The sequence below is a fragment of the Parasteatoda tepidariorum genome, chromosome 8 (assembly GCF_982258835.1).
Source record: "Parasteatoda tepidariorum strain Cologne lab strain chromosome 8, Ptep-v5.0, whole genome shotgun sequence".
Classification (NCBI taxonomy): domain Eukaryota; kingdom Metazoa; phylum Arthropoda; class Arachnida; order Araneae; family Theridiidae; genus Parasteatoda; species Parasteatoda tepidariorum.
Genome location: NC_141762.1, coordinates 92,830,052 through 92,974,230, shown reverse-complemented (window position 1 = coordinate 92,974,230; position 144,179 = coordinate 92,830,052). Strand labels below are relative to the sequence as shown.

Sequence of the window (144,179 nt, the reverse complement as noted above, 5' to 3'; positions counted from 1 at the left end):
TTTATAAAAATGGTTCACAAAATGCTCTAGACTAATGTATGGGTAATAAATATTAGTGATTAAAATGTATTCTATTAAAGATATAACTCAGAATAACTGTTACACTGAAGAACGGGTTTTTGTATACTAAATGTCAATCTTAGTGACCTTAAGGGTTGACTTTTAAATATGTTCATTCATTATTATTAAGGTATGATAAATACTAAAACCTTTTTTTGACAAAGCATACCGGGTTCGATCGCTGCGATGGCTGATCGATACGAATCTACACCGACTACAGTGCTGACTTGAAATATTCTCAGTGGTAGATGGACCATGGGTTAGAATCTCCTTGTCATCAAGCTAACTGAGGTTTCGTGTTTTTCCTCCCCATGTAACGCAAGTGCGAGTTAGTTCCATCAAAAAGTCCTCCACGACGGCAAATTTCTCCCAATACTTCACCCAGTAGCTCCCTTGTCTTCTGGATTGGATTCAAATTTACAAGGTTACGGAGTTCATATGTAGTCGTAAACCAAAAATTGGGTCGGCTGTTCAACGACCGTTATAAAATAAAATAAAAAGAAGTATACCTTTCTTTCGACGAATCGTTGAAAATCGAAGGGTTGCAGCAATATATGAAATATGGTCCTAATAATTTAGTTTGGTCGAAAGTTTGGAACCCTTTATTTCACTTCTTTCTTTATATATCATGACACATTTTAAGCCTATTGAAACACAATTACAAAGCTAATCTATCAAAAAATAATATTATGAGACTATTAATAATTTATTACTATTTAAATTATGTTTGAAAAAGATTGTATAAGTAGATTTTACATAACATTTTTACATCACTTTAAATTATAGAATTTTATGTAACAAAATCTAAAATTTCAGCAAACATCATTGAACAGTTGATGAAAGTTGATCAGTATAAAATCAAGATGACATGTTCTATTGTTGGTTTATGGCTGGGATCAATTGATCAGGGACTAAAATGTCCTCGAGGGTGTGTTTTATTATTTGAATCGCAATTTTCCTGCAGGTCAATGTAGCAAAGAAGTGGTGTTCCTCTTCATAATCATTCATGTGGGTTCCACGACGTGCTCGGAATCCTGGACAGTGCTTAATGAGATGTTTAATGTCCTGTCTCACTCCACAGTAATTACTCGAAGCTGATTTTCTAAAATATTTTTGTTGATAGGTCCCGAACACTCCGTAGCCAGTAAGGAGCTGGTTTAAGTAAAAATTTGCCTGCAGGGGCTTTATACTAGGGTCTTGAACAAATTTATACTTTTGTTTTCCCTTGCAACTAAACTTCCAGTCATCTTTCCAGTGGTTGAAAGTGATGTTCTTAATATAAGATTTAATTTGATATTTTTCACCCGGGGTCTCAAAGTGAATCTGGCCAAGCTTAGTGGCTTTCTTAGCAACCCAGTCAGCCTCTTCATTACCTTAAATGCCTGAGTGTGCCTTAATCCAATTTATATTGTAGTTACATGTATTCCAAATGGCTTTGATTTCTTCTATAAGTTTGGGGTGTCTACGTGGGCCCTCCAGGCTCGTAAGTGACGATAGTTCATGGAAGTTAAAACTTTGAAATTACGATATTTTTATAATTAAGAAACTATTCAACCGGTTTCTTTTACGTTTTGTATTTCGTTATTTAAAATTACGTAAGTTTATAATGATTTAAAAATGTTCATTCCTTATAGGGCTCAAACTTTTAATCATATTTTTCAGTTTGCGCTTCTTTTTCCCCTCTTTTTTGATGATCAAAAATATCAATCCGCCGATGAGAGGCATGTTTATTTAGAGAAAGTACATTTGTGGGCTTGATTTTGTACTTTAATTCGTTGTTAGCCTGTCTAAAGTTAATCTTTTGAACCATTAAGATTGGATTTTAGTACGTGAGAATTTGATCATTAGAACGTAAGATATCCGCATAAGTGGAACGTAAGAATTATTCCTCATTTATATAAGATACGTGATCAAGTAAGACAACTAAGTAATTTCTAAATGATAATTATTTTCTTAATCTTTCAAAGAATATCTGAAACAATCTGAACTGTAAGTAGGGCAGAAGTTAAAAGGGAACTAATCCTATAAATTGTTCTAAGTGTTAGTTTTAATCATGTTATTAAAATAAGCACGTAGAGTGATACTTTAAAACTACACCCCAGATACCAGCATTTTAAAACCTTTCATCCTAAAGGGATTAAAAATTATTTTTAAAGTTTTTTTTAAAAAATATTGTCACTTAGGTCCATAATGACGTTTTAGCTGACGTCACAGACGACGATAGGATCAAACTGCATTATCCATTAAAATTTCATGACAAGGTGGATTTTATCTGAGCATACGAAACGTTGCGAAAAGAAACCTTATAATTACCTAAATTTAAGATTATTTTCACCTTAAGACTAGCTTTATTCAAGGATTCTTTCACGCTTGGAAACCTCTAAAACAATCACGATTTAAGGTTTTTATATCGAAGGTTGTTTTCCAAGGTTTTTGATTGGGGTAATGTGCGTAGAATAGAGCAGATTGCCACAGATCTCGTTTTAAGATTTACACGTAAACAGCATGGAAAACATTTTTAGGTTTACATTAAATGGTTTTTGCTGAGGGTAAATAAACCTTATTTTGCTCTCTGGGTCTTTATTTTTAATGACGCTTCATTATTATCGCAGGAGATATTAACGAAGATCATCCTGCTTTCTATCATCTTTCTTTGGTTTTATGTTGGAATTAGAACTAAACTGTTGCGACTTTAAACACTAAAATTTATAAATGGGTATTCAGGAAAATTCTATGAAATATTTCTTTCAAATGTAATTCCCACGTAGAATTATTTTTAAATTATAGGTATCACAGAAAGCTAGACAAACAAAGTATCCAGAATTGCTTAAGCAGTTCCTTTTGCATTGCTTCATGGGAAGGGTCCCGTTTGGAATTTTTATATCAAGGTTTCTGCCATACCACATTTTGGTAGTTTTTAAGCTTAATACATAAAGTACTAGGAGGCTTCGCCCCCTGCTCGCTCATTAGATACGCTCTTAACGTCTAGCTTTTGTATACTTTTTTGAACACTGAAGTTCCGAAAACTTTTCACTGTAGAAAATTCTAAACCTGTGCATTTCAATATTAATTTGAAATTGCAAACAGTTCACATATTTTTCTTAATCACACTATTCTAAATTTCAATTGTTGAGAAAAGTAACTGTTGTAAGTTTTGTTTTAAAGTCTTTCCCACCAGAGGGCTAAAGCCATGTGTTGTAAAACTATATGAAATAGTACTGAACGCCGGATGTAAAGCATCGGCTTCGATGAAGATAATTTTGATAATTCGGTGAGAATTCACCCGATTAGACATATGATGCTCACTACGTGCTCTTGCGCGCCGAAGCCTATCAATCAAAACGTATTAGCGTTTTATATAATATAGATTATCCATATGATGCTCACTATGTGCTCTTGCGCGCCGAAGCATATTAATTAAAAATGAAAACTGTTGCCAACGCGAGAAAAGAAATATCATCGATTTTATTGATGCATACGTACCTCGCCAATGAACACAATGTTCTAGCACAAAGACATAATAGATTATCATCAAAGACATAGTATTTTATCATCAAAGACATAGTATTGTACTTATGTAGAAGAATTCTACCAATGTTCTTATTGGCTTTTAAAAAAGTATATTAGCTATTTAGATTGTACATGGTGAAAAAATCAAAACATATATAGCTAAATAAGAAACATATTAGCAAAATAAATTATCAAATATTGCTTCACTAATATTCTGCATTTTAAAGCGTGAAAATTCAATGCATAAGTAAAGGCGAAATATAAAAAAATTCAATGCATTCAATACAAACACTTAAACGTTTTTTAGACGTTAAGGTAGCTCCCAGTAGAAAAATATCAATTCAACAGCGGCCTTTTAAAGCATTCTCACTTCAATTAATTAATTAATTCCTAATTGAGTTTAAATTAAATATCATCATTAGTTTTTAGTGCATGAATCTGAATTGAACAACCTGATAATGCTCACTCTGGTTATTGTTATCTGGTTGCTCACTACGTGCTCTTGCGCGCCGAATCCAATCAATTAAAAATGAAAACTGTTGCCAGCGCGAGAAAAGAAATATCATCGGTTTTATTGATACATACATACGTACGTATTAGCGTTTTATATAATATAGATAGATAGATACTCTTGATATCTCAAACTTGAAGAGACACTAAAAATATTTTGAGATAGCAAGTTCAGAACTAAATATGCTCTAAAAAGTAGAAAAACATATTCTAAAATATTACTTTAAAAAGTAGAGTCATGAAATAGGAATAACTACTATTAAATATGCATGCAATGATAGTTGACTATAAGTCTAAATACAACAATGATAATTTTATTCAATTCCTACTATTAGTTCACACTCTCCCTATATCTTGTTCAAATATTCAATCGTTAATAAAATACTTTTTATTCATCCACTCAAGTTCAAATTCATTTCTGTTTATACTTGTAGTGGATGATACTTGATGTTAATACAGTTCTTCTTTCAATTCCTACTATTAGTTCACACTCTCCCTATATATCTTGTTCAAATATTCAATCTTTGATAAAATACTTTTTATTCATCCACTCAAGTTACAAATACATTTTTTTCAAACTTTTAGTAGCTTGATGTTTATACAGTTTTTTCAAATATTATTTCATTCATTAAATAGGCATGAGCGAAAAACGAAATAGAATTTATTTTCTGATTGGTTAAGAGTTAGTCATTGTTTTAAATTTTACTACAAGCTATTCAGTTTTCTACATATTTCAAAGATAAAATCGGCGATAATTTCTAACTTATAACTATTATATCGGGGATAATTTCTAACTTGTAATTTATAATTTATCGGTGATAATTTATAACTATTTGAACAAAAAAAAATAGTTTACTGCGCACATTTAAATATTTTATATTCGCTGTGTCAGATAAATTCCATAAAGAACATTACGTGGTAGCAGGTGTCAGAGATGCCAACTGCTCCGGACACGCCAAAATAATTAAAATACGGTAAATAACTACAAAGTAAATTTTGCAAATATTTGACCAGGGCTCGAAAAAACTCAGAAATTTAACCGTCCCCGAGGACGGCATGTCCAACAATGTACCCGTCCTCATTTGAAACTAACCCGTCGCTTATAAATAAATAAAAATATAATTTTCTCTTATTTATTACAAACATTTATATAAATTGCGCAATGAATTAGTAGTTACTAGGATTACAAATACTAGGATTACATTATACAGTAATAAAAGAAATACTAGGTTACTAATAGTAAAACCAAGTATTTCTATTATGAAATAATTTATTTCTTTGATGAAATAATTTAAATAACAAAGGTTAAGTTATCTGTCAATTATCATGTCAATTTATCCGATGGTACTGCGTTTTTTAAATGAGTCAAATATGACGTTTGCCAGTTCCACAATCAAGCCAATGATTTACAGAGGGCACAGAAATCTGAAAGAGGTTTTCCATTTAGGTAGATGTTCATAAATGCGTTTAACGCTTCTTGTTTAAGACCAGTAAGTAATGTGTGTTTTTTTTTTGTAAGTTCATTGCTGAAAAGCCCCTTTCAACCGCTGCAGTACTCCCAGACAGAGAAAACATCAATTCCACCATGCGCAGTATGTTGCTGTATTTCGAGATTAAAGGGTCATTTTGGAAGTGAGGCGCTAGACTCTTGTAGGATAACAAAAATTGAAAATGTATCACGAACATTAACGTGAAAATGGCCGTCCGTGCGGACGCTGAATTCGAGAAATTTGTTGTCCGCTGGGAATTTTTGACCGCCGAGGACGGGCGGTTTTTCGAGCCCTGTATTTGACGATTTTTGCTTGCTTTTTGAAAGGTAGAAGTACTATAAAGTAGTGAATTATATATGCCTACGAGTGGTGGATAAAAATCTACCAAATTGAATTTACTAAACTAAGAATCACAATTGATATACTACCACTTTAAAATACATATTTGCTGTCCGGAGCAAGTTGGCATCTCTGAGGTGTGGTTAGCGTCACCAAATTTATACTTTTCTAGTAAATAAATGTTTTTAATCTTGAAGTGGATGACACTTGATGTTTATACAGTTTTTTTTAAATATTAATTCCGCAATTAAATTTAATTAATTAATTTTAGTTTTATATGAGAAAAAATTGTAATTATTTAATAAAAAGCAGCTAAAACGAAAATTTTCTTTGTTGACTTGTTGAATCGACTTTCGAAAAATCTTTCGAGATTTCAGCAATTTCAGAACGAAATATGCTCTAAAAAGTTTAAAATATGTTCTAAAATATTACTCTAAAAAGTTGAGTCATGAAATATAAGAAAAGTAATGATAGTTAGCTATAAGTCTAAATACAACAGTGATAATTTTATCTTTAAAAGTAAGACAAAAATAATTATGCATTGAAAAGTAAAGAATTAGTGTACACATTAAATTTCCACAATGATTTTTCGGAAAAACTTAAATTTTTATTTGAGGAAGAATTATGATTATTATTATGAAGATACTAAAAGTTAATAAAATGTTGAAGTTACTAAAATTGTTGGGTGAAACATAAGGTTTATTTTTATTACGAGTAATGTTATGTATATATGAGTACATATTTTGTTTATTATCAGTTAAGTTATCAGTATGTTTCCATACTTAATAATTTTTTTTTATTCCGCTGTTTAAATGATCTTCAATTCACAGGCGGTAGTAAAAATGTTCATAACTATGTAGTATTCTATATTTTATTGCCTTATGAATTACGAATGATAAAAAAAATTACTGGTTAGATATACTGCACTATATATAAATAGGAAATATTTTAACTTTCTACCAATTACTAAATTAATTAAAAAAACATGTTCTAATTGTAGGACACTAAAATTTAACTAAGCAAAATGAGGAAATTTTTTTTTTGTTTTGCTAAAAGCATCTAATTGGACATTTGTACAGTGGAATAATTTTAAGGAATTACTGTTATGTTTTGCTGCGTTGCGTGGGGGAGGCAGGTTTTGTTTCTATCAGTTAGTGTTAGCCATTAATTAGATGTTTAAACAACGTCACTTCATTTACATATATAGCGTGCTTCTATTTCTTGTATGTATTATTAGTGGGACACAAAATTTTGCCGTTAAAAATCTTAAAAATAAGGGATATACAATAATGTAAAGATGTGTTCTAATACTAGGAAATTAATAACTTACTAAAAGGACGTTAATTAACTGACTACAACGAGTTAAATAACTTTTCTTTTCTTTGGATTAACAATAAAATTTTATTAGTTATCTAACCAATTTTAGGTATATTTTTTTTTTATCTAAAACTGTTCATTATCTTATTAAGTTTAAAATATAAAATTCTGACATTGTTGAACAAAACTAATTAAATTTGTATGCGGGGTAATGTAACTATGTGGCTTATCACAATTTAATGTTGTCATGGTATTATTTTTAAATACGAGTAGGTTGTTATCATTTAATTATTATTTAACTTGCAAATGACAGGATAGTGGTTAAGTCATTTTTTTTAATATTTCCATTTTATTTGAAAGTTTGTTAGTTTTAACAAAAACACGATCAATGCAGTTAAATGAAAATTTGACTATTTTGGTCTTGTTTAAAAAATTTTGAAATCCAAATCCAATTGGTCGTTTATACTGTATATAACTGTTTTATCCTATTTATAATTTTATCTGATTTTATTCAGCTTTGAATGCAATTGTTTTGTGCTGCTTAACTATATTTAAATTTTATCTTGTTCACTTTTGAATACGTCTGTTTCATTGTATTCTGTTTTATAAATTCCGTGTGATTTTTAATAAGAAAAATTTGTATTATACATTTACATAAGATTTATTTTAAAATCATTTGTTTGGCGCAGCGTGTCCTGTGGACTTTGTGCACATTAAACCCTACATTCAATTCAATTGAAATCCAAATCAAGATAAATAATTGATTTATTCATGAGTACTAAGATCCTCACATACTATGTCAATATTTAAATAATCTGTCTGTCTTTTATTTAAACGTTTTAATTCATAAACTATAATTCAGTATTTGTGTAACCAACAATAGAATCTTAAGAAATATTCATATATTTTTAATAATTCCTGCAACACCACAGGAATTGATAGTTCTAAACGAAAAAATGAGTCAAAATCATTATATTTGAACATTATTGTTTCATAATTATTATTAAACAAGCTTTTGATTAAAAAAATACATAAATACAGTATACTCTCGATGTCGATATCTCGAATATTTTTCTAAAAAAATTTCATTTTCTATTTCGAAAAAAATTCGACTTAACAAGGTTTTGAGAAGAAACTCTTCGACATAGTAATTCAAATTAACAATAGGGGAATAGATAACAAAGAGATTTTTTTTTTTTTTTGACATAAGGTTTTTTGAACAAGGTTCGAGAAGACACAGTAGTTATATTAAGAAAGATTATCAAAATAAGTACTTAAATTTCGTATACATTTACATGTACTATTTCAATATTTAAATTTCAAGTGAGCTTTTGGAAGTTACAAAAATCATCAAATTCTTAAATTTTTTGAGTATTTGAAATAAGTGTTTCATCAGGTTGTGAATTAGACGTTCAAATCGTCTATTGAGCAATTTGACTCATTTGTTTAAAATTAAAATCTAAAATCATAGCGATTGGATTATTTTTAAAATTAAAATAATAGTTAACAAAAACAAATTACTCATTTAATTCAAATGTGCCTGCAACTTTTCGCATTAAAGCATTGCTTAAACCACTGCAATATAGATAGTTAAACATTGAAAAATTAAATATTTAATTGATGATTAAAATTATATTATGAGTTATATTAAAAAAAGTTATCAAAGTTAGTACTTAAGCTTCGAATATATTTACATGTACTATTTTAAGTTTCAAGTGAGCTTTTGTGAATTAAACGTTCAAATCGTCTATTGAGCAATTCGACTCATTTTTTTTTAAAATTAAAAGCATGGCAATCCGATTATTTTTACAATTAAAGTAATAGTTAACAGAACAAATTACTTATTTAATTTAAATGTTCTGCAACTCTTCTCATTAAAGCACTGTCCGCATCACTGCAATGTTAAACATTGAAAGATTAAATAATTGTTTTCCAAAATCTTTAATTATTATTACAAAATCTACTTCTCAAATTTTTTCACTTAAATAATTTTAGAAGACATTGCTTTTAATTCATACATCATTTAAAATTTTGTAAAGGATCTCAAATGTTAGTGGCTCTCAAATTATAGAAGTATGTCTATGCTAAACTCTAACAACACTGTTACAAGCTCAAATTGAATAGATAATTAGAAACACGGTACATTTTGAAATGAAGAAAGTGTATAGTTTGCGCTATTAGCGAATTAAGCTAAACAACGCGAATCGAGCACGAGCAAAACCACAAAAACTGGCATATTATAGTTTCGGTTCTGTGATTAAAAACCTTGCTCAGAGTGAAAATTCCACAAAAATATCCTTAGTGTTGAAACTTCTATGTTTCGATTCTGGGGTAATTTCTTCGGAATCGAAACTGGAGAATGGCAATAATGTCACAACAACAATTTCTCAATGTCGAAATTTCTGTGTAGCGACTGTGATAAAGGTTCTTTATTATAGAACCCAAACTGTTGTATGTCTGTTTCGTGCGATTATTTGTGCTTTATCTACGTTATTTAGCTTTGATGGTTCTATGTTTCGAATCTGAGCTAAGTTCTTCAGAATCGGAACTAGAGAATGGTAATAATATCACTAAAACAATTCCTCAATGTCGAAACTTCTGTGTTTCGACTGTGATAAAAGTTCTTCATTACAGCACCAAAACTGTTGTATGTCTGTTTCGTACCATTATTTGTGCTTTATCTACCTTATTTAGCTTCGATCGTGTACCTAAAGGCCTGGTTTCTTAGCCTGTCGTCCTAAACGTCGGCGTCAGCTGGAAATCAGCGCTAACCTCTGATTGGTTTATTTGTGAGTTTGATAGTATACGTCATCGAACGCTTATCTTGAGCTTCAATTGCCGTCCAACTCAACTGCAGTTGGATTACAGCGTGACGTTAACCACAGAAGCAATGGCGGACAACATCCAACAGCACATTGAAATCAGCCAAGATTTTGATTTTGACATTAAACATAGCTTCTTCATTAAACATAGCACTCTTCATTTAGCTCAGCTATAATGTGTTTTTTCTTGAACAAAGTCATTATTTGTTCTCTAAAACACTGGTTGACAATAACAAAATCAATACAAATTCAAAATAAATATTTGTTTACGTTATTAACGCATGCGCAATGAGAGATAATGTCTGCGTTGGACCGACTGCTCACGCTGAGCTAACAAAAAAGTATTTTTTTGGCGTCAGATCTACGTCAACTTTCCGCTGACGCCCAGATAAGGCGTTAGTTCTAAGAAACCAGGCCTTGAGCTAACAAACCAGTATTTTGTTGGCGTCAGCGTGACGTTGACGTCACGCTGACGCCCAGATAAGGCGCTTGTCCTAAGAAACCAGACCTTAAATAAATATTTTTTAACGAGATTTTAAATTTTACCAAATTGTTATGAATTATTTTCTTAATAATTTACTTTTGAAGACTGACAATTTTACTTGCTTATTCGAACCAATTAAAAGGCTTCGTTTTTTTAAAATTTTATTTATTTATTTACTTTAGGATCTCTGAATCACGATTCCAAAGACAACGGTGACTACAATGGCAATGGTCACAGTTCTCTCCTGGGTGGAAGCTCCAGTGGCAACAAAAAACAATGCCGCCATGCCAAATCCGTCCGGCTGAGCATCAACGCCCGGGAGCGGCGCCGAATGCACGACTTGAATGACGCCCTGGACGAGCTCCGGTCTGTCATCCCCTACGCCCACTCACCCTCCGTCCGCAAATTGAGCAAAATAGCCACTCTTCTCCTTGCCAAGAACTACATCCTGATGCAGGCCAATGCCCTGGAGGAAATGCGGCGCATCATCTCCTTTATGAACCAAGCAGGAGTGCCCCTGCCTCCGGCGGCCGCTGCTGCAGCCGCGGCCGCCGCCTCCTTGCCCGCCCTCACCGACCCGGGGGCGTACCCACCTCCAGCATCAGCGGCGGGAATGCCACCCGTCGGGGCGCCAGGCGTTCCTGCTTACGCCCTCACTTCAAGATCGGCAGAATCTTCAACTGTGGAGAAGGACGTTGGGCAGCCAGTTCTGTATCCAGGAGCATCCTGTAATCAATGCGACCGAGACAAACCTTGACTATAGAGGCCCTAACTTTTATTCAATGGACATTTTAACAGCCCTGTGCAGCTCATTATTGGAATTAATTATGGCACTGCATTACAAATAATTGATTAATGGCTAAAATGTTTTGTTCAAATATATAAAACTTGTTTTAATTTTTTTTTTTTAATTTACGGTTTTTAAAGAAATGGTGCATTGTGAAATGTACATAAGGTTGTAAATGTATAGATCATTTGGTATATTGTGAGTGAACTAAGCTGAAACACTAGTATACTCTGTTACAAGTTAAGAAAAAACTATTATACCTATGGAGAGAGCCCGTTTTCATATTAGTGCACGCCAAATGGATGCCAAGCACCCCACGCGAACATATATCAACATCGCCAACTCTTAAAACGAAGTTACACAGCCTTCTTTAAGCTTGCTTTCTTAAATCGTGTGAAATGTGGAAAACAACACTTACTGAATAAAAACTATTGTTTTGTTTTCCATAAAATGAAAGAGTTGTATTATATTTAAATAATACTTTCTGTTCGCATGAATAAATTAATAAATATTGTTTCAAGCTGATGATTTTCTTCTACAGCGAAACAAAAGTAAAAATACCCATCTTGCATTTTGATTCGTTAAAAGCAAGTCAGCATACGAAGCGTCATTTTGAGTGACCCAATCAAATTCAATGCTCTTGCAACGTCATGCAGTTGTTTTTTTCTTCTTCCAAGAACGAATATTCTCCTTATTTATCGAATTATGAATTCAAATCTAGGATTTTAATAAGACTACATAACTATAACCTTTTTTTTTTTTTTAATAATTCTATGATATCTATCGTAAAAGAAAGCACGAATTAAATTTCTGTCTGAGATGCTTAACTTTTAAATTGTTTTAAAGGTATAATTTGATAACAAAATAAAACGGAACTATACGAAATCGCGGATGATTACTTAAATCCTATACCGCAATGGTCTTTTTTTTTTTTTTTTTTTTTTTTGAAAAAAAAAACTTGCAACGGAGTATTGACATAAAATTTTTCTAGCTCAGATTTAATTTAATGATATTTATTTCCCGAACAGATGCTTGCAACTAATTTGTTGATTTGAATAGTTCCCTAAACATAGCAATCTGAAAAAGTGGTGGATTAAATAAAAGGCCGAATTTTTGTACTCTGTTTTACAGTGCGTCTAAAATTTTAAGATTTATCCTCATTATATTTCCACCCCTACAATTTCAGGAAAAAAATAAGGCATTTTGAAAGACCATGATATAAGCTTTCAGAAATTTATTTAAATATTAATTACTTAATTTAAAGCAAAATTTGTGCAACCTGTAATTTGTGACAGCAGTTGCGTTCTATTTTGAATAACAGCAGTCTTGATAATTTTTATATAGAATAAGTTATCTATAAAGGATATAATAAAGTTATTTATATATCTATTATTTTAGTCAATTTATCATTATGATCGACTCAGGCAGATGGTCAACTTAAGAGGTTTCATTTTATTTTGATTGTATCCGAGTTGCCTAAGTTTTAATGTAGTTGTATTGATTTTAATTTATTTTTAAATGTGACATATTTAAGACGCAGGTATTGCTTCAAAAATGTACGCCACTCCTTTGCTTACTCACCTCTACATTCAATCCAATGTAAAGAATCTTTGACCAGAAAATAAAAGTTAAGTCAAAATTCTTAATAGCCGACTTTCACCGGTGAAAGTCGACATTCTTTTGATTTTGGTCATTAACGGTAACATATATAAACAATGAAGAGAGGGTTAACTTCTTACTATACTTCATTTGAAAAAGTCATTAGCTGTTCACGTAAACAGGCGTATTAAAGTTTTGGTTCTATAATAAAGAGGATTATTCGGTTTCGGAACACAGAATAAGAGAGGGAATTACAGAGATATGGGAGAAAAACATTGACAAGTTATAAACTGAAATTGTTTTGTTGTTATTTGTTTGTAATTTACCTGTTTTTGAATAGTTTGTCCATATAAAGAACTCCCCTAGCCATTCGTTTGGAGTGGTGGCGGTGACGAGGTTTAACTATTCCAAGCAGGGATGTTGGATCATTATTTAAGACAGGTCGGCGAGAGAAAGGGAATGAGGGGGAAAAGAAGCTCCCCTCTTTGAAATGCACTATTTCTTTCTTCCACGGCCTTGGACTTCGTGGCGAGGGAAGTTTCCTCTATAGACAAACTATAGCGTTTTGCATGGGTATGTATATCCTTGCTTGATAATTATTTCATGCGGATTTTTGGTGCTGATGAAATCTCAAATATATTCCTGCTCACAATTATCATTGTAGTTGCCAGCCTCTATGAAAATCCAAGTCAAAATTCTTCATGGTCCCATCAAAAAATTTTGATAGTTTATGTTGGTTTCAGTGCGATTCATGATGGTCCAACATCATTCGATGGTAACCATCATCCAGCATTTTTCATTATGTGTTCATGGTTTTTGATATACCAACAAACTTCCATCATTCCATGATGGAAAATGCTACCGTAATGCTATGATGATTAACCATCTAGCGAAGTTTGATTCTCACTGGCCAAAAATCCGCGATGGTCCATGATGGTTTCAACTATACATTTCCATGATGGTTAAATGGGAATTCTTTTTTATTCTCAGGAATATACCATCAAAACAATTTTATTTTTTTATGTTGTACCAACATAAATTAGTCTGAATTCCTACATTGGCATGATGGTTGTTCATTATCGTTCAAACATTTGATTTCTAAGATACTATGGAAATTCGTGATGATCCATAATGGTTCAACAATTTTTTTTAATGTCCGACCAATGTTTTTTTTTTTTAATGATCTAATGTTTTTTTTTAATGATCTGTCTGAATTCCTTCATTGGTGTGACGGTGGTTCATGATCGTTTCAACATTTGATACCTAAGAAACTATGAAGGAAATTTCTGATAGTTCAACATGAACAAACCATCAAGACAAGTTGCTCTTCTCATGTTAAACGGACCATCATAAATCAGTCAGAATTCCTTCATTGGGATGATGGTTACTTATGTTGGTTACCATCAAACAATATAATGGTTTATGATGGAATTACTGATGGTTACCATCAAGATTACGCTGGTCTATTAAAAATTTTGACTTTAGGGCTATTCAAAACGTCGAAAGCTATGCTCAGGAAAACTTAAACCGATTTTTATTTTCTGACAAAAACTATAAAACATGTGCTGTTAATCAAAATTATAAATGTACATCATTGATGTGAATTTTGTTCTAAATATGTATAGTTTAAACAGGTAGCTGCTAAATTAATATGTATATCCTCCAATGGGAAGAAGAAAAATGTAAAGTGATAAAATACCTAGTCATTGAAACTATGTCTTTCTGCTGTATTGTGCTGTAAATATGAATAAATTGTATATACTATATAAAAGTCTCATGTCTAATTATTTTTAAAATTTTAATTATTCTCATATAAGGTTTTTAGCTGAATAGATTTATTTGGCGGACTGTTTAAGAGTCCGACACAGGAAATAGACGCTGGGTCATTGTTTCTCTGCGAGTATTTTTTTTCCTCAGAACTACTTTTTATTTTTATTTTATAACCGTCGTTGAACAGCAGACCCAATTTTGGGTTTACGACTACTAATGTTCTACCCCGCAGCCTTGTAATTTTAAAACAATCCAGAAAACAAGGAAACCCCTGTATCAGTACCACCAGAGGTATTTATTTGTTATGGGAACATGGAGGACTTCGTGACTCGAACGATTTAACGCGCATCAGTCACCATTTACTATACCTATTTACTATATATATTGTCTTCGGCCGGCTGGGATTGAACCCACGATCTCTTGGACATGGGCCCAGTGCCCTACCAACCAGGCTATCCCAGTGCTTCTCAGAACTACTTGTATATCTTTGTTAGAACTCTAAGCGACATGAGGGAAGTATAAATTAAAATGAAGCGTGGAGATTAAATTGAAGTAAAGCATGGAGTATAAATTAGGGTAAAGCGTAAAATATAAAGTCTAAATAAAAGTGCGAAGTAAAGTATGGAATATAAAGTACAGTGTAAAGTAAAGTTTAAAAAGTAAAGTAAGTAAAATGTAAGTGTAAAGAATAAGGTGTAAATTATAAAATAAATCAAAGGTAAAATACGCAAGTAAATATTTGTTCAATCCAAAGAGAGTAAGATATATTTATTAAATCCAAACCTAGAATTTACCCAGTAGAGGAGGAATTGCATATCGCTGGTTAACTATTTGATTCTTGACGAGAAATGTTAAAAGAAATGTAGCTAAGGTTTTTAAGGGTAATTGAGCTAAAACTAAAAATGGACTTATGATTGCCAATCAGTTTTTAACTTTTAACCAATCATTTTTAAGTCTGCTCAAATTATATTTTGGCGTTAAAATGTCCTCTTTACTTAAGATTTTGACTTGGGATTTAAGACTTGTGAGTTGTATCAAAAAGTCCTCCACGAAGGCAAATTTACTTAATCTAGGAGGTCCCTTGTCTTCTTTATTGGGTTCAAAATTACAAGGCTAAAGAGTTGAACATTAGAACCCGTAAGCCCAATAAATTGAATCGGCTGTTCAACAACGGTTATAAGAATATGTCACGGGGAAAACTGAAATCGGTGGTTGTTGACTTTCACCGGTGAATGTCGACAAACATCAAATACGTCGGTGAAGGATCGAATATTTCATTACATTCTTGTATATTCGGACCCTCACCGGTGTAAGTCGACAATCACAGATATGCTTTGGTAAATGTCCGAAATATTTATTACAGTCGATTTGATATGAATTTATTCGTGAATATAATTACATTTATTCGATATTTTAACCCTACACTGATGTTTTTTAAGGTTAAGTGCCCCTGCCCGGTATACATTTGCCCAGTATACCCTACACTGATGTTTTTTTAAGGTTAAGTGCCATTGCCTGGTATATGTTTGCCCGATACTTCAAACACTGATGTTTCTTCTAATCTATCGTCAGTAAGTATTAAAATATAGAATAAATATAAATATATCAAATAAATATAATAATATTAACGAATAAATTAATATGAAATTGGATATAACAAATATTTCGGACATTCACCAAGCGACTACGTGAATGTTGACATTCACCGGTAATGTCGACATTCTCTAGATTTCGGTGTTTCACCGTAACAAATATATATAAAGAAAAATGAAAAAAACACAATTTTCAATATTACATGCGAACAACTCAAACGTAAAGGAAGAGAAAATATTGCTAAGCGATCAAAAAAAAATATTAGTAATCTGTAACAAAATACATCGTGCCAATCAATGAAGCCCTTCCAAAGATATTAGGGAGAGTTAAACCTGTAACAATGATTTTCAACAAAACAAATTCGTATTTCCGATATTGCGCACGAACTGAATGAAGCCGGAGAGGGATAATGTTGAATAAACCTACCCATAGAAATTTGCTAACTGTAGGGGGGGGGGGAGAAGAAAAAAAAAACCTAATCCAAATCGGTTTTCCTTTTTTCGAGCTATAAGCAAACATATATCCTGATAAACTTTTGCTTTTATGAAGAGAGAAGGAAAATACTATTTAATCAAGTGCTTAATTTAAACTGCTAGTGATATGCTGAATTTTTTTTTCATAAAAACATTTAAAAATTCTACATTTGTTATTTTTAATCAAAGTTAATATAATAAACGATTCCAGTATAAATACATTAACCATTGGGCCTATTTTCAATAACTTTGAAGCATCATTTTTAAAAGTATATCATAGCAAGAATATTTGACTTAAAATGGGACAAAAGCATTTTTTTTTTAATTTTTATTTATTAACTTTTTTTTACAAGGGGGCGTTAAAAATTGTTTTACTAGTAAAGTGGTCTGTGATCAGTATCGTAGTCTTGGGGAGGGCTTGTGAGACAAATTCCTTTAATTAATGAACTATTGTACGGTATATAGTATATATATATCTTGGCACGGTAAAGAGCTATCTTTTGGCCAAGATTTACTCAGAGCGTCCTGCTGATAACGTGTTGAAATTAAATTACAATTGTAAATAAACAGATCATTTTGAGAAAAAGAAATATTTTAATAAAGATAACATAAGACAAACTTCGACGAAAAAAGAAAAAGAACACTTCTATTGATATATTTTCTATGAAATTAAAAAATAAAAAGTCGCCAAAATGAAACGAACAAAACAAGGCAATGCATCAAAGGTCTTAGATTTGTATCTATCTTCTATCTATCAATTTGTCTATCTTCTTAGATCCGAATTTCTAATATTTATTTACACAGAGCGTCGTGCTGATAACGTGTTGAAATTAAATTACAATTGTAAACAAACAGATCATTTTGACAATTGTATTTTAATTTCAACAGTTTATACTTATGAAAAATAACAAAGTCTGGGTTATTCTGTGATGTTATCGTGGATTCCGGGTCACTGTGGCATTCTGGGTTATGAAAAAGGCTGACGAATTCGCTAAATTGACCCAAAACCTTTCTGTTAGACCATTATCATGTTCAGATATTAGAAACACAATTATTCATACACTGCAGTTGGAATGAGGAGATAAATAACTAATTACACATTCTTAAACCAAATATACATGCATGAACTTGTGTGCAAATGGATAAGCTCAAAAGGATGTAGTAAGACACTAACTAACTATTTTATTGAAATAATTTGTTTAAATTATGCAAGAAAAAGAATGGTAATTACTAAGGCCCGGATTTTGATGACATTTGCATTTTTTTGAATTTTTTGCATTTTTGGACATTTTTTGTCCTTTAGAGCATTTTTTGAGATTTATAGGGCATTTTCTTTAAAATTTTGGGGCGTATTTTGCATTTTAAAGCATTCTTTAAATTTTTTGTTAAATTTTTCTAATTTTTATTATTTTTTATAATTTTTTATTATTACACTGGCTTTTGAACAATGAAGAAAATTTCTAGGATATTAACAGGTGAAGCAACATCTTTTCAAATTGAAGAAGAATTGTCAGTAAGTGTGAACGTCCTTTTCAAGTACGCACCAATAACATCAGTAGACGTTGAAAGAAGCTTCTCCTGGTATAAAAATTTGCTTTCAGACAAGAGACGCTTGTTTACATTTCAAAATATTAAAAAAAAATTTAATAATCCACTGTAATTCTGATATTTAGTAATATTATTAGATGGAAGTTGTTATATTCATTTAAGTTTCTATACAAAATGAAAATGTTTTGGAGTCAATATATTTTCCTTTTTTTTTTGTTATTTTTAGAAAAAAAACATATTTGTCAAACTTTAATGAACGTAGAACAAGTATTGCATTGCTTTATATTTTTTGAAACGACTCATAATAATTTTAAAGAGTAAAACATTGTTTTAGTTCAATATTTTTACTTCTATTTAAGTCATGTCATAAGGCATTTTTAGCGCAATTTTCGCATTTTAAGGGCATTTTTTGCACTTTTAAGGGCATTTTTTGCAGTTCATAAGGGCATTTTTTGCACTTTTTAAGGGCATTAATTGAGATTTTTTAGGTCATCAAAAGCCGGGCTCTAGTAATTACAATATAAACAGGGCTACCAACTTTCTATGCATTTTGGGAAAATTTCTTCTACTGTTTGCCAAGTTTATGATTTTGTAAATTTGATTTTAAAATTTTTTTTTTGCACCACTACACATTTAAATTATTCAAAAGTTCATATAAAACTCTGCAGGCTTTCAAAACGTCTAAATTATCAAAAATTTTAAAAACTTATGTGTTTAACTGTCGACCACTCAATAAAATTTTTTACTGAAAGCGTAGTAATTGGCAACCTTGCGTTAAAATCGTAACTTATTCAGCTGTAATAATTTTTAATGAAAGTTGCAAAGCATTATTTATTAATTGGGTGTACTGATTTTGAGTAATCCACAAAAATGATTTATTTTGTCATTTTTTGATTTTTTTTTCAAAATACCGCAATTTTGTAAATTAAAATTATTTTTTTAAAATTTCTACATGCAATGAAACCTAAATTCATGCAGTTTTAGAAATATCAAACTTGAATGATTTTTTTTCTTCATCTAATGAGTACAGCAAGTCATGGATGTTTTAAAAAATAAGTTATATATATATATATATATATATATATATATATATATATATATATATATATATATATATATACATATATATATATATATATATATATATATAAAATATATATATATATATATATATATATATATATATATACATATATATATATATATATATATATATATATATAAAATATATATATATATATATATATATATATATATATATATATATATATATATATAAAATATATATATATATATATATATATATATAATATATATATATATAATATATAATATATATATATATATATATATAATATATATATATATATAATATATATATATATATATATAATATATATATATATATATATATATATATATATATATATATATATATATATATATATATATATATATATATATATATATATATATATATATATATAATATATATATATATATATATATTATTCTTACACGGCGGCAAAAAAAAGACTGCAACGCTAAGTTGCAGTCTTTTGTTGCCCGAATGGCAAAGCTAGGAAATCGACCAATGATTGCCGCTAAAAATGTCACATGCCAAATCTAGCTGAGGTGGCACAACATATAGCGCTTTTAAAATCGGAAACTTAAATAACCAGAGAGATCATTATCAGCTGCGGCAATCTCATACTATTAAGCTAGGCAGAAGTAAATAGTCTTTGTCGATAGATCTCTATTTTAGTATTTTGGCGAGAGCGCTTTTTTCACGAATACGATATTACGAATTTATTTGACGATTTTTGATTTATATCACGAATTCATTTTATTATTGTTATTAGTTATTTTTATTAGTTATTGTTATTAGTTTTTGTTATTGTTTAGTTATTACTAGTTATTGTTATTAGTTTTACTTATTGTTATTAGAAATTTTATTATTGTTATTAGTTATTCATTGAAAAATTAGTCTCAGTCGTGCTGTTACGCTTTAAGATTTTATACTATAGCGCATTTCTAATAGGTTTAACGAATTACATGTCATTTATTTGAATTCAAATTTATTTTAATGACTTAGTATTTACTAAAACGATGTAATTTTTTTTTTTTTAAAAAGTTGTTATATGGATTTGAATGATTGTTTTGAATTCTTAGAATTTTGTGCATTTGCAATGTACCTAAGTTAGTAGCGAGCGAAGCAAGCTTGGTTTGCGAAGCAATTTCCGGGGGTTGGTGAGCGTTAGCGAGCAGGGGGCGCAGCCCACTAGTTATATTATATAAATGATGATTTTTAACATGATAAAATGAAAAATAATAATAATTACATGTAACGAAAAGTATATTTATTGCGAACATTTTGTCAAAAATTGAAGTAAATCAGTTGAAAATTTTACTCGCTAAAATTACAGTAAGAGAAACATAATTTCAAGTAAATTGCGTTTAAAGTTTTGTGATCCATATATAACTATATATAAAAATCTTATGATGGTGTCACAGTTTTTCATTGTTGTCGGTGCATTTTCATCGGTCGGAAAATCACATGGTAGGATCCAGTTTTTCCCATATTAATTTTCATATTGGTTTGGTTGTCATCAGCATAAAATTAACAAAAGTCATAAAGGTATTGTTTTCCTAAATTAAGAGTTTAAGAGTTTTTTTCATTATTATTACTATTATAAGGTAACACAAGTGCTTTTTTTGGTACCTATATTTTGGGTTGAATAAGTTGAAATGTTTTACGCAAAAAAACAGCAATTATTGCGAAGCAATCATTGGGATTGGTGAGCGTTAGCGAGCAGGGTGCTTACTTCCTTAGTGAATGTAAAAACTTATGCAACTAATGCATCTATACCAGGTCCATTAGATGCTTGTTTTCTATCATTTTCAGCAGTCTCAAGCGGTAGTCTAGCCTTTTATCTACTGTCATGTGATGTCTCCTAAGTTTTCATGGAATAGAAACCGAAATTCTGTGATCATCTTCATTTTGATTGATCCTATTATTTTGCTGCTAGGCCTGTATTTATTTCTAATTGTTCCAAAACGGAAATTTGTAGAATTAAGTCCATCACCATTACAAATTTGATTGAAAATTCTTTCGTTTTTACCAGCTTCTACTGTTTTGTTCCCTTTATATGTGACTGCACTGTTATCCCAGAAAGCATGCAACCTTACGGTAACCTTGTGTCGAAATTTTCTTTGTATTGTCACGAAAATGTTTGTACTAAAAACCTTTTTTCAATAAACCAAAAATATTGCAGTTTCAAACCCTTCATCTTAAAAAGATTAAACATTATTTTTTACAGTTTTTTTTAAAAAAAAAAGTATTGTCACTTAGGTAAAATGGTCACTTAGGTTCATAATGACGTTATAGCTGACGTCACACTAGCGATAGAATCAAATTGCATTGTCCGTTAAAATTTCATGACAAGGTGGATTTTAGCTGAGCATACAAGACTTTGTGAAAAAAAACCTTATAATGACCTAGATTTAAGATTATTTTCACCTTAAGACTAGCTTAATTAAAGGATTTTTTCACGCTTGAAAACCCTAAGTCAAACTCGATTTAAGGTTTTTATATAGAAGCGTGTTTTAAAAGGTTTTGGATTAGGGTCATGTGCATAGAATAGAGCAGTGTCGCAGATCTCGTTTTAAAGTTAGAAGGTTTACACGTAAGCCACATAACAAACCTTTTTAGGTTTACGTTAAAAGGTTTTTACTGAGTGAAATTAAACCTTATTTTGCTATGTGGGATGTAACTCATAAGTTAAGTTTCTCACTTTGTTTCTATTGGGGTGTTTTAAATGCAATTGATATTTTAAAGAGCCCAAAGCGCTAACTCAAATTAAGTGGAATTGTAACAAGTTAAGTTACTCTCTGTGTTTCGACAGAAGTGCCCGGTTGCAACCTTCCACGCTTTCTGTAAAACTTTACTCTAGTGGTAGCTAAGTTTATGTTTTAAAGTATTATTTTTGGTTCATTTAATCTTATTTTCCACACCACTACATATAAATGATTTAAACGTTCATATGCAGCGCCATTTTGTTCCAGTTCTCTCATAATAAGGCTTTTAAAATTTTGGCAAAATTACCAAAAATTCTGAAAGCTTTGTTTTTTAAATTTATAACACTGTATAAAATATTTTGCAAAAAGTGTAGTAGTTGACCGGCCTGGAAGTCCTTACAAAAATTTATATTTTTAAAAGTTCAAAATGAACATATCCACTCAAATTATGAGTATCCTCCCTAATTAGAGTATTTGGCCAAATTATTAGACGCACTGTAAGATTCTATGTAAAATCTTAATTATCAGGTGATACTATACAGCTTTATTGCTTTTACGCGACTGAAACCGGTTTGCACTTATTTAAGTTCGTGTATCAATTTGATTATAAGACGATATATAATGTAAATTTGGTGATTGGATAAATTAGACGATATATTATATAAATATAGAATATTTATTATGTCTAGTATTATATCAGTATATTATAATAATTAGACGAAATTATTAGACACACTGTAGTTTTTTAATCATTACAGGTTTTGTGCGAGTTTTATACAGTACTTTTATATTGAAACATGCTTGTAATGGTTCTTAATACAGGAGAGTTTTTATATACTTCCTATTTGCATTTATTTTTAACACATTGCATTACAATGTTAACCAATTGATACACAAACATGAACAAATGCAAATCTGTTTCAGTTCGCACAAAAACAATAAAGCTGTATAGTATCACTTGATAATTAAGATTTCACATAGAATCTTACAGTGCGTCTAATAATTTAGCAAGGGACTGTAAGTAATCGCGCATTAGATAAAAATTTCTGGTTCAAAACTTCGGACTATCTAGTCAATTTTGAGGAAATAAATGGCTGAATATTAAATGACACTAAAATGAATCGACAGAGGGAGGAGGATTCCATCGGCACTGGAATCCCCCCCCCCCTCCTCATCCAATCATCTAAAAATGGAAAAGGTCGGGTAGGGGTGCAAATCTCCTCACTCTCTACTCTGACAAGATCCCGGCATTCGGGAGAATTGTCTAAGCTTATCTTCCAATCACCGACCTCTTTTGTTAAAACTCTTTTCGGCGTTTAGTTAACCCTCTTTCACAAAAGACGAATGCAAACGACATTTTATTTAATGGCCATCCTGAGAATTCGAATTAACTTCACTTAGTTCGGTAGTAATTAAAAGATTATTCGATGGATTATGGTAATGGAAAGATTATATTGCGTGATAAAGCACGATTTTTAGACGCTATTTAACTAATATTGTGAAAGAAAATAGTTATTGTTCTTTAAAACTCTGCAGACGTGTTTAGTGGACAATTTTGGGACAAACATAATATGCAGGGTAATGATATAAGAGAAGCCCAGTGGCTGAGTAATAGCGCTTCGCTCTCTCGAGCCACGGGTCCTTGATTTGATCCTTGTTGGGCCGGCAAAGTTGACTCCCAGATATCAAAATAAGGTTTATTTTCACTCAGCAAAAACCTTTTAATGTAAACCTAAAAAAAGTGTAAACCCTCTAATCTTAAAACGAGATCTGTCACAATCTGCTCTATTCTACGCGCATTACCCCAATCATAAACCTTGGAAAACAACCTTCTATATTAAAACCTTATATAGAAGTTGTCTTAGCATGAAAAAATCCTTAAATAAAGCTAGTCTTAAGGTGAAAATAATCTTAAATCTAGGTAATTATAAGGTTTCTTTCCGCAACATCTTGTATGCTCAGCTAAAATCCACCTTGCCATGAAATTTTAATGGACAATGCATATTGATCCTATCGCTAGTGTGACGTCAGCTAAAACGTCATAATGGACCTAAGTGACCATTTTACCTAAATGACAAGGCTTTTTAAAAAAGCTTTGAAAATAATTTTTAATCTTTTTAGGATGACAGGTTTGAAATTACAATATTTTTCCTTTATTTGAAAAAAAAGTTTTTCGTACAATCATTTTCGTGACAAAATAAAAAAAATTCCAACACAAGTTTGCCGTAAGGTTACATGGTGTGCACGATTACGACGAATTGAACTACGATGAACTATAATAATAATAACATTTATTTACATAACAGAGGTAAGTTCACACAAGCTGCGGAAGACCGCAGGCAATCCTTTTACATGACAATCACGACTACAACTACTGTATTACAACAAACTTAGAGGAGGCAGCCGGTAGCTGCTTACTTCGCTCCTTTTACATTGGAATGCGCGCCAAAGCGTCTTGTGCAAATTAATTCGGCACACACCCCACCGGTGAACAGAATGTTCACCTAATTAATACCATTTAAGCATTTACAATAATACTTATCAAAATAAAGATGTAACTAAAACTGTTATCATAATGAGACTATTCACAAACAATTACAAAAAATTATTACAGATACAATAAACATACATTACGATGCAAAATGAATATATAAGAAAATTCTACTAAATTACAAAGAGCAAAATATTTTTAAACGTGTATACATACTTAAGGCTTTCAAACTGGTTAAAAAAGAAGTGAATTATTTAAGTTACTCTTATCTGCAAAATAGAAACAAAATTAGTAAAATTTATCAATCAATTTCTAAAGGATAAAGAGGCTGTATAGGTTTTTTAAAGCTGCCTTTAGAAGTTTTAACCAAGCAAGATCTGACATAATTGTCTCTACCTAAAAATATTTCCTGAATGATCCCCAATTCCCACAACAATTTTGATTTAACATTTCCTTCAATAAGAACAATATCATTAACCTTTAAATTTTTATGAATAGATGAAGTTTTAAATTGGTAATTAGTTTTTAATTGAAGTAAATATTGTTCTTTCCATCGTTTCCATAATTGTTTAACAAGGAGAGATTGGTAAGTTTTTCTTTTGCTGTAGGAATCCCTTGCAGTAGTAGGATCTAATAGTTCTATGAAATGGAGGGGATATTTTGATTACAAAGCCGAATGATTGATTTTGCTAGCTGACGACATTTAGGTATCCAATAATTTTTTCGAATTTGAGTCAAAGTTGCCGATACACCACAATGAGCAATACGTTCATGTTCCCTAATCACAAGCAACTCGGCAAATTTACTACGCCGAGGAAGAATTATTGGATGCTTTTCACCCAAGTACAAATCTGCTTCATTTAATCGACTGGTAATTCGCAATATATTGTCCTCATCTAAGTATGGCACTAAAGTTTTTATTTCAGAATTATTTCGAAGTTGCTTATTGTCCTTTAAAGTCGATATCTCCTCTGGATAAAATTCGTTTTGAATACTTTTTATCCAAAATTTTTCTGCATTTTGTATCTCATCCGCCGTGAGACACGAGTTTGTAGATTTATTAATATTTCGAGCATTGTTCACAAATCGTAACACCCAAGCAGTTACCCTTAAAAGTCCTTTTAAACTGCTGAATCGATTTATGTCGACAAATGGTTCTCTCTGCTTGGTAATAGTCACATGGACATTGGAGCGATGTTCCAGTTCCTTTGAACTTAAGTCTAAATCAAAATTGGGTTGGAGGTTTGGCCATTGATCTGGTGGTTGTTTGAGCCATGCTGGCCCATTCCACCACAATTCACTATGCAATAGTTTAGTAGCGGATGTACCTCGTGAAATAATGTCAGCTGGGTTGTCCCTTCCTGGACAATGCCCCCATTGATTTGGATTAGAAAGTGTCTGAATTTCTTCAACGCGATTTTTGACATATGGTTTAAAGGTTGAAGAATCACCACGTATCCAATAATACGAAATAAGTGAGTCAGTCCAAAAATATACATTGCTTTCAAATTTAAGACAAGACGATACTTGTTTGGCTAACCTGGCTGATAATAGGGCTGCTGTCAACTCTAATCGTGGCAGTGTTAGCGATTTCAATGGTGCTACACGACTTTTCGAACAAATAAAACTAGTTTCTATGCTATTACCTGAAGTAACAAAGCGCAAATAAAGAACTGTTCCATAAGCTATTTTGCTTGCATCGGAAAAGCAATGCATTTCCAAATTCATTAATTTTTTATTCGGTTCACCCAAATAATAACGTGGTATCTTAATATAAGTCAAATCCTCCGCCTCACTACTCCACTTCTGCCACTTGCGGTGTAGCTCAGGGGGAAGATCCGAGTCCCAATCAAGTCCTGCAGCCCAAAGTTCCTGCAGAAGGCATTTCAATCTAATGACGAATGGACCTAGTATACCGAGAGGATCGAAGATTCGTCCGACTACACGCAAAATTGATCTTTTTGATTCTATTTTACGAGACAGAAATTTTAAAAGGTCCTTCGGATCAAAATATATTAGATCATTTTCGGCATCCCACGATAGTCCCAAAACTTTAATTGAAGGTTTGGAATCAGCCAGCGTGTTTTTAGAGTGCTGTGTTTCAATACTTTCTTTTTTCCATAACAAAGCAAGATTTTCCGAATTAGTGGTCCATTTGTGTAACAACATACCCGCATCACTAAATATTTGCAAGCACTCCTTGGAAGTACTTAAAGCGTCTTCAATATTATTTTGTCCCAAAATTAGATCATCGACGTAAATCGAGCTATTTAATAACTCAAATGTCTCTGGAAACTGTTCCTTGTATTTTCTAAAATGATGTTTCAAAGTCGCTGCAAGAAGGTATGGACTAGGCCTAAGGCCAAATAGAACTCTGGTAAAATTCAAGATGTAGGGATTACCATTCAAGCTATCTGCCCAGTAAAAACGAGTAAAGTTTCTATCAGGAATATCAAGTTCAATTTGAAGAAATGCAGATTTTACATCTGCTGTAAACGCTATAGGATTTTTCCGAAAACGCAGAAGAAGTTCCAGAATATCAGGATGTAAGTTTGGACCAGTAAATAAGCTTTGATTTAACGAGGCATACTCATCTTCATGGCTAGATCCATCGAATACAATACGCAGTCTACTGGTAGATTTGTCATTGCGTATCACTGCATGATGGGGCAGAAAAAATCCCGTACTATCCCTCAAAGAATCACATGAAGTATGCTCAACTATACCTTCCTTAATGTAACCATCGATTACATCCCTATATTCACAATGCAACTCTGGATCCATCCCAAACCTACAACATAACCTTTCAAAACGCTTACGAGCAATATTTTCATTATTTTTCAACACTTCTCTCATTCCTGGTCTCCAAGGCAAGCTTACACGGTATCTACGATCTACAAAACTAACTGAATTATCAAACTCACTAAGCACCTCTTCATCTCTATTACCTAAATTCACCGAATCCTTGTCAAATATTCCTAAATTTTCTAACTCCCAAAATGTCCTTAATTCAGCCGAAATTAATTCATTTTCATTAATAACCAAATTTACAGACGTACAAACACTCTGCTCATCACATTTACCCTGAAGAGACCAACCAAGACTGGTATCAATAGCAACTAGTGAGGAATCCAATCTTTTAATTTGTTTTGTTAAAGACCAATAAAAATCCTGACCAATTAACAATGAAATTTCACAATTTTCAAACAATTCATCATTACTAAATGTCAATCTAATTCCCATTGACTCCATTTCCTTCCATGTATCCGGATTTGGAAGGGTAATATTAGCTCTAGAAATTTCCTCGATTTCCACTGCCTCAATCATCGCCTCATCTCCATTCAATAAATTCCTCAACCTAATTTCTACCTTACGACAAGTTTGTTTTTTAGGCACTTTAGATCCGAATGAATATATTTTTAACCTTTCTGAGCCTAACACCCTTAATCCCAATCTACGAGACAAGTTTTTCTTAATAAATGTTTTTTCACTTCCATTATCAAATAAACAAAATATTTTATCTGACGAAGAGCTACCAATAATCTCTGCCTTCACGCATTGCAGCAAAACCCCACCTTTATTATTATTTACCACAGAATTTGAACAGGTAGTTTTAACATCAACTCCTGTTTCTTTCGAATCTAAGCATAAATTTTGTTTTTTAGAATTCTCTAATTTAAAACAAATCGCACGTGCATGACGCCCTTGACAAAACGAACAATTATTTTTCTTACACATTTTTACATTGCAAGAAATATTACAGCATAAAAAACATCTCCTTTCCTTAATTAATCTGTCTCTTTTTTGTTGAACATTTAAATTCTCGCAACAATCAGAAGAGTGGTTCTTTTCCGAACAAAATAAACAATTGAAAACCGCAGATGTCATTAATTCAGTCGCCGATACTCTCCCAGCCTGCCTGTTATGATTAGAGGGGGGATGAAATTCCGAATGATACTTAGGTTTCATATTCGCGTATCTGCGTGGCGCCGTATTGAAATATTTATTAGAAAATGAAGGCGAACTTTTTATTTGTGACTCATTTCGATTCTTTAACAATGCGGTAGTTCTTTCTCTACTTTCTATTTCCTGTCTGAGATATTGAGTTAAATTAGTGATCTTAGAATCCCCTTTTTCAAATTTTTGATTATACTCTAAAGCTAAACTAGAAGGGATAACCTTCATAATTATCGGAAACAAAAGACAACTATAAGAATCGGGTGAGATTCCAAGGGATTCTAATCCTCGAATGTTGACTTCTAACTGATCATACAATTTACGTAATGAAATAACATCAAACGAATTCCGGACAGGGGTCAGATTTAATAAACAGTTCATGTGATAATCAATTATAAGTTCTTTGCGTCCGAATCTTTTTTCCAAAATTTCAACCGCTTTTACATAATTTTCGGATGTTAATGTTAAACCTTGTATTGCTAATTCCGCATCATCTGTAACAACCGATTTTAAATATGAAAATTTATCTATATCATTTAAACTCGAATTCTCATGCACTGCAGATTTAAATCTAGCCCAAAAACTAGGAAAACTACTAATATTCTTACCCGAAAATGATTCCAAAGTAAGCTTTGGCAAACGGGGTTGGTTTATTAAAACCGGGCTAGTTTGAGGAATTGTAGTAGTAGTAGTTAATGGTTGAGTTTCCGCCAGATTTTGAGGAGCTGTATTCGGGTTTGCAGCTAAATAACGCTCAGCGCGAGATTTCCACAACACAAATTTATCACGATAATCTTCGCGACTCTCAATTTCTTCTTCTAACTTATCAATATCAATTAAATCCTGAACTTCCTTATCAAGTTTACACATCTCTTCAAATTTAGAAACTAATTGTAAAAATGTTTCATTAACAATTATTTTATCGGAACTATTATCTATTTCTGCTTCAAGTTTTTTAATTTGCTTCGTTACTAACGATCTTGAAACAGCCCTAGCTTTAATTGTTCTTTCTAACAAAGCCTTTTTTGCCGCATCCATTTTAAACTTATTATTTCAATTACAAAACAAATACTCAAATAACAGACACAACCTCAATTCACTCTTAGAACAACAATAAATGCAATAAAACGCATTCAAAACAAAATTACAAATTATAAACACTGAAATTCATAATACTAAATCGAAAGTGTAACCAACAATCATTTAAATAACACTTCTATTAATATAACATTCTAACAAATTTCTTTTCTTAAATGAAATCGAAAATCAAAACCAATACGAATTACATTCCAAAATATTGTAACCACGCCTTATTTCGAAATAACCTTATTAAAAAACTATTCATTCAAAATATCCAACTAAATTATTTATTTAAACAAATCGAAAGCAAGATACACAATAATTCAAATATCTCCAATAATATAACAAACTCCTATTCTTAACGAAAATTTAAACACATACTAACTATACGAATTGCATTTCAAAATTCTCAAACTACACCATAATTCAAAATTACCTTATTCAACGAATACCTTCAAATATACGACTAAATTATTCAATGAAGAAATTTAACATTTCTAACTATTCCAAAAGAAAACGCAACGAACTTACCCCAATCATGCAGCGAAACGACGAACGAAAACGACGACGAAAACTAATATGATAAATCGGTGGTTTCTTAGGCCATTTCCCGGCCGCACGATTCCAAATCCCAATGGTCCTCAGCCTATTGCCAGGGAATATTTGATTTTTCCCCTCATTCTCGGGAAAACGATTTACGCAATGACGTCAAAAACAAAATTGGTTTATGCGCATGTGCCCCTTCTGAAAAATCTAACAATGTTGCTGATATGAATTGAAATATGCCGGTGGTTGATGAAATTACAGTGCGATTTTTATGAAACCCAACAAAAAAGTATTATCAGCTAATTTCGTTAGTCGAAGTATCATCACATTATTTTAATAAAGAGTGTGATGTCTAGGTAAGTTTTATTTTCTTAAGAGTACCAATAGTTTCTTTTATCGCTCCCCCAACTATGAAGTTATAACTCTTCTATTATTGTATGTTTTTCTTTTAAAAACCTAACCCAGAAACGTGTTTTCCTTTGAAACATGTTATTTATTTTGTGCTGAAAGAATTTAAGTTCAATATGTAAATAAAAAGATATGATTATGAATGGTGAATTATTAAACATTATAAAATATGTATTTTCCTAGAAGTTATAATTTTGGTTCCAAAACGAACATTATTAAATTTTTATAAAATATATAATATATATAAAATAGTTTTATAAAATTTTTTATTTATATTATTTTATAAAGTTTTATTGAATTTGCAAAATATTGAATGTGACTTTCCAACTTTTCTTCTATTCTGTTAATGATATAAATAATTTAATCTTTTTAATAACTTTTATTAATAAATATCTTAATTGAAAAAAAGTTATAGGGGAAGTTTGTAAATAAACAAAACATTTATAATGATATAACATCTTATAACATGCACATCTTAATTTTTAAACACCCTTCATTTTTACAATGAATAGGAATTGATAATTTTAAATTTGTTTCAAAGGATAATTGTTGAAAAAAAACAAAGAATCTCCAGAACATAGATTATTTACTTTAATATTTTCTTTTGTTGGTACAAAATATTTCACATTTAAGATATAATGTAATAATGATTAAATAATTAGTTAACATGTATTTTAGTTTTTAATATATCTTTATTAACACTAGGTTTTAAATCAATCCATTTCAATGGCATACAGAGGTGCAGGGATACCAGGGACAGATTTCATGAACGAAATCATTTTAATTCTAATTCCTGAAAGAATTATGGTACTTTTATATTTCAATCGAGTGCAGTAAATGAGTAACCAAATTACTTATGGTACTTCATTACAGATAATGGGTACACAATATAGAGATATTGTGGTATTAGTATTTTTCTGACTCCAAAGATTGATAAGTAATATTCTTTTCTTGAAAAATATTATTTCTAACAAAATATTATTTAATTTGTTTAAAAATCATAATTTATTTTAAATTGTTTTCTTACAGCTAGTAACTATTTAATGAAACATAAAATTTCTTAATTAAAGCAATATTGGTATTCTTGTAAATAATTTAAAGTTTGAATAAATAATAAGTCAATCAGATACCTCTATGTTCGGATCAGTATGGTCATGTCGTATCTGATTCATTCAAATTATTAAATTTAAAAAAATTTTTTACTGGTTTATATTTTACTTTTGTGCCTTCAATGTCAACATTCACTTTTCTTCTTTTTTTAATTTTCAGCTACATTTTTGAAGACAGCTCTCTATTGTACTACTAACTAAGATCATCTAGAGTGAAATCACCAGTGCAACTACGACAATGATTAAGGCTAGTGATGATCATCAAGCAGAGTTTAAACTGATTTTCCGAGTAACCTCTCGAGACCAACGGCTTATTATTAAGACATCCGAGTCTTTTACGTGTTTTAATTTTTTAAAAAAAGAGCAGCAATAATAAAATTTAGTTTATTGTACTTAGGGACTTTAGACTGAAATTTTCATTTTTTATGTTTTGAAATTTCTGTTACCTGTATATTTTTAAAACAATCGATTTATTTATATATATATAAGAAATTTGTATTCATGAAAATGCCCTTGATAAATTAAATTTTTGTGTAAAATAATTTCCATACAATATGCATTAAAATTTTGTGCAATGTTATATTTAATCATAACTTCTAAATAATAAAAAACTTTCATTGATGTCTTTGACAATTTAGTGTTAAAATAATTGTCATATATAGTAGAGTAATCTTTAACTAATTTCTTTGACTGTCAAAGTCATTGAACACACAGCACTATTTTTAAAACTACTCTATTTTAATAATGCTCATTTGAAATTGCTATAAAAGTTTTGTAAGCATTTAAACATTAGGCAAACAGTAAAAACATTGTTGAATTGAGTTGCATCCAGCAACGACGCTGTTGCGTGGGGTTTTCGTTCTGACCCCCATTGAGACTCGCCTACTACATTGCAAGTTCAAGTGAATCTGTTTGATTGTATTCAGTTTTATTTAATAATAAAAAAAAATCAGATTTTAATTTGGATTATTTTCTTAAAAGCCTTGAAATCTCCATATTTTATATAGCAACATTTTTTCCTCTGGTACATAAGTGTTTTAAAAACTAATAAGGTGGATTTTGTTTTGACATACTTCTTTGAGGCATCCAAATTCACTTAATATGATTTTAACAGTATATAGCAAAATGTTTGCCTCATTACTTTATCTTGTAAAATTTTTTTAAAATTTCCACTTAATATTTCTACTATGGCTAGAATCCTGCTTACTAAAAGGCATATAATATCTGTATATTTTTAGTCAAGGAGGAAGAATGTTTCAGTGATAATGAATTTTTTAAAATTATATTTGACAGATTAAGTTTACTACGAAAAATTAAACCTTACTGATATTAATGTTTTAGTTTATTTTAATGCTATCTTAACATTGTAAGGAAGCACATTGACTCTTTAATTATTATTGACAAATTAATAATGGTGTATTTTTTTCCAATTTGTAATATAGAACACGGAAAATTTTGGCATTAAATTAACAAAACAAAAAAAGATGTTTCTTTTATATGATCCTTCTATATGTTTTATTTCAATTTTCCTAGCCCAACTATCCAAATTGTCAAGCTTTAACTATATTGAAATTAAGTCTAGATATTAAATGTGCACAAGTTTAACATTGTTCATCAAACATTTCACTATATTTAATTATATAATAATCTTATTTATGGATATTGAGGAGATTTATATCAATTGTAAGTGGTCCCGAAGAAAAATTGGTGTATCTCATCTGAGTATGGCTCGATGAAAAATATTAAGAAATGTTCGATATCTAGTGGAAATAATCGATGAAATGTAAGGTGATTGTTTAAGTTTATGAACAAACTTTTTTTTATTCTGCCTTACTGAATCGTAACTTCAGTTTCCCATAGTTTCTTTTTTAAAAATCGTAGACATACCAGAATTTTACTAAGGCTTTTTGAATTAATCTAAATCGATTGTTCACATTTTCGTCAATTGATGTAGCTCTTTCGGTTAATTTTCCAAAATGAATATATGTGAATCGTATCATTCATTTGGTTAAAATAATCCTTAGGAACAAGCTATACAGTATTACAGGATTAAAAAGCATACAAATAGGAAAAAACAGTACATATTTCAAGGGCTGAAGGAGAAGAAACAAAAGTGATTTGAAGTATAAAATGTGAAGACTTATATTTTAAACCACTTTTGTTTCTTATTCATGTCAGGCCAGAGTAGAAAATGCAAGCTTTAAATATGTCAAGTGTTACTGTCAATGTTTTTGAATACATGTTGATGTTGCATCTTTAAAATTATATAAAGTGATTCTCTAAAAAAAATTATAGTATGTTAATACTTAGTAATAATTTATTTAATTAAAATCTGAAAATATTTTGAACTAAATATTGAAGTCTTAGACTATATTAAACTTTTAAAAATCTAAAATTTCATAGGTAACTGTCTAAAATAAATAAACATTGCAACATATGATTTTGAAATGTTATTACTCGAAAATTTTTATTTTATTTTGTAAGAAATGTCAATAAAACTTAAGAAAAGTTATGTATCACAATTTTTTTCGAGAGCTCATTGAAATTTCACATTTAGACAATTTATCCTTAATATGATGTCAACATTTCTTTTTTATCATTAAGTAAAAATATACATTTTGTTTTCACTGAATAACCCTTGGATATGCTACTTATGATCAACAGTGTTCTTGATTTGTTTAAAAATTGGGATTTAAGTAAAATTATCACTGAACTTTAGATCGCACTCCAGACATAAATATTAGAACAATATTTTCATTCATATTTCCAAGGGTACCCTTTGCTTCATAGTTTTTATTTACACATTATCAAGTTTTTGTAAATCATCACTAGGAAACAAAATTCTAGAAGCTAAATACTAAAAAAATAATCTTCAAGCATATAATAACGGAAATATTACACTTGTTCATAAATATTTAAAATTAAAACATACAAATTTGAATAATGACACTGATATATAAATTATGAAATAGGAAAAATTTTCAAGTATTAATAACTTTTATTTTTGTTTACAATTTTATTTTCTTTGACATAGTAAATTTTTCATCTTTTCTGTTTAAAGTTGCGAGACAGTATGGATTTTAATAGCTAAATTCTAATTAAAGTCTTAAACATCTAAGCAGGAAACACCACGCTTCATCATTTACAGGGGATACATCTTTTGAGAAATCTCAGATATTACAAAACTTTTTCCAAGAACCTGAAACAAAAATCAAACACAAACTTAAATTACAGTACATTTTAAAAATACTATCATTATAAAAACATAAAAGCAACTGAATTTTAATTAATTTTCTTTTACTAATTATGTATTAAATAAAACTACAGTAAAAAAGTTGGAGTTGTGGCAATCATTCGTCAGGGAGAAACAGGGTTTGCTAAATCTAAGTTTTCTTCTATAATAAAAAATATATAAAATTAACAAAAGTGTCGAAAAAAGAAGAAAAAAAAAAACAATTTTCCTCAGGTGTAAATAGAGTTCAGAAATATTCTAAATGTATACTTGTATACACAAAGAAATTAATAAAAGAAATTATTGCGAGAATATTTTACACTTTTGTCTTATTAAGACAAAAATTCATTATAAAATAACTGAAATGATTCTTTGGAAAATGCAAAGCCAGTTTTAAATAATAAATAAAAGGAATTCCTAAAAGCATCGTCAAATCATATCGTTGGAATGTAAAAGCACATATTAAACATTCACAGATCGTCTATATTAATCTTTGATAATAATAAATGATTGTTGATTAATAAATTAAATCGTTGCAATATCTTTTTATCAAAACACTTATCACTTTATATCTTAATTATACTTTAATCTTTATAGTTTTTGCATGAAAAGGGATTAAAAAATTTTATTGCTTGTTTCCTAACATTGTAAGTACATAATTTTAGGATTTTTAAATGGGTATACATAAATGTTTATTAAATTTAATCAAGAAATTGAAAGTAGACAATGAAATTATTTCAATAATGAACAAACAATATGCATGCACATTTCATTAATACATTTTATTCGTTCATATGCTTTCATGATGTCTATCATTTAATTCAAAGTGCTTTTTGCAACTAATAATATTTTTATAAAATATAATATTAACCACAAAATTATCTTCCATTGTCACTCCAGAATCATTTTCATATTCAATTAATTTATATTTTTTTTTACAAAATTCAGATTTTTACATAATATACTCTTACAGGAACATGTATAGCTTCTGATTTATATTTATTAAGGAATATAAACTTATCTTTAAAAAAAAAGATCAGAAATTTAATCTTAACAGATAAAATTTCTTAATTCAACAGATATTAAACTGTTCAAGGAATGCCTGATGGAAATATCAGAGGTATAAATAATGAAATGTCAGATATCTGAAAATAATTATTTATCGCCAAGACCATGCAGCCAAGTTCACCAACAAATAGATAAAGAAAGGCATATTTTCTTTAAATGGTTGATATAAGCTACACTAATACACCTAGGTGAATAAAATAAATATCTTGATCATAGTCATAACAATACATCCAGTAATACTGAAATCATAATCAATATCACAATAATTAAAAAATGATTATAAACAATGATAACTATTAAATACAATATTATTAAGAGGTGATAAATATTATTTGGTACCAAAGATGTTAAAATAACATAAATTAGTAAGGTTGGAAAAGGTAGAAATATATTATTAAATATTGTATTATATATCATAAAAATTTTACTTTAAAGAATTTATTAGGAGTGTTAATTTAAACTAAATGAAAAACTCGTAGTAAATAAAATATCTTAATGACATATTTTTAATAATAAATTCTTTTATTTTATAAGCTCTGGGATTAGCAATAATTACTTTAAGTATGAATAAAAAAAACTTATAATTTAATTACCTCTTATGACTAAAACCAACCATCGCTTCTTCATCTGCATCTGAAAGGTAAAAAAAATAAATAAAAATTTAATGTTTATTATTGCATACTAATTAATAATAATGCTCTTTTAAATAAATATATTTCGTTATAATATACATTCTATTCTGATATATTAACAATAAAACAGTCTTCTGTTTAGATATCATAGTTCTGAACCAAAACAACTGGTTTTATAGCTGCTGAACTAATGTGTTTTTTATACGAAACTCTCATACATATAAGAAGTAATGATGAGAATAAAATGTATAAAAGCAATTTAAACTTTTCAAGTAGCCTACACTAGTGCCATATCTACAGTAATTTCTCTTCCTGTTAGTAGTTGATAATTATCTCTTTTCTGAAGCATAATATAAACTTAACAATTTACACATGGATGTGAATAGCAAAATTAAGTTGTCTAAAAAAAAACAATTTACATATTGCAATTTAAAACTTAACGTTTTGGGGACATAAAAGAAAAACGTCACAGCACAGCATTATTCAAACCTTTTAATAGTGTATTATTGCAAGACACGAGTAACATTTATAATAAGGAATAAAATTCAATACTCTTTAAATGTTTAGAGATTTTATCAGTTGCAATCACAAACAGAAGTTTAAAGAAAATGATAAATTACTTACTTCATAGCATTATTAATCCACGACGTTTCGCGCTCTCAGTTTCAAATGAAAATAAACAAAACGGTTGAAAAGCCTTGCAGACGCAGAGCAGTGTCACAGGTCAGTACAAGGCATGTTGCGCACGCACAAATCAATTCTGACGTCATTGCTTAGAATAGCGTTTTCCCGAGAATGAGGGGAAAAATCAAATATTCCCTGGCAATAGGCTGAGGACCATTGGGATTTGGAATCGTGCCTTCCCGGCCATGTGCACCAAATTTGTGCACGATTACGACGAATTGAACTACGATGAACTATAATAATAATAACATTTATTTACATAACAGAGGTAAGTTCACACAAGCTGCGGAAGACCGCAGGCAATCCTTTTACATGACAATCACGACTACAACTACTGTATTACAACAAACTTAGAGGAGGCAGCCGGTAGCTGCTTACTTCGCTCCTTTTACATTGGAATGCGCGCCAAAGCGTCTTGTGCAAATTAATTCGGCACACATGGTTTCTGGGACTCAGTCCTTGATCCCTTTAGTGGGTCGATAAAGTGAGTACCAAGGTACTAGGGTACTTTGCTGAATATTAATATAGTATCTTAATACAGTAGGGAACCAATTATCCGGAACGATCGGGACCATCGCTATTCCGGATAACTGATTTTTCCGGTTTTCTGAATCGCTACAAAAAGCCGTTTTTTTTTTATTGTTAAACACAACTAAAAAAAAATTTTTTTTTGAAATAATCTTAAAAAGAAGAAAAAACGATGGAGCAATACACTAATGATTATTTCCAAAATGATGGTAAGGTAAACATCTTTCAAAAAAGAACGAAAAATCCTAAAATTTTATAAGGAAAAAAAAATTTTTTTTATAATGGTGGGAAAATTTATCGAATTTCGTTCCGGTTTTTTGGTTTTCCGATTTTCTGATTTCCGGATAACGGGTTCTGTACTGTACTATAAAATGGTTTAACGTCTAACTGAGGCTGAAAGCAAGCATAAGTCTGGAGAGGTAAAGGAGAGTAGACCACACGATTGTAAAATGTAAACTTAGCAAGCGAAAATTGCAATTATTTTTTAACACATTCTTACACAATGTGTGAAACATAAAAACTCCGTACTTCAAACACCGCCATTTCAATTATAAAAAAAAGAGTAATGAAGACATTGAAAAAATAAATAAATAAAAAACCTACTCAAAAATGTTTTACCAAAAAGAAATCAAAAGTAGATTGTGTTAATTATTAGAATAAAAATTATTGAAGATTAAGTGAGACTAGCTAATAAATCAGTTGAATCAGTCGGGTAGTGCCGTTTTCGTTTTGCGCAGTATCAGCCGTGAAATCCTATCCTGAACTTCTCGTAAGAATCTATCGAAAAGAAAAAAAAGAAGGGAACAACGCGGATATAAAGTGAAAGAGAATCTTCCTCCTGCTCTTGGCGAGATCAAGAGATTTGCAGTGAATTCCCTTTAATGTTTCCTCAGTTCCAATTTTCCTAATTGAAATTGGCGATCGCCACATACCTTTTATTGAACCCTGTTTTGTACATACTAGAACTCCCCGCCCTCTGCTCGATTCGCCTACCGAACCCCGTGATTACGTCTCACTTACCATTTTTTTTTTTTAGTCCTTTAGAAGTTGATATTTTTTATAAATAGAACATTTTGTTAACAAATATGTAACCAGCATAGTTTTGTGATACAGTGAAACCTTTCGGGAGTGACCACTCTCCCTTCCACAGTAACATGGTCAATGATGAAGGTTGGCTGCTGATGCTCGTGGTTGCCTGGATATGTTGTGTGAGATCTTTTTGTATATCTCAATATCTCTCGGATGCATATCTTACTGAATACCGCTTATTTGGATACTGCTTACTTGGGTACAGATACCCTTGGCGTTAGTGGTGTTACTTCCGCTAAAAATTTTCTTAAATTTTTTAGAGTTGTCATTTGCTTAAAAATAAGATTTTTTTTTTGCTTCAAATGGATGATTAGAACACACACTGTTTTCCATTGTCTATTCCGTTCAATAATAGAAAACTAATAAAAGTCTCTTCGCTTAATTAAAACTAAAATTACTTTTAAATGCGAGTTTTTCGTTATTGATTGAATAGAAAATCGACACCAACGTTCATACCATATGTCCTGTGGGTGCCATATTAAATTTTCCCTTTCCTGCTTTGAATGAGACATATGTCGATGATTTTTCAATTTCCAGAAGTCTAAAGTTTGATATTACCCATTTTTCATTAATGCATTTTAAACAAATAATTAAGACATTTTTCCTGATACATTTTTTCACCCTAAATTGAATGATTCTAATCCCGAGACGATAAATGGAACTAATAGTTTAGAAATTATAAGGGTTTTCTGTACAAAAAGTACAAATTCGTAAGTGTACCTAATTATACATCTGTTATTGCTAACTAAATAAAAGTTTTTGAGTATCATAATAATAATATAACAGAGTTTTTTCTGAAAAAAAAATTTGAGGCACTATTTTTTTCGACGAAAAAGTCTAACTTTACTGGGCTATCGGGTTGAAAATCAAATTTAGTTTTAAATTTATTAATTCACTACTAATTTTTCAATATTTGAACGCAATCAATGTATCTTTAAAATATATATAGAGAGAGAGCATAAGTATTAGATTCCAGTTTTAAAATCAATTTCACTTCAATTTGTCAATTTTGAATTTCTAAGCACCTCCCATGGAAAAGTTATACCTACGTGCTTGGTTGCCGTGGTAGCGCAGTTGTGAACGCATACATATATACATATACTGCAGATATACGTGCACTAAATTCGATCCTGTAGTTCCAAAGACAATAAAACTTTTATAGAAAGGTTGCAGTACTGTTTGAAAAAAAATCGAATTTATGTAGATGATCCTTTAAAAATATTCTCCCTTTCCATTTGCTGAAAATTGTCACATTTTTTTAAAATCTATATAAGAAAAGTAAATTATTTAATGACTGTTTGCCATTCATTAGTTGCTTATTTCTACATTTTCTTTTCTTAGAAAAAAGGTCCTGCAAATTACTAAAAATGTATGGCCAAGTGTCATTCCAGTCTAGCCTACCCCATATATTAAAATTATACTTTAAATTGTGCAACAACAATGATTATGATATAGTATTCGGTTGGATTCCAGAACATATGGGCATTACGGGAAATGAGGCAGAAGATTCCATAGCCAAATCAACAAATAACCTCTCCCAATAAGTCTCTCTGTTTCTATGGTATTCAAAATTTGACAACAGACACTCTAACACAGCTCAGACAACTAAACTGGAATACTGAACTTAACAATAAATAACGCGAAATTAAACCGGAAACCTAGCCATTTAAAACATTAAACTACAATAGAAAATCACAAGTTATAATCAACAGACTTAATTTTAAATGAAGCACCCCAACAAAGCAGTTTTTGCGGAGCGTATCTTAAGGTGAAGCATTTTTTCACTCAGTGTTCGAAATTTAAATTTAAAGGACGACAGTATTTTAACTGTGACCTCCCGACTTTAGCAATTTTACTCGGAGACGCACCACATTCTTACTTAATACTTTACCTCAAAGACATCGGATTTTATAATTCGATTTTATTCAAATAATCGACCCGTATTTACCTAGTTATATTGATTTAAGCCCAAATTACTTAAGTTTTAATTTGGTTTTGATTTTAACCAAGTTTCTTCAAACTCAACCTTATGTTTGGAATTTAAACCAAGTTAAATAAATTTTAACCTAGTGATTAAATTTTAACTGGGTAATATATGAACTTTTAACCTAGTTGTAGGCTCGGTATACCCAAATCATGGCTCTTGCGCCAAAAATTTACCTCACTCACTCACCCAGTCTAGCCCTATAGCATGTCTAGTTTAGACGTCGCGGGTGCCACTTTCCCTGCTCCGCGTGATCGAACGTCCTTCACGTCTAAGATGGCACAAAAACGATTAAATGCAGTGATTCCCTCACCTCTTGTGGCTTGATTCCAAAAACCAGGAAAAGGAACTATGAGGCTTAGCAAAGCATCCTTCCACGTAATTCGGTTTACTAAAGGAACACCCTTCTTTCTCCCCCCCTTCCCCATCCAAGATACCCCCCTCCCCCTACCGAACAATCACATCGCACCCTTGGGCCATCCCGAAATTACATGGCGACATGGATTACAGTCAACCGAAGTGGCAACAACACGATTGGTTAAGGTCTTCTTCACACAGCCCTGGGAAGACCGCTCGGTGCGTAAAATCAATTCTTGTAAAGAGATTCGATGAGAAGGTCCGAAGCTTTGCTTTTCAATCTCGCCCAACAATCTCTGGGGCGACCCAGGGATGGATAATATACGAGCGTTAGTTGAATAAATCGGTGCGCCTCGATGCTCTTATTTTAAATTATTCTCGCGGATTTAGGACGGGGAAAGGAATCTTTCGTTTATCTGTATGCATGGATTTTACTGAAATGGGGGGAGGGGGATGGGTCCTCCGCCCTGCGGCCCGTCTTTTTAACGGATCGAATTTAGGCTCTGTCAGGAGAAGAGAGAGAGAGAGAAAAGGAATTTTAGTATGTGTCGATGCTTTTGCGCACTTCGGGACCAATCTATTTATTAAATTGAAGAATGAGTTTTAAATGGAGTTTTATCCTGCAGCGGCAAAAAAAAAAGAGACGCCATTTGGAAAAGAGAGAAAAGCGATGTCTGCTTATCTTTTTTTTTTTCAGTTTTGTTGGATTTCTTATGGGAGATTTTTATGTAAGATAAGAAGGTGATGTTGTGTTTTTATTTTTTTATTTCTCGACTTTATAGGGGAATAAATGTTTGAAAGTTTGAATGCTTTCTAAGTTTAAAATACGCAACAAGGCTATGTGTTTGTGAGGAATTATATTTAATATTTTAGTTGGTATATTATTTACGTCGCACTTGAGCTGCACAATGGACTATTTGCGACTGTCTGGGAAGTTGTAGTTATAGTTGTAGTTTATTTACGTCGCACTAGAGCTGCATAATGGGCTATTAGCGACGGTCTGCGAAACATCCCTGAGGATGATCCGAAGACATGCATCGCAATTTCGATCCTCGGCAGAGGGGATGGCTCTCCCGCTTCGGTAGCCCGACGACCTGCAGAGCAATTTAGGGTCGAACAGTTTAACGAGGACCAATACCGCACACCCTCCGTCCCTGCGCAGAATAATACGATGGTCTGGGAAACATCCCTGGTGATGAGACTTTATGGTAGAACAGTTTAAAAAGGACTGATACCGCTCACCCTCGGTCCCTGCACAGATTGATCAAAGTGGTCACCCACTCGCTTACTGACCTTAGCCAGTGATGCTTGACTTCGGTGTTCTACTGGGAACCGTGTCTTTACGATCAGTCCACTGCGGGGCTAATTTTTGGGGGATTTGTAAAATTGTATTCTAACATTGTATTTTAATTAACTCATTTTTTAAAATTTTATTTACAAGATAAGACAATACTTCGAAAGAGGGTAACGACCGTGTGCTCTATACATTCGTAGTACAACCAAATTTCAAAGCAATACAATCAATTAACGAAAATTGCCTTTAATTTCAATTCTTTCTTCTTAGAATAATTAACTTAGTTTTGAAGATGAAGACTCGATTCAAATAGTTCCCCGTTGAGACGGTAGACTTAAATTGATTCATTTCAGGTAATGGGGGGGGGGGTGAGGACTCGCTTAGTATTACCCTCATTTGGTATTCGGTGATGCAAACTAACTTGGCTTCAAAAGATAACTTTTACGCCAAATGTATTGTAAAATAGTATTTTATATTAAAGTGTCCCTTTATTTGTTTAGTTTCTGCTATAAATTTTTATTAAATTGTTTTTTCTTACCGTAAATTATTCCTTAACGGGATGGAAAAGCTTAATCAAAAACAGTATCCAAGAAAAGTCAAGTGAATTGTAATCATAACCTGCATGTCTAAATATTGAGCGGCCGATTAAAAACCGCCTCGTTGAAAAGAGAAAAACGATTACAGTTTTTGTAGTTTATACTATTGTTAAAAATAAGTCTGGCAGGTTTTCTCCCATCATTCCTAAAAGGTTAAAGAATAATTTACGGAAAACATGAGCGTTTATGGGTTATTTGTGATTTAGTTGCTATTATATGAATAATTATTTAACTGTTGTCTTTTAAAGGTAAAGGTCCATGATCCGGTATTTTCTATCAGTGATATTTTTGTAAGACTGAATGCTATTGCCCTATATACCCTACACTGTTTTTTTTATATATTATACCTTTTTCTGTCTTGATATGTCTCTTGGTATCCTAAATCATCATGCTAAAATTTTTGCTTCAATGCGTTTTCTTGGTATTTAGAATTGTGTATAACTGTTTCATTAAATTTGCCAATATTCTCAGATTTTATACGTATATATTTATCTGTGTACTGTTTTATCTTCTCGAATTTAAGTTGTTAATTATATCATTCCTCTATGCATTTGAAGAAGTTAATAACGCAAGTTAATACAGGAATTCCTAAATTAGACTGTCGGTTTTCAAAAATTTCTAACAGCAAAACAGTTAAGGTTAATGTAATAATTCTTGCAGCAATATCATGTGTGCAGGACATAACGTTTCCTCCAAGAATTTTTAGTTTTAGTTAAAAAGAAATTTCAACAGATGGCACTGCAGGTGTTCTAAATAGAAAAAAAAAAGTACTTGAAACTTTTGATATCTTTAAATAAATCTGTAAGAGGATCTGTAAAACAGACAACTGAGCAAAAGGATGGTAACACACAAATACTTGAACATTCGATAATTTTATCCGTACCTGAACCCATATATATATATATATATATATATATATATATATATACAGTGGTTATCAAAATAATGGAAACACCCTAGATTTTGAAGGCTTGGGAATTGCTGTTCTGCCGTAAATGGTCTCTTTATGAAGGTATCTCCTAACTGTAATTGTTGACACTGGAGAATCCAGATGCTGATTGAGCTCTGCGGTCACTTTGGCTGCAGTTGTTTTCTTTTTAGAAATTAAAATCCGCTTCAATACCCGTCGGTCTCTTTCACTCAGCTTCTCCTTCCGTCCACTATTTTGCTTTGCTGAGCTTGTCTTTCCGCGCTGTGTGTATGCTGTCATGACTTTAGACACCGTACCGCTAGAAATGCCTAAAAGCTGGGATGTTTCGGTCACTGTTCCTCCAGCTAGTCGGGCTCCTACAATTTAGCCTCTCTGAAAATCTGTGAGGTCTGACAATTTACGCTTCTGACAAAAAATCGAAACGTAGACAACTCTGCTAAAGCTCTCTCATACCACCTAATATATGTACTTTTTATATTACAGAAAACTGGTAGCTAAGATTATATTTTAATGCTTAAGAAGCGAATGCTTAAATGCCTTTTTTATTCACAAGTGTTTCTATTATTTTAATAATCACCCATATATATATATATATATATATATATATATATATATATATATATATATATATATATATATATATATATACTTGATCCAGGAGTACCCTTGTCTTCTGGATTGGGTTCAAAATTACAAGGCAACGGAGTTGAGCATTAGTAGTCGTAAACCCGAAAATTGGGTCAGCTGTTCAACGACGGATATAAAATAAAATAAATTACATTTAGCTTAATTCTGTGTGATAAAATTAATGTCATGTTATTACCAGTTGTAATAAAGTTAATCCGCTTAAAATTTAGGCGCAACTTATCCATTAACATGACATCTTGAATGCTTGCTTTTCTTTGAGGACTTAAGAGCGTAAATTAAAAAGGGAAAATAAAAAAAAAACGACTTTTGAATTGCTTCCTGGTATGGGTTGGGGCATAGAAATAGAAGTCGACAGATGGCCTGTTAGTTACACCGCCGACAATGTTCGGAAATCAGACACGCGTGTTTGGTTTGACCCATTGTTGTGTCGCGCGACCGGATCTTATACAAAGCTTCATCCCTAACAAGAGGTGGATATGTGATGGGGGAAGTTTGATTGGGGAATGGGGGGGGGCACTTGTCCCCGATTATGGGCCGCTGCTACAGGAGTCGAAGAAGCGGAGAATAGTAGTTTTTATTTTATTGTTGCTGTTGGGTGTCACATTGAGGATTTATTTTAATCCACTTTGCATTTAAAGATTATGTGATTCGATTTTGAATGATTTAGTCAAAGGTGCCAAACCTTTGATGCGTCCGAAACCTTTCATGGTTCTCGTAGAAAAGTAAATTTTTTTTTCAGAATTTACTAATTAAATCATTAGTTTCGAAGTTTTTTGTTAAAAAAATTATCGCGCATTAATTTATTTTTGCAAATAATATCGAAGTCAATATTTTTGTTAACGATAAAAATGTTTATTTTTTTTTAATAATTTTATCTATTGCATAAATTGTTTATAAATGGCATTAATTGCTTAGTTACAGAATTATCAATTAATGCCTTATAGTTGAGACCCGCAGAGGACTGATCGTATAGACATGGTTCCTAGTAGCATAGTTTTTTATTTTATCTATTGCATAAATTGTTTATAAATGGCATTAATTGATTAGTTACATAATTATCAATTAATGCCTTATAGTTGAGACCCGCAGAGGACTGATCGTATAGACATGGTTCCCTGTAGCATAGTTTTTTATTTTATCTATTGCATAAATTGTTTATAAATGGCATTAATTGCTTAGTTACAGAATTATCAATTAATGCCTTATAGTTGAGACCCGCAGAGGACTGATCGTATAGACATGGTTCCCAGTAGCATAGTTTTTTTATTTTATCTATTGCATAAATTGTTTATAAATGGCATTAATTGCTTAGTTACAGAATTATCAATTAATGCCTTATAGTTGAGACCCGCAGAGGACTGATCGTATAGACATGGTTCCCAGTAGCATAGTTTTTTATTTTATCTATTGCATAAATTGTTTATAAATGGCATTAATTGATTAGTTACATAATTATCAATTAATGCCTTATAGTTGAGACCCGCAGAGGACTGATCGTATAGACATGGTTCCCAGTAGCATAGTTTTTTATTTTATCTATTGCATAAATTGTTTATAAATGGCATTAATTGCTTAGTTACAGAATTATCAATTAATGCCTTATAGTTGAGACCCGCAGAGGACTGATCGTATAGACATGGTTCCCAGTAGCATAGTTTTTTATTTTATCTATTGCATAAATTGTTTATAAATGGCATTAATTGATTAGTTACATAATTATCAATTAATGCCTTATAGTTGAGACCCGCAGAGGACTGATCGTATAGACATGGTTCCCAGTAGCATAGTTTTTTATTTTATCTATTGCATAAATTGTTTATAAATGGCATTAATTGCTTAGTTACAGAATTATCAATTAATGCCTTATAGTTGAGACCCGCAGAGGACTGATCGTATAGACATGGTTCCCAGTAGCATAGTTTTTTATTTTATCTATTGCATAAATTGTTTATAAATGGCATTAATTGCTTAGTTACAGAATTATCAATTAATGCCTTATAGTTGAGACCCGCAGAGGACTGATCGTATAGACATGGTTCCCAGTAGCATAGTTTTTTATTTTATCTATTGCATAAATTGTTTATAAATGGCATTAATTGATTAGTTACATAATTATCAATTAATACCTTATAGTTAAGTCTCACAGAGGACTGATCGTATAGACATGGTTCCCAGAAGAACACCGAAGTGAAGCAGCACTGGCTGCGGTCAGTGAGCGAGTGGGTGACCACTTGCTGCCTGCGTTGGCACCGAGGGTGTGCAGTATCGGTCCTCGTTAAACTGTTCAACCGTCAAGTGCTCGACTTCGCGTGCAATCCCCTCTGCAGAGGATCAAAATTGCGATGGCATGTCTTCGATCATCCTCAGGGAAGTTTCCCATATCGTCGCCAATAGCCCATTGTGCAGCTCTAGTACCAGGTAAATAAAGTACCTACCTATTGCATAAATTGTTTATAAATAGCATTAATTGCTTAGTTGCATAATTATCAATTAATACCTTTTAAATAATAGCTTAAATTGCATAATTATTAATAGTTTGTCTCTTCACGCTTACACAGTTCGACGTCATATAGGTACTTCACCGATCTAGCCTCTTCCTCGCTGCTGCCCTTTTTAGTTATTTATTATTATTTTATTTTAACATTAAATTATGTTATGAATAAATGGGTAAAACCTAGCGTTAAAATTGTTAAATAAAATTTAGAGAATTTTGAACTAAATGCAATTCAAAAAATTCTTCTATTTGTTATATTTAGTTTTTTTTAAAAAAAGTGCATACAAGGAATACATTTTAAGCTGAAAATTTGCCAGTAAAATGTGCGATAAATTAATTTCCACAAATCTTAAATGTACTAAACTGCCACTCTTTGTTTAAAAATCGTCAAGAATTCAGTTAGAAATTAAATAAAGTGTTTTTTTTTCTTCTTTTAAGTAAATGTTATTATTTTTGGATGCACAAGTTCTATAATTTTGACCTACATGTTTTTCATTTGCTTCATTTGTCCCGGTGATACGGCAAAACATGCAGCATGGAAAATTAGCAATAAGCTCAAATTTTCGACCTCTATGCTGCCTCAACTATTTGGAATATATTTTCCTGGTTGCGGCTACTTCTTCCAACATTTCGAAAGTCAAAAATCCAAATCTTTCGAAAAAAAAGTATGATTATTTAGAGAAAGTACGTTTTTGTGTTTGATTTGGTAACTTAAAATATCGTCTGCACTAATTAATTAACAGACTCAAGGTGAGTTCGTCAGAAACATTAAGATTGATTCTTAAAATTTGAAAATACGATTTTTAGATCAAAATTATTCAAAAAAATTTTTTTTTTGTTGCTCATTTTACATGCTTCTTTGTTGTTAAAAAGTGAACAACAATTTGTTTATTTGTTTTAATTACGTTAATTTCAAGTTACCCGTTTCCATGTACCTTTTTCATTCCTGCAAGTTTTACGCTCTTCAAAAAAGTAATTTCCCTAATGGTACTGAAACGCCAACAGACATTCTATTCACATTTAGCCAACACTTACACCACACAATAATATAACTAGCAGACCTGCTATAAGTATGTTTCAACTATTTAAATGTAGCGGTTGTCTAAATAAATTTAAATTAAATTTTTTAAAGCAAAAATCCAAGTATAAATGTAAAATTTTACACTAAATTTCGATTAAGAGTTGGCAGGTATGTTTTCAGATCAAATGGACATTAAATTGTTCTTTTTAACTTGATTACAGTATGAATTTTGTGTATTATTATTAGCCATCTACCACTTGTAATGTATATATATATATATATATATATATATATATATATATATATATATATATATATATATATATATATATATATATATATATATATATATATATATATATATATATATATATATATATATATATATATATATATCTTGAATATTGGAAATATTAATATATTATTAGCAATGACTGCAACAAAACAGGAATTCATATTTCTAAACGAAAAAATGAATCATAAGCATTATATTTGAACATTATTGTTTCATTATTATCATTACGCAAGCTTCTGATATTGGATTGGAGATTGATCGTGTTTTGGTTCAGGTCAAAATCACGATCTGCGGACGGATGGAGTGTGATTGTGTCCTCCCTGTGAAACGGTATGTGACGTATGTCTATAATCTCCGGAACATCCTCAGGGATGTTTTGCAAACCATCGCCAATGGCCCACTGTGTAGTTCTAGTGCGACGTAAAATAAAATTACCGTACCGTGTCTTTACTGTTTCTCTCTCGTCTATCGAAATTTTTTCTAGTTTTGCCTTTCATTTTTATTTTTTGTCATCAACTTCGCGTTTTCTGTTTCAGATCTCTTTTGTTTACCCCATTCACATCTGGTGAATCTTGATAATGGGCGTCTATTTCAGGGGACTCGAAACAGTCGACATCTTCATACATATTGACATCTTCCTAATGTAGTTTTATTTCATCAAGTATATTTTACCACTTCAATTTCCTGAGATTATGCATTGAAATTTTAAAGTGTTTAAAAAATACAATCTGTTGAGCTTTTCATTTATCATCAATTGCGTCATTGCTCCTACAGACACCAAATGTCACCAAAAGAGCGAATCCTTTTAAAATCGAAGATTAGGTGTGAGACCATTTTATTCTTCCCATCCAGCCGATTAGCCATTCTCATAAACTTTAACTCGATGGTGTGTGTGTGTATTGTATTTGAGATTGCTTCGGCAATAGCTGGAAGGAAGAAAGGGAAAAAGACTAAATGAGAAACAACTACAACTTCAATCACTCAGGCTCCCAGGAGCCAGCTATGACACATCCCGAGGGCCTCGTTACAAAGCGATGGAGATGAGGAGCAATTGGTTTTGTGGTGGCTAGCGCGGATAAATAGTTCCCCAAGTGAGAAAGAACTCTATTGAATTGGTGGGGCTGATCACTCCGGCAGTGGCGGCTTCGATTCCCCGGGGCGTCCCCTTTCCCCATCACGCCCGTTTCGCAGCTCCTGCTGTAAACCGAATTTCAAACAGGGGTTGTTATAACAGACTCGTCAGTTAATAACAAAACCACCTTAGCTGTAAAATTTAGTGCTTTCCTTTTAAAAATTTCACAAAATTTAATTATTTGCTTATAATAAGCAAATAATAAATTACAATAAGTTAACAGCTATAGATTTTTGCGTAAGAATCTTTCAAAAAATTGCTTAATCGTCTCAGAATCGGCCACATTCGACTCATCTTCATTTGTTGTTTGGAGAATCTTCTCCCAAATGCGACACTTGTAACGTTTCATCACATTTTAACTATTTGTCCCTGTTTTAACCAACTTCGTAATACCTTTTTTAATCGCACTATTTTATGTATGAAGGATTTATTATGTGAAATTCATCATCCTAACATTTTTGCATTTCTGCGAGCTATTGGTATTGTAGATTGTATATTAGCTGATTTTATCTGATTTTATTCACTCTTATTTACTATCCATGTCTTTCCTATTTCATGTATTTTATATAACTACTCCTTTTATTAGATTTTATTGAATTGTGAATATATTCGTCTCGTTATTAACGGTTTTATTTCCTTCGTGTATATTATAAAAATAAAATTGTAGTATGCATTTTACATTTTAAGCTGCATTAACGTACTGTTTTTTGGTGCATCATATCCGTTTTTGGATCTTGTGCCATTAAACTGTGTATTCAACTCACCTTTCGGAAAACTGTTACATCTTAAATTCACTGATGCAGAAGATTCTCAGCCATCCGGCATTCATGAAAACGTAAAATAATTTAAGGGTTAAATGCCACGATCCAGAGAAAATCTGAGTGATCCTTTCCTCCGTCCCCTTCCCCATTAAACTTAGTTTGTGCATGTATCTTATCCTTTTTAAACCATCGTCGTCATATTGCAATGCGCTAGACTAATTAGAAAAGTCAAGATATCCTCTAATCACCAAACACTCTTTGGGCTCATTGCAATGATCTCAGATACAATTAAGAAATCATTTATTGCTAAATTTTCCTGATTATGTTATTAGTCGCGATCGCAACGCTTGAATATGCCCTCTAGCGGAGTGTATATTTTCAGACTTTCATTTATTAAGTTTTAATTTAGTTCTATCAGAATCATTGGCAGAGTAGGACGCCATTTTTTAGCAGCACATAAGAAACGTAATCTCCCTAAGAAAAAGGCAGAAGAACTTGAAAAAACTACTTAGAACATTGGTAAATCTTTCTGAAACAGAACACTCTAAACATTTGCAGAACAATTTTTCAATTATTTTTACCTTTCTATTATCAACAAACTTGCAACCGATAACTTCCGATTTCGTAATCGCAAACTGTTACAGATATGTAACAGATATGTATTACGGTCAAATGCATTTTTTTTTTGTCTTCAATTCATTAAGAATTAAAGTGAAGTCAACATTGCTTACTTTATTCCAATGAATAAATATGATTTCAGAACGTGCAGAACTGAAATAGTTTCAGAATATTCTTCTTCTTTATACAATAGTATATGTTTCTATATCGATATAATTCGGAAAACAACAATAAAGAATCATCCGAATTACTTGAAATGATATCATTTGTGCTGATTATTAATAAATATTTATCGTTTTCTGGGTAAGTATCTTTTAGTTGTGAATGAATAATTTCAACTAGAATTCAGCTATTCTGTTTTTAAGCTACATATTAAAATTCATATCGAGATCTTACAATTATAAAATTTTGTTGTGAGGGATGCCATCTATAAGTAATGAAAGGATAATCTATGTATATATTATTTGAGAATAAAATTTCAAAGGAAGAATATTTCATTTGGAATTCTACGGACTTATAAAGCAAGTAAGTGTTAGGATTTTTATTATAAAAAACTTACTTGTAGATATTCTTTTCTAATTTGAAGTCATTTCTCTACAGAATGGTTTTCTACGTCTGATTAAGAATTTTAAGACTTAAAAAAAAAGAAACAATATGAAAGTTTTTTATTTCATTATGAGGGAGTTTTAGAACCGTTTTTTTTATTGTAAACATTCTTAATTTTACGTTTTTAATGAAACTTTAAATATTTTGATAAAAATTGTTGCCAAAAAACGTTTTTTATGCGAAATTAAATTGTATAACATTATGTGTTTCTGTAAACTTTTTGCATATTTTATGTTTGAAGTTATATGATTCAGAGAAGTATGGAAAGTAAAGTATAAATATACCTTTCAAATTGGAACATCAAGGCCTGGATAACCTAGTCGGTAGGGCGCTGGGCCCATGTCCGAGAGTTCGTGGGTTCGAACCCCGCCGGCCGAAGACTCCCCGTGTAGTAAAGTGACTGATGCACGTTAAATCTGTCAAGTCGCAAAAGTCCTCCATGTTCCCATAACAAATCAATACCTCGGGGGGTACTGGATTGAGATCGATCGTTCTCTGATTCAGGTTAAAATTACGATCGGTGGATGAATGAATGGGTCCGCCCTATAAACGGGTGTGACGTATGGTGTGGCAGAAGTCGAATTCTTGGCCATAGATGGCTCCACTGAAAAACAAGAAACGCACCCTCTGCCTTAAATTTGCTCAGCTTCACCAAGCAGGCTTGCTAGTGTGGCAAGTTACATTAGAAACAACAACAACAATTGTAACATTAAATTTAGTAGAATCATTTCTCAGGCACTAGGATTTTAACCTAGTGTCTGGTGCAGTATAGCCATTCCTGGCTCTTGTGCCAATAAAATCCAACTAACCAGCCAACCAACTCAGGCACTAGGTTTTGACTCTAATAAGATAATTTTTACAAATATTTTCCGTTGTGTTTTGGATATACCTTCTCTAAAAAAAGAGATTCTATTCTGTTTTCACTTGCATAAGAAAGAATGTCAAACATTTTCCTTTTTTAATTTAATAAGCCACAATAAAGAAGGAAGATTACCATCATGCTAAAGGAATCTCCAGTGCAACTGATGATCGTGTTGTTCTGCTAGCTGTCATTTGTCTCAAATAACAACTGCCCCCCCCCCCCATAGGTCGTTGCGTTCGCGAATTCTTGATTGTGTCTGATTTCGTCACTTAAAGTATCGCCTACACTAACCAATTAGCAAATTTCAAATCTCTCTTTTTTGCGCATTGTTCTATATTTAAATTCTACGTATGCAGAGGCGTCAAAGTTTGATTATTTATTTATTTTTTATATTTAGAAATGAACCTTGTTTTGTTTTAAGAAGTACTTCAAAAGAAATGCTTTATATTAATGATATCATTACTTTTAATATAGTTTAGAATTTCAATTTTTGAAATAGTGGTGGCATATGTTTATAAATATCGCCACTATTAAAAGTGTAATCTCAGGTACTGGCTGGTAACAAGCTCTCCCTTTTTTGGCCTATAGCTTCAATCCTGCCGGCAAAGTAGATGGTTGGTGAATGCGAATGACACTTAATGAAGCATGAAAAGTTTTTTTTTAATTAAATACCATCTCGATAAAGCAAAATAACTAACTACAATACAATTTTAATTCAGAAACTTGAGATGTTGCATCCCAGTATCACCCCAGACAAAACGACTAAAGCCCTGGATATGTAGAGTAATAATAGCTAGGTAATCCAGAGGTTTAATCCATTGACTGAAATGCAGGCTCTGTATATACCACGTTCACTGGTTACACGTGCACACAAAATGGCGTCACTCACGTATTCTGAAAAAGAAACTATGCCTGTTGCCATCGCATTACCGAATGTTAATTCCGGCGTTAATCCAACAAATCTATCACCGTTGTCACAAATTCTCACCATAACATTTTTTCATCTCTCAGAAGCAGGTTTTCATATATCAATTTAGCTTATAAATTAACTAGGCGTTAATTTATCCAATAATATAAACCTAGCTATAGGTGCTATAAAATAAAAACAGGCTCTCTATTATCTTCAAACTCATTACTCTCAAATTATTCTATCTAACCGTGATGGCTCAGGGGATAGAACAATGAGGTAAACCGGGTTCTGATCCCAGCGATGGCTGGTTGCTGCGGAATTCCGCATCCGACCTGCACAGTGCTGACGCAAAATATCCTCGGTGGTATACGGATCATTGGTTAGAATCCCCTCGCCGTCAGGCTAACCGTGAGAGGTTCTCGTAGTCTTCCTCTCCATGTAATGTAAATGCGAGTTAGTTCCTTCAAAAAGTACTCCACGAAGACATTTCTCCCAATACTTGATCCAGGAATTCCCTTGTCTTCTGGATTAGGTTCAAAATTACAGCGCTACGGAGTTTAACAATGGTAGTCATAAACTCAAAATTGAATCGGTTGCTCAACGACGTTTATAAACTATAAAATAAAACTATTCTGCCAATTTCGCTTACATTTTGCATAGAGAAAATAAAATTATTATATATATATTCTCTATAAAAATTATTATATGATTTGTATAGAGAATATATATTTTTAAATTCTTTTTTTTTTTCGGGTAACAGAAGAAGAGTGATTAATCCGAATGCATAATGTAGCAAATGCACAATGTTTGTTTTTTTTTAAGCTAAAAAAAAAATAAGTGCTATTCTTTTCTTTAAAAAATTCTTTATATTACCTATTATGCACACAGTATTACCCTTTCACGTTTGTCGTTACAATAATGCAATAATCATTTAAACGAGAAAAATTCATAATAAAATAATATTTTATTTAAGAGACTTTACCTTTTAAGACAAAAAAAAATATATTTAAAAAAACGACGGTAAAGAGTGGTTCATAAAAAGATAATTCCTCTTATCTTTATAACAAGACTTTTCCATTGTTTTCAAGAACTAATTAACGCATCATTTCTGCCCTTTCAATATTTTTTTTCTCTTTTATTCTACAAAGGGCTCAAACAAACCACTTTTCGTCTTCAGTTGGAACGAGGAGCGATAAGTCCATTACGATTAAAGAGACGACGCGAGGCCATTTTTTTTTTTAATACTCAGTCCATAATGTAGTGGCGAGGAAGCGTTATCGCCACTGGTGCAGGATTGAGGACGATTATTATTGAAGTGCGGTTTTGGGGTTGATGGGTCTTTAATCAATGAAATCCGATTACTTTTCCTGGATCTCCCCGGAGCGCCTTTTATATTTATCCGATAACCAGAAATGAAATGAGATGGCCTCTCTAATCGTCGCTAAATCATTAACGAGAAGTTATTGATTAAAGCCACTCTTTTGATGTATACAAGAGTAAATCAGAAATCGAGGGACTACTTAACGCTCTGCTTTGCAAACCAGGAAAGATTTTGATTGGGTTAAAGAAAATGACGTAAGCAAACTCTTTGAACCTTTTTTTTTTAAATTTCGCAAGCTAATTTTATTTTATAAACGACTTTGAAAAGAGTTTTGTTGATTTATAAACAACTATCGATGTTCAACTCCTTACCCAAGTCAAAATTCTTGATGGTACCATCAAAGAATTATGATGGTTTATGTTGGTTTAAGTAAGATTATTGATGGTCCAACATGTGTTGATGCTCACCATCATACAACAATTTCCATCTAGTTTTGATTAAGGTCACTCTTTGATGTATACAAGAGTAAATCAGAAATCGAGGACTACTTAACGCGCTGCTTTGAATACCAGGAAAGATTTTGATTGGGTTAAAGAAAATGACGTAAGCCAGCTCTTGAATCGTATTTTTTAATTTCGTAGGCTAATTTCATTTTATAAACGACTTTGAAAAGATTTTTGTTGATTTATAAACAACTATCGATCTTCTACTCCTTAACCTTGCAATTTTGGACAAACTCAGAAAACAAGATAATTCTTGGATCAAACATTGGGATGAACTAGTAGGACATTTGCGTTACCCGGAGTAGCGTACATATTCTCCATTAACACAAAACTACCACTCTTAACCGGAAAGCTAGGTCCACACCGTCTTCCACAATTCGTCTACAGCTGAGGATATTTTACGTCAGCACTCTGGTCGGTACAAGCCAGGAGCAGAATTCGTATTAATCAGCCATCGCTGGGATTCGAACCTGATTCACCTCTTAGGGAGGCTAGCGTTCTATCCAGGCTGTTTGCAAGTGGCTTTTTGCAAACATTATTTTGTAATGTGCATCTTTAGATAGAAAATTTTCATGCATTTCTTAATGGGCTTCATACTTGTTGGGATTTTTAAAGGGCTCTCACATACCTTTTTATTTTATTTTATAACCGTCGTTGAACAGCCGACCCAATTTTGGGTTTACGACTATTAATGTTCAACTCTGAAGCCTAGTATTTATGAACCAATCTAGAGGATTAGGAAATTCCTGGATCAGTACCCCCAGAGATATGATTTGTTATGGGGACTTTGTGACTCGACAGATTTAACGTGCATCAGTCACCATTTACTACACTAGGAGTCTTCGGCCAGCAGGGATCGAACCCACGACCTCCTGGACATGGGTCCAGTGCCCTACCATCCAGGCTATCCCGGCCCATTCTCGCATACCATTAGGCTACTTAGAAAATGTATCATGCTAGATAAGTTTTAAGTTATATTTATTTCAAACAGTTTACAATAAGCTGGAGTAATTGTTCGCAAAGTTTCTTTATAGTCTAAAGACCAGGTAGATTAAAAAATCAGGTAGAATCGGGATTACCGCAGAAAAAAATATGTCAGGAAAGAAATAGGTTTTTGTTACACCGAAAATGAAAAATTTAGGGCACATCGTTTTTGAAAGACGTGGAGGGATTTTCGGTTGTGATAGAAGTTAATTACGAAAGTGATGCGTTCTACGAATTTCGTCCTGACTGCGACATAAATGGAACTATTTTTTTTCTTCTTATTACCCGCTTGATAAAAGTTGTTTTTAATTTTTTGTTGTTTTGTTTCATTATTTTATTCTTTTTAGTTTTGTGTTGATTAGTTTTATTAATAGCGAAAAGAAAGGTCATAATTTTCATTGAGACAGAACTCCTGTTGAAAATTCGGCACTCTAGCTAGTCGAAAATTATTCAAATTTACGGTTCTTTCTTTTTGGTGGTAAATTCTTATTGTAACTATCAAGAAATAATGATTGATTTAACGATTGGTATTATTTAGTCCGAATTAAAACTTGAATGTCCTAAATAAGTAGGAGCTCTTATTGAAGAAAATTGCCCTTGGCGATAACAACGCAATCAATTCTGCTTATAACAGTCAGAAAATGACTGAAACTTGCAGAGATGTGAAAAATCGAACGAAATAGATCAGGATTGAAATTCTAATTCCAAAGTAATTCGAATTCCATAACACGCGGAAAAAGAATTAATGAAAACGTAGTAAAAATGTTTTTTTAATATTGCCAAAAAAAAAGAAAAAGAAAAAAGATATTTGTAAGCTTTGCTAATTTTAGCTTATATTTCATAGTCTTAATAATAGTCTTGTACTAGTAATTATAGTCTTTGTAATAGTTTTGTTCGAAAGTCACAAATATTAATATAAAAACATTTGTTACGAGCGCAAAGGTTTGCTTTGATTGTATAAAGTATGCTTAACGATCCGATAGTTATAAGTATACTTAACGTATACTTAAGTACAATGTTATCACTTATTAGCACTAAATAAGTACTACTTTTACAAAACATCTTTTGATTTAACTTAAGACTATAAGGATTTTTTATTTTTAATTTTAGAACATCAGATTATTTTTTACAATAAATATATGTGGAAAATTATCGGCTTTGCTTACATTACGCGAATAATTACTCGAATGTTTCAAATATTATTTTATCAAATAATCATCCGAGCAAAATTTTATTTTCTCATTTTTATGTGAAAAAATGTAAAACTTCTTAAAAAAATTATTTTTATTATTATTATTATTAGAGTCCAGATTTTGATGTATCTAAAAAATTTCTAAAATTCTCAGATGAAAATGTAAAAAAATATCCAAATAATGCCCAATTATTTAAGTAAATATGATAAACTAGAACAATGTTTTTCTCTAAAGTTAAGCAATGCATGTTAATAAGCAGAGCAATACATGTTCTACGTTTATTTAAGTTTTTGAAACAAATTTTCTGTGATAAAATAAATAAAACAGTAGACTCCTAAACATTTTATTTTTGACATACATTTAATGTAATAAAAATATCCTAAAACCATAGAAGTAATAGAAATTTTTTTTAAAAAAATGCAAAATAATCATGCAAATGTCATCAAAATCCGGGCCTTTATTATTATTTTCGCAGTAACATTGGCTCATAACAGCATAATTTTGGGATATAAAAAATTTATTTTTTCAGATACTGAAATAAAACTTTTGCAATCATTATTTTTGTCTCTATTTTATTTTATTTCATAATCATCGATGAACAGCCGAGCCAGTTTTTAAAATTTCGACTAATCATGCTCACCTCCGTAGCTTTGTAATTTTTAACATAAGTCAGAAGACAAGTGAACTCCTGGCTCAAGTATTGGCAGGAATTTGCCTTCGTGAAGGACTTTTTGATGGAACTAACCCACATTTGCGTTACACGGAGAGGAAAACCACGAAAAGCACCCATGGTTAACCTGATGGCATGCACACTTTAACCCATGATCCGTCTATATACCACTTAGGATATTTTACGTCAGCCCTAAGGTCGATGCGAGCCAGGTGCAGAGTTCGTATCGACCAGCCATCGTTGGGAATCGAACCCGGTTCACCTCATTGGAAAGCGAACACTCTATCCCCTGAGCCACCACGGCTCTATTATTCTTGTCCCTAGACAAAATTTTAAATATACTCTAAAATTTCGTGCATTAAATTTAAATTATTTAATTCTTGTCAAAGCTTAAAGTTTAGATCTCCGCCCATTAATTATTTTCGTCGAATCATCTTTCGACAGTTGGATATGGGTTCTTTTTCAAGCTTCTGGCTCGAACTGTTATTCTTATGTAAATCGCACATTCTGTATTTATTTCTTTTTTGCAATAACGATTTTCATACTGAAATATAAACTGTTGGGAGTAAGGGACCTCGTCAAACTTCATCCCATTTCAGTTCTATTATGATTTCACCATAGATATAAAAAATACACCTATATTATGGTTAATATGCATCTTCCCACCTTTAGAAAACTTCCATTACATAATCTGTATGCGTTTTAAATTTGATATCTGGCCAACTTATAGCTCTGTTTGTTTTGACTTTTCATTGCCAACGCGAAAAAAATTTCATCGGTTTTGTGACAATATGCATGCATTAGTGTTTTACATTCCAAACACAATGTCTTCAGATCAGAAATCATAAATGAAGTACAGTTTAATTCATAGTAATATTCTGTTGAGAATATATTAAAATAGTAGAAACAGATTCAGGGGGGAGGGTCTATGTGGGATGTATCCGTTCACAAGAACAAATTGCCCCCACAGAGCCATGATACAAAATACATATATTCATGAACTCTGAAGAAAACTATCGTACCGTAAAAGGATGCAAGGGACAGACCAGGGCGACCCCCGTGACAAATTCATCATCTATCTAACGAGCGAGTCTCTCCCTCGGATACATAAATATATCGTTTTCGTTCTCTCCCCCCCCCCACTCTCTCTTTCGTTCCATGATTCGAGAAATGATAAGCAAGATGAGTGAATATTAAATATGGATGAGCAAGAGCTTTTAGAACGTTTCCCTTGCTGGAAAAAAATATCGACGCAGAAGAAGAAGAACGCGGAATAAATGGGAGTGGTCCCCCCCCCCCTAGTGAAGGGAGAATTCTATTGGAAATTATCGATATAGTGCCTTTTCATATCGGCTTTCGAAAGAATTTATGTTTTTTAAAATTTGTCTCATTGATGATCTATCCTCCTTTGGATTTTCTGCCATTGAACCTTACATTCAATTCAATTGTCTCATTGATGTAGTAATTTCTTTATATTTATTGTAAACAGTAAGGAAATAAAAATGAAATAAATAGAAAAAACTTTGTCTGGAAAAAAATCAACTAAGAAAGTTCCAAAATTATCGTCTGCCTTTTATTATTTTTTTATTTGATCTTATTGTACTGCTTTTTATTATTATTTATGTTAGCCTGATTTTTTGACGCTTACAACTATTCACCGTCAAGACAGTAATTATAAGTTGATAATAAAAATAATATAAAAATACTTCAAATTATTATTATGTAAATACGTTAAAAATGCCTGCTGGTGAAAATGAAAAGAAAGAGAATTCTAAAATAATTATCAAGCAGCAGCGGTCGCCATAGAAAAGCATGCGCTCTGTTTTAGATTACTCTTGAGCGCAGTTGAAAAGTGTGATGACGTCCAAATAAGGTGAGCACGTCATCGAACCCAAAACAACACCCATTTTGCAAATGGGTAAAAACGAATTGATCTTAATGTAAAGAGCGAATCTCTCATACATTTTTTTCTGTTAAGATCAGTTTCTTCAGTTTTATGTTCAACAACTGTTCAGTTTTTACAGTTAATTGTATGTCTTGTAGGTTAATTTTATTTTATTTTACAACCGGCGTTAAACAGCCGATTTCTAGTTTACGACTAAATCATATTAAAAGAATCAGAGGACTATTTAGCATTTTGCTTTGCGTACCAGGAATATTTTAATTATGAAAAGGAAGTGACGTAAGCAATCTTTGAACCTTGCTCTTTTACGTACATCGTAGACTAATTTTATTTCATTACTGATGTTAAAAAGATATTTTTGGGCTTACAGCTATCAATATTCAACTCCTCATCCTCATAATTTTTTTCCTGACTCAGAAAACAAGGGAACTCGTAGATCAAGTGTCTTAGTAATATGTAATATTTACTCCCTTTATTTTATCAAGCTTGGTTCAGACTAGAGTTCCTGATATCTAACTTTAGTTAGAGAGTTACGTTAATAGCTTCAAAATTGGCAGAAGCATTGCAGCTGCGAAGGAGCAAGACAGTGAAATGGTTATCATAGTTGGGTACTTGCACTTAAAGAAGACGAAGACCTCCCATACCCATACATGTGATCTATGACGTCAACACCAGCTAACCTTTATAAGTAAAATGGCGTATCAAAGTTGAGCTAAATTTCTTTACATAAGTTACAACACTACAAGTAGTGACACTACAAGTAGTGGGTAGGAATTAGACAGAAAATTATGAAACAGGGAGTGTAAAGGAATCCAAAGGAAAACTGCTTATTAAAAAAAGTTACTGAGTACTATTCAAAATCAGTGATCATCTCGTTTCAAAATCAATGATAATTTCGTCTACAATTTAAAAGTAGTTGTAGTTAACTACATTTGTAGCAAAGTAGTTGTAGTAAAATGCAAAAATTATGTAGTTTTTCTGACCAATGGGTAAAAATTAGAAGAAAAAAAATATGAAACAGGGAGTGTAAAGGAATCCAAAGGAAAACTGCTTATTAAAAAAAGTTACTGAGTACTATTCAAAATCAGTGATCATCTCGTTTCAAAATCAATGATAATTTCGTCTACAATTTAAAAGTAGTTGTAGTTAACTACATTTGTAGCAAAGTAGTTGTAGTAAAGTGCAAAAATTATGTAGTTTTTCTGACCAATGGGTAAAAATTAGAAGAAAAAAAATATGAAACAGGGAGTGTAAAGGAATCCAAAGGAAAACTGCTTATTAAAAAAAGTTACTGAGTACTATTCAAAATCAGTGATCATCTCGTTTCAAAATCAATGATAATTTCGTCTACAATTTAAAAGTAGTTGTAGTTAACTACATTTGTAGCAAAGTAGTTGTAGTAAAGTGCAAAAATTATGTAGTTTTTCTGACCAATGGGTGAGAATTAGAAGAAAAAAAATATGAAACAGGGAGTGTAAAGGAATCCAAAGGAAAACTGCTTATTAAAAAAAGTTACTGAGTACTATTCAAAATCAGTGATCATCTCGTTTCAAAATCAATGATAATTTCGTCTACAATTTAAAAGTAGTTGTAGTTAACTACATTTGTAGCAAAGTAGTTGTAGTAAAGTGCAAAAATTATGTAGTTTTTCTGACCAATGGGTGAGAATTAGAAGAAAAAAAATATGAAACAGGGAGTGTAAAGGAATCCAAAGGAAAACTGCTTATTAAAAAAAGTTACTGAGTACTATTCAAAATCAGTGATCATCTCGTTTCAAAATCAATGATAATTTCGTCTACAATTTAAAAGTAGTTGTAGTTAACTACATTTGTAGCAAAGTAGTTGTAGTAAAGTGCAAAAATTATGTAGTTTTTCTGACCAATGGGTGAGAATTAGAAGAAAAAAAATATGAAACAGGGAGTGTAAAGGAATCCAAAGGAAAACTGCTTATTAAAAAAAGTTACTGAGTACTATTCAAAATCAGTGATCATCTCGTTTCAAAATCAATGATAATTTCGTCTACAATTTAAAAGTAGTTGTAGTTAACTACATTTGTAGCAAAGTAGTTGTAGTAAAGTGCAAAAATTATGTAGTTTTTCTGACCAATGGGTGAGAATTAGAAGAAAAAAAATATGAAACAGGGAGTGTAAAGGAATCCAAAGGAAAACTGCTTATTAAAAAAAGTTACTGAGTACTATTCAAAATCAGTGATCATCTCGTTTCAAAATCAATGATAATTTCGTCTACAATTTAAAAGTAGTTGTAGTTAACTACATTTGTAGCAAAGTAGTTGTAGTAAAGTGCAAAAATTATGTAGTTTTTCTGACCAATGGGTGAGAATTAGAAAAAAAAGTATGAAACAGGGAGTGTAAAGGAATCCAAAGGAAAACTGCTTATTAAAAAAAGTTACAGCACTATTCAAAATCAATGATCATCTCGTTTCAAAAATAAAACCTAATAAGAGTTAATAAATTTCTTTTTTTTTTTACACATTTATTTATAACTTTCATATTTTGAATTATTTTCCGACTTGGGCAACTTCAAAAGATTCGCAAATCCTGTTATGCATTTTATTAACAAATAAAATAGCAGGTGAGGCACACAACTTTTTTTTCTTCTTCATTTTACGAATTGTATCCAACATTAGACTCAAATGACGCAATACTTTCACTAAAGCTGAGTATACAAATTCCTCATCTATTTCTTTTTCCATAAAATTGGTCAATGTAAAAGTCGAGAACCAAACTTTGTATGAATCAAATATACATATAAGTGTCATTTATTTATTTATTTAAATCGTAACATTAATGACCCTTTGGTTATCGTATTTTTGTAATCCTTGTACTGCTAAACGATATTTCGCAACCATTTGGTTATCATATTTTCGTAATCCTTGTACTGCTAAACAATATTTCGCAACCATTCAGTTATCATATTTTCGTAATCCTTTTACTGCTAAACGATATTTCGCAACCATTTGGTTATCATATTTTCGAAATCCTTGCAGTGATAAACGATATTTCTCAACCATTTAGTTATTATATTTTCGTAATCCTTGTACTGTTAAACGATATTTCGCAACCATTTGGGGTTATCATATTTTCGAAATCCTTGCACTGCTAAACGATATTTCGCAACCATTTGGTTATCATATTTTCGAAATCCCTGCACTGCTAAACGATATTTCGCAACCATTTGGTTATCATATTTTCCTAATCCTTACACTGTTAAACGATCTTTCGCAACCATTTGGGGTTATCATATTTTCGAAATCCTTGCACTGCTAAACGATATTTCGCAACCATTTGTGTCGCGACTTCGATCTAAACGTTCAAAAATGTTTTTTCTCGAAAAGTAAACGACTACAAAGTTTGAATTTTTCTTCTTAAAATCAAAATAAGTCTTTGTTAATAAAACACAATTTTAAAATTGAATTTATAGTGAATGAAATTTTGATTGTTTTGGAAAGTACGTTTGAATATACTCTGTATCAACCCGTTACTGATATACGAGGGGTGTTTTTTAAGTAAAGGCTATTTGAAAATGAAAACCAAACGAAAGAAAATTTTCCTGATGCAAATTTATTTTTTATTCTACATGCGTTTCTCTTTTTTTTTCCTTCTAAATAATTGCCGAGTTTGTTTAAATAATTATGATACCTTACAAATAGATTTAGAATACTTTCTTCATAGTAACTTGCCGAACTGCACGAAATCTATTCGAATCTTGATAGCTGTAAACCAATATCGGCTGATTGTAAAACTCAGGTTTTAATTATTAGACTGATATGGATCGTTTCCGTTTTACCCATGAACATTTACTGAAAATTGAACCTACCCCTAGTTGCTCCCTTGTCTGCCCCTTGTCTATATCGGCATTACTGTTAAACGTATTTCAACAGAATGTAAACGGTTCAAATATCTGAGAAACTTTTTGATAGCTTTTATCTCGGTCTTTTATCCTTGTTATTTTTATCTTTTATTATGAGTATAACCATTACTCTAATAATACTCCAATTACTCTAATAATAAAACAATAACTCTTAAACCTAGTGATGAGCGCAGAACAGCCATTTCTAACTCTTTTGCCAATAAACTTAAATCAGGTCAAGGGATAAAACGTTCGTCTTCTAAAAGGATGAACTGGGCTCGAGTCCCAGCAATGGCAAACCGATACGAATTACGCACCCGGCTCGCACCGACCAAAGTGCTGACGTAAAATATCCTCAATGGTAGGCGTATCCATGGGTTAGAGACCCCTTGGGGGTTTTCGTGGTTTTCCTCTCCGTGTAACGCAAATGCGGGTTAGTTCCATCAAAAAGTCCTGCACGAAGGCAAATTTCGCTCCATACTTGATCAAGTGGTACCCTTGTCTTCTGGATTGGGTTCAAAATTACGAGGCTTTAATATATAATATTTTCGGTTATGTGTGTTATTAAAATAAAACTTCGAAATCGACTTAATCTTGCGTTAGCAACAAACAGCAATCACATTAAATTCAATTTTTTAATTTTTGGATGTTTATGGTTGCCTTTTTATTTATTTCGTATTATTCTTTAGCTACCTACATAATTTGGTCCCGTTATTTTGCTATTTGAATAGCAAAATTATAATTTGTTTTAGAATTAATGTAAATTTTATTTATCTGGGTTGCAACTCAATTCTGGAAAAAAAAAGTTCCCTGTGTTTTCCCTGTATATATTAAATAAAAAAAATAATAATACAGCAAATGAAACAGTATAGCATAGCTGAACTATCTTTAAATAATCCATAATTTGCACTTTGAGAGGTCAACATTTTGTAAAAGAAGAAAATAAATAAAAATTCCCTGTTAATTTAGAGGATTTTTAATTCCTTGCATTTTCCCTGTTAATTTAGACGATTTTTAATTTCCTGCATTTTTCCCTGTTGTTTTAGACGATTTTTAAATCCCCTGTATTTTCCCAGTTAATTCAGAAGATTTTTTTTAATTCCCTGCAATTTCCCTGCTAATTTGGATGATTTTTTAATTCTCTGCCTTTTCCCTGTTAATTTAGATGATTTTTTATAATTCCCTGTATTTTCCAGGTTTTTTCCTCATCTCCCTGTAGAAAGGCGACCCTTTTTATATTAAATACGCTTAGGACCAAAATATTTTTCTATTAGTAATCAAAAACAAATTAATAAAAAAAAACTGTTTAAATGCCACCAATTAAATATAAAATATTACGCCGATTGACCAAATTATTTAGCTTACCTTTCAGCTATAAGCCACTGAAATATTTTAACTGCTTTTCGAGTAAATCGTGTTAAGAAATACTGGTATAAACAAATTCATATCAGAGGATTTCGATTATCCGAACTGGATAATTGGGAATCAGCAGTGTTTCATATCTCGTTATCGAGATGAAAGGAAAAAAAATAAGGTGGGGAGAAAACGTGTCTCTAGAACTGAGATAATCCATTGGTCTTGGTACCAGGACTTCTTCGTGGGAAAAAATGGTGCTATGGCTGGAACTAATTCCACTTTCATATCTGAGTTGCAGGCTTCGTTGAACTTATTGGATAGATATATATGCGGAACAATATCCGCCATTGTCAACTGTTCCCCGATCATATATTCTGCAAAAACAGCAGTTCAGTAAAACTATCTGCATATTTTGATGGAACGATGGCGTCCATGTAATGATGGGGATTCTTTAATAATCAGATGAAAGTTCTTATAATTGAGTGAGTCAACTGAAGTTTTTAATTTAAAAAAAAAAAATACCTGCGAGGCTCAATTCCACTATTTTACATCGTATTTTTGACAAAAAAGAATGTGCCCATCTGAAAAAAAGGGTCAATTTGTCTATTCCAATAATTAGTGAGTTTACTAGCTGAATACTCGTTTTCAGGGTGAAAAGAAATGTTACGTAATCGGTATTATGCGAAATTTCGTGATCTGTATTTTGCAACGCAATTACGCAAAAAATCCGAGAGACAAATACTGACACGATTAAAAAGTTTAAATTAATTTCCATTTTATTATTATTTGTTGCCCTTTCAAGTGACTTTGCATCATTAGATTTATCAACAGAGAAAATAAAAAATAAAAAATCAGGGAGTAAAATTCCTCTTCTGAATGAAGGTGGCCCTTCAGTACTTACTTTTTATCAATTTTTTCAGAATAAAATGTTTCAAGTTAATTATTTTCCTTTAATACTTAAAATAACCATCTAGAATTAAAAAGAAAAAAATACTTACACTAAAACCTAAGTTTGTACCTTTGTTTTAGTCATTATCTTATTTTTTAAATTTTCTCTATTCACTGACATAAAAAAAAATTTACTTTTTGCTTAAAAATTCCTTTATTAGTCTATATATATATATGTTTTTCACAGTGTATTTTTTATCATTAAAAAAAAAAGGAAATGGCTGGAATATTTTCTTTTAATTTCAGGTAGTGGTACTCGTGGTACACGTGTCGGTATAATCTTTAGGCGTTGCTATAGACAACTATAATTTGAGACCTCATTCGTCAAATGTGTGACGATGAGCATTAGTTAAAATTCAGGAGTCAGCAAATCTATTCATTGCAATGCATATCCCCCTATGACATACTGATGGATCATATCTGAGACCTGAGCCGTGATGGCTCAGGGGATAGAGCGTTCGTCTTTCAATGGGCTGGGCTCGTATCCCCGCGACGGCTGGTTGATACGAATTCCGCACCCGGCTCGCACCGACCACAGTGCTGACGTAAAATATCCTCATTGGTAGACGGATTATGGGTTAAAATCCCCTTGCCGTCAGGCTAACCTAGGGAGGTTTTCGCTGTTTTCCTTTCCGTGTAGCGCAAATGCGGGTTAGTTCCATTAAAAAGTCTTCCACGAAGGCAAATTTCTTCCAATACTTGATCCAGGAGATCCCTTGTCTTCTGGATTGGGTTCAAAATTGAAAGACTACGGAGTTGAACATCAATAGTCGTAGTAGTAAAATCTCATACTGAAGATGCGACATCAATATCTCTCTTCTGATTGATACTGTTTATATTATTTGTAATGTTTGTTTGTATTGAGTTCATTTCTAAGTAACGCTATTTTCTAGATTTCATATGTTCTCCCTATTAGTTAAAACTCTAATTTGAAACTTTTTGAATATGTTTTCTTATGTGATTGAACTTTTACGCGAGTTATCGGTGTGTCCCCGGATGCCTCTTTTCGGGGGGCGAAGCGGGGTTAAGCTAGTTATTAATAGTCTTAAACCCAAAAAATTGGGTCGACTATTTAACGACGGTTATAAATATAAATATTATTATGACCTCTACTCCACCTGCCGGATAGAATTTCCGCTAGAGGAGAGGCCTGATACCTGGCTCTCTCTCCCCTTCCCCCCCCCCACAAAAAAATTGGCTATATCTGTCTTAGACAAATAGTATAACAAATTTGCTACCGATTTTTAACTTTGTGAATATGAAAGTGGTACTCAGGAGGATTGTCATTAAGTAAAAGTTAACAGATATTTTACTATCCAAAGATGGTTCGGTTGGTTGTACCCTCTGAGACGAATGTCTAAACCAGAGAACGACTATCGTGAACTTTGGTTTGGTAGTCCCTATAGAAATGAGCCATTTAAAATTCTTAAAGTAAAAAATATCAATTAAAAATAATTCCAAAATCATATCAAATCCTGTATAAATTTTTAAAATATTACCTCTTTTAAGATAAAAAAATTTCTATATTATAAATCTTTTATTATATTTTTTTAAAATTAGGTAAAAATATCAAATTCTTATTATATTATGTATTCGTATAAATAAAGCATAAGCGACTAAACTGAAAGATATTTGTTGATTAAAGTAATTAATATTAAACCAAACTAATAATGCTTTACAAAGCGTTGAAATATGTATATCGAATTTAGATTAATCAGTAAAGAAAGAATTTAAAAAAAAAGTGACAAATAAATATTAATAAAAGACTATTCGGACCTCATACGCTCGTATATCTTGATCGAAACGCTCATTTTTTTATAAGACACTTTCAATTTTTACCATGTTTTGTAAATTTATAAAAATTGTACCTTATTATTAAAAATTGTACGGTACGGTAAAAAAATTAAAAAAATTGCTCAACTATTTATGACATAAACCGCTGCAATCTTTCTGCTATATATTTTTCTACTTTATTTTCACTTATCCTTTTCTGATTTTCAAGTTCAAAGTGCAAATCTGAATAGTTTTGCGTGCGTTTGCTTTCCAATGAGGTGAACCGGGTTCGAACCCCAGAGATGACTGATCGATGCGAAATCACCACCCTGCTATCAAAGACCACAGTGCTGACATAAAATATCATCAGTGCTGGGTGGATCATAGGTTAGAATCTCCTTACCGTCAGAATAACCGCGGAAGCTTTTCGTGGTTTTAATCTCTATGTAACGCAAATTTGGGTTAGTTCCATCAAAAAAGTCCTCCATGTAGGCAAATTTCTCCCAATATTCGATCCAGGAGTTCCCTTGCCTTCTGGATTGGGTTCAGAATTACAAGGCTTGAACATTAATAGTCGTAAACCGAAAATTAGGGCTGCTGTTCAACGACGGTTATAAAAAAAATGATAATTAATAATAATATATGATATTAACTATTAATTAAATTGCAAAATCAGACACAAAAACTTATTTCGCCTAATCGAAAACACCCTTTTTTAACGGATTTGCATTCTTGTTCATCAAAGTAAGGAAAACGGCAACAGCAATCTAGAGTCAAGAGAGTGGTCGAAAGTCAGAGTTCTTTAATAAATACGTGTCTATTTTAAAAGTAAATGAACTTGGAGGAGGGGTAAAGTAATTGTAATGGGGATTTTTTTCTTTTTCAGGACAGATAGCGCAGCTAATTTGCCCTCTATCCAAGGCGTTCAAACATGATTTGTGTATATAGGAATTTTCGAGCTGCGTACTTCCTTTCAGATTGGCAATTCTTATTTTTGAACCTCTATAGATAGAAACAACTCATTCAATAGGTAAATGCCGATAACTATTTTGAACTTGAAATATTTTACTAAAGAATAAAAGCTGAGTAGCGTTTGTTTTTTTTAAATATGTTTCCTTACAAAAGAACAATTACAATTTACTATTTACAATTTTACTATGTCATTACAATTTATATGCTAAACTTAAGTATGCTCATTTATTGAACGCAATTGGCATTAAGTTATAAATAGGTGTTTTATGCCTCAAAAAATTTTAAGTAATGAATGAATAAATAAATAAATAATTATTCTAGCTTTGTCTTTTGTTTTTTAATCTTATTTCGCTTTTAATCTGAATTTTCTAGTTGTAGAAATATTTATCAATTAATATACTGTATAAGTATAATGTGAATGCGTATACGGTATATAATTGATATTCCAAATAATTTCAACTAGAACTCAGCTATATTTTTTTAAGTTACATATTCAATCGATAATTGAATTTCATATGGAAACCTTACAATTGTAAAATTTTATAAGCTATATTATCTCAGAGTCATGAAATAATAATCTACGTATATATTATTTGAGAATAAAAAATTTTTAAATTAAAAGAACATTATATTTAAGGATTCTCCGGACTTAAACGCGTAAGTGTTCTTATTTTATAATAAAAAATTTACTTTGTAAATATTTTATTTTCTTCTAATTTCATGATAGATGAGTCAGAAAACCATCAGAATGGTTTTCTACGTTTGATTTTGAACTTTAAAGGCCATATCACACTTAAGGAAATTTGTCCAACTCAACCTTCAACTCAACCTCAACTTCAACTCCGAAGACAACTCCGTCCGAAAACATAGGTGTGCTATACTTATCCGAGTTGGATCAACTGCTGTTCAACTCTTTCAGATCTCTTCGAAAAAGTTGATTCAACTTCACAATTCAACCAATCAGGTGGCAGCAACCGCATGGGATTATGGGATAGCACAAGTCAAAACAATATGGCGGCAAAGTTTATGTGAAAAAGCAGCGAATCTAATTTGTTATATATTAATTCAGGTGAGTTTTTAATTGAGTATTGATTTTAAAGTTATTTTATAAGAAGTATAAATCTGTTTCTATCCATTAAAGAAGTTTATATTATAAATGTGTTATGTTTTTAACCGTGAATTAAAAGCATGATTTTTTACGCCAAATTCGCCAATCTGAAGTAAATTTTGCAAGTACATAAAAGTAGTTTTGTTTTATATTTTGACATTACTTTAAATGATAAACAAATTTTATGAATTGCATTTAATCTTTTTCGTACGTAACTGTATATTTATTAGTATTCGCCGAATTCAAATATAGTTTTTTTTTTTACAATTACTTTGCTCCTTCTATAGTTCCGATAAGATTATACCAGCAATTATTCTAGAGTTGGTACTGAATTCAGTGATTTTGAATATTTTTTTACAAAGGAAAAAATTGTGTTATAAAAAGTAAACTTACTCATACCTAAACAATATGCTGACAGAATTAATTTCTTTGTATTATTTTATTTTTAAACTGTATATTTGTCAGTATTCGCGGAATAAAAATTTGTTTTTTTCCAATTACTTTGCACTTTCTATTGACAAGTGGGCCCACCTTGAAAAAACCCACTTGGGACGCTAAGTGGGTTTTATTAAAAAAAAATGTTTTTATTAAAACTTATTGATTCACATTTAATCTTATGTAATTTATTGTGTAGCATAAGTTTGTCAAATAGATCTGCATGCTTTATATGATTAAGTTTTTAATATTTATAAAGTTGAAGAAACTTGTATCTGTAATTTTGTATTACTATTAAAAACTTAAAGAGGGTTTTTTCAAAAAGTAATATTTAATGAAATTAGATTAGATGGAAATTTAAATAACATAGACTGTAAGGATCAATTTTTCAAATGCAGTTGCATTCTTTATATTATTAATAAGCAGGTTTTGAATAAATTATGAAGGAAGTTGAAAATATTTTTTTACCCGTTAAAGCGCCTAACAGGTTTTTTCAATGCAATTTTTTTAATAAAAAGTATTAATACACGTTTAACTTTAAATATACTAATATGTAGGTACTTTTTATATCTGCTTTTTTCATAATTTAATAGATTAATTTATTTTTTGAAATTAAAGATAAAGTTAAAATTATTTATCTAAAAAAGAAGTCTTCTTCTTAAGGTTAAATATTTGAAAAAATGGGACAAGTAACTGATACTCCTTGTAATTATACATAATTTTAATTTCACTTTCTATTAATCTTATTATAAAAACATGGAAAACCATTAAAAATTTATTTCAGTTTTTACTGATAATAAAAAACTTACTCATACCATAACAATATGCTGACAGAATTAATTAGTTGGTAATTTTTAATGACTGTTCCTTATTGTCTGTTGCCTTAAATACATTTGCTTCACCTTTCTTAATAAATTTTTTTACTTGTATTGCAGCAAAGATGAGTCAAAATTTTGAACAAGCTCCCGTTTGAGAAACTTTTAAATGGATCATCGAAATGGAGAGCACATTTATTGAACTCTTGAAGAAAAAAGAGAACATTTGGAATGTAACATCCCGCCACCACAGGAAATATCATTTAAGAGCTCATAAAAAATTAATCGAAACTGCTTTTGGAATAAATTGTTCACTTTTATCAGTTCTTTTTTTTCCCTAATTTTTGAATAGTTTGTGTTTATTCATGTTGAACCTTTAACAAAATAGTGCCGTTTAATAGCTTTCTTTTTTTTAAAATTCAGTTTCACATAAACTTTTAATTTTCTACAAATAGCACAATTTTTTTCAAATTAGAGTATTTCACTAAACATATATAATAATACTTATCGAACTCTTAAAAAACTATTTTAATAATTTTTCAAGAACTTAAAGTCAACATTAAAAAAATTAATTGCATTAATTTGGTGCAAAAAATTATCAAACTCCTAAATTTTGTTATAACTGTTTATTTTTACTCTTATATTAGATTTTGTTTTCTCCGTTGTAAAATATACATAGTAAATGTAAGTTGCAAAAAGCTATATTATGTTATTAAATATATGAAAAACTTAAAGGTAATTTATTTGAATAATTTAAAATAAGTACTATATGACTAAAGGTGAAGAATAATCTAAAAATATATTTATTAACTAAAGATAAAAATCCATTGCTACTTATGTGTTTAATTTATGATAATAAGTGAAATTAATACAGCATGCAACGAATATATTTATAACAAAATGGTGATTTTTTTTTCCTAATTTACTTTTCCAATATTAAAACTAATTATATATTTTTAACTTCTATGTCAAAGATTGCACAAACGAAAACAAACAGTTCTCTCAATAAATTTTCCTAACAGCCTAATCTCTGTCTTCGTAAGCGTCATGCTTTACTCCAAAGTGTCCTTCTCTTATCTTTTTTTTTCTTTAGCAAACTGTAAATGATCAAACTTGAAATTGCTGAGGAAGGATCCATTGCCGTCGATTAAATTAAATTTAATTACCACACGCGCTGAGTCTTTCGATGAAAATTTTTATCCGTCTATGTATAAAGCGCTAAATCGCCTAAAAAGAAAGAAATCACTCGTTTATCAATGATCAACTCTTTTCAACCGTATGGCAACCATAGTTCAACTGTTTCAGGTAGTAATTGAACAGAAAGTTGAAGTTGAGGTTGAGTTGGACGAATTTCCTTAAGTGTGATATGGCCTTAAGATTAAAAGAAACGCACTGTCTTGGCTGACCGCCCTCTTATAACCCTAAACTTTGGCGATCAGCTGAAATGGGTGATTGCCAAACGAAATCTATCGCCAACTGCTTGGATGCCCGCTTTTTGAACGTGATTGAAAATGGCGAAAATGTTTGAGCTGGACGTACTCGGAATGATTAAGCAATGAAACGAATTCGCTAGGTAAGTCATATTTTTAATTGTAAATTTACTATATTATCTCCAATGTTCTTTCGAATGCTAAGATCTGCACCATTTGCTCAATTAATTCAAAATGCCTTGGATATTTTTACTTGCTACCCATATATTGCAACTATCAGTTATCACTGACTGAAATCAGTTATTTTGCATCTATAGTTTCCTGTCATATCATAAACAAAATTATTTTTCAAAGCCATTTTCTAGATTTGATTGAGCTGGATTTTATATTTTGTCATCATGAAAATTTTATTTACAGGTAATTTTTATTAATTAAAGATTTATAATATAAGTGTATGTTTTAAAAGCATTATATTTTAAAAAATCATGAGATTTTAAATTTAAATGATGAGTTGATTTACGTTTATTTCAGAGACATAATACAAAGAGATTTTTTTTCTAGAAAATATATTAATTAAATTTTATTTTGATAGGAAGCTTTTGTATTGAATTTTCTTCATAACAGGGGAGAGTTCTTAAATCATATTCAAAATAGTTTTGTTTCAATTTTATTATAAACTTATGTTAAAAAGAAATTCTAAATATGAATCTGTAAAGAAACAGAAAAATTCTTATTTTGAATTTTAGATAATATTTATCATTTTCGTTCACAATTACTGCTCTTATTATTCTTTTAGATTGTCTAAACTATTACATAAATTATGAGCATGCATACTATAATCAAGAAATTTTATTCTATATGTATCACATTTATGTGCAAAACAATTTGTACACATAATTTAATTTTTATTTCAAATGCATATAAAATTATTATATTTCTTTAGAATATAACTCATATTAACAATTTAAATTAACTTATTTAGATTTTAATTTGAAATTAAATTTTTCATTTACTACAAACTATTTATATTTTTTTCTATCTATAATTTTTATTTTCTCAAAATTCCAAGATTTTTTACAGTTAATGTTTAAGTCAAAAACTACTATGTAAACCAAACCTTGCTTATTTCTTCTGTACTTCTGTCCCCTTTACTCTTTTTACTAAGGGATTCCATGGTGACATATTTAACTGTTTTCTTAAATGTTTAACCTTATTGAGATGTCGCAGATGAATGTATTAGCAAAGATGGCATTCATTAAAACTGACAGGGCAATATTCAGTCTGTGAAGAATGCATGACTAAGTTGCTAAAAAGAAAGTGTATGTATACACGACTTTATGTTTACTTATATATATGTTAACTAGATTCATGAAAACATTGTACTCTTGTCTTGACATTTAAGCCTGATCACCACAACTCAGCCCATTCAAACAAGAGAGAGTAGTCAAAGAACTGCATCAGACTTAGCACTTTGATGCTGTAAGGAAAAATATTCAGTCGAAAGTTTTTTCCCCTGATATTCTTCTTTGTACTACTTTACACAATGGAGAAAAATGTTTAGAGGCAATAGAATGTTATGAGTTAATTTAAGTACTAATTCTCACAACGGTTGTGGTTCTGCCCCTGAGGGACAGAGGGAAGATCGCTAAGAACATTGCCCCTGAATTATAAATACTCTTTCACTTTAAATATATTTGGTATATACAAAGTAACATTATACAAAACTAAGTAGAGAGATTACTGTAATAAAAATTTGTCTATTGCACAGAGATTCATCTAATTTTATTCTTTTTTTAGCTTAAATGACAGACAGATTAAGAGGAGCCAATACGAGTATTTCAGTTAGTATCAGTAGTTAGTACTATTGCTACTAGTATAATGTTTTTTATTTTGATTATTCAACTAATTGTATATTAACTGTGGCATTTTAAGTGTTTTAGTTTTTTTTCTTCAACTATATTGTTGTAGTATTCTGTTTGCAAATTAAAATTTTAATAAAATAATAAAAGTCAAAATAAATATCTTTTAATGTTTATCAGTATTTGTCTTTAATCAAATGTAGGTTAAGAAAAAGTCAATGTTTTGCTGGTTATTATCTTCCTCTATTATTATTAAACAATAAATTTATTAATATATTTTTTATATTAATTATTTTAAAAATTATTTATTCTATTTGCTTTATCAATTTTAGAAATTTATTATTTTAGCATTCAATCTCTAAAAATGGTGAAAGATTTTAAAAGTATTTAAATCTTACCTCTTAATAAATGAATTATCGTGCATAAGTATTCAACATGGTTGATTTTTACTTATAAAACTTTCAAAGTAATGTAAGGTCTTTTTTCTCCCTAAATGACATATGGGCTAAAGAAGAAAACAGAAAAAAAAGCAATGAAAAGTTTATAAACTTTTATTATTAAACCATATTTTTGTTAATATTGGTTTGATGCTGTGGTTATTTTTTAAAGATTTGTATTTTCCCCTTTAAGGTTAACATAGTTCTTGTATCAGAAAGTTAGTTGTTTATGTTATTTTTTTAAAAATTTCTTATTTCAGCCATCAGTCTGTTACTGTCTGATCGGAAAAACCAGAATTAAGTTTGCAAGTTGTGTGGTATAAGAGGCAGTCTAAAAGAAATATGAGGTTTGTTTTTTAATATTTGATTCTATTTAAATTTTACTTGCTGATTTAGTAGTATTAGCATAATTCATAACACAAATATTTATCATGTTTTCAAATAAACTACAGTTAAATAGTTTGGGCATAGTTATCCAGCAGCACAGTTTATTACTAGCAGTTTAGATGTAGAAACCATTATTTATTTCTCTTGAAACCATTATTTATTTATTTCTTAAGTTATACTTTAACAATACAAAGTTGAAAAGAAGCCCCTTTTTTTCTCTTTTGAATAAAAGGTTAAATTAATAGTATGTTACACCCTAAACTTAAAGTTACCAATAAGAAGTTATCAACTTTCCTTGATTTAGCAAGTTGAAGCAAGCCAGTCATTGGCAATTTTTTTATTTTTTTTATTCTAAAATTAGAACTGAAAAATCAAGTATTTCTTTCCTTATCAATGAGCAAGAAAAGTATTTTTAGAATATAATTTTGCAAAAAAGAAATTAATTGCTTTTTTATTTTTCAGCTATTTTATTGCTTCAACTCTTTATTTATTCTGTTTTTTAAATTAAAAATCAACTGAGGATGCAGATTACAACAGTTTTGGCTATACCAATCATTTCAATTAATGTTGTTATAATTAGGGCCCTATAAATTATGCGGAAATTTTTTAAAAATTATGCGGCTAGGATGCGGCGATTTTTAAAAATTATGCGGCAAGGATGCGGTGTCTTTTAAAAATTATGCATGCAGGTTGCGAATGACCCAGAAAACAATTGAAACTGAAAAAAAAAATCTCTTAAAAAAGTTCAACTTTCTTTCCTGCTTTAATAAAAAAAATTTTCAATGAATACAGTAAAGATTTCAACTAAATTACCTTCTTATGTATTGTACATCCATTTTCTACATCAGAACAATTATTAAAGTTTATTAAAATGAGAGAAGTTAGTCCAGAAGCTGCGCTTTCTTTCAAACTCTGTCTTTGTTTTGTGAAAATTTGGCCGTAGCAGGATACAGCTCTTTCACAGTCTACTGAATTAGGAAGCACTGAGAGCACTTGTCGTGCTTTTTTTTGTAAGTTCTGGAAATCTCTCTGAGACTAGCTCTGAATTCCAGAATCTAATTAAGTCCTGGTTTGAACATTCTTTTACATATTCTTTGAAAGCAGCATACTCGAGTTTTATATCTTGACCACTCATTCCTGGAATATTCTTGAATACATCGTCGTCTTCAATATTGAGGTTGACTATTTGTTCTGGATCGAAAACTCGAGCAGCTTTCATGAAGTTTAATGCAGGTTGACTAAACTTGGGCTCGCGTTTTTTGAATACGTCTAGTTCTGGAGAGTAGTAGGTATTCAACTTTGCAATTGTTTTTTGAAACACTTCTTGAAGAAATACGTTGCGTGAATCTTTTCGTGAGTATGATGCCTGAGAATTACATCGAAGTTTAGACCGCAGATCAAAAATCTTATTGTAAGCTTTGTGAATAAATACACCACATGTTTCGAAAAAGAGAAGAGTATCTATTAATATCTGAGCGTGTTCTGCAATGAACTGAAAGTCTTTGCAAACGTCCACCTGTCCATAAAGATTCTTGGAATTGAAAAAGAAGATATTTTTCAATTGAAAAAAAACCCTTAAGGAGAAATTTATCTGGTAAATGAATACATTTTGCTGAAAAATAAAAACTATACAGATATGCTGCGCTCACGCGGAAAATTGTAAATTATGCGGATAATTGTGAATTATGCGGGTTTCCGCATCTTCGCATAATTTATAGGGCCCTAGTTATAATGCTTTTTTAAATTTGCTGTTGTGTTTTTGTCAGAGTGTTGTGTTTTGTAAAGTTTTGAAAAATTCTTGGAATTAATCATGGACTTGGTAATTTAAAATGTAGATTTTATTATATTGCTAGTTTTTGAAATTTGGATTACATGTGCTAAAGTTTTTATGCTTACATACTTCATTATTTGTTTGATGATTCAAGAATAACATTACTACTATAAATGATATTTTTAAATTAATATTAAAATTTTGAATAATATTAAGGGTTCATGAATCAATAATCGAAAAGAACAAGTTCTGTTGTATCACAATTTGTGCTTCATGTTTTGTTTATCCAGTTGCAATGCTTTTAGTTTTCTTCCAGGTTGTTATGATCATCAGTTATTGTGATGCATCCTTAAATGTAGAGAGAAGGCTCCTTCATCGACTGAATTTTCAACCATGCTGGCCTGAGAATTATTACGATTTCCAGGTCAGTGCTTGTTGAAATTCCAGTTTTGATCCGTCGTGTCCAGTTTTCTATCAAATCAACATTAAGAAGGAAGTTATGATATTGAATAAGTATAAATTTTAATTTGTTTTAAAGATATATTTAATCTTGGTTTGTTTACGGAGTTAATATATTACGTTGTACTATATTTTATATTAACCTTATCTATTATTAATATTTATAGTTTTATATAAAGAAAATTCTATTAAAAATATATGTATATATAATTTATATGTATTTTAATATCTTACATAATTATTAATATGGTATCTCATCAAATTTTGTTTCATTATTGTCGCATCATTATTTTTTACACATTTTTTGTGGTTAAAAGTCCAAATTATTTTTTGTTGTAGTGAGTAAAACAATTAATTGCAAGAAATATGAAGAATTTCAATGTACTTTTACTATGTCTTATTGCCTTTATTAAATTTTACATACATTAAAGTTTTAGATTTTGTGTTTACGTTTTTTATTATTTGTAAGATTCTACTTATTAAACATTTCTGTAAATGACATTTTTAAATCTAATATTATAGTTCAGAATAATATGGAGAGACTAGTATAGAATTTGAATAGTTGAGAAGAAGCACAAGTAAGTAGCAATTGTATCACAAATTGTAATTTGTGCGTCTTCGTGTTTTGCATATCTAGATTTGTTGCAAGTTGAGACTTTCTTTTCATCAACTAATCAGGTGTATCCTTTAAAAGCTCCTTCAGCATGTCTTTGTCTTAAATGGGAGTGATGAAATTGCTTGTTATGACCATAATTTGTCGGAATAGAAATACCTACTGGAATACATGCTGTCAAAGACTTGTGTTGATGCTGAGTAAGTATAAGTGTCACATTTCTTGCCTAAATAATTGTTAGTGTGACAATTTCACTTGCTAGTCATTTATTGTTGCTGCCTCTCTGCATAAATCTAAAATTGGTATGCACCTCCGACATATTTTATATTTGTAGATATTTTAATCTCTTACATTATAATTAATTAGGTGTCTTTTTCATTGCATTATATCTATGTGGGGTAAAGCAATTTTTTGTGCTTCTAATTATTATATTGGATATAGTTACTTATAATAGTATGAAAATATGCATATTTGAATTAGTTACTTGTGTATATTGAATATTATTTGAAAGGAAATATGAATGACTAATAAGTTATACTTTAATAATACACGGTTGGGAAGAAATCAGTTTTTTTTTTCCTCTTTTGAAGGTTAAATTAGTATATTACACCCTAAATTTAAAGTTACCATTAATAAGTTACCAATTTTCTTTGTATAAATATCTTCAAATGGTATAAAAAATTGTTTTACATTTTATTATATTGCTACTTTTTAAAATTTAGATTACATGTGTTAAAGTTTTCTGTTTACATACTTCATTACTTGTTTAATGATGCTATGATTACATTACTACTATAAATAATACTTTTAAATTAATATTAAGAGCTCATTAATTTTAATAATTGAAAAAGCACAAGTTGTGTTTCATGTTTTGTATATGCAGTTGCAATGCTAATAGTTTTGTTCCAGGTTGTTATGATCATCAGTTAATGTGATGAATCCTTAAATGTAGAAAAAAAGGCTCTTTCATCCACTGAATTTTTAACTACTCTGACCTGAGAATTATCAGAATTGCCAGGTCAGTGCTTGTTGAAATTCCAGTTTTGATTCTTCAAAAATTCTGGGTACTCCAAATCAACATTATGAAGGAAGTGGAAATATTGATTTAGTATACATTTAAATTAGTTTTAAAGATATATTTAATAATGCATGGGTTATTTACAGAATTTATATATTATATAGTAGTATATTTTATATTGACTCTATATTAATTTGATTGAGTTAAGAAAATTGATTCAGGGTTATCTTTATAAATATAATGCTTTTAATTTTTTTTTTTTTTTTACAGATTATTACAATTTTCAGGAATCTTTTCATGAGTGGAATTTTAGAACTTAAGTGACTTTTTTGTAAGCTGTACTGTGATCGTTTTCTTCTAATTAGAAGAATCTGTTTGCTTCACTATTTATAAAAATTTATGCTAGGCTGTAATTAAAGTGTAGAAAATTTAACAATTACTATGATTTTTCATGAACATTATCAATTAGCTCAATATCAATATTATCAGTATCAATATTTTAATATGAAATGCAAATGCATACTAACAATGTACCACAAATTATTTTATAAATAATATATATGTGTGTGTGTGTGTGTGTGCATCTCTTTCCATAATGATTGAACGAAAGTTCTAAAATATTTATTAAAAAAATTTATCAGGGCCATGAAATTCAGCTAATTATGGAGCAAAAAACCAGGGTTGGGAATTTTTAACTTAATTTTTTCAGTGGTAAAATATTTTAGGCAATTAATTAAAGTTGTTTTATTAGACTATTTAAAAAGTATTTCATAAAAACGTTTTCTACCATTAATATTTTAATAAAAAGTAAGAAATTTCCCTTTTTCCTATACATTATGTTAACAAGTCTACTTACAAATATAAATGTATTGGAAGCATATGTATAGGAGTGAGTTATGCTGGCTCTTTGCTCCTCAGTTCTATACATAAAAATGCTGTTCTTCAGAATTATATAATGTCCTTTTTCCAGGGTAGGTATATAGTTCAATTACTTATAAATTAAAGATATCTTGTTTTATTTTTCTCTTGACATAATGAAAGTTTTAATATTAAAGAACATGGAAATTCTTATGAAACTTTTAGGCATAACACAATATACTTATAAATAATGCAGTATTGGATAAATGCATTTATTACTTTAAAAAACTTTAAAAAAAAATTAAAAAAATATCGAATCCCTGAAAGAACCGATTCAGGTTTTTTCAAGGAATGGGTTTTTCCAATTTCGTCTGATTTTGTCTTCATTTCTTTAAATTTTTGTAGTTTAGTCTTGCTGCATAAATAAATACCATAAATTTTATTCCTAACCAAGCCATTAATAATAATTATTTAAACATTTCATTATCTATGTCATTAGTCACAAGTAACAATACTATTTTAAATGAGAGTAAAAAGGTCCAATTACCTTTGTAGGATTTACCTATTCTGTTTTAAAATAGAATTATAAAAAAAAACTGCTAAATGTTTTAACAAAGAATTAAATTATTTATTTTAATTCAAATAAAGTTTTTTACTTGGTTGTTGTTAATTTACGTCGCACTAGAGCTGCACAATGGGCTATTGGCGACGGTCGGGAAACATCCCGGAGGATGATCCGAAGACATGCCATCACAATTTTGATCCTCTGCGGAAGGGATGGCACCCCGCTTCGGTAGCCCGACGACCTGCGCGCGAAGTCGAGCACTTTACGGTAGCACAGTTTAGCGAGGACCAATACCGCACACCCTCGGTCCCTACGCAGACTGATCCAAGTGGTCACCCACCCGCACACTGACCGTAGCCAGTGATGCTTGACTTCGGTTATCTGCTGGGAACCGTGTCTTAACGTCCACTGCGGGACGGTAAAAATTTTAATAATATTACAAAATAGCATACAATGCCTTTTATGTAGAGTTTCATTAGAATGAATTTATTTGTAAATATTAGTTAGAATATTAGACTTAGAATATTTTCACATCCTATGAAAAATATAAATATTAAGGAATAAAAGTTCAAATTATATTATCAATGTTTGAATTTCCTTATCGGTGTAATATTCTAATTTAAAAAAAATTGTTCTTTTAAAATTAAATTTTACATTACAACCGACATTTATTGTAACAAAAAGTTTAGGACCAGATATCAAATTCGTAGAAGTATGCTCCGAAATGCTATTGAAATATGGGAAATGTTGCAACAAGTTTTTACGGATTCGTTATCGAACTAATGAATGAACAACCGGTATAATAATTAACGTTGTAATGATACACTCAAGAGCCAAAACATTATGACCACCTCTTAATAACGAGTTGGCTCACCTTTAGCCCGTAACACAGTTGCAACCCGCCTTGGCATGGATGCCACAAGTCCTTGGTAGATGGCCGGTGACAGATTGTACCAGATGTTTAAGCAACGGTCACACAAATCCGAGATATTGCGACTCAGTGGTCTTTGAACTCTGAGCTGCCGTTTCATGACATCCCAAATGTGTTCTATCGGATTGAGATCCGGTGAGATAAGTGGCCAGGACATTAACTGGAATTCAGCGTCATGTTCCTGGAACTAGTCCAGCACAATTTGAGCCTTGTGACACGGAGCGTTGACCTGTAGGAAAATTCCATTTCTAGCTGGAAAAACAGAGGCCATGTAAGGGTGCAACTGGTCCGCAATGATGTTCAGATACCCTGTAGCATTCATGGTCTGCTCTGCCACAACCACGGGCCCCAGTGACGCCCAAGAGAACGTCCCCCAAAGCATGATACCGTCACCACTGCCTGTGTATGACCTACAGTACATTGAGGGAGCAACTGTTCGCCTGGAAGACAGCGTATCCTGACACTGCCACGGTGGGATGAATGATAAACCATGATTCATCTGACCAGGCAACTCTCTGCCACTGATTCATGGACCAGTCGCGATGTTCCCGGGCCCAGCGCAGGCGTAGTTGGCGATGACGCTTGGTTAGCAAAGGCACACGAGTGGGACGTTTGCTGCGTAGCCCCATATCCAACAGTGCCCGCTGAACAGTGTGCTCTGATACTACTCTACTTGACCCTGCATTGTATTGGGCTGTCAGCTGAGCCACTGTCTGGCTCCGGTTTTGCTTCACCAAGCGAAACAATCCCCGACGACCTCTTTCTTTGATAGCGTGTGAAAGTCCAACACCATGTCGTCTACTGCTGGCTTCACCGTCATTCATCCACTTTGCATAAGCACTAACAACTGTAGATCGCGAACAACCCACGAGTCATGCAGTTTCGGAAATACTTGTTCCGAGCCTTCGAGCCCTTACAATCTGCTCTCTATCAAAGTCGCTTAGATCCGCAGCCTTTCCTATCACACACAGAAGTAAGTGAAAGAATGATTCTTCAAACTCTCCAGCAACAGTTAATACCACTTCCACCTGATCACGTACCTTCCACGTCATCCAGGAGAGTTCGTTGCAAAATGTAGGGGTGGTCATAATGTTTTGGCTCTTGAGTGTATAAAAAATAAACTTCTCCAGAAATCCTGATAATTTTAAATAATTTTTTTATTATTTTATGTATTTCTTTAATAAATTATATATTAATGTCTTGTCTACAACCAATCATTTCTTGTTTACATAGCCTCTAAGATGATTTAAGGAGAAATTTAAGACAAAACAATAATAAAAGGATGGATACGAACAAAATTGATAAATTGGTTGCATATAAAACTATACTCATTTGTCCTGATATTTAGTTTTCAGTCATCTCTTCAGAAGATCTTTGTTGATAGAAAATATCAATTCAAAGATTTTGTAAAAATCGATTTGAAGAATCAAAAGATTTAGAATTTTGATCTAACATCTTTTTATTCGCATAATAGTGCTAGTAAAAATAGCAAAATCTAATAAATCAAACTTGAGGACCGCACGCTGTGTATATACAAAGTTAATTTAAGCTCTGTGATTTTAACCAGTTTATAACATCTCAAATTTACAATCCGCTATTAATATTTAATAGGATAAATGTATCCTAAATTTAAACATTATACTATAACTTAATAGTAAAGTAGAAAATTTCTTAATTAAAAATTTTTTTTCTTTCTCCCTTTAAGTAGCACTAAAACTTAATTAACTTTATTTCAGATTCATTGCGCATAAAAAAGTAATATTCATGCCGTGTAAAATGCATATACAAATCTTACTTAACACTAGATTGCCTAAGGAAGTCATTTTGACCGCTTTTTCATTTTCAAAAATTGTACGAATAATAATGCATAAATTTTTTTCCCAAGTGAAGTAATTTTTATTCCCTTAATATTTATTATTAGCTTGTTATATAACTGTAGATAATATAAAAAATTATAAAAATTACATAAATTAATTTTTTTACACATTAGCCATTCTTTCAGAATGCAATCATTTTGACTGCTTTTGGGCAATATAGGTATATAGGTAAAAATACTATAGGTAAAAGGGCAGTATGGGTGAAAATTACATAAATTAATTTTTTTACGCATTAGTTACTCCTTCAGAATGCATAGTAATACTTTTTCAGAGTGCAATATAGGTAATACTAAGTTTCAGTCTTTCTAGTATTAATTAAAAATGTAGTAAAATTTTTGTGATATAACTTTACAAAAAGGTTTTCATGTCTCCTTTTCAGCCGTGTTACTGAAGACCGTAAACTCTTAAATTACCGGTAGAGGAATATTTAGAGTATGTATTTTTTATTGTTCTTTGTACTGCGCTGAAAATTTAAGGAGTTACTCGTTTTTTTTTTTTTTTTTTTTTTAAATCCTGAAATGTGCCTCAAGAACGATTGCAAAATTCACTTTTTATTTATAGCATGTGAGCAGAATACCTTTTCTTCGTATGGACTGAAAAAAGCAAACAATGAATTAATCAGTGCTTAACCACATTGTGGAATATGCACAAGACAGAAAGACATAACAATTAAAAAAAAAGCGAAAATTTTTTAAATATTTTTATATAGTATTTAATTTAGCCTTAACGCTTGACTTTACATAATTATAATGAGCGAAACACATTTTCAGTTGTTCGTTATGATTAAACAGGGTCATGTTATGCACGAAAAAGATTTGCTAGATTTTTAAGAAACATATTATTTTACATAAAATGGTTTGATTAAAAAATATAACTAAATGTATTAATTTATATCAATTTATTTTAGAAGTTAAAACCCAATTTTTAAGCTGAAATAGTTTATCTACGCAAATATCTAATTTCAGAAAGAAATTTTCCATCCTTATAAGTTTTTTTTTTAATATCTAAATTTAATTTGTTAAAATCAATTATATATTGTTTATCTAATCTCTTCTGCCTTGATCTTATTTTCTTAAAAAAAATAGTTTTATTTTTAAAATTCAGTGATTTTTTTACGGAAAAAAAAAGGCAGTTATTGTTTAGAGAATATAACTATGATGAAGTTAAATTTATTCCTGTTCTGTTTTCTGCTCTAAATGAACTCTTAATTATCAAATCGTATACTGTTTATTAACTTTACTAAATGAATATAACAACAGTTATTAATTAGTTATTTGTAGAAAAAAATTATAACGAAATCATGTAAATATTAAAGAAGTTATCAAATACCTGAGTAAAATTTATATAAAATTTTTAAAAGCTTGTTTTATACATCTGAGAATGCATCCAAAGATTTTTTTATCGCTAAATAGTGTCAATTTGAATAAAAAAAAAAATTCAAAATTTCAGGAAATTGACTTGCATAACGAATAAAAGAAATTGAATAAATTTGCAATACATCGTAGTAAACTTGACATTTAGTGATAATCGATATACTTATATTTATTTCATTTAATGCCCAGACCAATCATATAAAAAATCATTATTATTGATAAAGGTTCAATTCTAAAAAAAGGACACATAAGTCATCTCTGCTAGAGTTAGCTAACTAGAAAAAAAATTCAAGTAAAGAAGAGTTAATCACTATATAGAATATATCATACAGTTATATTCAATATGAGTTTTACAATATTTCATTCATGTCAACAGGGTGCTCTACAAATGGGGATCTGAAATTTGCAAGTAAAACAAACACCATATTCTTAGAAGAATAAATAACTGGTGTTCATTTAGCATATGATACGAACATGCATGAGTAGTGCCTCTTAATGTAGTTTCTAGAGAGTTACGGGTGAGTGTGGAACACTTGAATAAAATGCTAGTTATTGAATTAACTGCTAAACGTCAGTCCTGAGATACAGTTGCAGATACATAAATTATAGTTTTGAAACAAATATTTATCACTCTAAACACAAACCAGCAGGAAAACTTCATGAAAAAAAAACATTCTCACGTGCTTATGTAAAAACTGAGATATGCTTTTATCCTGACATTATATGTAATTAAATTAAATAAGTGGCAATGAATGATTTAAAAAAACAAACGTAACACATTATTAAAAAAAGAAGGAAAAAAAACCAAAGCATTTACGCATGATATTGATTACTTTTTTTTTCAAACCTCTTCTTAACGTACTTAATGAATATTCAACTAATCATCTAAATAATAATTTTCTAAGAAAAATTACGATCGCAACAGAATTACATAATTGGGTATAAAATATTATACAGCTAAATTTCCGAAAGCAAATATAGAAGGAAAAAAAAATCTATACACAGAAATCAATACAAGTATATGTACCTTTGTACTATGTTAGCACTTTGTTGTAAAATACCTTGATAAGTATGAATACTATTTAATTCGTTAGAATCCGGAAGAAAGAAAAAGAGAGTACATACAGTATATTTATTTGATTTGAATTAACTCGCATGAGTCTGAAAAAAAAAATACGCTTGCAAACCTTTCTTGCAACGATTTTTAAAAATAATTATTAGACGATTTCACCACTAATTTAAAAAACATATCATCAAAGAAAGCTCTTATTTTATTAAGCATTCAGTTAATTCCTTCTCCTCAGTTAAGTTCATTGACAGTTAGATTTTTATTGGATGTCATTGATACGTGACACCGATATGGTTGACACTGAGATATGATCACACACAAAAGTATCAAATTTAAATTAAATAACTGCCATTTTTGAAGAAGATAATTCAGTTGTTCTCTAATCCGGGCAGTTAATATATATTTTACGAATCCTTATAAGTAATGGAATAAAAAACGTGTGTAGGGATCAAATTAATATTTAGGAGAGAAAGAACGCACACGCTGCTGAACTTTGATCAAAAGCATGATATAACGAGGTTAATAAGAGATGAAGGATTAAAATCATCTGAAATTATTTTTATCGAGAACAAAATTTTAAGGCGTTTGTGATAGAAAGCATATTTCAAAAAAATCAAAAGGTATTTTTTGTCTCTTCCTGACTCAAAGAACATTTGGTTAGAATTTTTTTTTTCTCCAGATATTTCAATATACATATATGAGATATTTCAAAATACATATATCAGATATTTCAATATAACATATATCAGATATTTCAATATAACATACTAGAATAAGTTATTAGTAAAATAATAAAATCATAGGAACCCGAGTACTTAAGTTTTTTAATTTTAACACTGTAAAAAAAGTTCATGTTTATTTTATCATTTGGATATTTTCGCCATTACAAATATAATACTATTTGCTCGAATTTTATTCAGATGTTGACAAAAGACAACCTGATGAACCGTCAAATTTTCTAACAGTAATGTATAAGAATCATTTTTCACTTAAAAAAAAATAATAATAATGGTAAGAAGGGAAGCAGAAAATAAATCAGTTTATTGAATCAAATTATACAGGCAAGTTCATCATAATTCCAAATTCTGGACGTATCAGTTTTATAATAAAGCATTTACTCTGGTTTTTGGAGTGGTTAATAATGGTATAAATATTTTTCTTCCTTGCTTGAATAAAAATTTGAGAAAACAATCATATTTTGCATTATACGTGAAGGGAAACCACGAAAATATCTTTCAGATGGCTTGATTCCATTTAGAAGTTCAGTAATCGCAATGAATTTTTTTTTATAATGAATCATTTTTCAGCATCTTTGAGAGACTTCTTTGTGACTATAACGAGATGTTATTCAAATTTTTGTAGTTTTTAACCGAAAATCAAAGTAACTCGCTATTTTAGTATCGGAATAAAACCATATTTACGTTATAAAAATAATTATGTTTATAAAAATAATTAAGTTATAAATAAATTAAAGTTAAGTTCAAATAATTAAGTTAATTAATTATTTTAATTAATTAATTATAAATTAAGTTAAAATAATTAAGTTAATAAATAATTAAGTTGTAAAAATAATTAATTATAATCAAGATTAAATTGAAATTAAAATTATCAAATTTCGCGTTACACGCTATGAAAAACAGACAAAAATGTTTTTCAGATCGCTGTTATTGGTATATAAAATAAAATAATTTGCAATTTAAGTATCGGAGTAAAAATTATAGATAAACATTTTTTCATTGTTATTATCCTTAATAGATAGGGTACCATCTTTCTGAACAGAACGAAAAGCTCTTCTTATTAACTCAACCCAGAAATCAAAGTGTGAGCTTTTTTATTTTGTGAATGTAATGAAACACCCTTATTATGCTTAATTCAATTCAGAGATCAAAGTAATTAACAATTTAAGTATCAGAATACAATCATATTCATGAAAGTTATAAGAATAATTTATTTTAATGAAGATTAAATTAAAGTAATCAAATTTGTGTTACATGCGAAGGAAAACCACGAAAAAGTCTTTTAAATTGCTTAATAGTAATAGGTTTCCAGCTTAATGTTGATTATCGCAATAAAATTATTTTTTAATAATCAATAATTTTTTTTTAATCATCTTTGATAAATAGTAAATGCTGTGAAATGCTCTAAATTTTTTTTGTACTTTTTTGAATTTTTGTAGGCCACCCAGATATCAAAGTTACTTGTAATTTAAATACAGGAATGAAATTATATTTTGAAAGACTTCTTGAATGAAAATAATTAGAATTTAGATTACGCACAAATGAAAACCATGAAAAAGTTTTAATAACTAACTAACTGAACGCTAACAGGCAATTATGAGACTCTATCTCAGCAATTATTAACATTTTCCAATTTATTGTTCTTCATGAAATTAAGTGCTTTGGGCAGCTTAGATTGCTTATAAAACTGTTCTATTTTATTTTAATTATTTTATTTATATTTTAGTTACTTTTATATTTTTTATATATTTTTAATAAGCACTTAAATTGTTTTTTTAATATTTATTTCAAGTATTTGAATTTCAGAACAATATAAAAATCAATTTTTTAAAATACATTAATTTTTTCATTTAAAATTTACAAATTATAAATCTTTAAAAAAAATTTGTTCAGATTTTTCTGGCACAGAGACAGAATGTTATTATTTATCATAACAATTTATGAAAATCAAATAAAAAAAATAGAGACCGGTGATGTGTCCAATGTTTCGTTCACCCTGACATCTGTTTGGTACAGTGATTGATCTTTCCATCTTTATGTCTTTGTTTGAGTATACGCAAGCAAAGGAGAGGATACAAGCATCTATATTCATTGTCTACGAAGTACTTCGATTGGTTTAAATAAATTATCAAACTGAGCATGCGCGTTATTAAAATTCTGCCAAGCAAAAATGCTAAAAGCGCCATTCTAGTAAACCTGACAAAACGATTAAGCGATAACGATAAAAACGATGATGTAATCGACCAATCAAATGCCTCTATTTATTAAAAAAGCGGTCAGCCAAGCAACAGCCTAAAAGAAAGAAAATCCACGCAAAATGAAAATTTTCATTTGTTCTTATTTGGTCCCTAAACCTTACACTTAATCAATCAAATTACATAAGATTATATGTTTCGGTAAACTTTACATACCTTAATGTTTGAAGTTACTTGATTCAGAAAATTATGAGTCGTAAAGTTTAAATAGACTATTCATATTAGATCATTAAATTTAGTAGAGTAATTTCTCGAGAATTAAGATTTCTCTCTTATAAGAATACAGATACATAATATTATTTGTTTTTTTTTATTTACAAATATTTTTCCGATGTGTTTCACATATTTCCTTCTTTAAAAAAATAGATTTTATTTTATTTCGACATCTATATTTTATTTTGTCATTTGCATAAGAAGGAATATGAATTTTTTCTTCTAATTTAATAAGCTACAATAAAAAAAGGGACGTAACCATACTACTTCACTGAAGAAATTCCTAGTGCAACTGAACGTGTTGTTCTTCTTACAGCTATTCGTCTTAAAAAACAACGCCTTCTATAGGTCGTTGCGTTCGCGAATACGAATTCGCCTGCTGGGGAGCGAAAAACGTTGCCTCAGTACCAGTCTGAACTAATAAAATGAAATCGAAACAAGAACTAAGGAATGATCATTATAAATTTTAAACTGTTGGCAACATTGTTCATTGTTTTTTTTTTGTGTGTCGTCTGTGTTTGCAGGTGTGTCACGTGTGAAAATATAAATAAATATGGCCTTAGCATATTAATCTTGTGTAAATAATGTCTTGGTTTGGGGAACAATTGAGCTCTTTTACCGAAAAAATAACAGATATTACGAAGGAAATATTAATTGATGAACCTGACCAAAGAGGTACGCTAATATGTCAGCGTCAAACATAACAAAACTTTTGAATTAGAAAATTTACGTATATATTTAATTTATTTAGCTGATATCTTTGTGTTTATCTTATATTTCTGCACAATATTGATGCTTGTATAACTCGTGCGATAGTGCATTGAAACTATCAATTTTTGCGCTTGTTTTATAATTACTAAGCACGAATAGTTTCGAAATGTCATAATGCATTAATCTTTCAACCTACTGATTGACGTGATTAGTTCAGTTAGTGCTGAAATATTTGTTAGAACTCTATTTTCATTATTGTTGCAATGCTATAGCACTTGTGCATATCATACTAATCTATACCTACATTTCATACTAAAATATGCTTCTAGGATTAAATTTTTGAAAACATTTTTATAATCTAAACTCGCTCCGTGTAAAGTTCCTTGTCTGGCAACACTTAATCCAAAAATGTTACAAACCACTAGAATTAAAAAAAACTATTTGCTTCTAAATGTTACCTAGTTTTTAGGTACCATTATTTTTTAAGCAGCAAAGAGTAAAACTATCCCTCTTTAATAAGAATATATTGTCTAAGGTTGCTGTTGCTAATATGTTGAAAGGCTTAAATTTGCAGCTGATTGATTGGAAGAAAAAGAAAAGTATTCTATCCTTTTTTTTCCAGTCTGTAAGTTTTATACATTTTCCTTTATCTTCTATGTGTAAAAATGAAAGAAAATAATTTTTAAAAAAGTACCCATTAAGAAAAAATTGTTTCATTTGAAAATTTCTAAAAAATTTAGATAATTTTTTCTTTTTGCAATCACATGTCTAATTACTGATTAACAGAAACAAAACATTGTGCCCTGTTACGGTTGGGTATAGAATAAAAATGAAAAGTTGCAAAAATGATAACAATTTAGAAAGAAAAAAAACTAAAAAAATTAATGGCCGGGTGAAACATATAGTTAGTACATTTTTTGGAAGTGGTGTCGCGAAAAACTTTTATAACCCATGAGGAATAGTAATTTTTCTTCTTCAAAAAACAAGTTCCAGAAGATAACAAGTATATTAAAAAAAAAACATACCTTCTTCTCCATAGAAGCTCCCTGAGTCTAGGATGAAACAAACAGAAAAACTTTGGCTAGTGAAAATGAATTAGTCCAGTTCTTTTTTTGAAAAAAATCTTTGTTGTTTTATTGGATAAGAACATGTTAAAAATCATCATATTGAGGCACATCATGTAAGGAATCATCAATGGCACATCCTAAAAATGTGGTAACTAGTGATAACTGGAACAGGAGATTTTTTTGAAGAAATTAACAAGCAGGAGATATCCCGATCATGAAGTTAGAAAATGACTGTGAAGGATTTCCATCACTGGCAGAGGCTAGTCAGCGGATCATCTTAAAAGCTGGAGATTTATCAGGAAAATTCTTTAGTAGACATTAATCCGAGACAATGAAAAGGACAGCAGATTTGCAACATGGCGGTAGATGAGTTAGTTACAGAGAACAAAACAACAAATAAAGATGGCGCAAGGAAGCCATTCTTCCAAAAAGCTTCTCCACCTTAGGGAGGTGGGAGCAAAAAATATCAAAACTCCGTTAAGCGGAGGGCAGCAAATTATTTGACATCAAATTATCGAAAAGCATCTCGTCTTTCGCGCTCTTCCTTTTTATAAGATACAAAAACTTAAAGTTGAAGTTGTAGTGCATGTTGTGCAAGTTAAAGTTAAATTATCTAAAAATCACGAGTTGAGACGAAAAATTGATTATACGTTAAAAGTTACGGTTGAGAAACACAACATACACGCGGAGATGAAAGATGCCGACAACCAGTGCGAATTCTCAGAAAAAAAAGGGTGGAATGTTCTCGAAAGAAAGGGGCTCTTCAAGGAGCTGGTAAGGAATTTTAGGGGGAGAATGTCCAAATTGCGCTACCGCTTAAGGGGCTAAAGAAAGATGATGAAATAAAAAAAGGTATTACAAAATTATAACTTAAGTCGAAAGAGTTAGTATTATTGATTAAAAAAACAGGATATTTAGAAAATTAGGCTGTGACCTAATGTCACACATTGATTTAAAAAAATTATGCTAAATAAACTTTGCTTACAAGTACATACTATAATGCTGTGGAATGAAAAGAATACAACAAATAAACAAACCTCGACTGTTAAAGCTACTTTTTTTGATTTAAATGGAAACTTAAACAAAAAATGTAATTGTTTATTTATTTAAAATAGCTTTATTAATTGGTAAATTTGTTTTAACACATAATTATATCAGTTGGGATCATTTTCATAAACACTAAATTTTATTAACCGATCCGTCTCTTCATGACGCCAACAAATGGCACTGACTAAATCATGTGCCTTCAACAACAATTTTGAAGGCAGTGGATTTGACCTATAAAAATGACCTACCTCCATCAATGACCATTTTATTGTGGAACAGAGAGTGGTTGCTCCCGAGAGGGTTCACTGTATATTGATGTTTTAAAAACGAAAATAGCTTCAAAATCCCTTTTTTTTTCCACTTTCAGAGTCACCCAATGCCACTAATGCTCCAACCTATAAAGAGCTTCTTGAGTTGTGCAGAGAGAAAGATGAGAAAATAAATAACCTTCTGTCCGAAAAAGAATACCTTGAAAGTAATATTGAAGAGCTTGATAGGCAGCATCAGGTTTAGTAGGCAATTATTTCTTTCAAATTAGTCTGATAATTATTTGCATGCAAATTGTTTTAGTTTTATTCACGCAATTTAGATTTTTTATTTTTAAAAATTTGATTTGCAGCGGATGCATTATTTATATGTATTATTAATTATTTTTTCTCTTATGTCATTGTCTAATGCCTGTTTTATGAGCGAACTCCTTTTATCTGCTGTCTAGAGCACCATATAGTATTATGGTTTTGAGGCTAAAGGGTTATAAGTAGGGGTATGAGGTAAATAATAAGGGCCATTTTTGACTTTCAAAAGCTGTCTTTGAATTATCAAACTATTTTTATGTTAGTGTTTGTCTAGTTTGTTTCTAGATAGTTTGTTTCTTGATAGGAAATATCAAAATCTTTTTTCTTTTTTAAATGGGCTCTAAAATAGAAGTTCTTTTGTTAAATAGAAAGAAAAATCTTATGCCATATATTTACTGTTTATTTTTTTTTTAACCATTTGAGTACCTTTTTAAAACATTTTTTAGGCAAGCATTTATTTTGAATTTTAATAGGTTTCAAATTGTGAGAACAAAAAATATATTATTAATTTTTTTTTCTGATACATTTTAAATAAATATTTAAAATGTATGAAAATTCTTAATTTAGCTTTTACAAAAATTTTTTTATACATGCTGACAATACACAAACGTAAGATTGCTTTTTCTTGTAATTCTTGTTTTTGTATGCTAAATGTCAAAATAGCATTTGTAAAAAAAGTTTATGAAAATGTTAAATTTTAGATTTTAAAAATTACTTTGATGCCACAAATTTAGTGAGATATATTTTATCTTATTTATTAATTATATCTATAAATTGCAACTAAATTGATCGTAAAGTATAATAAAAGTGAATTAATTTTTCCATTCTGCAATCTATTTTACCATTATAATTACCATTTGACAAGATTTTTTCTCCTAGGATCATTAAAATCCTAGAATTTTGAAATTAATACTTAGTTTTATGAATTTATCTAAGCAAAGAATTTTCTGTAAGAAATTAACATTCCTATTAGGTTTGTGTAATAAAGCTAATTGACATTTTTTTTTCATTTATAGGAAGCACTTGAAGCTGTTTTACTTCAAAAAAGTCAAGTTGTTTCTGAAAACAATGATCTCAAGAAAAAGCTTGACGCTGAGAAACACAAACAACTTGAATCTGCCAAAGGTGATTTCCAGTTTTCCTATGGAAACTCTGATATATCAGATAACTTAAATGCCAATGTTTGTGAAAGTCATTCCACTGAACTGTTAAGGGAGAACATAAACTTGATATCCATTTTGCAGTCTGTTTCAGATTGTAGTGAAGATGAAAAGTTCAAGAAGCAAGTGGATTGGCTCGAGAAACAAAAGGATTTGATCGTACTCAACAACGCAAGCTTAAATACTTCCGTAAACAAGATAGATACTTACATCAGTTTCTTAGAAGCTTTGCACAGTCAATCTTTGTACTCTGTTGTGGACGAAATTTGCTCTATTTTCAATTCACTAGTTTTTGAAAACAGTAATTTAAAAGAAAAGCTTGCTTTAGTCTCCAATGCAGAAAATTCTGTAAAATCAAATAATAGTAAGAACAGCTCTTGTGAGGCTAATAACCAACAAATAAAGTTAGAGAGAGTTGATTCCGAAGCTCAAACTGTTGCATTCAATCTCCAAACTACTGCACAGATTTGTGAGAACTCTAAATCTAGTCAAGCTGAGATAATCAAACCCTCTGTATCAAACTATATACAAACAGATTCAAATTTTGGTGAAGAAGTAGATTCTTTACTTAAAAAAGAATCGCTGATAGCTCAACTTGAATCTAAAAATTTATTTTTGGAGGAGGAGAAACATCTCATCCAAGAAAAAGTTGATCAGTTACAGTCACGTTTAAATAAAGAGACTAGTCACATCAAGACTCAGACAGACAATACATTCGAAAATTCCAGCAATGAGCTTCTTAGTGCTCAGAGAACTATTGAACAGTTAAAGCATGACTATTGTGCTCTCCAAGAAGGTAATGCTTTAACTATAAAGAATTTGAATCGAGAGTTGGAAGCTAGTGCCTTTACTGTTTCTGAACAGCAAACTAAAATTGATTCATTGAAAGATGAAATTAAATCATTAGGAGAAACTATTCATAGCTTAAAGCTGAGAAAAGATAGTAGTGAAGTTTCCATTGAATTAGATAAAATGCCCATCCAAAAAACTACTATTCAACCGTTAAAAGTTGAAGAGATTCAAAAGTCTTCAATTTCTGAAACCGAAATGACACTTTTGCAAACCAGGTTAAAAACTTCGGAACTCGAAAAAGGAAGGCTTTTGTGTGTCCTGAATGAAAAGACTCAAGAATGTAGTAGTCTCAAAGCTGAAGTTCACAAACTGACCAACATAGTTTCTTCTGAAAAGCAAGCTTTGATGAAACTTCAACAGGATATATTTGAATTGAAGCAATCAAACGGGGAGAACTCTGACCCAGAGCTTACAAAAGAAGCCATTAAAAAACTGAGTACTATAATTAAAGATAAAGATTTAGAGATAGACTCTCTAACACAAAAGAACTCGTCTCTCACTACTTTAATTCAGAATGACGCCGCAATACCAGAACAATTGCAGGCACTGGCGGATGAGAAAATGAGTCTCTCAAAAGAATTGAGCAAATATAAAGCAGAACGTGATAAGATTATGCTAAGTTACAACACCAAAGATAAGGAATGGCGGGAGCATAAGGGTGAAGTAAAGAAATTGAATGGAGCACTTACTGAGCTGAAGGAAAAATTTGATGCCTTAGATCAAAGCCATACTTCAGTTGTTCAACAATATGAGGAAAAGCAAAAGTCTTTGATCAATACTCAGAATGAGCTTGTCAGGCTGAAACAGCGTGTCAGTGAATTAGAACAGGAGTTGATGGATGTCAAAACGAAACACACTGATCTTTTAAATAGTGTGAATGCAAATGATGTCATTCAAATTACGAAAGAAGAATTGCACGAGAAGGACTGCAAACTCGAAAAACTCACTTGCGGGAATGTTGAAAAAGATCATCTAATCCAAGAAAAAGATTGTATGATCCATGATCTTTCCCAGCAAGTCAAAAAGCTGAAATTGGAGTCTGGGCAGCAGGTTCAAATGAGCGGAGATCTCCACGAAAAAATTTCCAACTTGACTGAGAGGCTAAAAAGCGAAAATCTTTCCCTCGATCAGGTTCAGAAAGAAAAGGTCTCTCTGGAGCAGAGATTGCAGGATCGGACTTCGGAGCTGGAGCTGCTGAAGGACATGAATGAACGATTGAACATGAGTGTGAAGGAGAAAGAGTTTTCGATTCAGTCAATGACTGAAAAGATATCCTCCTTATCGCAGTACATTAGTAGTGACTCTTCTTCTAGTTCTGCTGATGTCAACCAGATTCTAGCCGAAAGTGAGACAATGTTTAGTGAAGCTCAGAAATTTAGACGTGAAAGAGATGAATCTCTTTTGGCTTTGAATCAAAGCAAGCAAGAAACTCAGTCTCTTAAAAATGAGGTACCAAATTATTATCATAGCTTACTTTGTCGCTTTTTGATTTTTTTCACCTTCAGTATCATTTGTTGTTTTGACTTTTAAAAATTTATTTTTTTTACTTTTTATAGATCTAATTCTTTTTTTTTCTTCTAAATCGATACTCATTTAAAATTTTTTAAAGTTTTTACCCCAATAACAAGTAATATATGGAAGCCACACGCCATTTATACTAGGTCTGAAAACAAGCTAGATAAATTTGCAGATTGCAGCTATGTTTCAAAAATTCATAAATTATAACTAAAAATAACTAAAATTTTTAAATCAGCAATTCGAAAACTGGGTTTTGAGATGTCATTTACGTTCATATTAAATTTTGTATCTGTAAGTACCCAGAATGTGATAAAGACACACAAATGAATATTAACTTATTTTATTTTGTGAATTGATGCTTACTCTGTGAATATAGAGAAAAAGTCTCAAGACTTTTGACCAAGAATAGCAAATTTCTACTGCAGTTGAAATAATCTGGGAAGAAATTACCTTTGTTGAAATGGTTTATTTTTAAATTTTTAGTGGAAGAAACTCTTTCTAAATAAGAATGATCAATTATTGAAAAATTTTTTCAGCAGTTTATAATTGCAGTCTATTTTGATTAAGATATTCGTTTCTAAGCTATATTATAATTATAATTGACATTCATAAACTGCTATTCAATTATAGCTAATGAATTGTTCCTAAACCATTCTTATGATGCTTAATACTTAACAATTAAATCTGTCATTTTTAGTTTCTTTTATTTTATCCAATTTCTTAGGGGAAAAAAAACAGGTTTCTTTTTCCTGCTGGATCAGTCATTTCCAATAATGACTAAACTTATTTCTAGATAAAAAAAAAAAATTATTTATTAATGATTAAAAAATGTTGTTATCCAGCCAATTTTTTTGGACGAATATTCAGTATTCGACCAAATTACTATTAGTTACATCCCTAGTTCCAATCACATAAAAAAACAAGCAGAGCCTATTGTGTACCTCATTGAACTGAGAATCTTTTGAATCTCTTTTCTGGCTTCAAGGATCAACAAAAGTCGAGGCAAATATTTCCGGAGAGAGCAATGCAGCATAGAGGTTTTTCTCATCATGTATCATCCCTCAATGTTCAACTGAAATAGATAATGTAATTCACAGATACTGTGGCTAAGGAGTCTCTGATTGATCCGGCCGATTTTTTTGGGACGAATATTCAGTATTCCACCAAATCACTATTCGTTACATCCCTAGTTCCAATCACTTAAAAAAACAAGCTAAGCCTATTGTGTACCTCATTGAACTGAGAATTTGTTGAATCTCTATTTTGGCTTCAAGGATCAACAAAAGTCGAGGCAAATATTTTCGGAGAGAGCTATGCAGCATAGAGGTTTTTCTCATCATGTATCATCCCTCAATGTTCTACTGAAATAGATAATGTAATTCACAGATACTGTGGCTAAGGAGTCTCTGATTGACTTTGGTTTTGAGCATTATTTCTCTAATTATTATTATTCAGTTTCCCATATTTTTTTTTTGTAAAATTTTAATCCATTTTTTTTAAGCTCTTGTTTTCTCAGTTTGGTATAATTAGTAATATTTTTTATTTTTCAGATTCAGAGATTAAAAAGCAATGAAATTCATTTGGAGAGTCAGTTATCTCGTCTTCGTCAACATCTTTTAGAGGTAGTTATTTCTGAGTTAAAATATTTTTTTCTAACAGAAACAAACCTGCTTATGAAATATATTTAGTTATTTTTATTTATCAACCAGTTTTTATTTGCAAATTTATTTATTATTTTTTTAAATGCATTCCAAATGTATTCACTGCAGAATTGACATATATGTAATTATTTACCCTTTGCTGGTGGAGCTTAATAGGGCAATGCCTATCATTCAGGTCGGTTACCAGCCATAAGCAAAAGGTTAAATGCAATAATTTAGGTCTTTCATTATTAAAAAAGAATACTTTTCTGTATGTACTAGAGAACTGGTTGGAGATTTTTTCTTAAGCAATTACTAATCTCATGATCCAAAAGCATACTATATACATATCTTTAGTTTATAAAAAAAATTACTAGACATAATTTATAAAATAGATTAATTTATTTTATAACTGTCGTTGAACAGCCAACCCAATTTTTTGGGTTTACGACTAATGTTCAACTCCATAGCTTTGTCATTTTGAACCCAATTCAGAAGACAAGGTAACTCCCGGATCAAGTATTAGGAGAAGTATATGCGGAATTTGTATTGACCAGCCATTGCCAGGATTCGCACCTGGGTTAACTCATTAGAAGGCAAATGCTCTATCCTCTGAGCCGTCATGGCTCAGTATGGATTATTATGACTCATGAGTTCAGTTCATATTAAATAGAAGAGTAGTATTTTAAAACATTTACCTTCCAGATTCTTCTTTTCGAGCAAGAATGCATGTTGGTCCTTAAGATACCATGTTTGGGTCAAGCATTAATAATTTTAAAAATACAGTATTTATACTCAATTTAAGAGTAATATAAAAATAAAAAAATATAACTAGTTTTTATCAAGCTAATTATTACCAAAAAGATTCTACATTTTAATTTCTACATGTTTTAGTATTAATTACAGAATTATGGGAAAGTAAAATTTTCCTCCTTATTTGTCCCTATGACTTTCCGGTTTTGAATACATTTAAGTTATTATGTTATTCTGATAAGTGAATAAGGGTTTTGTATTTACCCGAAAATGTCACACTTAAAACACATTCACTCATAAAGTTCAGTGTTTTTAAATGAATAGCTTATCAGATTCAAACATTTACACTGATTTTAACTGTTTGGTTTAAAAACTAATATTAATATTTACTGATGAATTCATAAGAAAGTGTATCGTAAATGATATTAATTGCACTAGCTATCAAATTATATCCAAAGAAGTCAAGATACTTCTTCTGAAGAATAGCAAGTTTATAAACCTGTAAAAAAGTATATCTCCTATTTAGTATTTTTTCATTCAAAAATTGCTATCTTCCAAATTTTGTAGCATTTTGTTTGCTGGTATCTGTAAATTTAGTCTGCATATTAGGATCTGCTACAATTTTGTTTGAGAACTAGACTATGTATTAATAAGTTTGAATATGTCATAGCATATATTTTTAAGTTTTTGAACCTTTTATATTTCCAAAGGAATGAATAATTGTATAAATATTACGCAAATAATTGTGTTAGGTTGAAGAGAATTATACAAATGAAGCTCTGAAAGCAGAAGAAAGAGAAAAGAAATTGAAAGAGGACTTATTTGAAGTGAATAGAAGAGCTGATATAAATAGCTCCGCAGTTGTTGATACTAAGTAGGTGATTTTTTTTGTTGTTGCTAATTCGTGTAATATTACTGAAATTTTGTGTTCTACCTTTGGAAGTTTGGAAAGACTCAAATAAAAAAATTTTCTCGACAACCTTATACGAAAATAATTTCTGGAATAACACTAGAGATCCAATTTACACATAAAATTAATGTTTCTTGAATAAATAAGAGATTCAATCAATAACTCAAATAATACTAGGGAATTAAAAAAAAATTATTTTCTTTTGAATGAGATTTTTTTAACAGATCTTTGTTATTTTTACGGTGCTGATTCTAAACCTGTAATTGGTTTCTTCCTTCCCAGCTGCAGTTTTTTTAAATGACATTTTTAGTCTATATATCTTCTGTATGCAAAATTATATTAAATATAATATTATTATAATTATAAATATAATTATTATTAATTTAAATAATTGTATACAAAATTATTTTTTAATTTAAAATGTTTAATAATTTCAACAACTGCTTAAAAAAATAAGCTTTTCTTCCTTACGTTTTTTTTTCCATTCAATTTGGATCAACTAGTACCTCAAACATTTATATCATTATAAAATATTAATTTTTTAGATAACTTTTTATTACTTTAGTAAGAGCATTTCTTTAAAAGATATCTGCTTCTTAGACTGTTTGTCTAGCTCACCTTATCTAATTTGGTCTTTGTGACCCATATAACATTTTCTTATTTGACCTTTAAGGGCATAATGTAAATGAAAATCTTTGTTTTTTTCTTTTTAGCCAACGAGCTAGCATTCAAATAGCAAGTCTCCAAGAGCAACTTTCGATGGTAGCTACTCAGCGAGATGAAACTCTGGCTCAGATATCTTCTTTAGAGGATAAAGTGTTGCAACACTCTACATCTGTGAATAAATTACAGTTAGTACTTGAACAAATGCAAAAAAGTAAGTGGTACTATAGAAGTGTTTTTGTTGTACTTTTATTTAAATGACTATTTAATGAACATCATGTAAGTTTTTGTTAAATACTTGCTTTTTGAAAGATTAATCTGAATTTAAATATTTATGATTTTTCATTAGTTCCTCATACAAATACTCAGGGCGAATAAAAGATGCTGTCATGCTATCTATTCTTTATATTTAATTTTAAAATCCCACATTTTTCTATATTGCTAGGAAAAAAATATAGTCCTATGTTTCTTTATATTCAATTTTAAAAAAAATGTCTATTAATAGAATACATATTTACTGATTTGACACATACACTATAAGAGCTATTTATAAATGTCACTACTTTATAAAACTACTTTCAAACCTCTTCTGTACGCCTTGCCAGTGTTGCTTCTGCTGCCTGCTTTGCCTGAATGTGCTGTTTGATCACATCATGTTTGAGTTTTCTTGCAAATTTTATGTATCTGACTTGTCCCTTTCATGGTGTTTCAATTTTAATGCCCAACTGTGTATCAGAGATGTTTTCTTTGTTTTCTTGAAATTTGTCTTTGACTGTTTTTAATTTATTTTATTAATTAGTTTGCATCCCTACAGTAAGAAAGAGATTGATAAAATATTTTAATTCTATTCTATAATGCCTGAAAATTGATGTATTGTTGCAATTGAAAGTAAAATTGAACTAACATTTGACTCAAAGTAGAACATTTTTAATTCCAGTGGTCTGTCTAGGTTTTTCTAATAGGTACCTACTTTGTGAAAATTTAGACATAATTTGTGAAAATTAAAAATTATATTAAAAAAGCAACACAAAATTATGATAAAAATACAAATTTATCGTTTCTTACGAGACAGAAAATAAAATTTTAAGAAAAAGTATTTTGTGAAACTACCATTTTCCCTAAAGTTGAATTTGTGAAGGTAGTAACGGTAGTAAATTTGGCTTGGACAGACCCCTGAATTCTATAATCACTTGTATTTATGCTGTGATATCTGAAGTATAAAATAGGGTAGTAAATAATTTAAATCCTGTTTCTGTATTCGCCAAATGATTGTCACAGCATAGCAAATTTTTGGCTCTTATGCTGGAAATCAAAAGCTAACTGTTCGAAACCAACTGAAGGTAGTAAAATTGCCCTAATATTTCATTTAAACTAAAACTAACCGTATCTGAATTTATTTAGTGAACAAGATATTGCTGTTTAATTTTTTTTTAAAAATTGACAAGTTGATGCATAGTGTAATTATAATTATTTCTTGCAAATTATTAATGCAAAAACAATGTATCTAAACTTAGCATTTTTTTTTCTCTTAATAGGCAATGAAAGAAAAATCAAAGAGGTTGATAACAAGTGGCAAACTCTTCTTCAAAGTCAGAAAGAAGCGAACCAGCAGTTAGAAAAACAGTTGCAAATTAAAAAGGTGTTTAATGTTAATATATTTTTTATTTTAGTATAATATGTAACCATTTTTAATTTTTTCTTTTTGCAATAAAATTTTTTTAACTGTTAATTTTTTTTTAATAACTGTTTTATATTTTTTCTGCATTTATGTATACCTCCTCATTCCATCAGGTGGATTTCTAGTTTTTAGTGTTAAATCTTTTTGCTGTATAGACTGCTCAATTTACTTTTAAGTAAGTGCGTATTCCACGTTCTAGTTATCGTTCTTCTTTTTTCCTTCCTCCTCACAATATTCTAGCTCTTTATTCAATTTAACCCTTTAGTTGATCATGTATCCCCAAACTTCGAGGTATTCTACTTATATTTCTATTTCTTCTCTACATTTTCTATGTTTTTTTTTTTTTGCGCCATGCTTTGTTTACATCACATACTATAATTTCACAATTTCGAGTAAGTGAATTGTTTATATTTAACACATTGCTGATTCTGACTTTTATGTTATTTAACTATAAATTCAATCCAATTTTAGACTTTTTTGATGAAAGAAAATTCATTTTGGGATCATGTGTGTTAATCTAAATAAAATTAGCATATCACTGAAATTAAAGTTTTTGAAATACTAATTGTAAATTATGATGATAAGCAATAGAATTTGTCTTTATTTACTGATACTTATTTTAAATAGTTTTATAGCATCTCACTATCCATTTTAAGCATAAGAAAATATTTTTCATTGTTAAAATTTAAAATTCTATCACAGGTTATATATTAGTTAAAGTAGGAAACAGGTAATTGTTTTCTAAATATGTACTTGTTGAACAAAATCTGTACAATATTATTTGACAAGTGTTAAAAATTAGCTATAGAAGAATAGGCAGTCTTTAATGCTCTGTTATTCATTAGGTAGGCATTAATGAAACCTTAATTCACTCTCTAGTGTTCCAGCTAGGGTGCAGGAAATTTTCCAATTCTAATATTTCCGAAGAATTGAGTAATTTTTTTTTGTTTGAAATTTTCCCTAAAATTATAGTGCTAATTTTTCTTTTTTTTTTTAAAACAATGTCTTTAGAAAATATTTTTTGAAAATAAAGTTTTTTTTTTTGATAATAATTTTTTAACAAAAAAATTATTTGATTTTTATTATTATTTATATTTATTGATTTATTATGTTCTTGAATAAACTAGCATCATAAGTATCAAAACTAAGAGAATTTAGAGAAGTATTTTGAAATAGTAATAATTTATAAAACTAAATTTTGTCCCACTCATAATCTTTAGAAATTCAACTATCAAAAGTGTTACAAACTAATTTGTATTATATTTTTTACCATTATAAAAGTTTAACTTTTTCTTTTAAAATGACAGAAAAATGTTTTCTTCTAACAAAATTATTGTTATTTACCTCCAAACCTTGTTTTTGCGATCAGACATAATTTGCATTGCTGTTGTTTTAATTTATTGTGTTAGTTTTTCTTTCAGTATTTATGCTAATTATTACATGCTAAAAGTCATTTTACCTTTTTATGAGGTTTTATTCTAAACTTGCTCAAATCTAAAAGTTTTAGATTCACAATAGCAGATTCATTGCCATTTATGTATGTTTAATGTAATTTATGTTTCTATACTTTTTGTTTGAAAATTATTGATATCTCAAATTATTTTAGTTTAAGAATCATTTTAAAATTTTCTGAAGGTATGTGAAGAATCAAAGCTTGCAGCTTTGTATGCTAGATTTGATATTGCTCTAGACAAAGATTTAGATTATAATTTTTTTTTCTCTTGCCATTGAGAATATAGTTGAAACAATTTTAAAAATAGATAAGTTGAAGTTTAAACTGAACACATTTATGTGTTCAATCAATCAATCTGTTTTTACTTTATGATTATCCGTATTATGTCTAAACTTTTGTATAAAAGCCATAATCAAGACTTGTACAGATTCATTATTAAAGGTCTTTTTCAGTTTTATTTAATAATTGTTAAATCATAATTAAGAAATAGTAACTTATTGTGTATTTAAATTATTATGTTTACTTATTTATTCATTTTTTAAAATAAAATGTATGGATGCTGAACTTCGTTTCTTTTTAAATAAATAATGCCATTTTTATTGTAGATGCAACTGGAAGAAAGTTCAAGAGCTTTAGAAGCTGCTTCTCGACTAAGTGAACAATTGGATGCAAAGGAAGAAATAATTTCAACTCTAAAACGAGAATGTATGCACACCTTTGTTTTTAACTTAAAAGAATACTGTTAAGTGTTTATAAATACCACTTTAAGAGGTTAAACACACTTTTGGGAATAAAAGTAGATTAATATTTTTTCAAATTTATTGTAAAAGTACAAAACTGCTAATACAAGAAATGTGTCTAGACTGTTTTAAAACAAAATGCTTACGCATGTTTTAAAATAATTGAAATGTAATGTGGTAGAATGAGTATGACCTTCGGTTTCAACACTTGATATGTACTTTGCACACCACGTTCATCCTTTAAATGGTCGTTTTTAATGGGATACCTGCGAGTGACGTAGTGTGCGTGTCGCGATCGTGATTGGTTGTTGAAACTTGGTATAATTGTTTACGTTAGCAACTGTTTTTTCCATTCTATTTCGAGTAAGCCAACCCCATAAAGTATCATTTCTCTTAAGTGACGGATTCTAAATTCTTTCACAAAGATTTTTTTCTAAAAGATTTCAATTCTTTCATTATATATTTTCACTGTATTCTTTCACCATATATTTATTTTATAAAAGGATTATTGTTTTATAATAAGTTTTTGAATGAGTTCAGTGAAGATAAAACATTTTTTTCCCGTGATTTAATACCTTAATTAAATATTTTCAAGATAAAATCTCTTGATTATTCTCTGAAAGTTTCTAGTAATTTATTTTATTTTAAATTAATTTTTTACTTATGAGTGACCTAATTAAATTTCTTAATGTTCCTCATTGTATGATGCACTATTCTTTTTATTCATCTTCTAGCTTTGTATTTTTATCTATTTTAAGTTGTGCATCATATCCTTTATAGAAGGTTTAGATAAAAATGTAAAAGTATGGTAGTGTCAAAGCATTCAGCTTATTTGATTGCTCATATATTGTTTTTTAAAATTTTTTAATGCTGAGAAACTACTACTTAATGCTGAAAAATGATTGTGAAACAAAATTATGATTTAATAAATATTTCACACAGAACTTTGTTAGGCAACCTGACAATTTCATTATTGATCTGAAGTCTATTAAAATTAATTGAACACTCATGCATTTTCTTTTTATCCATAGTATGGGAAACTGAAAATAAGATAAAATCAACTGCCCTAGAAATCAGTTCCATAAGAAGCAATACAGAAGGAAAAGTAGACAGGTAAGTAATTTCATATATTATCAATAAGTGATCATATATATATATATATATATATACTGTGTGCTTTGCAAAATCGAAGTGAACACTGAATAACTTTTGATATAATGATCGGATTTTCATGTACCAATAAAAAAATTTAGTAGTTGCTTATGTTCCCTGAATAAATATACCTTTTTCCTGGCAGATTCTGATTTTTGACCCTCAAAATACCAGGAATAGGGCTGGGAAATAGGTTCCCAATATTTTATGCAGGAGAGCAGTTAAAAATTTGGATCACTTAATGTTTAATTTCAATTTTTGTCTTTTTCACTATAATTCAAGCTTTTGAGTCTGATTTCATAACGTAAGATATCATCTACACTAGATGTACACAACCTTTTTGAGTGAAGCGCCACTTGCATATAGCAGGTAGATTAGGGAAGGACAGCACACATTTTTAGACATGTTTGCAGCACATATGATTATTTTTATGTAAACATTAGCATTCTAAGCACTAAATATTTTTAGCAGGAAACTTAACATATTTTTAGAAAATTAAATACTTTTAATTATTTGGATTTATTTCAAATTAAAAAAACTGATACTTTTTTTTAAAAAAAAATTTCTGATTTTCACAATAACTAATTTATTATATATAAATTATTATTATATATAAATTATTTATTATAATTAATTTATTATATATATTGGAAGGGATATAAATTCTAAGCAGAAAAAAAAAGCTAACAGAATGAAAGTGCAAAAAACATACGCATTTTATAGAGCAACATAAATTTGAATGAAATATTTTAATATAGAAATTTTTATAATGTTAGGACAAAAACCAAATTAAAGGAATTTTTTTATTTCATTCATAAGCTCCTGTGGGCTGAGCATCGACAGTGGATGGGCTGCATGTTGTGCCCCCCTAATCTACAGTATTTATCAAGGTTAGGCCTTTAAATCATTAGAATTGAGTTCTAGTATATGGAAAATCCCATCATTAGATCAAGAGTTACTCAGAGTATGTCCTTTACTTTCTTTGTGTCTGAAACAACCTTTTATTTACAGAATAGTAATGAAAAGTTTGGTTTTGGGCTATTTTTCCACTCCACCCAATCAGAAATCTGAAGTGATTCGTCTTCTAGCTAGAGTTCTAGACTTTAACCAGGAGGAGATGGAAAAAGTGATTTTAAAAGTTTATTTTATTATTGAATTTGCAATTTTTGAGCTTTTTGTTTACCCTTAAAACAGTTGAACCTAATTTGAAGTGTTGTCAGTGTATTTTGCCTGTACCATTCGATTTGTATGACAATATTTGCATTTTAAAATGCTAAAAAGGGGGGGGGGTTTGATTTATAGTAAAGCACTGATCATTAGAAATAATTGGAAGCTCTACTTTGTATACCATACCATAATATTATAGTAAAAATTATTACATGTGCAATTAAATTAAATTAGTAATTATTGATGTTGAAGTCTAATGCGATCAATTGAGTATCCCACACTATTAATTATAGCAAGAGATTAAGAAATAGCAAGAGATTAAAATTTTATATGAATAAGGTATTTGGATGAAAGAAATTCTGGTACTAGAGATTCCATTGTATTTTTTAGATAATGTAGTCTTAAAAAAAAACCAATTTAAAAATAAATATTAATTACAAACAAAAAAAGACATTACCACATTAGTTTCCTAAACTGAATGCAATAAATAACAATAAAAAAATTTCCTTTTTTCTTTTCTTTAATTCCTAACAAATTATTTTGACTTCAGGTCAATTTATGAATGGATTAGAATAGCAATCAATATACAAACTTGACTTATTTTAGTGGTCGACATACAAGATAAACTGGGGCTCTGGTTACAATGGTTTTTCTCTTCTTTACTGTATAGAAAAAATTTAGTTCTTAATAATCATGGTCTACTTGTCAGGTTTCACTTAACATGGAAATCTGGTAATGAGATGAAAAATTTCTGAGAATGTGTCTTGCATTTTTATGTGCACTGTAGGCCTTTTGTCATTGTATTTACCTAATACTTTTTGTATAGGCTGGTATAGTAGTGGGTAGGCAAACTAGAAGACAAGATAGTAAGGGAGGAATCTTTTCGTCTATATTCAATCGGCTGCCATCTCTGAGCTCTGCTGAAAGTAGTCCACAACCGCAAGAGGTAACTATTTATTTATTTTCCGATAAATTTTAAAATACCACTAGTTTTTATTGAAAACGCTAATATTGGTGCAATGGAGGATTTTAAAAAAAATATTTTGAACTTTTATTTATTGATTGTGGTGTGGCTATATTTTTACAAGTTAAATTATTTTATGTTTCTACTTATATGTAAAATTTGCACAGGGCTACAAAAATCTGTAATGGGATGCCTGCAAGTGACGTAGTGTGGGTATCTCGATCCTTATTGGTTGTTGAAACTTGGCATTTGTTTACATTAGCAACTGTTATTTCTATTCTATTTTGAGTAAGCCAAGCTCGCCAATTATCAATTCTCTTAAGTGACACATTCTTTTTAAGATTTTAATTCTTTCACTATATATTTACACAGAGACTTCAGCGCGAAGCCATATGCAGGGCTGATTGTGCTCCGGAAAAATCCGGATTTCCGGAATTTTCGCTGACAGTGATCCGGAAGTTTCCGGAGATCGAAGGTTCAGACATTTCAAAAAATCATTGATCACAGAAATTTCCGGAAATCAAATTTTCAAAGGTGGAACTTAAAAACACAGTTTATTTTGTTTGTTTGTAAGGGAGAGCCAGAGAGATACTTTATGAGCTTATATTCATGATTAATATTAATTTTTTATCAGTAAATAGTTGTTATAATCATAAACTCAAGAAAGAAAGACCTATTTGTAAATTTTAATTACTTCTCCAAGTCATCATAGGTATGTGTAAATGGTATAGTTATGTGTAAAATTTTAAATAGATTTTAAGTAAACTGAGAAATATTGAGAAAAATGGAAAAAGCCTTGTTTAATTTTTTTTTAATTTAAACTGTTTTTTCTACTTTTTTTTTTTTTAACTCGTGAAATTTTCCGGAATTTTGACTTGGGCTCACAATCACCCCTACATATGGAACAAACTAATAATGCCTCAAAGTTGCCTGGTACGCATAACAAAAATATATCATGGTTACAATTAAATACATAAATAATAAATCTAAGTTAAGTAAAAGAAGTAGACAGAAAGGAATTATATTTCAATTAATTTGGAGTGCGATACAACTCTGTATTCAATTAACTTATCGTTAATTAACATTCTAAGTTATGGAGAGAAACTTAGCTCAACTTTAATTACTTCATTTTGCTGATAAAGATGATTGGTGCTGACGTCATAGGTCGCATGTGTAGGTATGAGAGGTCTTCTTCTTCTTGAAGTGCAAATACCCAATTGTCAGAGAATTTCATTTTGGAGAAGAAAGTTAGGCGATAATGATTTTTTAAGCCAAAATGTAAAAAAATCTCCCAAGCTCGAAAAATAACCTACCTTAGATTAAATGAAAGTAAAAATTGAACCACCCGGAATTGCAATGAAATTTATTAGCTATTCAATGATATTCAAAGTAATCTAATACTACTATTTATTTTTCACTGCAGTATGTTTACTTTTTTAAAATTTATTTAAATCGGAATGTCAATTTGTATCAAATACTCTGTTTTGCAATATTTTTTCTCCAAACTGTTTCTTAAATTTTACCATATTTGTGTATTGCTTCTATTCGCTAAGTCAGTAAAATTTTGTTTAAAAAATTAAATTTTCAGTACTTATTATTTTGGCATTTTAATCATACGTAAGATATTATATCTACATGAGAAATATGACTCTAGTTTTCTATTGAGCATATAATTGTTTTGGTTTTTGTGCAAAACATTGTTCTGTCTAGGATTCTAATACTTGTGTATTATAAAATTTACTTATTATACCTTTAAATTACACCATTTTTTTTATAACAAAATGTAATATTTAACATATTTTTTATTTAAAAGTAAATTTTGTCGTTTATTAAAATAAAAGTAATTATATTTCTCAGGAAACAAAACTCAAGCAATTTTAGCAAACTTGTGGTATGAAATTTTGTTGGCATTTTTCTTAGATCTGAAAAGACAGAAAATTTTATCAATGAAATTAATTGAAAGCTCTCTATATATGTTATACGTTGAAGTATACATATTTGCATAGGTTATAACTCTGTACAATGTAACTTCTGCAAAACGTCAGAAAATATTTTTGAACTCGTTCAATTTATTCATTTATTCGTTTGTAAAATGAAATCAATTATTATAACTTAGAAATTAATAAAAAAATTTAACTTTTAAAAATATGTAAATTTCATGCAGATAATTTGTGGAGAGGACATTAGATCAACTTTATTGTGCTTCTGCGTTTAAAAAATTTCAAACTGATTCTGTCAAGACTAAACTTTTAATAAAATTAGTGACAATACATTGTATTTTAAAATTTGTGATTTATATATTTTATATTGAGAAATGAATTCACTAAAGTTTGAATCAGATAATTTATCTCAGTTTTGAAACTTGGATTATTATTATTTTTTCAATTATATATCCTTTGTTGTTGTGAATTTGTCTCTATGCATGCTAAATACAATTAAAAAATTTTTTTAAGCCTGAATAGTACCACTTACGATCTTTTTAAAAACTGTTTGATTTTCAAAAATTGATCCAAATAAAAAGTTGAACATCCTCATAATTGTTAATAATTATTATAGAATTTTAAAGATGCGTTACTTTAAAGCTAAAGTATAAGTTAAGCATAAAAATTGAACAAATCAAGAAAATGCTAATGCTAAAGGATTTTAAACATGTTTTAATTTATTAGTTAGAAGAAGATCAAGTTTCAAATAACTTTTTTTTATTTGAATTACTTAACTTACTAAGAACAAAAGAATTTAAAACTAGTCAAACATTTTGTTTATCATTAATTTGATTTATATATCATTATTTTTTTTTTTCATATTATATGTGCCATATATTTTGTGGAGGAAAAAAAATTCTATTTACTTAAAATGTAAATAATAATAATATTTTTAAATATATAATCAGAAATTCCATTTAATTATGTTTGAAGAAGAATAAATTTCTATTTTACGATTTTTAAATTAGAGATTTTGACTTTAATTTAAAATCAATTAAATAAGAATTAACCTAGATAGTAGAATTTTGTGCACATTTATAAAAATAAATGTATTTTTTAAGTAACTCTTTTAGATAATGATAGTGTTTTTTAGATAATGACTCAGTTTCAAGCTTAAAAATAAAATAAATTTACTAAGTAATCATTATTATACAAAGAATAAATGGTTATAATATTGTAAATTGTATGTAGAACAGCATAACTTTTTTTAATACTAATTACAATGTAACACAATGTTAATCCTGTTTTTATTCTAAAGATAGTGTTTAATTGATAGCATTGTAGTTTAACAACATTATTTTCTGTTTTTACCCCCTATTTTTTTGTGTTTGAAAGAACCTTATTTTTTTACTTCTTCAGAAATCATTTACTACATTATTTGTCCAATTCCTGGAAAATGAATCCCAGCCTATTGTTCCTATGCCATTCCCTGCAGAGAAAATGGCTGAAGAACAGAAGTCTAAGACTCAACTGAAAAAGAAACCTGAAACTGTTAGGAATCCAAGTCCACTTCTGTTAGACATAGAATCTGCTTTCCCTACATTTACACCCGTTGCAGCTGTGGAATATTCAGTGTCTCCAGCTCCTGCTATACTGAAGGAGGTTCTGGAATGATTCATCTCGGAACAATCTGGCTCACAAATGTGGCCATTTACTTGATATCTCAGCAATTGATTGCTATTGATTACAGAAATTTGAATTTTCCAGTTTTATATTACACTTTAAACCTTTGAGCGAATTTAGGAAGAATTTTGCTTGCAATACATTCCCATTGTTATAAGTAAATCTGTGAGTTGTACAAGAAAGCTTCCTGAACGTTTGAAATGTCTGGGTCTAATTTCAAAAGATTGATAATAATTTTTCCTGATGTTGGCAAGCTCTCTTTTTTAAAAAATCTCTCTTTAAAAAAAAGAGAAAATGCAAAATATTGATATTAACTTTCAGATTTTGACCAATGTATAAATTACAGTGAAATAATGTATAAACTAAATTTTTATTTATTTTATTAAAAGTATGATACAGAGATGATTGTGCTCCGGAAAAAATTTAGATTTTTCCCTAGCCCCAGTCCGGAAGTTTCCGGAAATCCAAGGTTTAGAAGCTTTAAGAAATCATCAATCACATTTATGTATAAAAATTCTTGTACATTTTATAAAATAACACCTCATTCAATCGTAAATATTTTTTCTGATAAAATAATAAATGATTTGAGATAAAAGTAAACTTATACATAATTATTCAATTGAATTATACTGCATATAATTATTTTACAATTTCATGGTGAAAATATCAATAATTTAAATTTATAAAGACATTAATTTTTAAAGATGTGTCATTAATAATTTTGCTCAAGACATTTTCAGGGTTTTTGAGTTGGGCTCACAATCTCCCCTGATACTAATGTTTTTAAAATTAAAATAAGAATTTTTTAGCATAAACAGTTCTATAAATGTTGTGAATTTCAATAAAATATTATGAGTATTAACTTGTATAAATTGAGTATTAAATTGTATTATCACAAAATGGCATTTGTGAAAAATTTGAAAACTAATTTTAAAACAGCATTAATAGAAAATGTGCATATTGAAATAAATTGTATGTATTTAAACTTGAAGAAGTGACTGCTGTAATACATAAGGTGTGGAAAAACGGAAGAGGTAAAAATAAAGATTATATTTTTGCTGGTCACTGGTTTGTTTGTATTATAGATATAGCTTTTTATAGATGTAATTATATTATTCCATCCATGTAAATTAAATGTCATTTTATAAAAAGTTTCCTGTCTTGTAAAAAAAAAAGCATTTATTAGAAAAAAATTATTATATTGAGATTTCTATGTTTTATTTTTGTTAGTTAATTTTTTTTTAATTATTTAGTTTATTAAATTTTTTTTTTTTGTAAATATATAAATCATTTTTATTGTATATACAATAATTATTTATAAAAATTTATTTATAATTTGAGTATATTTGTTGAATGTTAGTCTTAAAATTATTTATGCATGAACTGTGTTAAAAAAATTTATTTGAAAATTCATTATGACCCTTGTCATTATGATTTATTTTCAGTTTTTTTTAAAAACCATTTTCTTTTAGCTCTTAGTGTATAATTTTGGTAAACCAATTGTGCTAAGATTAAAGTGTTATTTTATTTATTTTAAAAAATCTTATGAATTACATTTGTGTTTGAAAAAAAAAAGTTTAGATTATTATTGTTTATATGCTTAAAAAATACTGAAGTCAGCATAAGTTAAAAAAAATTTTACATACAATTTTTAAATCTTAAATATTTTTCAACTAAAAGCTAAAGTTCTTTATATTGTAACTCAATAGACAGTGCAATTTTAATTTTGAATTTTATTCTAAATTTTAAAAAAAATAGTAATTGCAATGGAATTTCAGATTTAGTTAGCATCAAAATTCAAGTATAAAGCCTCATGAACTACTTATTTAATAATAGGTTTTTATAACATAAAACAATGTCTTTATATGTTGTAGTATATACATTACAAACATAAATAATGAGCAACTCTACCTATAATTTTATTTTAGCTCATTTATTTGCTTTTTAACTACTTGGATCAACTTGAATTGATTGAGAATTAATTTTGTATAAACTAAGACTCTTAACTGCTTATAAATATCTTAATTAATTAATTATATATTTATCTATATAAGATTTTGAGTTTTGTTATTGTGAAGTAAATGTTGGTTGTATATATAATACTAAAGGTATGTTGACAAATTAATCTTAAAAAAAATCATTTTATATTTACTATTGTTTTAAAGTTATTGGTTTGCAATTTATAGGTAGGTGGATCATCGTTCATAATAATTAGAAAATAATTTCTGTCGATTAGTTAACAGTTGTAGGCTAATTAATTAATTATGAAGCGAGTGTTGCAGAGGTGTTTTTATATTTAATTTTTGAATAAAAATTCTTTTTGGTGTTAACAATTAAATTCGTCTCCTTTGATTTTTTTCTAAATTATTTTTAATATTTTAAAAATTTGATTTGATTGTTTTTATTTTTTTTTTGAATAATACATAAAACATTTTATTTTATAAATTTTTGTGAACTTATTTTTATTGAACATAAAAAAGAAAAATGATTAAGTTTTGTTGCATTGAAGTAGAAATGAATAAAATATCACTATTAAGGAACGGCTAAATGCATCAATATTTATAATTTTTTTTCTGATTTTTATAAATAATTTCCTGTTTTTCATGAGAACATTTTTATTGACTTAATTTGGGAAATACTAAAATAAATTATTGCTATACTGATTGGTTTTGTTTTATGACCTGTAAAAGAAATGAGATAATTTATAGATTCTTCGTGGTTGTATGACTAAAATGCTTTAGTGTGATACTTTATCTCATTTCGCAATAATTAGATGCAATTGCATTTATGTATGTTTTATTTGCATGAGAAATAAAAAGCCAAATATATATTTTCAAAATAAGTGTTTTTAAATAAATTACCATAATACTATTTACAATTAAGCTGATGTGCGTAAGTCCTGGATTTAGCGAAATATAGCTGCATTTTGAAATTTTTTGCTACAGTTTGTATTTCAATTGCGATAGAGAAAGTGATACAAATTACAACATAAATTGTGTTTTAATAATGTTAAAATTTAATACATTTGAATAAATTCATATATTAAATTCTTTTTTAATGACACCTAAATTTTGTTGTCCTTGTTCCATACCCACTAAGCACAATCTTGTCTTTGACATTTTCATGTGGCATAGAACCCTAGCAACAATTATGTCTTGGCCCCAGTTGGGCTTGACATGACTCCATATGAACATGCTCTGAGGGACCAATATTGGGATGACTAACTTATTTAATATTGGTCCTATGCAGTGTCAATATCGGCCTGTCTATATAGGGCTTATATTGGTTGAATAATAATTATAAAATATCGGGTGAATCTGACAATTCTATATCGGGCCGATATTGGTTATAAAGTGATAGTAAAATATTGGGTGAATCTGACAATTCTATATAGGGCTCATATTGGAAAAATATCGACCCTTTGAACCTTATTGAGCCAAGATTTCTGAATATTGGTCCAATAAGGGCCCAAGTTATTTTGCTGCTCAAGAGATGTGCTTTTGTGTCTTAAAAAAAAAGCATGACCTCAATTCTGTGTCAGTCTGGTATATAGAGATCCAGTTTCTGACCATCATTCTTTTCTGTAAACAAATTTAGAGGTTCAAAATTTTTCTAGCTATGGAAATATGATTAACAAATTACAACATAAATTGTGTTTTAATAATGTTAAAATTTAACACACTTGAATAAATTCATAAATTAAATTCCTTTTTAAGGGCCTAAATTTTATCGGCTTTGAGCGATCACAATCTTGTCTATGACATTTTCATGTGGCATAGAAGAGTGTGCTTTTGAGTCTTAAAGAAAACATGACTTTAATCCTGTGCCAGTCTGGTATATAGAGATCCAGTTTCTGGCTAGCAATATTTTCTGTTAACTAGTTCAAAATTTTTTCTGGCTCTGGAATTAGGATTAACCTTCTTTCCACAGAACCCAGACTTTAAAGTATATGAAGATAATTGTAAGCGCATTAACCAATATTAGTCTACTTTAAATATTTAATAACAAGAATGAAACTTTTTACCGTTTTTTCATTAATAATTTTTTATTTTTCCTAAGTTAGTTTATATCTGGCTGTTGAATTCACACTGCTGTAGCTATGCCTAGTTTAGTTTTTGGTAGTGTATATGTTTCCGTGAATGGCCAAAATCAAGATTATGTCGACTTTCAACAGTGAATGTCAGCAATCTCATAGTCTGTTTGGTGAATGTCCGAAATATTTGTCACATCCGATTTGATATTAATTTATTTATTGATATTATTATATTTACGCTATATTTTAATATCTGCTGAGGATAGATTAGGAGAAACATCAATGTTCAGAGTATCTGTTAAATGTAAACTGGGCAGTGACACTTGACCTTATAAAAAGATTGATGAAGGGCATACCAGACAGTGGCACTTAACTAGACCGATTATATATTTCAGATTTGCCAAATGTGACCTATGTGATTGTCAACATTCACCGGAAGTCAACAACCACTAATTTCTGTCATTCACTGTAACATATGAACAGCTTAAACAAACCTGGTGTATGTTGAAAATCAGAGTTCATTAGTAAATTATTTAATTTTATTTCGCTTTCTAAATCTTGGTGGGAAATACTAATTCAATTTTCTATAAATGTTTGTCCTTTTTCATAATTTGTTTAATATGTTATTTTTCTTCAATGAATTATATTTTTTAAAATGCTTATTTTATTTTATGAATATTTGCAATTTTTTCATTGTCATTTTACATTATCTAATTTCATAAGGACAAACATAAGGAATAGATCATTGATTGGATCTGAATATAAATACTGTATTCAAAAACCGTTGCTATTTAAAAAAAAATCCTAACCCATGGAACCCTAGGGCCATTCTAGGAATACCACTAAGAAAACCACTAAACTAGTTCATCTGATATCATCATGAAATATATATGAGCTGCACAGATTAATTTCATAAATCAAAAAGGGAAGATGTAATGAAATAAATCATTGTTTCTAAAATTCCCTGCATAGTATGAGAAAAAATTTTCTCGTATAGGTAAATTTTTTATGTCAATAAAATTTGTCGTTTAGCGGTTTTTATTATTTAGGAAACTTATTAAAAGTATATAAATCTGAGATTGAACCTAGTGATTTGAAATTTAAACTTAAGATATTTCAGAAAGTATAGTTAGTTGATTTGTGCAGTTATAAAAAATGTAAGGATTAACTGGTGAGTAAAAAAAAAAAAAGATAGAAATGACAAGATTGTGATTAAAAAACAGAAACCTATCATTTTGACATTAACAGCCAATAAATATTTCTCCCATTCATCATCTCTGAATTATATTCATCAACACTAAATTCAATTATTTTAAAAAAAGAAAAGAAACAGAATTGTCTTTACTATGGCAAACTTAAATATTACATTTTTATAGGAGAAAAAAATGAAGTAACTAATTTATGTAATTTGGAAGTATTAATTTGTTGATTAATTTTTTACTTAAAATTTTAGTTACTTTCATTTTGGATTAAAAAAAAAAATAAATGAAAAAAAGGGAACTTGGGAATCTTACAACTCCTTATCAGCACAAATATCACTTTATTAGTGTATCACTACTTTTCCCTTTAAAGTTCTTACATAGTATCTTCAAGTATAAGACCATATAAGTACAGTACAGAACCCGTTATCCGGAAATCAAAAAACCGGAACGAAATTCGATAAATTTTTCCGCCATTTAAAAAAAAAAAAAACTTTTCCCCCTTAGATTTTAGGATTTTTCTTTCTTTTTTGAAAGATGTTTATCTTACCATCATTTTGGAAATAATCATTAGTGTATTACTCCATCGTTTTTTCTTCTTTTTAAGATTATTTCCAAAAAAAATGTTTTTTATTTGGGTTTAACAATAAAAAAACGGCTTTTTGTAGCGATCCAGAAAACCGGAAAAATCAGTTATCCGGAATAGCGATGGTCCCGATCGTTCCGGATAATCGGTTCCCTACTGTATTAACTTTTCAATGATATCAGAAAGTCACATTATTTATCTTAAAAAATTAACATGAGACCAGTATGAATAAAGTAATAAAAATTTTTATTGAAAAAATAAACTTATGTTTTCATTGATGAGAATTATTTTTTTTAAATATCATACAATATAATACTTTTAATATATAATTCTACAAGCAATTTTATTAATGAATATTTTAAACAAAATATAAAAATATTTTTTTTTTTTTTTTTACTGATACCATTATTTATAATACTTTAAAGAGCACTCCAATTAAAAAAAATTGAGCATATTTCTTTTTGTAAATTTAAAATTTGGAGGAATTTTTTTAAAAAAAAAAGTTATTTTATACGGCATAATAAATCTTTTTCATTGCATGCTTCTTTTAAAAGGCTTTATTTTTTGGGGAAAAACATATAAAAATTTAGAAGCAGGCGGCCTTCTATTTATTTTGACGGCAAAAAAAAATGCTTATTTATTTTGATAAATGATTTTATGAAACCATAAAAAACATAACATTTTTATAACATGTTTTAATTTTTTTCTAAATAAAGTCTCTAAACAAAGTAACATTTAATCATCAATAAATATTTAAAATTATTTTTAGAAATATATTTTTATATTACACCAGAACTTGAAAAACAACATTGATTACAGTCGAACCTAGTTCATTAGGTGCAATATTTACTTAATCTTAAACGAGAGTTAATTTTATTAAATTATAGCCTTCCAAGATGGAGAGAATTTAATAATAAAAGAGAAACTATGCCTTCCCATAATACCAGATCTGATTTATATGCCAGTTGTAATCATTAAAAGTGGCATAGTTTTTCCACCATTGAATTAATACATCCAAAATGGTATGCATACAAGATTTATGCACCTTTTTATGAGATGATGGGTGGTTCTTTTTCAAATAACTGACAATTTTAAAATTGTAAAGCTTTAGCTTTTAAAATTTTCTAGTAAAATTTTAGAAATTATGTTCTCAGGAGAATATAATTCTTGTATAGACTGATTTTTCAGATTAACTGCTTATTATGTATTTCTTTATTTTATTTGAAAGCAAGCCTAGTATAAAAATCTAATTTTTTTATTTACATAAAAAACGATAAGAAAACAAGAAAAATTTACAGTAAAATGTTCATTTTTTTTATTTATGTAAACATTTCATAAAGTACTCAGATCTTAAAATTGATTAAAAAATAATCCGTAAGCATCGTATGAGACAATTTAGGAATAAATAATAATAAATGACTTAGTCTACAAAACAATCATAATTAAGATATATTTTTAGTCATACAGAAATATATTTTAAAATTCTATACACGAACACACATTTTATGTATATAATGTACATATTTTAAATGAGATAAACAAAATCACAAAATGGAACAGTTGAAGTTATCGACAAGGCTTTTATGTTCAAAGGGGGGTCTGTGGGCCTCTTGGATGTGCTTGTGATATTCTCTGTCTTGTTCCATAGCCGCAAGCAGCTGTTCTTCCCGGGCTGGTATTTCAATGGCCTCGGCACATTCTAGGCTGCAGGCCCAATGTTGGAAAGGTACACAAAAATTTCCCAAGTAAGGATTCTTGAAGGTGTAGACTTTATAACCTGCGAAAAATCATAGTGCATTTAAAAATAAGGAAAACTCAAATTCGAAATAAATTAAAAGGTGTTAGTGATAATGTATTTTACCCCATGTCATTATTATCGTCTATTGTTGAACAATTGCAGAGGATGTTCAAACACAAGAAAAAAAATTCTAATGCTATTTTCTTTTAGTGTAAAATGAAATATAATTAAAGCAACTTGTTTTAAAGTGTTCATTAGTTTTTTTTCTTTTCTTTAAACATTTTAGAACAATCTTTTAATTGAAAAATCTATTAGTATGGATTAATAGTAAATTTATTTTTGTTCCTAAAAAAAAATACAGCATACTTTTTGCAGACAAAATATTAAAAAAAAAAAATCGCTCTTGTATTAGCAGTCCGTTTTTCATTTATGCAACGCGGATGCAACTTTGGCCAATCTTTGGAACTTCAACATCCAGGATATACAAAATAGACTGGCAAAATCCGTTGAAATTTGGAAAGAGTATTCCAAATTAGCAAGTTTGAGCTGTGTCAGGGGATAAAGCGTTTGCCTGCCAATGATGTGACCCAAGCTCGAATCCCAGCAATGGCCGGTCGATGTGATTTTTGCACCCAGCTTTCACCGACGACTGATGTAAAATATCCACAGTGGTTGACAGATCATGGGTTACAGTTCCCTTGCTATTAGGCTAATCACGAGAAGTTCTCTCCATGCAACACAAATGCGGGTTAGTTTTATTAAAAAGTCCTCTGTGAAGGCAAATTATTCTCAATTCTTGATCCTGAGCCATGGTGGCTCAGGGGATAGAGCATCCACCTTCTAATGAGGTGAACCAGGTTCGAATCCCAGCTATAGCTGGTCAATATGAATTGCACACCGACTAGAATGCTGATGTGAAATATCCTCAGTGGTAGATAGATCATGGGTTAGCTTTCCTTTGCTGTCAGGCTAACCTTGGAAAGTTTTCCTCTCCAAGCAACGCAAATGCGGATTAGTTCCATCAAGAAGTCCTCCACGAAGGCGTATTTCCCCCAATACTTGATCAAGGAGTTCCCTTGTCTTCTGGATTAGATTCAAAATTACAAAAGCTAAGGAGTTGAACATTAGTAGTCATAAAACCAAAATTGGGTCGGCTGTTCAATGACGGTTATAAAATAAAACACAAGTTTCACCCATGAATCAGCATAAACAGATGTTTAAAATTAATTGATTAGACATATATGCCACATATGTATAAATTTTAACACACTACAACCTTCGCCATTCAGAAATTTTTTTAAACATTTGCAAAAACTACTGAGTAAATTGTTTCATACTTCTTAAATTTTCAAGATATTTAAATACGACTATTTTCATTAGTTACCAAAAGTGATATTCACTTTAATATTATGAAATTTTTTAAAAAAATTGCTAATTAAAAAATTTACTTCAATAATTAAAAATTATACTACTTTAAATGCTTACCTCAATTACCTCATGCAATTTTTATCAAATTTAAAACTAGTTCAAAAATTTTGTTTATTTCTATTGAATATTTTTAAAGTTAAAGCAAAAAGTGTTTGTCTAAAAAATTAATTTTATAACAGTGTATCTCCAAAAGCTATGCTTACGAAATTTTATGTATTTAAAGCTTTAGCTTTTAAAATTTTAGAAAATTATGTTCCCAGGAGAATATAATTCTGGTGTAGACCAATTTTTCAGATTAACTGCTGAGATATAGGTCACAGTTTTGAGCCAATCTGGTTTAGAGCTTCACTATACAACGTTATATTAATAATAAAAATAATAATAATAAAGGTGATAAGGCTAAATTCATGATATTCCTTGAAAATTTTATTAACACATTTTATGTATTTTTCATATATTCACTAAGAAATTTTAAGAGTTTTGTTTTAAAAGCAAAATATACAATATAGTACATCTAACCCTCCACGTACGGCTCTCGCGATTTGAGCGGGGGTATCAGTATCGACCCTGACTACGGGTCACGTAAATATCGCAGGCGCAGAGTTTATCCTCTTTGTTTCAACATTGATCCCGCTATTTCCACGTGTAGGTAAAAAAAAAAAAACATCATTTGATGGTTATTTTTGCTGCTAGGTGCCACTAGAGCTTTCAAGAATTTTTTTCTCTAGCATGAATTTTTGCTCCCGCGTATGTATGAGTTTGGATACTTTTTGTTTTTCTTTCATGCAATAAGCATTTATGTAAAATATGGATTTGCTGAGTGCCAGCGGCATTATATGTGGGAATAACAAACAAAAATATCTTGATTATGAAGAAAGTGATTCCATAAATCTGGGCTTTTCTTTTATTTTTTTCTGCTTTATTACAAAATTTCCGTAACATTTTTTGAGACAAAATGTTTAAAAATTATATTCATCCAACAATAAAAATATCACCTGAATTTTTTAACTTTTAAACCCTTCCCGCTGAAATAGCGGGCGCCATATTATGTATATTATTTGAAAACGTAAAAAGCTATTAAAATTCTTGTATTATTTTAAAACAACTGATGAAGATGTGAATTGTAGCTAATGCAGATAAAGAAAACAAAAAAATGGCCTCCTATTTCAGAATTGGAAAGTATAAATACTGAGCCGTACGCGGAGGGTTAAATAAAAATCTATCTTCATTATATTTTTATTCCTTTAAGAGATACCTACCTGCTTTGGATCTGGGATTGGCTGTGAAACACTTATAACATATTTTAAAATCATAATAAATACTGCAAATGTAATCTTTGAGCAAAGAAGGAACACATGTATCAACAAAGAAGTTTAACTTGGCTGCAATGATGGCCGACGCAGAGAGCAACTTCAGGGATCTCAGTTTGGATTGGCTCGATCCACTACCCGGAATGGCTAGGATCCTCTCGTTCACATCCGTGTGGTACCACATGAATGTAGCCTTGAAATAGTTGTGGTTGCCATGGCGATGTACAGTTTTTAAGCTGGGCATTACCAGCAGAAATCCAGGTAATGCATCCAAGAGATTATAATCTAAGTACAGAACTTTTAGCTTTTTGCAGAAAGCCAGAGTGTAAGGGATGGATGAGTTCTGGAGTCTGTTGTTTGTCAGTGCCAAATATTCCAGTTTCTGGAACTTTCCGATATCGGGTGGTACCTCTTCTAAGAAATTATACTTTAATGAGAGGATTCTCAAGTTTGGGCACCTGAAGAGCTAGAACAAAGAAATTACAACACTTTCAATTTTATAAATGTTTTGCATGAAAATTAACATATTAAAACTGTGAATTTAAATGATATATTTAATTATTAATGTTAAAAAAAAGAAGAATTATAAACACGATTTGTCCTATTTTTAAAGATAGTAGTGACTGAATAAAATTTTTCTAAAGTAATAAAACAATTTTTAAAAAAATGTTATGAAAGTATCTTCTATATTCTAAATAAATAATTTTAATTAACAATTTAAAACATTCACAGTTTTAAGCTGTTAATTGTTTAATTAAAATTCTGTTCAATGACTGCAATAACATAAAATAAATTCATTATCATTATTTTTTAACTAAAATTTTTAACAGCTTAATATTCAGCCAAATAAAAGAAAAAGAAAATAAAGCAAAATATCTTGTGAAGAACCAATCCAAACAAATGATACAAACAATATGATATCCAAATAAATGTAGTAATAAAGACTTAAAAACCACAAAAATGTAAATGTTTCTAATATATATACAGTAGAGAACCGATTATCCGGAACGATCAGGACTATCGCTATTCCGGATAACTGATTTTTCCGGTTTTCTGAATCGCTACAAAAAGCCGCTTTTTAGTGTTAAACCCAACTAAAAAAAATAAATATTTGGAAATAATCTTAAAAATAAGAAAAAACGATGAGGTAATACACTAATGATTATTTCTGAAATGATGGTAAGGTAAACATCTTTCAAAAAAGAAAGTAAAATCCTAGGAGGAAAAAAAATAAATTTTTTTTTTAAAAATTGCGGGAAAATTTATCGAATTTCGTTCCGGTTTTTTGGTTTTCCGGATAACGGGTTCTGTACTGTATATAAAAACATAAGAGTATTTTATGGTAAATAACAAATTATTTACCTTAGAATAATTTTTATTTTCATTGCAAAAAGAAAAACCAAAAAAATATATATTACGGCCTTTTAAATAAGCCTTGAAAATATATATTAAATTCCCTCCCCCCCCCCCTTGAAGATTCACTAAAAAAGTTCACTTGTGTGATATCTGTAAAATGTGTTACATCATCATTAATATCGTTATTAAACAAGCTTTTAAAAAATATGACAACATTAAACACTGTACTGCCGAAATAAAGTAATACAATGATAATAATATAGTCGAAATAGTACTTCTTTTGGAAGAGTGCAGTTTTCACCATGTTTAAAGATACTGTCAAGGTGCATTTCCACAAAGTCATGATACTGGAGATATCTGGTCAAAATACAATCTAAAAGAAATTAAATTTAATTATCTTCTTATTTTCGGTCAGTAAAAAAAGAATATTAATAACTTTCTAATGTAGGAAATCATTTTATACCTGCAGGGGAAGGTGCATAAAAAGGATTTGTTAATACAGTCTTCTTGATAAATGAAGGAAATCTATCTTTGGTCTCAGATATTGTAACAGCAACAAACCACAGAGTATTGGGTACAGACTATAGAAATACAGTAATATGATAAATCAATATAAAAATTACAAATAAATTGCGGATTAGAATCCGTACAAATGAAAACTAAAATTATTAAAGAGCCACATTTGAAGATTGAATTTCTTTTTATATATATAATACAAGTGTGGGATTTATATAATACAAGTGGTACAGTAGGGAACCGATTATCCGGAATGATCGGGACCATCGCTATTCCGGATAACTGATTTTTCCGGTTTTCTGAATCGCTACAAAAAGCCGTTTTTTTATTGTTAAACCCAACTAAAAAAAAATTTTTTTTGGAAATAATCTTGAAAAGAAGAAAAAACGATGGAGTAATACACTAATGATTATTTCCAAAATGATGGTAAGGTAAACATCTTTCAAAAAACAACGAAAAATCCTAAAATCTTATGAGGAAAAAAAAATTTTTTTTTAAATATGGCGGGAAAATTTATCGAATTTCGTTCCGGTTTTTTGGTTTTCCGGTTTTCTGATTTCCGGATAACGGGTTCTGTACTGTATTATATAAATCCCACACTTACACAGAAGTGGGATTTATATAATACAAGTTTTATATATATAATACAAGTGGGATTAACCTATAGGCACACTAGGCACGTGCCTAGGGCCTACGAAAAACTTGGGAGAAGAAAATTTTTTGACAAAAATAATTTAGCTTTAAAAACAACAAGTGTATTTTGCACAAAATTATGAAGATACAAATAAAAATATAATATTTTTCGGTAATAAATTATTTAACAGAATCTTATGATCTAATATATTACTTTTTTGCTATTTTTGGATTCAACAAAATCTTGTATTATGCTGTCGAATTCCAAACTACGCAAAATGTCGTATTCAATAGACATAAGTGCGAGCGATGCCAAACGATCTTGATTCATTGTTGAACGCAAATAATTTTTTATCAATTTTAAACTGGAGAAAGATCTTTCTCCTTCTGCATTTGCATTCATAATTCCTTCTGCATTCATAATTTCAATAATAATTTTGCATTCATAATTCCTTCTGCATTCATAATTTCAGAAGATTTACTTTTGACAATGTTAATTTCCTTCACTTAGTTATCATAGTAGTATCATGAAAACTATGAAGCTATTTGTAGTATAAATATTTCTTGTAATTAATCTCACTATCAATTTCACTGTTTTCTTTGCTGATTTGTTGTTGTATTGTTGACGTGAAGTGTTTACATAGTTATCGATCGAACTAACTAGATCGATATCAACTGCAATATCGGCAGTATGTCGGTATTGCAGATAAAGTTCGATAAACTAATTTGTAAATTAAAATCCATATTAATAAAAATGTAAAAAAATATGCAAGAAAATATTAGCATATATTTTGAAAAGAGGGGAGGAGTGGGGGAAGGAGGGGAGGGCCCAAAAACGGCTGTGCCTAGGGCCTACGAAAGGTATAATCCGGCTCTGTCAAGCAATAATATTTTTTTTTAAATGCTACTTCACGATTAAATGTTAGAAATTTAGACAAAAATATTGGGTGCTATTTCCCTATCAAAATCTAGTTTCTGTGAAATGAAATTGTGAATTGAAAGTATCACAGCCTGATTTTGGTAGTTTAAAAAAATTATAAAAATACATAGTGGCTTCTTCAAAGATGGTAACCAGTTTTCTCTTTTATTTATTTAATTTTTCATTTATTTGCTTATTATTTTTTTTCTTTTTGAGATAGGAAGAATTTCAGATCAGTGCTTATGCCAAAATAATCATCAAGTTTTGGTGACTTCTGAGCCTGTTAATTTTTCACTGGCCTGTGAAAAATTAAAAAACCTTTCAGAAGGGAACCAACTTGAAAGGTTTAACACACAACCATCTCAGGAATACCTCTACATATTTTTTTTTTTTTAACTTTTACAACTTAGAGAAAATAAATATTCTGACACATTGGCTCTTTTAGTTGGCATAAATAGATACTGATATAATTAATGTCCCCAGGTGGTAGTGCTTCTTCTTATTTTTTAATTTTTAGCTTCTCATATGTCACAGCTCTGCAAGAGCTAAGACTTGGCATCCATTTTGTCTCAGGTTCCATTCAGTAAGTCTCCCAAAACAGTGACTAATTTTAATTTTTAAAAGAACATTTTAATATGATACGCTAGAATTGGTAGAGTTTGTTATATGCTAAATGTGCAAACAATGTTTTTACTGGAGATATTTCCATAGCAGCACCTGCCCTCAGCCAATTACAATAGCCAAAGCTGTGATCCAATTCACTTTATGCATGTGCCAATACGTAAGGTTTCAATTACTTTTTTTTTTACATAAAACACCAGAATTTAAAATATTTTACAGCTTTCACAAATGAAGGATTTGAGGAGAAATAATAAAGCTTTATTTCTTAATTATCCAGGAGAGCAATTTTCAGAAATATCACTGTGATTTTCATATATCCAACAAGATATGCTTGTGATATAATTTTATTTTAATTCTTGTTAACATGAAAGACAAAACAAATAAGATATCAATAAGAAAAAAATTAAAAGGAACAGTTTGATGTAAAAAATTAGAATTTTGGAAAAAGTGTGGCTTACCACTTTAGATGCTTATTTGATCTCTAAAGTAATGCAAAAAAGATTTAACATTATCTTAAATAATTTTAATCAGTTCTTTTGCTAAATGCATTAGATTTTTTTATTAAGTTTACAAAAATTAAGCCTCATATTTAATCGCGATCTGTCGCGCCAACTACAATCGCCAAATAAAATTCAAACTTGAAAATTTAAGAAAAAAACAAAAACATGTAGATGTTTGTCCCGGGGGGTGGCTAGGAGATATACCTTTCCAGATGGTCCCTTCTGTATTTTTTTTTCTTTTTAGTTTCTCACGGACCGCTGCCCGACTTGGTGAGTATTTTGTCCGAGATCTCTCCCATATTTATACATGCAGATCTTTCTTAAACTGATTTTTACTCAATTATACTAGATTACACAGTAACAAGAATTATCGACTTATCGAGCTTTAGACAACCTTTAGTTGTATAGATATATATATAAAAACAAATTATGATTCTTATTAAATGGAACACATAATACTATTGATAGATCACAAATCAGGATTCTCTGTTACCTTTAACGAAAAATCATTGTCTTTTAAAACATTGGTTTTCACTTTGAGCCAGAATTCAGGATCGTTATCTAATTTTCGTAAAAATAAAAACTCATAACAATGAAAAACAGGAATCATTTTTCAAGCCCATACTTCGAAAACACTCAGGAGATGGATTTTTGTTTTTGTTTACAAATATTACGGTTGTTAAGGTTTTACTCCACTTTAACTGTCAATTTATTTAGATGAAAGCTAGAAGCTTATCGTTTAAACGTAGGTATAAAGCTCTGAAATTATTAACCGTTACCTAACCAATATTTGTGATTCATAGAGGAGACATCAGAGACAGGAAAATATTATTTTAATGTATGAATGAGGCTAAATAATTTTTAAAATTTAAGATGATTGCTTCAGTTTTGTGATCATACTGACTTATTCAATTCTAATATCTTTGTATTTAACGTGGTAGCTGCTGTATTACTTCCTTAATATTTGTTTTAGAAATGTCAAACAATAAAAGTGGTAAGCTTCATTTATGATATTAATTGTCAAAATATAATAAAATTGTTAATGAACTAAGAGCGATTTCAAGAAATATGCTTATTTTTATTTTGACTGATTTATTTCTTGTGCTTATATTATAGCAGTAAAGAAACTAATTGCTGGTTTGTTATAAAGTGAGATGTTAATTTACTTGCTTTTAATTTAAATTCGGATATAAAAATTTGTCACATCAATAAGTTTTGCGATATTTAAGATTTCTCTTTATTCAGTATCTTTTTTTTAAAAATATGCTTTTAATGGTTTCGTTCTCATAAATTAGCGTTTTCTATTTGTTTTATTTTTTTCTCTGATAAAAGTTTCTTTTTTTAGTTTTTATGGAAATTCTTCTTCATTTGATTCATTTTTTCAGACGTAATAATGTTTGTAATTTGAATTTAGATAATAGCTTAAGTGCTAGTGACTTTTTTAACTAAACATTTAAATTCATTCTCAGAATGTATTTAAGTATTGTATTTATCTTTTCTTCTTATTATTATTAAGATTATTATTATCCTGTTATTAAATTTTTTAAAGGATAAATATTGCAATTGGAGTTCAGGTAAAAGCCTCATTGCTGGTGACTTTAATTTGAAATATTTTAAAATCTTTTACAAAATATAGAAGAGTTGGCAGTTATTCTTTAGATCAGTGTTCATTCTAGACCTTGAAAAAGCTGGTAAGTGAAAAGGACACTATTTCCCCTAAATAAAGGCACCTATCGCAAAAAGGGCATTGTTCACTAATATTTGCAAAACTTTTAAGACACCTAAAATATACAAAGTATTTAATTTTATCGTTAAAAAATTGTTTAAGATAATTTGTTTGAATTAAAAATAATTCCACAGTTAAATTTGCATATTCCGTAAATTAGCTTTAAAAATGAGCCCAATTCTCGAATTTATAAAAATGTTTTATGTCGAAGTGCGTAAAAAAGTGATCTCAAAAATAAGAAAATTCACTATCCATAACATTCTATTAAGTCCATCAAATTGAAATAAACCATGAGAAAATAGTCAAGAAACAACAAATGATCCATAATTGTGGATTTACGATAAAATCGATTAAAATTGAACATCTCGAAAAGTGACTCTTAGGGAGTCACACAAAAAACTCGCTTGTTGTAATAGCATCTAATGAAAATTATCAAAATAGAAAAAAAAAACATGTGAAAATGGCCTAAAACGATGTGGATTTACGATGGATTCGTGGCGAATCATATGCCTTAAAAATTTATAACTGTTGCATCTATAACAGTGGTCCTGTGTTGTAATAACATATTAAATATAAACGGAGTTTGAAAAACCATGAGTATAAGGCCGAAAATATGATAATTAACATTAAAAAAACTATCACCAGAGGACGTCAATTCTGACGGAATCGTTGCAAATTAAATGCCTTAAGAAATGAAAACAGTGACTCAAAATTTGATTGTAAAGCTCATGCTAATAATAGAATCGACACGAACTTCCCAAATGACCCAATATCATCTGACGATGGGAAATTACAAATGAATCAAACGTCATAATATCATTGATTAACATCTAGTTTGGAAAAATCATGTGAAAGGGTCAGATAAAACTATAAATAACTATCGAAAAACCTATCATAAAACAGCGTGAAAAAGTGATAAATCCCTCACAAATCTAACACATTAAATAATAAGAAATCTAGCTCAAATTTTGAACAATAAATAGCTTCCAGAAAAATTATCATCAAACAGCGTGAAATAATGATGGAATCCACCTGAATTGAATGCTTCAAAGAAGTGTTAGTTCAAGTACAACGTGTGTTTGCAGGGCTCGAAATTAACGGTGGTCCGTTGGTCCGTGACCACTAAAATGGGAGTCGGACGAGCATAAAATAATAAACAGTGGTCCGCCGGACCACCATCCGCCGCAGCCGATCTCCGTTAATCTATCCTCGCAGCCGATCTATTCTCGAATTTACGAAACTTAAACGATCTTACTTTAAACTATTTAAGAGCTTATTCACAATTTTTTTTAAAATTTTTTTTATACAAAATTAATATTAATCAATAAAATGCGATTTAAATCAAAAATTTATGATTTTTTTAAAAAAAAAATCATTTTTTCAATCAAAAATTTTAATTATTTTTTATTTGCAGCTAATAGGAACGCGTAGACGGACCAGTAAAGTTTTGTGCGGACTAGTAAAATGTCTTAGTTACTGGTCCTATGGACCAGTAATTTTTTTAAAAAATTTCTACCCCTGGTTTGTAGTAATAACATTTTAAAGATGTTTGAATTTCAAAAACTGTAGGGAAAGGGTCTAAAAACGATTAATCACTGCCGAAAAAAAGGTTAGAAAACCATGTGGATTTACCGATAAATTGACCTTTGCCTCGCAAACCTTGCCTCAGCTACTTTGATTTTTTGTCAAACTATCAATAAGGATCTCTATAGGAATTAAATATTTTGAGAAAAATCTGTATTTTTCAAACAAATTGCACCAAAATGAGATCAATATGTGCATAAAGTTTTTTAATTGAGATTTTGAGTGCAAAGAAAGTTTTTCTTTCCAAGTCTGACTGTGACAATTTCGTGATCCCCCAAAGTCTCCTACGAGCATGACATCATTTGTGAATTGTGCCTAGTGATCACAAATAATTATGATTTTAATATATATTACAGAGCTCAGATATTGAATTTATAAACGAAGCAGTTTTTTAATAAATAATTGATTTCGGTGATAAATACTACCTCATTTAACTTAGTTTAAAATCACTATTGATTTAAACTGAAAATTTATAAATATGTTGCAATTTTTTTTATCTCTAAATAATCTTTTTTTTTAAGGTAAAACAATGGAAGAAGTTTACGTAGTTGCAAAATATGACTACGAAGCACAGGGCGGCCAGGAGCTAGATATCAAGAAACATGAACGTCTCGTCCTTTTAGACGACAGTAAACATTGGTGGAAAGTTCAAAATTCTAGAAATCAAGCAGGATTTGTTCCATCAAACTATGTAAAAAGGGAGAAACCTTCTATATTTGATAGTATTCGTAAGAGAGTAAGAAGAAAAAGTGAGCCCAAAATTTCCTCCCCTTCCACAAAAATGTCATCAAAGGAGACTGACATAAATGACATTTCACCCCGTGTCACTGCTCAAGCAAATAGGATTTGCTTAAATACGACTGCGATTGTTAAATATAACTATGAAGCTCAGCAAGCAGATGAGATTTCTTTGGTGAAAGGAAGTAGGGTTGTGGTGATGGAGAAATCTAGCGATGGTTGGTGGAAGGGAGAGAGTTGCAACTTGCAGGTTGGATGGTTTCCTTCCAACTATGTGCTGGAGGAGCCTAAAGATGTGCCTGACATTTCCTGCAACTTACCTCCCGACGAAGAGCCGATCAGTACTGCAACATATCAAAACGTTCTTCAAGGAAATGATATTGTTGTCGCTTTGTACCCCTTCGTATCGCAGAGTGACGAGGAGCTGAGTTTCCAGAAAGGTGAGCAGCTCGAGGTCGTCGAGCGCCCTCTGAACGACCCTGACTGGTGGAGGGCCCGCAACGGTATTGGACAGATCGGATTGGTGCCTAAAAATTATTTGCAGATAGTGTCTCCGGGACGCAGTGCTACAGATTCTAGTGATTCGGAATCCACTCCTCAGAAGATGGATGATAACCCCATTGTGGGTGTTTCAGTTAATGGTGCCCAACATGAACTTTGTAAAACTCCATCAAAGGCCAGCGGGGGTTGTCCGATGGTTAAGCAGCGAAATAAAAACAGTTGCGACAGGCCTTGGTACATCGGAAGCATAACGCGTAATGACTGTGATAGGATGCTGAATGAATTGGCCGAAGATGGTGATTTCGTAATAAGAGAGAGTGAGACTAATGTAAGTTAGAGAAAAATTATTTATCGAATAAATTTTCTTTTATTTCCATCTATATATTTATATGTTAATCCTCATGGCAGAATTTCGGTGACATTGTCGCCGGAGTGGGCAAGTTTTCGGACAGAATGGATTAATCCACGGCTTAAACTGTCCTGTCCAAAACCCTTTTCTTGATTTTATGTCGCAATTTGAAACTAATATTGAGATAAATAAGTTGTTAATTTTTGATCAATTAACAAAATGAAGACAAGTTTTTGTTTTATTAAAAAAGTTTATTATTATTTTTAATATTGCATTGTTTATCCTTATGCAGAAACATAATTTATCAGTATTAAAAGCTTATTTATTCATATTTAAAGATTAAGGTATTCGCTTGTTGTTCATAGAATTGTAGAGCTTCAAAAGTAAGTCTTTTTTTATTATATTATTTTCTTTTTAAAAGAAATTATATGAAAAGTATCAAATATTTATTAATTTATGTAATTATTATGTGTTATAAATATAAAATTTTTACCCTTTACCAATGTTCAAGGTTTTTGACAGTTTTAGTCAGTTTAGGACACTTTAAAACAGTAAAACTCATGTGTCCTGTCCAAAACCCCAACCCTGATTATCACAGAGTGTTACAGAGTTTTTGCAGAAAGATTTTTCTTTTGAAAAGGGAAAAATTTTGGTTTTCCTTTCTGCATAACTTTTCGAAAAATGTTTTTTTTTTATGTAGAATTTTTTTCAAAGATGTCTTTCTAGTGCATCAGAGAGGAAAGAAATAATCATGATTTTTCTTTTCTCATTTGAGATTTTTAAAAAAAACTGTCATAACTGACTTCAGCTAGAATTTCAAATTAATTTTTTAAAAAATCTGAAATCACGAAAGTTTAAAAGATACTCTAGAAATGATAATCTTTCTTTCATCATTTTTTTTCTTTAAATAACACCATATTTTACATACACTTATTTGAGTATCTCTTTTTCAAAGAGTCCTGTTCGCGTGATGAGGAAATAATTAGTGCATTTTTTCCGCCTGCAAAATTCGAGAATATCGCCTATTTTATTGTAATTCAAAAAATATTATTTTTACAATTCTTAGTTTTAATTTACAATTATTAATTTTTAATCAATTATTAATTTTTACAATTTATAATTTTTCTATAATTTCTTCCGTAAACACATTTCTGTTACTTTAAATTAGTAATTGTTATAATTAAAAGTATCTTAAGGTAAAATATTAGTGCTAGAGAAGTTTGTCGCATGAAGCCAAAAAAAATTCTGCTATGGGGGTGTTAATTATGTATTTGTAATTATTAAATATGTTACCTGACATAGCCACACATCAACATATATCTTTGGCCTAATATTATAGGTTGAACAGATTTATTACGGTAGGGGTGCACAACCTGCGGCTAAGCAACTGTTGAAGTGCGACCCTTAGCAGCACCTGAACATAATGACAAAAATTATAATTTTTTCTTTTTTTTGAAAAGAAAAAAATTTAATTAGATGTATTTCCACATAATTGTAAAAATCTTCATATTTTTAATATGATTCTATTCTGAGATGCAAATTTCGAAATCTACATTTTTGTATGCCCATTCCCATTTTGTCATTAATCCAAGTAATTTTTTGATCAGGTTTTCAGCCGTTATTGTTTGATTTTCTCATAGTTTTTATAATCTAGATATTTATAATACCGTATTACTGCGTCTTGCGAGTTTCAAATCATGCAGTTTAATAATCACTATTGATGTGCTTTATTTTTGCTATAAATAAAAGCTACTTTTTTCAGAAGTATTGCTTTGTATTTCCACTTGTTTTTGAAAATCCTGATTTTTTAAATTTGTCTAATTAACAACCTTCAAGTGTCAAATTTTGCATTTTTATGATTAATAATCTCTTTGACATGCTTTATTGTGCCAATTTCGTCAATCCAAGTTAGTTTTCAATCGTCTTGTAGCAGTTATTACACTTGTTCTGGTGGTATTGAAAATCCAGAAATTTTTTTATATAAGATATTGTTACAGCTTGCACCGGGCCCTTGCTTGGGCTGGTGATAAATTGAAATCTCTAGTTAAAAATGTTCGTGCACTATGTGTCACAACTTCTAAATATTAAGTATTTTGTTAGAGCCCTCGTGTCCCAATGAGTTGACCCGAGCTCGATCCCAGACATAGCTGGTTGATTCGAATTCCACACCCGGCTCGCACTGACTACAATGCTGACGTGAAATATCCTCAGCTGTTGACTTATCATTGGTTAGAGTCACCTTGCCGCCAGGCTAACCATGGAAGGTTTTCCTCTCCATGCAGATTAGTTCCATCAAAAAGTTCTCCATGAAGCTCCCTCGTCTTCTGGATTGGGTTCTAAATTACAAGGCTATGAAATTGAACATTAGTAGCCGTAAACCCTGAAATTGGGTAGGCTGTTATAAAAAAAATGAAATAAGAGTATTTTGTTCAATACGAATAAATGGAAATTTTATTTTCAGGTTACTTTTAATAATACATCAGTGTGAGGTGAGGATAAAGAATCTTTAGTTTCAAGTAGTAAAAGTCTCTAAAAATTATTAAAAATGTTATATTTATCAGTATCAAATATTTATTAACATATGAAATAATTATATGTGCAATGGTTACACTTGTAGAATTTTTACCTTTTACCGAAGTTCAAGATTTTGAACAGTTTTAATCAGTTTCGGACATTAAAACCGACATGTCATGTCCAAAACTAGTTTAGGACGTCCAAAACCCCAACCCCGATTTCTTGCACATAAAATTTTCCGGTTTCTTCACATTTTATTACAATCACTCCACCCCTGATATTTGTTTCCAAATTTTAAAATGTTTTATTTCATGTATGTTTTTATACTGTGTCTCAAATTCTAATGTGTTTTTTAACCTTAATTTTAGGCCGGGGATTTTTCTGTGTCTTTGAAGGCGTCTTCTAAAAACAAGCACTTCCGTGTTCACATGGAGGATGGCGTGTTTTGCATTGGTCAGCGGAGATTTAATTCTTTAGATGAACTCGTAGAACATTATAAGAGAGCACCCATTTATACTGGTCCAGATGGTGAAAAATTATATCTAATCAAGCCATTCAGGAAAGTAGTTTGAAGTGTAATAATTTTTATTTTATTTATTTGAATGAGTTTTTGAGTGGTGCACTTTTTTGTGTGAAAATGTGTGTGGTCATGTGAATTTATAGTGAGCCAAATTTTAAGTAAAAACCATTGGGTACCATTTAATTAGTTGGACAGCAGAATGCCAAGGAGTGCCAATGCTAAAATGCTACAATAATGAGTGCTGAAATATTTTCAGTGTTATATAATGAATGCTGTAAAGATGTTTGAGGAATGTCATGCATTTTTCCCCCACTATAATTTCATCCATTTTCATTCATAATTATTTTCATTCATAATTTCATTATGTAATTTCTTTTTGTTGTGATTATGATGTAATTCAGTGATACTAATTAATAGGAGTTGATGATAAATGCATCCTATTAATTAGTATCACTGAATTTTTATAATTTTAGCTGCTTTTTTTTTCTTTTCCTTTTTTAAAGTTTTGGTCAATAATTCATATTTAAGATTTTTTTAATAAAATTTTAATGATATATATATGTCATTTCAAGAGCATTTTACTGAGTTAGTTTTTTTTTTTTTAAATCTAAATTAGTGTACATTTTGCATTATTGTCATAGCATTCTTGTCATTTTAAATGTCCTCCAATAACAAATGTTGATGTTGAACTATATCATTTCTAATTTTAACTCATAATTTATCGTTCTAAAACTATTTTTTAATTTTTTTAAAAGAATTTTTAGGTTATCAACATCCTAGCCCTGCTAATAAAATTTTTAGGTAACAATATAAAATTAACCTGCAAAACATGTATAAAATGCAGCAAATCTTGATGCAGAGGTGCCAACTTGCTCCAGACTGTGCATGAATATTTTCGAGTGGTGGTCATTTAATGTATGATTCTTGGTTTAGTGAAGTGGATTTATAGGGTTTTACTTGCCTTACTTCTTAATAATTCTAAGGTTTATGTATTCAACGGTCTGTCCAGACATTTTGTGAAAGGTGCGTTTTTCGTGAAATTGTGAAAAAATTACTCACATTCTTTCAACCAGGGTCCACTTTTATGAATTTGTGCAAATAGGGTCCGTTATTGCAAAAAAAACTTTTTCAAGGAGTTTTTTAATTGTTAAGACATACAAGATTATGCTCAACACTGTAAAATTATAATTAAAAAAATTAAATTTTAAAAAATAAACAACAATTGCTGCTTCTAAATTAGAGATACAACATACAAATATTTGGTATTTAACCTATACTGCTGAACGCAGAATATTAATTTCTGACGAATGATGGAAGAATTGTCTGCCGAAGAAAAAACTTAATTCGTTTACATCCATCTTTCTTGTTTTCTGCCCTGGGAAGGGTTTATTCGATTAACAAATGAAAAGATATTTTGTGAAAGATATGATGAGATATGAAAAGATATGAAAAGATATTTTATGAAAAGATATTTTGTGAAGGGTCCGTTAACGGACCCAAACTTCTTCGAAACAGACCCCTGGTATTGCACCACTTTGTTACAGATAAGCTGTGTTGAGTCTTTTACAATGATGGCAAAATTAATTCAAAAACTGCAAATTTCAGTTTGTAGTTCTACCGTTTTTTAAAATATTTTGTCGAATCAGGAGCAGTTGGCATCTCTGAGTCATGTCTTTTAAATTTTGGATTTTGTCTAATATAAATCCTCAGAACAGGCTGGTGAAAACAGTCTTCTGACATCGTTAACCTGAAAAGGTTTCATCAGATTTTCGTGCTTCCTGAATCCTGTTTTTCTCGAGCAAACCAGGAGTAATCACCAGGGTTCCCACGGGTCAGGGAATCCTTGAATTGTCAGGTAATTTTATTTTAACTCTAAAAATCAGGGAATAGTCAGGGGAAGCTGCAATTTTTTTTACAAAAACCTGGAATATTCCTATGTTATACCTGGAAAATAATCAGTCTTAAAATTGTCTTTAACAGTAATCAGTTATTGAGATTCGAGTTAGATAATTCCAACATATATTACAATTATTTGTTATAAACATTTCAACTTTTAGTCAAACTGAAATGTTCCCATCTTCATTTAATGATATTTTTTTACACATAAAATTTAATATTTCACATTACAAATAAAAGAATCGAAGTTTTGTAATGAAAATGTAATTTAAATTTACCTGGCATATCTAGAAAAGTCAGGGAATTTTTGTTCTGAAATTGAGTGGGAACCCTGAATCACATGCAATTGAATCAGCCAATCAGCATGCATCTTAATCAAGAGTTTTTTTTACTTGACAAAGCTCACTTAGCAGCTTTTTCTTGACTTGAGGTTGAAAAACTAGTTTTCATTCCATTATCTCAGGCTTTGTGTAAATGGGAAATAAACAACTAAATTTACTCCTAACAAATACAGTACAGACTTCCTTACTTTGTCTAACAATAAGCATATCTGTCAGTTACAATTCTTTTAAAGTGTTTTCATAACGTTTACTGTAAGTGAAAGGAAATACTGCTTTGAACCTAAGACAAATATTGTGTTTAATATGGTTGCCTGGCAAACTAGTTAGTACAATATTTTCAGATGTTTTGTTGCTCAATCTGCCCTTGAGTGATCTTTGAACCTACAGTGTATATTGTCAGCTGAGTTATTTATATAATTCTCTATATTAATTCAATACAGCTCCTTCCATTTTGTAAACGGTGTGGTTAATGATTAGTGTAATAAACAGCTTGCTGTCATCTAATTTCTAAGAACAAAATCATATGTATGTGTTAAAAATGAACTTTTTATTTCTGTAACATACTCAATGCCATTAGATTTTTTTCAATTTTCCACATTTAATAACCACATTGCTTGCTGGTTTGTAAGCTAGCTAGTTAGAAGAATCAAACGCTTATTTTCTGCAAATTTACCAGATATAATTATATTTATGTGGTGGCATGGAAAATTCTCTTAATTCTTATTCATCAACAAGTCAATACATTACGTTTGCTACCTCAAGGAAAAATATTTTCTGAGCTTTGGAAATATCAGTGTGTTTTTATGCTGACAATACCCTGTAAAACTGAGAAAATAGTATCCCTGTCTCATATTCTGTTTGTAAAACTTAGCTGTTTATAAGAATCAAAATCCTCAGGTAATGATGCAATCTCATTAAACAACAGATACTGTATTGCAAATGTTGACTGCTGTAATATTTTTAAAAAAAATCTGTATGGCCTTTTAGTATAATATTCTAAAACTCTGCATGCAAAGTTGCTTTAGCCTATTTTATCTTGTTTTTGTACTGACTGTTTTGCATGAGTTAGTTCCATTTAGGCAGTTAAAAATTGTCTATTCTTTTTACCTTTTTCCTTTATCGATGGGAAAATTGAATTAATTAATTTTTCTGTTTAATTAATCTCCCATGTAAAGAATTGTAGCTTACGCCACACTAATTAACCATTTATAAACCTGTATTTAATGCTCTGGAATGGAAATTCTTTTTATATATCCTTACCAGAGTTTTCCCTAGGAGCAAACAAGGGCAGGGCGCTTTCTCTCTAAATAGGGCCCTCACTCAACATCGTAAAATATTTATCAAAATGTGTAATATTATGTAATAACTGAATTTTGTACTCAACAATTTTTAAATTACCCTCTCATATTATTTTTATCAGTATATTTGGAAAAGTAATTCTCTCACATTTTTAAAATATGAGAAAAAGTTGTAGGTAATAAAAATAATTCAAGGTACACTAAAAGGAAATCTCTGTGCATATTAGAAAAGCTAACTGACAAAAAATTATCAATTGATAAACAGCTTGAAATCTTTTTTCTATAATTTAACTGAAAATTGTGAGAAAATAAACAATTAAAAGTGCTTTAAAAAAAATTAAAAATAATTTGAAAAATTTATTAATATCCCCCCTTCGAAAAAAGAAACTTATAAAAATTTTACCTATTGATTAAAATTGTACCTATCCTAATAAAGAAAATATTTGTAATATTAATCAGAATTAAACGTATAAGCACGGAAAATTTTACCAATGTGTAATTATTATTTAAACACAAAATTGAATCTAAATAAAAGGGTAGTATTTTTAAGGGATCATGACTTATTTTAAAAAAAGGACAAAGAGGACGCATTTATTAGAATCAAAGGACAAGCAGAACGGATCACCCTTCGAAAAACACTTAGAAAGAACACTGTCCTTACTTTTGAAGGATTTTATTTCAATTAGAAATGTTTTGTGACTTATTTTGTGTTTAAAATGTGAAAAGATGAAAATGAATTTGAGATTGTTTCAAAAACTTAAATGTTCAATAGAAAGAGCTTTTAAAATCATTTTCTATCAATTAATCTTTTAAAATTGTTTTGATTAATATTCATTTTAAAATGGTACAATGTGCGCTTTTTAAATTATTTCTCAAAAGCTGACATTGAATGTATTCAAATGAAGTTGATTTTTGATTGATCAATCCTTTAAAAACCTTCCAATCGTTTTTACATACATGAACATTTGAAATTGTGTTGATAATTTTCCTATTGAATTGTTGGTAGCTGCACTGTGTCGTTTTTTTTTTTCTTTAGTTCCAAAATTTGGAACCCATGTAGTGAATTTGAATGAAGTTGATGATTTATAATATTTTTTTTCAACAATGCTTTAAAATTGTTTTATAATCTTAATTTTGAAATGTTGGCAGTTGTGCTCCATTGTATTTATTGTTCAAAATACAGTGAAACTTGATGTAACACTCTCAACTTTTTAAGGGAGCAGTTTTATTTATTTTAGAATTTCATTTTTATTAATTATTCATTCCTTTATTTATACAATTATAAAAATATTGTTTTTTTTTTTCTGAGTATCATAATTTTAAACATTGTTTTCATATTCTCTATTACATTCAAAATTTATATTCTATCTTGCATCACTTAAACTCAATCATCTTACTTTAAGAGCTCAGCTAAATAGAGAAAGATAAATGCTTTAACATTCAAACTTGGATTTTAAAATGAGAAGAGTGTTAGTTGTTTTGTGAAGTTTAGCTTTTGATACTACTAATATTCAATGACTTCTCTATACAATAGTAATAATAAATACATTTCATAGACATTTCTTTGATTACTAGTGAACAACTTACAAAATATTGTTTTATAATCAAAATTTAGTATACAAAATTGGGATTTGACCGGGTTACAAAAGTTTTGTGGCCCTTTAACTCTCAGGTTTCTACAGCAACCCCTTGTAGTCTGCAATTGGCTCATCTCTAGTCTTCCAACTATTCGCCATCTTTCTCACTTACTTATTGATTTTGAAGGAATAACCTTCTGCAGCAAATATAAGAGCAATATCTCTCGGTAAAATTTTTGAGGAGTAAAACTCAAATCCGATAAATAAAATACGTATCCAGATGCACATTAGCGTACTCTGGTTTCGGGATGATGACAGCTATCTCTTAAAATCAATGTGGTGATTTTTTTAAAGCGTGTGTTCGTGATGAGCATTTTGAGCGGAAGAAATGAGCGATTAACAAACACATTTTGAATGGCTATTATTTACATTTAGCAACCCTGTAAACGTTAATTTATAGTTTGTCTGAAGTAAGAACTCCCCTAGCCATTCGTCTGGACTCGTGACTGTGGTAACGAGGTATGACTAGTGTGTTAGCCCTGGAGTGAAGAGAAGTTCCCTCCCTGAAATGCCCTATTCTTGTTTCCATCGCAGCAGACGGCCTCACACTTTGTGGGCAGGGGAGTTCTTACCGTAGACAAACTATAGTCCTATATTATCAGGTTTCACTGTATATCAGTCAAGTTGTGATTATTTTCTGCCCGTGATGTATATGGAATGGTTGAGTTATTATTTAGGTTGTTTGCTTGCATTTTGAAAACAGTTGTCTGTGCTCGATTTCTTTGTTGTTGTTTTTTTTCAAAGAGTCGTTTTGTGTGTGATACTTTTCTAAATTTATTTAACTATATATTATGTACACGTGTGAATGGCATTTGTTTTCTTTGAGTCAACTTAATAATGAAAAAAAAAAATAGAAAACAATTACAGTTAAAAAGTAATTTAATTATGACTAGTTAGTCATAGTTTTATTATAATTAACTTATACTTTAAGATATTTATGTGGCTGCTATTGAAGGCAGCTGATATTTTATACGCATTTAATACTTAGTACTGTATGGATAACATTTTTCCTGATATATAACTGTATGATGCTCATGTTCCTCTGCTGTATTACATAAATATCCAAACTTGTTATAATAATGTATGTAAATTATGCAATATGTTATCAATTTGCAATCTATGAATAATAAATTTGCTTTAATTTTATGCGGTGTATATTATATTTGTTATTTTAATTCATATTTGAAGCACAAATTCTTTTCCCCTGTTAGATGTTTTTTTTTTTTTTTTAATTTTTTGAAGGAAAAAGAAACATTTTTGTTCTTTTTAAACCTTTTGGTTGTGTCTAAAACCCAGGTTTGAGAGAAAAAGACTTTAACTATTAAAAATTTGTGTCTCCCCTTAACTTGGCTTCTTATATTTCTTAACTGAGTGAGGAAAAAAAATACAGCTAAAAAGTTTTTTGTAGTTCAACTCTTCACTAGTCGGAAAAGATGAAGGTCAAAATTACGATGGTGCCAGTTCCGTTTTATAACATGGTGCGCAGCGTTTTTAAAAAGTACTTAAAGGTACTTATTTTCGTTTTTTAAAAGCTCTTAAATGTGTTTTTTTTTCATTGGGTATTTTTAAACAGTGCTTGATATTCCCTTTTCGGAAAAGAGATTTTTTTTCCTTGCCATGTCGATTTTCAGCACTTATTATGCAAAAGCGTTCTTTTCACATTGTTCTATTCAACGTTTTCACAATTCCTTCGACCACAATCCATTTCGGCGTATCATCGGTTGGTAGCGTATGAAATCGCTGATCATTTTACTTGTTTGATGAAAAACTTGCGAGTCCACATGTGCTTCTACTAAGCTGGGTTCGGTGAGATTTTTGCACTCTCGTGTGCAACTCTGCTGCATTTTGCAAGATATTCTCAATTTCAGACTTTATTTTCGAAACTCTGATATCGAACCGAAAACTCTCTTGATCATTTTATAATAGCTAATATAATAAATAAAAGAGTTCTTTGTCAGAAACTAGTTAATGATCATGTAAAGTCTTTGAAAATTATTTTGTTAATGTATAATGCTTAACAATATTTTTGAGTGCTTCAAAAGTACTAAATAGGTGCTTATTTTTTGTTGAAAGATTTGGCTATGCACCCTGTATAATGATTAAGATGAAAAATAGGAATAGGGTGCTGTGTGGAGAAAACTCATGCCAAATATGATGATTATGCTTAGGTTTATTATATACTTGTGAATGTTATATATACATACCTACCTATTATTGCAAAAAAATATATATTTAGACTATGAAAGCTTATAATAGAACGTATTATCTTGATAAAGCTCTCGCGTCCCAATGAGATAACCCAGGGTTCGATCGTCGTAGGGTTGGCTGGTCGATATGAATTCTGCATCCGACTCGCACCGAACACAGTGCTGACAAAATATCCTCAATGGTAGACGGATCATGGGTTAGAATAACCTTGCTGTCAGGTTTACTGTGCAGGTTTTCGTGTTTTTCCTTCCCGTGTGACGCAAATATGGGTCAGTTCTTTCAAAATGTTTTCCATCCTGGCTAATTTGTCCCAATGCTTGATCCAGGAGTTCTCTTGACTTCTAGATCGAAGTTAAAATTATAAGTCTATACAGCTCAATGCCTGAGCCCACACCAAATGATTTCAGAATTTGCTATACGCTAAAGCTATAGGGCAGGGGTGGTGAACCTTTATACACCAACGTGCCATTTTTTCTAAAAAATTGTTTAATGAAATCACAGACGTGCCGTCAAATAATTTTGACTTCATGATTATTGGGAAAATAATAATACTAAATACTATCAACTCAAAACTCTTTATTTACATTGAAAAGAAAATACATTTTGCAATGTCTTAGTTATACGCGTAATTCAACTTAAAGTAGCATCAGTGGGACTTCTGTTATTGCAAATTAAATGACAAATTACTTATATTAGGTTGTAAGATATTAGTTTAAGCAGAACTGTTGATTTTTTTGCTAGTTATTTATTGTTAGCTTGTTTTTTATGGTTATTAATTGTTCTTTTAGCATTAATTGTTTATTTTTTTTATTAATAATTGTTTATTATTTTGTTTGTTTTTGTGAATTTTAATTTAATTGCTACAATTGCTTCATAGTGTGTGACATTTGTGTAATAACAATTCAGAGTGCAATAACAATTGTGATCGGTGGTGTGCCCAAAATATTGTGTCGCGTGCCATTTATGGCACGCGTGCCATTGGTTCGCCATCCCTGCTATAGGGCTTACAGCTATTTGTAAATGTAAAAATACGAGGAACATTAGTCTAAATACCGTATGTGATACCGAGAACATTTTTATTAGTATCTTGGTTTGTTTTCTTTAATCAGCAAAATAATGGGTTAATATTGGTGTAATCTTGGTGTAAGATTATCTGTCGTTCAACACCTACAACTTTAAACATTTATGTTAAGTAACTAACAAATTATATAAAGAATGAACGCATTTTAGTAAGAAACGTTAGATTCTCGTTTAAAACTAATGGATTTATTTTCTTTTAGTAGTGGCCATCTATCTATAAGTAGAAAACAAAACTGTATCAAAGAGTCTGTTTTTGTATAATAGGCCACTACCTTAGTAGTTAACTACGGAAATATGTAGGCGAAATCAGCACCTGATTTATCAAAAGGCCCCAGATTTCTGGTGGCCCTTTAAATGTTACAACTCTTTTGTGTTTTTCCTTAAGAATTATCTATTAGAGTTATGAGTTAACAGATATTGTGATAAATATAAACATATATTTACTAATACATCACAATTTTTTTGTCTTATAAATAATTAAAAAAACATTTCATTATTAAACTACATGTAAACTTAGTTTAAAGTTACGACTAGGGGACCCCTGACAGTTCTGTGCCTGGGGTCCCCGCAATTCTAGATCAGGCCCTAGGCAAGATCTATATGTTCATTAAATGTTTGACACTGTAAGCTGGGGAAAGCTTGGTTTTACTGAAAAGGGGGGAGGGTTTAAATATTGTTATCTAACCAAGTAAATCTTTGTTTCCGATATACTTTTTTTAAGCCGAATCTAATGAAACCTAATACAAATCAATAGGACTATTAGTTCAAATGTTATGAAAGTTTTTATGTATAAAACGAATAGTTTTGTACTTTATACATCTTCATGCGTATGCTGAATCATATAAAACCAAAACAAAATAGTTCAAAAGTTATAAGTCTCTTACAATTCAGCTTAACACAATAGGATGAAACAATTAGATTGTCTAGACAGCAATGTCAGACACACGTATAAAGATAGAATTTGAATCTGTCCCCCGTTTTTACGAATTTCCTTAATAACGTCCATACTATAAGTTCTATATCGACGTGGATTTCGTTTCTTTCGATTCAACATTAAAAAACATTACTTTCCTTGTCCTCTGTTAGAGTTTCCCCCTATTTCGACTCACTTTCGCCGCAGTTGATGAAACATGCTTCAACTAAACTTCAACTTTCGACTAAACTTTAACTTTTCTCCCTCGAAGAAGGGTTGAAACTTCAAATAATATTCGTACACCCTCAAGCTGGCTTTCTATTCGTCGGCCACCGCGTTGGGGAGCCCAATGGGTTACTATAAGTGCCTATTCAGGGTTGTCACTCCACAGGGCAAACCTGGAGAATACAGGAAATTTAAAAATCACCTAAAATAACAGAAAAAATGCATGGAATTTCTTCACAAACTGGGAAAATACAGGGAATTTTGTTCCTTATTTTCGTCTTTTAAAAAGTGGTGACCACTGAAAGCGCAATCTGTGGGATATTTAACCATGATATTTCAGCTATACTAAACTATATTTCGTTTACTACAGCATTATTTAAGTATGTTCAGCTGTTTCTTTTTTGCTGTAAGTTTTTCTAGCAATTAAAACTACGCTGTTAAAAATTCCGAGCTACGTTGCACCATAGATTAGTATTTATTTGCTAGCTACGTAAAATCGAGTCCAATTTCACCATATTTTTGTATTTTCACTAGCTCTAAATATCCGTAGAAGGTGGCACCAAAAGTGGGTGCTTTAAAGAAACAAAACACCTATTTTCATTCTTTCTTTTTTTTTTCTTTAATAAAAGGAGGAATGGTGCACCATCATTAGGTATTTTTAAAGCACTAAAATGCAGCTCAAGGTTGTTATTTATCGTAACAAAATTATTTACTGTAAGTATGTTATTTTATGACATACCTCTAATCATTTTATACCGCCAACCAAATTTAAAAAGACGACATAAAGAAATGAACTTTATAATTAATACAACTAAGACATTTACCCAACTAAGTAAGTTGATACTTGAAACAAAACGGATTAGTCTTCCCGATACACTGAGACTGAGTCGTAAAAAAAAAATTATATATATCGTTGTGAATAAATATCGTTCAGTTTACAATCACCGTCAAAGTTTTGTGCCTTTTACTAAATTTTGGTGCAGTCAGCTTCACCATTGAAGTATTTCTCAGTCATACTT

At 30.1% G+C, this 144,179-nt stretch overlaps 5 protein-coding genes and 2 long non-coding RNA genes across 8 annotated transcripts in view; 4 read left to right on the top strand and 3 right to left on the bottom strand.

Annotated features, from left to right (window-relative positions):
* Positions 1-12,254, top strand: part of Oli (basic helix-loop-helix family member olig) — a 26,092-nt gene extending 13,838 nt beyond the window's left edge. Inside the window, exon 2 of the mRNA XM_016053657.4 lies at positions 10,715-12,254. Coding sequence (XP_015909143.1) covers positions 10,715-11,289 — 575 coding nt within the window. The 3' untranslated portion in view covers positions 11,290-12,254. The remainder of the gene's footprint in view (positions 1-10,714) is intronic.
* A 12,976-nt stretch (positions 12,255-25,230) lies between these two features.
* Positions 25,231-29,586, bottom strand: LOC147806540 (uncharacterized). Its single transcript, XM_087149669.1, has 2 exons — positions 28,745-29,586; positions 25,231-28,045 (listed from the first exon to the last, which is right to left on the bottom strand). The coding sequence occupies exons 1-2, from the start codon at positions 29,584-29,586 to the stop codon at positions 25,231-25,233; spliced, it is 3,657 nt and encodes a 1,218-aa protein (XP_087005795.1).
* Positions 29,587-34,669: 5,083 nt separating this feature from the next.
* Positions 34,670-37,352, bottom strand: LOC147806539 (uncharacterized). Its single transcript, XR_015435946.1, has 3 exons — positions 37,248-37,352; positions 36,585-36,624; positions 34,670-34,890 (listed from the first exon to the last, which is right to left on the bottom strand). It is a non-coding gene; the product is annotated as an uncharacterized LOC147806539 (long non-coding RNA).
* A 35,310-nt stretch (positions 37,353-72,662) lies between these two features.
* LOC147806538 (uncharacterized) lies at positions 72,663-79,820 on the top strand. 2 transcript variants are annotated; one of them, XR_015435945.1, is made up of 3 exons: positions 72,663-72,857; positions 75,271-75,357; positions 79,529-79,819. It is a non-coding gene; the product is annotated as an uncharacterized LOC147806538 (long non-coding RNA). The 2 variants fall into 2 exon arrangements; XR_015435944.1 differs by lacking the exon at positions 72,663-72,857 and adding an exon at positions 73,680-74,555 and having other exon boundaries at positions 79,529-79,820.
* Positions 79,821-89,566: 9,746 nt separating this feature from the next.
* Positions 89,567-111,856, top strand: LOC107440679 (thyroid receptor-interacting protein 11). Its single transcript, XM_087169408.1, has 12 exons — positions 89,567-89,811; positions 92,329-92,468; positions 93,553-95,997; positions 97,617-97,688; positions 99,212-99,333; positions 100,083-100,246; positions 101,568-101,671; positions 103,769-103,868; positions 104,935-105,016; positions 106,067-106,181; positions 107,049-107,168; positions 110,528-111,856. The coding sequence occupies exons 1-12, from the start codon at positions 89,721-89,723 to the stop codon at positions 110,780-110,782; spliced, it is 3,810 nt and encodes a 1,269-aa protein (XP_087025534.1). The 5' UTR covers positions 89,567-89,720; the 3' UTR covers positions 110,783-111,856.
* A 6,044-nt stretch (positions 111,857-117,900) lies between these two features.
* LOC107453057 (uncharacterized) lies at positions 117,901-126,315 on the bottom strand. Its single transcript, XM_016069727.4, has 5 exons — positions 126,124-126,315; positions 122,905-123,022; positions 122,717-122,814; positions 121,035-121,551; positions 117,901-118,386 (listed from the first exon to the last, which is right to left on the bottom strand). The coding sequence occupies exons 1-5, from the start codon at positions 126,238-126,240 to the stop codon at positions 118,154-118,156; spliced, it is 1,083 nt and encodes a 360-aa protein (XP_015925213.1). The 5' UTR covers positions 126,241-126,315; the 3' UTR covers positions 117,901-118,153.
* Positions 126,316-126,400: 85 nt separating this feature from the next.
* On the top strand, positions 126,401-134,744 carry LOC107453056 (SH2/SH3 adapter protein dreadlocks). The gene is made up of 3 exons (XM_016069726.4): positions 126,401-126,624; positions 129,462-130,507; positions 133,411-134,744. Exons 1-3 carry the CDS (start codon positions 126,606-126,608, stop codon positions 133,612-133,614), a joined length of 1,269 nt encoding a protein of 422 aa, XP_015925212.1. The 5' UTR covers positions 126,401-126,605; the 3' UTR covers positions 133,615-134,744.
* Positions 134,745-144,179: the final 9,435 nt, after the last annotated feature.

Excerpts from the sequence above, each read along its gene's own strand:
- LOC107440679 (XM_087169408.1), top strand. The coding sequence starts at position 89,721 with ATGTCTTGGTTTGGGGAACAATTGAGCTCTTTTACCGAAAAAATAACA. Across the intron at positions 92,469-93,552 it reads AGCTTGATAGGCAGCATCAG|GAAGCACTTGAAGCTGTTTT; the intron begins GTTTAGTAGGCA and ends TTTCATTTATAG. Across the intron at positions 106,182-107,048 it reads ACCAGGAGGAGATGGAAAAA|GCTGGTATAGTAGTGGGTAG; the intron begins GTGATTTTAAAA and ends CTTTTTGTATAG.
- LOC107453057 (XM_016069727.4), bottom strand. The coding sequence starts at position 126,240 with ATGATTCCTGTTTTTCATTGTTATGAGTTTTTATTTTTACGAAAATTA. Across the intron at positions 122,815-122,904 it reads TTATGCACCTTCCCCTGCAG|ATTGTATTTTGACCAGATAT; the intron begins GTATAAAATGAT and ends AATTTCTTTTAG. Across the intron at positions 118,387-121,034 it reads CAATCCCAGATCCAAAGCAG|GTTATAAAGTCTACACCTTC; the intron begins GTAGGTATCTCT and ends GATTTTTCGCAG.
- LOC147806540 (XM_087149669.1), bottom strand. The coding sequence starts at position 29,586 with ATGGATGCGGCAAAAAAGGCTTTGTTAGAAAGAACAATTAAAGCTAGG. Across the intron at positions 28,046-28,744 it reads CCTTCTAGTTTAGCTTTAGA|ATTGGGATTAAGGGTGTTAG; the intron begins GTATAATCAAAA and ends CTTGTCTCGTAG.
- LOC107453056 (XM_016069726.4), top strand. Across the intron at positions 130,508-133,410 it reads TAAGAGAGAGTGAGACTAAT|GCCGGGGATTTTTCTGTGTC; the intron begins GTAAGTTAGAGA and ends CCTTAATTTTAG.